Source organism: Delphinus delphis, chromosome 20 (genome assembly GCF_949987515.2).
Source record: "Delphinus delphis chromosome 20, mDelDel1.2, whole genome shotgun sequence".
NCBI classification, from domain to species: Eukaryota; Metazoa; Chordata; class Mammalia; order Artiodactyla; family Delphinidae; genus Delphinus; species Delphinus delphis.
Genome location: NC_082702.1, coordinates 39,918,294 through 40,049,249, shown reverse-complemented (window position 1 = coordinate 40,049,249; position 130,956 = coordinate 39,918,294). Strand labels below are relative to the sequence as shown.

Genomic DNA, 130,956 nt, shown 5'->3' with positions numbered 1-130,956 from the left:
GGAAGCCCTGTACCACATCTTCTTTATCCATTCACTTATTGATGGACATTTAGGTTGTTACCATGTCTTGGCTATTGTGAACGGGGTGCATGTATCTTTTTTTTTATCTTTAAATTTAATTTTATTTATTTTTTTATACAGCAGGTTTGTATTAGTCATCCATTTCATACATATTAGTGTATACATGTCAATCCCAATCGCCCAATTCATCCCACGACCACCCCCACCTCCCTGCCACTTTCCCCCCTTGGTGTCCATACGTTTGTTCTCCACGTCTGTGTCTCTATTTCTGCCCTGCAAACCAGTTCATCTGTATCATTTTTCTAGGTTCCACATATATGCGTTAATATACGATATTTGTTCTTCTCTTTCTGACTTACTTCACTCTGTATGACAGTCTCTAGATCCATCCACATCTCTACAAATGACCCAATTTCGTTCCTTTTTATGGCTGAGTAATATTCCATTGTATCTATGTACCACATCTTCTTTATCTATTCGTCTGTCGATGGGCATTTAGGTTGCTTCCATGACCTGGCTATTGTAAATAGTGCTGCAGTGAACATTGGGGTGCATGTGTCTTTTTGAATTACAGTTTTCTCTGGGTATATGCCCAGTAGCGGGATTGCTGGGTCATATTGTATCTTTTTCAATTAGAGTTTTGTCTGGATACATGCCCAGGAGTGGGATTGCTGGATCATATGGTAATTCTATTTTTAGTTTTCTGAGGAACCTCCATACTGTCTTCCATAGTGGCTGCACCAACTTACATTACTTACTTGCCAACAGTGCTGTGGACTGGGTATTTTTTCTTCCCTGCTAAGGACCAGTGTGGCACTGTGGCCTTGGGACTCATTTATGAAATGCCAAGCCCCTCAGTACTTTTTACACCTGCCTTCCCAGAAGACAAGAGCCTCTTTTGCCTCTGAAAGCGCACCCCGTGTAATGTAGTTTCAGAGGCTGGGCCTAGGGTTGGGCAGACACAAGAACCCCAGCTCTGCCATTGATTGACACATGACTTGGGCAAGGGGCCTCGGGTGAATTTAGAGCCTCTGTTTCTCCATCTGCTGAATGGGGGCAGCCATTCCCATGTATGTTGTCGGGGTGACCCCCCCCAGGTGTGTTGTGACTACAGAATGGGGGCAGGGGACAGTATGTGGGGTGTTGAAGCAGAGCTGTCCTCCTTTTCTTGGCTCCAGAAATATTTCTGTCTAAAGAACTAGGACCTGTCACTGTAATCAGGGCACCTCCGCCCCCAGACTCTGCTGGAGACTGGGTCAAATTTAATTCAGCTTTTTTCCATGCTCACCTTCAGTTCCATGTAACTGCCTCCAGGCCTTTGTCCCTGTTGTTCCCCTGCCTGGAATGCCCTCCTCTATCCTCCATACCTTTGGGGAACAGTGGGACCACTGTCTCAGACTTTCACGCATGCCCTCTCCCCAGTAGCCCAGTGGTCTCGGTGGCACTGACCAGCTGCCTACTCCACCCAGTGCTGGACCCCCTGGGCAGCAGAGGAAGCAAGAGCTTAGGATGCTAGTGAAGCAGAAGCACAAACAACAGCAAAAAATATTTTAACAAGTAGTAACCTGCTGGGCAAGGTTGTTTGCCAGCACAGCTGGGCTGGGCCCCCGCTAGTGATCACTGGCTGGGATGGACCAAAGACCAAGCTACACGTGGCCACCAGGGGGCGTAAGGCGTAAACTCACTGCGGGAAGCACCTGAGTGTGTGTGTGTACATCCCTCCACAGTGCTTAGTGCCAGGAACTGACCGTCAGTGGTGGAGAGGCTGAATGCCTTTTAAGGGGCTTACAGAGTGGTGGCTCAGGCTTGGCTCTGAATGTTGGCCAATGCTGATCCCGGCAACTCCCGCTCTGTGACCCAGAGCAATATCCTCAATATCTCATCTGCCAAATGGGAATAAGAATGGTGCCCACCTCAGAAGGTATTGGGTTTAATTAAATGAGTCAGTCCATGGATTGTGTTCACTGGTCGCTCACACCGCAGGCTCATGGAGCATGTTCTCAGGGTCACCAAAGGAAGGTGCTTTAAAATAATTTTTTATTTAATATTTTATTAAAATAAAAGCATAATGGGAGAAATCAGAACTATGTTTAACTTCTTTATAGTTACCTGTCAGTTTAGTATCATATTGTATTGTTTTCATATCTGATTACACAGGTGAGGGTCCTATAATCCTTTTGGTGTTTGGCTTAACTGGCTTTTCAGCCCAGAGAGGTCCCCAGAGGTCCCCAGCTACAGATGATGGGGCCCCCATGTCTGTTGGGAGGTGCACTTCCTGAGAGATCCAGAGCAGTTGAGCAGATGTCCACGCAGGGCCCAGGAAAGTAGGCCCTGGTGGCATCCTCTGAGGGAGGAGTTGGGGGATGGGTAGCAAGGTCCACATAGGGTCCCCGATCCTCCATGCCCAGAGACCAGCCTGCTACCCAGGAGCTGGCCACGGGGAGGCCCCACCTTAGAAACCCCATCAGTGCTCTCATCCATGCCCCCTCCTCCTTCAGGTCACGCCCAACCTTCTACCCTACGCCCCCCCAGGTGCACACCCTGTGGTTCTCTGACCCCCAGATGACCTCCCCATTTGTCCCCTAGACTTGTGGTAACACCTCAGAAAGCATTTGGAGAATCTGGGGTCAGTTGTCACATGGCTGAGGAGACCCTGGCATTTGGGGTGGTCAGGGTGCTAGGAGTCCTACAGGATAGATTCACACAACAAAGGATTGTCTGAGTCTTGTCCCACCTTCAAACATCTCACCTGGATGTTCAAACAGGTGAAGAATCTGTTTATCTCCATTGGAGTCTACAACCTTGTTCCATTTTATTTGGAAGTACAAAGTAATGCCTGCACAGGTTTAATATGTAGCAAATTATCATACTTTGTGTCATTTGGTATTTTACCAGGAGTTGTTCACCAAATAGAAAAGTCTCACCATGATGGCAACAATACTCGTGCTCCTCTGCCTGGAATGCATTCGTAGCTGCCATGTTATAGGGCTTCTGAGTATGGACGCAAACACAGGAAGACTTCATTACATCCTTGTGCCCCAGCATTTACATACTGCCACACATATCACTTTATTGAAAATTATATTATTTGTATATATAAATACATCTTATTATGCATTATAAATGACTGTGCTTTATACTACAACTAAAGTGTTACACTGATTTTTTGAAATTATGTGTAGAGATAAGTTATATTTTCTTCAATTTTCATTGTAGGCTCATAATGGGAGGCATGGCGTTTATTATTCTAAAAAGGAGGCTCTGAGAATCTCACAAACATACTATGAGCAAAAAATCCAGAAACCAAGGATGTTTCTGAAGTAAATACTTTCATTTAGTTGAAGTTCGAAACCAGACAAATGTAATTTATGCTATTAAAAGTCAGGACAGTGGTTACTTTGGGGAGGTAGGAACGTAATGAGGACTTGGGGGGTATGGAGTGCTGGAAACATGCTTTTGCTGATCTGGGTGCTGGTTGCACATGTGGGTTCAGATTGTGAAAGTTCATTGGCTATATGTACTTTTCTGTATATATGTTATGCTTCCATTTAAAAATAACAACAAAAAACAAAGTTAACATCACCAGTAATGGGACAAATCAATATCATGTGCTGAAGCAACATGGGACTGTTTTGTGATCTTCCCACAAAAAGTACATAACCCGAGTCTCTTCAAGAGAAAACACCTGACAAACCCAACTGAGGGACATCCTACTACATCACTGGCCTGTGCTCTCCAGCCATATCAAGGATGTGAAAGACAAAGACACACTGAGGAACTTGTCCAGAGAAAAGGAAACTTAAGGGACTGGACAACTGAATGCAATGCATGGTCTGGGAATTTGGGGGGTTTACAAAGACGTTATGGGGACAGTGAGGAAAATTTGAATAAGGTACATTGATTAGATAATAGCAACGTAACAGTGTTAATTTCCTGATTTTGATTCTTGTACTGTGGTTATGTAAGAGAATGTCTTTGTTTTTAGGAAAAACCACTGAAGTATTTAGAGGTGAAAGGGTGTCATGGCTGCAACTTATTCTCAAAGAGATTTTAAAAATGTATATATGAAGAAAGAGAGTGGGAGAGAGCAAAAGTGATAAAATGGGGAGCCTGGGTGGCCAGTCTATGGCTATTCATTGTATTTTTTCAACTTTTCCATAAATCTTAAAATATGCTATAGTAAAACGTTGGGATTTAGGGGCTCCAGGTCTGATAGTGGAACCCTAAACGTTGGCTCTTCCCTTTTCTGTTCCCACGGCCACAACCCCAGTTCTCCTGGGTGTCAGTGTGAAGAGGGACAGATAAAGAAGGAAGTAAAGCCTGGCATTTCCTGACATGGTGGCGAGGTCTTGTGTGGGCGCTGAGGGCCCATCTCTAAGCGTCTTAACTTACAGCAAGGCTGGGGTTGGTAGCTCTTGACACCTGACTTTCTTTCCTCAGCATGACCTCTGACCTCAGGGGGCACTGGGATCAAGGCAGGTGCCCCAAAGACTGTAGAGCTGGCTGCTGTGCCCCGACCCCGGCTCCCAGATTTGCCGGAACTGCCACTGGCGCCAGCTAAAGCAACCAGGTTGGTGCTCAGCGTTCCACCCCCAGCCCAGGGTCAAAGGACGCGTGTGAGCAACTGTACCTGGCCGATCTGAGCTGCACGGGGTAAGGGACCCCCCCAGTCCCCTCTGCTGCTCCCAGAAACCACAGGCTTCTGGATTTAGTGCTGGGGCCAAGGCTTTGAAGGCTTGGCTGCCCCCATAATATCTTTTCAGCTCACCTGCCCCTGCCTGAAATTATGCCATTTGAGCTCTTCTCTCCTAGGAGAGACCATTTCCAAACACTGACTTCTCCTAAAGTACAGACCTCGTGTTGCAGCGGTCATAGTTCATGGACTTGGGTAAACACATTAAATGCCTTTATTTTCTGTAAATCAGTCGAATCTAGCTCTGAGCTCCCATTACATCGGGCTGGGAGGAAATTCATCCCAGGTATTCTCCCGTCACATTGATGGGCAAGGTCCTGGGGGTCATGGGAGGCTCTTCTGGTCATCTGTCCCTGCAGTTTTGTCCCAGCACTATGTCCCCTTTCAGTTTAGGGGGCACAGGGGGTCACCTGCATCCTGAGATCCAGAGCTGTCAGCCCCCCACTCGGTCACAACCTGACTCTCCCTCTGGGAAATCTGCTTTCTCTCCTCCCTCAAGTCCTACCTTAAGCCCCTTGGGCCTCCCATGAACACATTTTACAGATGGAGAAACCAAGGCCAAGAGAAGAGATCACAGAGCAGACTGAAAAGGAGGTGATAAAGTCATTCCCCCCGTAAGGTATTACTGTGTGCACCTTCCAGGGCCACTTGCCTTTCATCAGAGAACCATTCTCAACTGTGAGCACTGAAGCTCAGATGGCAGGATTTCAGGCTCCAGGATAGGCAAGCAGGGAGTAACTCGGTGTAGGGGTCTTTCTGCTACATTAGGCTCTCGTGATGGGTGAAGAGCACAGGACCAGGGGTCATAAATCCTACCTCTCCCACCAACTTATTTCAGCAGACTCTGTTCTGTGTCTGGGCCTCAGTTGTTCTATCTGTAGAGTGGGGTCAGGCCAGGAATCCTCGAGGCCTGGATGCTCTGGGATTCCCTGAGCAATTTATTGATCCCTGACATGGCTTCCTCTGGCTGAAAAAGGTATACCCCCAAATTCTACTCCTGAACACTCAGGAGAAGCAGCAGCAGCAAGGATTCACCACCCCCCAGTTCCCCCAGAGGCTGGGCAACCGGAGAGACAGGGCAGTGAGACACCTGTGCCCAGACACCTGTGCCCAGAGCAACCAACAACTTGTCACTCAGAGCAGGAGCGGAGAGAGGAGGAGCAGGAGAAAGAGCCCCTTTCTGAAGACCCGAGAGACACATGGGGGCCCAGCTGAGCCCGGGGCGCCTGTGTCCCCATGCCTCCCCTGCAATGCCTGTCCCAGTAGGGCAGCTCAGTGGGAATAAAGAGCCAGCAGCTCACCCTCACATGCCCCTGAAGACAGCATTTGGGTTGCAGCTGGAAGGATTTATATTAGACTCACAGACTGCCAAACCAGGAACTGCCAGGGCACGGGCATGAGTCCATTCAGCGGGGCCAGGGAGGGGCAGCAGGAGGAGCTTATGAACTGCACCTGACAGCATTTGCACTTGAGCCCCGAGTTAGAAGGTGAATTCAGGCCAAGATGCCCAGTGCTTTCTGAGCCTCAGGGAGAGTTTTCTTCCTCCAATCTGGGAGGCTTTTAGCCCCTGCTGTAGCCCTCCAGTGGCTCCTCATGGTCCCTGGATGTAAGGGCAAACTCCTGCCTGGCATTTGAGGCCTCCAGAGCCTGGGGACCCCTGTGTCCCCAACCACACATCTCCTCTTTGTCGATACATGCTGAGCAAGAGCCAGGCCTCCCTCCTCTCTGTCTGGTAAATGTTCACTGCTGCTGAGGCTTTTGTGCCTCCGCTGGGACGCCAACGACTTTGCTCTGGGCCCCTCTTCCAGGAAGACCTCCCAGATTAGTCAAGTCTCCTCAACCAAGCCAGGATCCTTCTCAGGGACACTACCACCTCCCCCAACTCTTGACAGTCTCTTGCGATCAGTTCCTTCCTGAGCGTCTTGGCCTTTTTCCCAGTGGAACAGCAAAGGTCCTGCAGGGTGGCCTGGGACAGGGCCAGCCAGGCTGGAGGAAGGTGGGGAGTTCGGGAGGTTTCCTGGAGGAGGGAGGCCCTGACAGAGGGAGTCAAGTTGGTATCAAATGTTCTGAGAATGCCCTTGTAGAGGACAGAGGCTTGGAGCAGATCTGACTCATTCCTGCCATCGCGTTGTCTGGCTCTGGGCCCAGCCAGAGGGCCTGCTTGGACCCCTTGCTAGCAGATGGCCTTGCAAAGAGTGACATCTGTTTTGGGCTATGCTATCCAATCTGGTAGCCATTGGCCACATGTGTTCTTGGGCACTTGAAATGTGGCTAATTTGAGTTGAGATGTGCAGTGAGTGTGAAATACTCACTGGATTTCAAAAATTTAGTCCCCAGGGCTTCCCGGGTGGCTCAGTGGTTAAGAATCTGCCTGCCAATGCGGGGGACATGGGTTTGAGCCCTGGTCCGGGAAGATCCCACATGCCAGGGAGCAACTAAGCCCATGTGCTACAACTGAGCCTGTGCTCTAGAGCCTGAGAGCCACAACTACTAAAGCCCTCGAGCCTAGAGCCCGTGCTCCGCAGCAAGAGAAGCCACTGCAATGAGAAGCCTGCGCAACCCAACGAAGACCCAAGGCAGCCAAAAGTAAATTAATTAATTAATTTTAAAAGAAATTTAGTCCCCCAAATAATGTAAAATATCTCATTAATTTTTCATATTGATGATATGTTAAAATGGTAAGATATTTTGGATATAACTGAGTCAACTAAAATATATTCTTCAAATGAAATATACTTTTTTCTTTTATATAAGATTTTTATTATTTTTAAATTTTATTTTTTTCTTCCAGTTTTATTGAGATATAATTGACATACATCACTGTATAAATTTAAGGGGTACAGCATAATGATTTGACTTATATACATCATGAAATGACTGTCACAATCAGTTTAGTGAACATCCATCATCTCATATGGATAAAAAATTAAAGAAATAGAAAAATTTTCCTTGTGACGAGAACTCTTAGGATTTACCCCTTAACAGCTATCATATATAACTTACAGCAGTGTTCATTATATTTATCATGTTGTACATTACCTCCCTAGTACTAATTTATCTTATAACTGGTTTGCGCCTTTTGACTGCCTTCATCCAATCCCCCCTATCCACACACCCCCACCTCTGGTAACTACAAATTTGATTTCTTTTTCTATGAGTTTGTTTTTGAAGTATGATTGACCTACATCACTATGTTAGTTTCTGGTACACAACATAGTGATTCGATATCGCGATACATTTCAAAATGATCACTGCTCTAAGTCTAGTTACAATCTGTCACCATACAAAGATATTACATAATTCTTGACTATGTTCTTCACATTGTACATCTCGTACCTGTGACTCATTTATTTTGCATGTGGAACTTTGTACCTCTTGATCTCCCACATCTATTACTTTCCTCCGCCACTCCTTCCCCTGGGCCCTCCAGTCCAGATCTCTTAGAGGGTCACCTGGCTGCCCTGGGAGGGCCTCTCTGGGATCTTGGGAGCGAGCAGAGCCTACCTTGTCTTGGGTACCCCAAATGTGCCCAGCATTTGCTCCAGGAAGCAATCTTGCCATGGATGAGGATTCAGGACCCAGTCCTGGGTCCCTTGAGGTTGGCCATCCCTATTGGATGTAATAGGGTCAAACCTTGCACTGTAATTATAACAGAAGGAGGCCACTTTGGTTTCAAATAGTTTTAAATTTAAAAAATGGGGCTTCCCTGGTGGCGCAATGGTTAAGAATCTGCCTGCCAATGCAGGGGACACGGGTTCGAGTCCTGGCCCGGGAAGATCCCACATGCCGCGAAGCAACAAAGCCCGTGAGCCATAACTACTGAGCCTGCACTCTAGAGCCCGTGAGCCACAACTACTGAGCCCATGTGCCACAACTAATGAAGCCCACGTACCTGGGCCCGTGCTCCACAACAAGAGAAGCCACCGCAACGAGAGGCCCGCACACTGCAGCGAAGAGTGGCCCCCACTCGCTGCAACTAGAGAAAGCCCATGCGTAGCAACGAAGACCCAACGCAGTCAAAGATAATAAATAAATAAAAATTAAAAAAAAAATAAATGAATTAAGTGGAAGGATATAAGGAATGAGGAATCTTGGCGGCCTTGGGATAATTATTTTAAAATCAGCTCCCATTTCTCAAGTCCTCTGCAGCGCCAGGACTGTGGCGTCACCATCCCTGGGAGGTGGCGGTGGGGTGCTAAGATCCCCGGCAGGGCCAGTCGTATTAGGCCTATTTGTTCACCACTATGCTCAGTGCTCTGGCGTAGAGCAGGAGAGTTAGCAGACAGATCCAGCTTCAAATTTTGCTTGGCCACTTGCCTATTTAACCTCCCCCAGCCTCATCTTCCTCATCTGTAACATGGGGGTGATGACAGTTCTTAGATCATAGGGGGAGTCAGACATCTGCCCCAGGCCCTTTACCTGCCTTCAGGGGCAGCATTACTAGCGTTACTTCCCTGTGGCCACCTGCCCCCAGGCTGGGCAAACACTGTCCTCCAGACACTATTCTTTTCACCATCTCCTGAAACATGGAGAGAGCAAATGGCCCCCAGATTGGGCCAGGGGTGCCAGCTGGGCTGAAACTGTGTCTGGCCCTGTGCTGGAGCAGCATTTGCTGAGGGCCACTCTGGGGACAGGTTTGCCCTGAGCATGAGAATGGAAGGGGGGAGTCAACAGAGCAAGCCTCTCCCTTGCCTGCCTCCCTGGTCTCGAAGCTAGAAGTCTAAGGCCTAATTCTACCCTCTCCTTGTGGCCTCACCCAAAACCCAGAAGTATCCCATGACCCTGGAGTGCCCTTCCGGTATAGTGACAATGACAGGAGCTGTGGCCAAAGTGAGTAGACCGATGCGCCCCTAGCCCCGCTGGTACCTGCAGCTTGGCCTCCTTCCTGAGGATGTTCAGACACACCACCGGCCCATCTTTCCAAAAGCCTCGACCCTGTGCCCCCTCAGCTATCACTTTCTTCCCCTTCACAACCACACGTATACATTTGCTGTCCCGGTTTTACTTCCCCTCACTCCTCAGCCCCCTCACTGTCCACCAGCTGCCCCTGTCCTGGCTCATGGGGCACAGTGATGGCTGGGTCTCTAAACCTTCTGGACTTGGGCTGGGACTAGGGTGAGTCCAGCGAGGCACTTACGGTGCACATTTAAGCAGACACGCACCCTCAGCGTCATACAAATGCAGGGTCGGGGCCTGAGGGTGTGTGCCTCCTTAAATTTTGCACCCTAAGAGATCACTTGCCTCACCCCAGCCCCAGCCCTGCCTCAGACTCCTCAGCGGCCCCCAGTGCCCCTTTCCAAACTCTCTCACCTAGGTATCTCAGATGCCCCTCTGTGGCTTTCCCTCTGGGCAGATCCTCCGCAGGGTCGTGCGCTGGTTCTGTGCTAGATCCTGGTCCCTTCTCTCGCTGAGCACCCTCCCCCTCCCTCCCCTCGGCCTCACCCACCACCTTGAGTGAAGATACTCCAAAGCAGCCCCCTCTACCCTCCACCTCTCTCCTCGGCTCAGACACCAACACCCCAGAGCTTCCTAGCACTCCTCTCAGGGCCCCGCAAAAGCTGTGTGTCCATCCTGGTCTGCTGCTGCCCAGGCTTTCCTGTCCTCTGTCTCCGCCCAGGGACACACCCTGCACTCCCCTCCACCCTCACAGAGAGCCAAATGCTATCTTTGGGCTCCACCTCCTAGGTCTCTCTCATCCAGCCCCCTTCTCCCGGCCTCCACCACCCTGTATTCTTTCTCCTGGCCACTGGCCACCACCTTCTCTTGCTGCCAGTCCTACCTGCCAACTCACACTCTACAGGGATCTCCCAGCCTTTGCACATCTGCCCCTGCCCCTCCTCTACTCCAGATCCTTCCTGACTCTCATTAGCCTTGGGAGAGAGTCCCAGGCCCTCCCCCAGGGCTCCAGCCCCACTCGTTCTTCTCTGTTCCACAGACACCCTGGGCTCTCACCTGGGAGCCGGCACACCTGCTCTTCCCTGAGCTCAAACATGCTGTTCCCTTCTCTCTGCCTTGGAATACCGGTTGGAATTTAATTTCTTCACCAGATGAGGACATCACAGTGTGAGCTCAGGGTGGGGGAAGTAGGCTCCCCCTTTTCTCTGCCCCCACGGCCCCTGCCCCGCTGTCTGTATCACCCTCACCTGTTCGGTGCCCACGGCCCTTTCAACATCCTGTGCTTGACTCATCACCATGGCCTCCCCGATGCCTGGAACAGCACTTGACAGAACACAGGCACTCAACGGGTATTTGTTGCATGAATGCATGAATTTATTAATCAGTGCATGGATGGACTGTCATGTAGGTGGCTTTGGTGGCTGGGTGGGGACGAAGGGAGATACTCCGTAAGCTGTAGCCAGTGCCTGCCTATGGCGGCAGGTGGCTGGAGGGAGAAGGTCATGTCACCTCCAGCAGGCTGGGTCCTGATTTTAATGGCCTGGCAGTGAGGTGCGTGCATGGCGGAGGCCTGCAGAAGAGGTAACACCGAGAGGGCAGCTCTGCCCACTTCTAATTATTGCTTGAGTCTTTCTGGCAATGCCAGCTGCCTGCCCTGGAGAGTTTGGTCTCATCCATCACAGTGTGAGCTCAGGGTGGGGCTGCTGCCATTGCCAGCGGGGAAGACAAGAGGAGGTTCCCAGGGGCCTTTGGGTGTTGGAGAGCAGAGGCAGCCTTAGGCTTGGACCATGCTCAGCTCCTGTCCTTCCTGTCCCCAGGGCAGCTGAAAGGTGTCCCCCAACTTGAGGGTCCCATCGAGAAGCCTCCAGGTGGCCAAGGAGCAAGCCAGCTGAAGTGGGGTCCACAGCAGCCCTAGGCAGGGAGCCTTGGATGGTTTGGTGTCTGCTGACATGGAAGCCCTTGGGAAGATGGTGCTTCAGTGGCCGGCTGGGCAGGTAGGCAGCTCAGGCCCAGAAGGAGGCCTTGACCACACGGCCCTTCAGTGGCTGTGGCGGCCGGAAGTTGTTCACCATGTGGATCCTCTCATCCTCCTCTGTGGTGAAAAGCAGGCTCCGGAATTTCTCCATCTTAAGGCAGAAGAGATACTCAGTGCAGAATGGGGGCGTTGTGGTCCTCTCTGATCCCAGACACAACATCTGGCATACCCTGCCCAGCCAGTTCTGCCCCTCTCTCCTCTTCCCCCTAGGGCTTGTCCCTACTTCTCCCCACTCATTTCTTCTTTGGGAACCCAACCTCAGTTACTTACTCACTAAAGAGCCTCTGAACCTGGACCCTGCTCCACCTAGTTCCAGTTCCTGTCTAGCTAAGAATCATCAGCAAATGCAGCATTCAGATTCTAACACACTAGGGGTGGTCCCAGGATCCAGGGATCTCTCCTAGTCTGTGTCCAGGTCCTAATAACTAACAACCAAGCTGACTCCCACCCAAGAATCGAAACATTTATTAGCAAAAGATGGGAGCCTTGATGGTGGGACCACAGGCTGTGGGCTGCTGGTTGGGAGAGTCACACTGCCCAGGTGTGCCTGAGTGTCACATCCTTCCGTCTGGTACTCTGGGAGGGCTCACCTGCCTCTCAGAGATGCTGATGGGCTCCCGGAGCACAATCCAGGTGACACTCTCGGTCAGTGGGGGTGTTGTCAGGGAGCCAGGGTAGGTCCAGTAGTGCCGGCTGGCAGGCAGGAGGTACTTGGGGTTGAAGCAGCTGAACTGGGCCTTGGTGCCCTGGGGCAGGGTGGGGGACCCAGGAGTCAGCAAAGACCTCCCAACAGGATGAGACCAACACCCTCCCCACCCATTTCTGTCAATAGGATTTAGGCTTCTCCTTGGCCCATTGATGCAAATTGTGGCCAGATGTCTGTGATCCCAGAGGCTATATTCCAGCCTGGCTGGCCCTCTCCACCCATTCCCTTGTATGTAAAAGCTGTGGTTCCTAAAGCTCTTTGGGCACCATGTTCTCTCCCTTGCCTTCAACAGAACTTAATGGCGCTGCTGGTCAGAGAACCATTAATGTGACAGGCATCTTATCAATCCTATGCCCAACCAGACTTCACGCTGGGCATTCAGTGGGGCCATGGACCCTGATGACGAGGAGTCAGTTGCAGGGCACCACAGGTGCTGACCTGCACCCTTCACCTCTGCCAGGGTTTGCTGCCAGGATGGAGGAGTGGATGGGCCCACTCCATGATCTAGCCTCTTCCTTCCTCCCCACCAGGCTGCTGTAGATCAAGAGCATGGACCCCTGGTCTCACCTTAAACCGAACCATGTAGAGTGCATCTGTCAGACGGTTCATGCTGGGGTGCTCGTCCCCCGTCTGTCAGGGAGAAGTAGTGTGAGGCCAGATCTCACTGTGTTCTGGAACTAGGGGTGGTACCAGGCCTCCCACGGCCTTCTGGGCCCAGGTAACCCCCTCACCTCCAGGAAGACACCAACCACAGCCAGGCCATCGGGTGCTGAGGCCGCCTCCCCAAAGGTGCTGTACTTCTTGGCATTCCAATGAACCAGGTGCAGCTACAGGGGCAACGACAGGCCAGGCCAGTGCTTAGTGCCTCCCAGGGGCCATGGGAGCTCAGAGCCAGGCTTCCCTCACTCCCACCGGACGCCTGGCCCCTCTGCGGGAGGGGCGGGCCACAGATAGCATTTACCCTGTTCTGGGCCTGACCCTTTTCTGAGCCCCAAGGGACCAAAGAGATCAGGCCCTGCCCTCCGTGAACTGTGAAACAGATAATGACTATCCAGTGTGACACCTCCCTGAGGAAGTGAAGCCTGCAGCTGAGTCCAAAGAATAAGAAGGGGGTTATCAGATGGAACTCTTGGGACAAGGTATTCCAGGCTGAAAGAACAGCAGCCTGGAGATACGAAAGAGCCAGGTGTGGGCAGGGGATTCATCACATGCAGGTCAGTATGGGAAGAGGTCAAGGGACATGAGGCCAGGCAAGGCCAGTTCATGCAGGGCCTTGAATGCCAGGCTTAATCCTTGAAGGGTTGTTAGTAAGGCTGTGGTGGGACTGGATTTGTCCATCATAAAATTCCTTCTGGACACACAGATCAGGACGACAGTAGGCAGAGTTCAGGTGGAAGACCTGAACTTCAGGTGAAGGGCGTCTCTCCCAAAGGTCCCCGAGTGACTTCACTCTCTCCAGTACCCCACACCAGGCAACTGTCAAGACCCTGGCTCCCCAGTCCCCAACTCTTCCCCAAGTGGTAAAGGGATTCAGGTAGAGGAGGGTCTTACTTCGCTGGGGAATGACTTGCCGTCCACCGTGTGCTCTGAGCCCTCACTGTGCTTCTTGCCCCAGTGGAAATGGAGCTGCCTGAGCCGGTAGGGCCCATCCAGGGGGCCCCCAGTCACCACTGCGGGGGAGAAGGGCGGTGTGTAGCAATTGCTGTGAGAGAGCCCACACCGCCCGCAGACAGCAGCGCCAATATCAGGGCAGTGCTCAGGAGAGGGATAAACTTTTCATTTGCAACATTCCTTGCTCTAAGTGGACTTGGATCAGTCCCCGCCCAGTTCCCTATGCCCTTAGCTGGGCCAGGGCAGAAATCCTGGAGCCCTGTAGGTGACAGAGGAGTCTGGTACACTGAGTGGGTATATCTCTCCATCTGGATCCTCCCCACTCTTGCCCAGTTTCGAGTGGAAGCTGGGACTTTGCCTCTCAGGCCCCGATTATCACTAACAGTAGACCTCCCAGGTCTGGAGCCCTGACCCAGAACTGGGTCGGAAAAATTCTTTTCTTTAGTCCTCATAGTAGCTTATGAAAGACAAAACCTATTATTATTTCTATTTTATAAAGGAGGAACTGAGGCACAGAGAGGGCAAGGCATTTGCCCAAGGTCACACAGCAAGGCACTGAGCTAGGATATAAGCCTGCATCTACTTCATATAAGTTCAGAGCCCAAGGCCCTAATCACCAGGTCGTGCTGCCTCCCCAGAACCTGGAGGATCCCCAGGACCTGATGTCTAGAGGCCAGCTCCTAAGGGTCCCCACTCTGATGGTCAGGCCCAGGTACCTCCAATGTCCCTCCTTCATGCCCTCTTTGGCAAGCCCCACTTATGCTGGTTTTGTGAATTTCCCACTCTGATACCTGGCGAGCTGGGGCCACTCACAAGGCCTCCTGGGACTGATTGAATTTCCAGCTGAAAGAGATCTGGCAGTGGAGGGAGCCCCAGCCAGGGCAGAATGTGAGCTCCTGGATCAGGTGACGGCCCTGGGCTCAGAGTTCCACTAGGCCCCTTGAGGACGGGTGACCAGGGCAGGGCCTTGCCCCCCGTGGGCCCTTCAAGGAGGAGGACCATGGGACAGCCCAGAGGCCCATTCTTGCTGTCCTGCCTCATCTGAGAAGCGGGGCCTGTCCATGGCAATGCTGGGTGGTTGACTGAGCCTGGGGGTGATGGCTGTGGGCCAGGGCCCACAGGCCCAGTCAGGCTGCTCCATCCTGGGGAGGCAGGAGTAGACAGACCTGCAGGCTGAGCTCCCTGCTATGGGCTGGGAGGGCCCACTCTTCTGAGCATGACCCACCTGGGACTCCACAGTGCAGTCTCTTAGGGAGTGAACTGCCTCCCTAAACCTTGAGCTTGGCTCCCTTAGCCTCCTCTCTCCATCCTGACCGTAGAACACACTGCCATTCACTGTGTACTTCCTATGTGTTCAGCAGTCTGCAGACATTAATCCCCACAGTGACCTAGAGGGGGACACATTGTTACCTGTTACCCCCTTGGCCAGACGTGGGACTGAGGCTCAGAAAGGTAGGTATCCTGCCCAAGGTCACACAGCTGGGGAGTGGCAGAGACCCAACTGTCTCGCTCCCAAGCCTACTTTCTTCCCACTTGTCCCCTACCCCTCAGGCCTGGGCATTCTGATAGGGGACGGAACCCAAACCAAGTCAGAAAGTGAGCCCCTGGATCAGTGGTCCAGAGGAATGTTTCCTTGGGCCTTCGCCTGCCAAGAGTGGCCTTCACTGAGCTATTGATGTCTGAATTGAGCCCTCAGTGCCCTCTGAAGGCTGTTTAGAAGATCCAACCATTTGAAAACTGCTCCTTCATAAACTGTGATCTAAGGTCATCAAGAGCTCCATGTCCCTCCCCAAAGTTCTGGGTGGGAGGCTTTTCTTAGAATTCAGTACCAAGAATGCTGTGTCTCTCTTCTGAGGATCTGTTGGATTTCCTACCTTCTGCAACAAGAACTATAACTGATCCTCTTTCCCCTTTTCCCTAGCCTACCAGGGAACTCAGAGTCAAGCAACTAAGATCATTCCTATCTGGCTTTCCTCCCCTTCTCTGCCCTCTGATTTTCTATTTGAAACTTAAGTTTCCCTGAGTGCTTTCATTGTGCGTATGGGGGGGTTGGGGAGGCGACAGAGGGGCAAAGTACCAGTCACTTCCTTACATAAGAAACTTTAGCAGGTTCCCTCCTTACCCCACTTCATCCCTCACAGGCCTGGTCATAAGGACAAAAATCCCTTTACTAAGGAACACTCCCGAGGCTTCCGTCCAAGAATTTATCATGAAGGAACCCGAACTCTAATCCCAGGGCAAAGAGACCTTGGAAGGAGCTGCTACAAGTTCCCACTGGCCTCTCTTTTGTCCAGGACGGTTGGGATCTTGAAGCTGTAGGTGGGTTGGAGAAAAGACCTTCGGAGTGGGAGCAGGCTGGTTCTGGCCCTCCCCAGCTCAGTGAGTCTCTACTTGCCCAACTTAGAGGTAGGTTCTTGAGAAGAATAAAAGAACTGCCTGTGACCTTGGCAAGGGGCCTGGCACACTGAACATTTTATTTCCGTTCTCTCTCTGCTGGGCTTGGCCAGATCACACAAAGAGGAGGGTTTGGCCTTAGGCCACACAGCAGCTCAGTGATGGGGCAGGGAGTGAAAACAAACCTGACCTAAAGCACAACTGAAAGAGAAGAAAGAGAATTAGCATTTCTTGAGCATCTGCTATATGCCAGCACGACAAACATCACTTCAGTTTTTCGTTTCTCCTCTCTATGATCCTAGGGAGGAAAATAGGGTCCTAATGCTCCCACCCTATGCATCAGGAGACTGAGGCTCAGCCTAAGGCTTCACAGCTGGGGAGAAGTGCAGCCTTCCTTCCCTACCACAGCACATTGCCCCTCCTGAGCCTGCCCAAAACAGGTTAGGATCCCAGGGGGAAGGGTACCAGGGTCCGGCAAACATCACCATAAGGGCCACTTACCACTTCGGTCATCACTGTCATTGAAGTCCACTTGGACAGAGTGGCCATTGTTGGCGATGCTGAGGGACGTGCAGGACTCATAGGAAAGATCCAATGTCCTCAGGCTGGGCGAGTACACAGCCTTTCTGGATACGATATTGATTGGTGACTGGCGGTCTCCCCGGGCAATGGGATACAGCTTGTGCCAGTGTGAGGGGCCTGCAGATGGGGAGAGGGCAAGGACTCAGGCCAACCTGAATCTCTGGGCTGCAGACTGAGGGCACCTGTAGGGGATGGTCTCCGTGCTGTCCTTTCAGAGATTAGCCCCTGCTTTGGAGCCATGAAGTCTGGAGCTCCAATCCCAGCTCTGCCACTTCCCCTCTCAGCCTCCATTTCCTTGTCTGCGAAATGGCCTCACTAAAACTCTCCACCCAGAGCTGATAGGAGGCCCAGAGAGGTAATGCATGGAAGGCAGCACAAAAAAGCTACAGGCTCAGGGGCAGTTTGGGGTAGTGGGTCCTCCCCGACAGGCAGTATTGCTTAGAGAGGTCCCCGGGCTCCCGAACTCCCTCACCTGACCCTACCAGGTATCTGGCCTCTTCCTGCACTTTGGCCAAGTTCGAGTTGGTGTTTGTGAAAATGACAACAAAAGTTCACATCAACCTCGCTTTGGCTCTGTGACATGAATTTGCTCCTCATACCAGCCTCGTGAAGTAGAAACGAGCATGATCCCCATTTCACAGATGAAGGAACTGAGGGCCACTGGCGCATGTGCGCGCACACACTTGGGCACTGGTATAAATACACAGTGTGTGCATGCATTGCCCCCAGCTGCCCTCCCCAGACATGTGCAGGTCCGGGGAGACTTTCACGCGTGCACACATATATGCACAGTGACCTGAGCTCACCGCACCCAGAGCCATCAGGCCCAGTAACACATGTGTACAAACACATAGCCCTGCCAACTACCTCTGACACACACATATGCACCCTCACACACAGCTATCCCCTGTTGCAAACCCAGGTCTGCACTAAGAGACTACAGCAAAACACATGCTCGTGCACACACATACACACACGCACACACACGCACACACACCTGCATGCACACCCACGAGCACCCACCACCTGCCTCCCAGAGACTCCATCTGCAGCCGAGAGGCTCGGCATCTCCCCGGGGAACATCCTGAGATGCAGCCTATTTTTAGAGCTATTGCCGGCTGGTGCTTCTCCCCGTTTTTGGCTTCTTAAGTTTTCCTGAGAAAACAGCAGCAGGTGCCGACAAAACTGTGTCCCCAGTGGATGACTCAGAATCATGGCCCAGACCCACTGGGTTATTTTTGAAGTCCTGTGAGCATGCTGCATGCCGGCACCTTCATCCTCTGTCTTTTCCTCCCTCATCGCAACTAGACTGGATGGCCCAGGACTGGGCGAGGGGCAGCAGCTTCAGGGTGGCCAGCTATGGGGCAGGCCTATTGGGATACTGGATGCAGTGCTGGTGGGCAGGACCAGCAAGAAGGCTGGAGTCAGGGGGAAGCACCCTGAAGCTGGCTGGGAGCAGGTGCTGGGGGGGAAGAGGATCTTCTATGGGTCGTGTCAACCTGCCCCTTCTCTGCCTCTCTCTACACCTCTGCTGATCTCTGTTGCCTTTTTCTGAAAGTCTCTTTCTAGCTTTTGCATGTCTAGATTTGGGGTTCTCCCCTCCAGAATATTCTCCTGTGTGCTTGGGGTCCCAGAGGGGCCAGAGACACCACAGCACCTCCCTAACTCCTTCTGGCCCATTGTAACCTCCAAACCCCCAGACTTTGTAGCCTAGGACCCCCGCCCACCCTCACAGAGTGCCTGTCTCTCCTCAGATGAGTGGGACGGGGGCGTTCCTCCCACCAGCACTTCCGCTTCTCCCCACCCCCACCTGCCTTGCCTGGGTTTCATCCTGGCAGCCTGGATCTTGGCTCCTCATTGTTCATCTCGGGAAAAGCAAGAAACCCTTATCCCACACCCCGACCCCTGTTTGGTAAGAAATAGCCCAAAAGGAACTGACTTGTCCCAGTCTCACACTCGAGCCTTCTGGCTCTCACCGTCTGCCTCTTCTCCCTTCCTCTGCATCTTAAGTAAACTGAGGCAGGATCGAGGAGCTATTCTCCCGGTCAGACCAGGAGGCTGGTGTGGGCCACGGGCTCCCATGCCTCACACCTGGACGTGCTCAAACACCCTGCCCGAGGCAGACACCCAGACACATCCGAGAGCCCCCAGATGCTCCCTTCCTTCACATACCTGCCGACTCGAAAGCTCGGACGCTTCGACCGGGAAACTCTCTGCGCAGGACACCGCGCCCTTGCCCACGGGGAGCCCAGCTCGCCGGAGGTCCCGGCACACACGCGTGCGCGCTCCCCGCACAGACACCGCGCACAGCGCTCCGCCGGGACCGCCCCCCGCTGCCCTGGGCTACCTTCACCCGCTGCGCACTCCGGCGATGAGTGAGTGTCCCGGCCCGGGTCAGAGCGTGCGGGGCCGTCAGGGGCTGCGCGGAAGAGGCGGCTGGACGCGTTCGGCCGCGGGGTGGCTCGCCGGCGGCGGGGCCGGCCGGGGTGCAGCGCGGACTTTGCGCCAGGTGCGGGGGGAGGCAGGGCTCGGGCCGGGCGGGTGGGCCGGGTTCTGGGGGACGGATGGGAGAGGGATCCCGGTCCCGCCTAGAGGATAGGGGGCTTGAGGGTCCCGCAAACCCGGCTGGGCGCGAGGGTCAGGAGCGAGTCCCAGCGGGTGGGGGCCGGCCGGGGTCTGCGCCTACCGTCGTTGTGGCCGTAGCCCCAGCCGTGGTGGCCGGTCATGCTGTTGCCGTCCCCGCAGCCGTGCACCTGCCGGCTCGGCTCAGTTCTGCTCGCTCGGACTGCGGCTCCGGCCCCGCTCGCTGCCGCGGAGCAGCCTCTTAAAGCGGCGGCAGGCGGGAGGAGCAGTTCCCAGGCGACCCGCCCCCCACCCCCCCCCCCCCCCCAGCAGGGCGAGAGGGGCCGGCCCTGCCCCGCCCTCGCCCACCCGCCCTCAGGCCAGTTGAGCCCCGAGTTGAGATGCGAGATGCGGGGGGTGGGTGGGGGGCGGTCAAGGGGACCTAAACCCCAGCCCCATCCCCACCCTGGCCCTGGTCGGAGCACTCTCCCTCCTTACCTCCAGCCCGTGTACAGGCTCTGGGGCAGGAGAAACGGCCAATGCTGAGGGCGGCCTCTGTTTCTCCACATCCCATCTATTCCCCAGGCTTATCACTGGGCAGTAAATCCCACCACCAGAGACCTGGGCTCTGGGCCCTGAGTCCTCTTGGACTGGGACCCTTTTAAACTGCAGATTGCACTGACCATCAGGTGTCCAGAACTGGAGCTTCCCCTGTTTGCCAGACACTGGCAAGTTCTGGGCCAAGCTTTGGGTCCTTCCTGTCATCTAACCCTCTCAGCTTCCCTACAACAATGGATGGTCCTTGCATTAGCCCTATTTCACAGAACAGGAGACTGAGGCCCAGAGGGGTGAAGTGACTTGCCCGAGGTCATCTAGCCAGAGAGTGAGGGATTTACTCTTAGTTTGTCTCACTCCTAGGCTCTTGTGCTCTTTACTACTTCCCCTTGGTGCTGGGGGCAAAGGGGTCCTGTGGTTGGGATCTGGGAGCCCTGGGCTAGGAGGAGGCCTCAGGCAGAACCGGAGCCTCAAAGGGGGAGTGGGGAGTTTGGGCTTTAACCACTGGTCATTAAGACAGATAGACCCACAGACACCAGCTGGCTTTCCCATGGAACTAAGTCTGAGGCCTTGCCTCCACCCTCTCCTTCTCTTCCTGGCTTCCTCCTCTGTCTGGGTCTCTTTGCCTATTCCTCTACAGCCCGCTGTTTGTCCCTCCTTTCCTTGCCTCTCCATGACCTTTGGCACACCTGCTGGGAGCTCAGGGCCTCCACCCTGCACTCAATCTCAGTATCTGCCTTGGCCCAACATTTTCCCACCCACAAGGCCTGGTCCTTGCTGTGCCCTCCACCTGGGACGTCCTCTGTCTTCCACCCACGGGCTCCAGCCGGCCCAATCCGACTCATCTGAGGATGTGGCCTTATGCCAAGGATAGGGCTTGTCTCTGGCTAGGCCGCAGCAGGCAGTTTTGGGAAGACAAACAGATGAGTGGATAGAAGGACAGACAACTGATCCCACCCAGGGGCTTGTACCCAACCAGAGTTGAAGGGCCATTTGTGAAATGTCTGCTGGTCTGACCTCTACCAGAGGAGACTATTTCAGGCCCTGTTGTTGGCTGACCTTGTGAAGGAATGTACCATCTTGTCTGCCAGGCTCCCCTATATCTGTGTGGCTGTCTTGGTTTCCCTCTTCCAGGCCCTGAACCCCTCAGGTGCCCAAGTAGAGTTGTGGAGATAAAGGGACAACTGGTCGCTGGGCCAAGGTCAGTCAGTGACTTCCCAACACTGCCTAGATGCTCCTCCCTGACCCAAGAGCTGGAAGGGGCCCTTAATAGAAATCTGACCCTAGGGCAGGGGGGCAGGGCATCATAATAAGCAGGTAGGGGGTGGCGCCCAAGACTGGCATGTGACAGGGCATGCAACCTTGTCAAGGTCCCAGGTCTCCGAACCAGAAATGTCATCCTTAGACCAAGAAGACAAAGACTAGCTTCAGAGTGAGGACTGCAGTCTCTGTTCCTCTCCCAGAAGAGCCAGCCACTCTTCTCCTGGGGGAGTTGCAACACTTTCAGGGCCTGGGGATGGGCCCAAATGTGTCTACTTCATTGACCTACTTCCCCCTCACTGTGACCCAGAAGACATTTCCATGTTTATTTATAGTGCTAAAAATGTTGGGATTACTTAGTTTTGAATCCAGTTTCAACCGCACAGCAACCCCACTTTACAGATGAGGAAAGCAAGGCTCAGAGAAGTTGAGTTAGGCTGTACTGTGAGCAACTGAGCAAGAATGAAAACCCAGGGCTGCTGAGTCCCTTATTCAGCATGTCTAAAATCACCAGGAGAGGGGAGGAAGTGGATTTTAAATTTGATTGTCATTTGTGTATATATGCGAGACTCTCTTCACAGTGACTTAAGAGAAGCTGGGGAGAGTGTTTCCCTCCAGGGTGGAGACTGGGAGCCCCGAAGGGTGGGGGAGGGTGCGGAATGGGGGTGGGAGGGACACTCTTTACTGCCTACTCCTTTTGAAAGAATTAAAGTATTGCCTCTTTAACAACCAGATAAAAGTTGATCCAATTCTTTCCTTCCTATATCCTGTCTTTGGCAATTTTCTCTGGGTGCTGGAGAACTGGGAACTCAGGTAGGTAAGAGGAGCTGTTGGAGTCTGCCTGTCTCAGGTGAAGCTCCAGTTTCCCCGCAGCCCACTCAGGTCAACTTGGGAAAGACTGTGCCCCCATTCAGGCACCTCCTGTCTCAATTACGTGCCGTCTTTAAAGCTGAATTGATTTCACTGCTCTGGAGTTTACTCTTTGGTCTCACTGGCATCAGTGGCCTCCTGGATTTTGCTGTTTCTGGCGGAGAGGGAGGGTAGGGATGTGTGAGCCATAAGGAAGGGCTGGGGAAGGAGGGCTGGAGCAGATTGCACAGCCACACCTCATTCATTGCGAACTTGACCAGATCTCACTTCCCCTCTCAAAGTTACAAGTCTCTCTTCTCTATAACAATGAGGTGATTAGGGCATCATCCCAGCCCTGACCACCTCATGGGATCCCTGTGAACCTTGGTTGAGACAACAGTTGTCCAGTGCTGCACCAACAGGCAGAATCTTGCCTGCTCTTCACTGTGTGTTGTGCACATGGCAAACGGGCCAGACCGAAGACCTAGAGACTCTAAGATCAAAATTACAGCTTATTGTGGGTTGTTTTTTGTTTTTTAAAAAATTTATTTATTTTTGGCTGCATTGGGTCTTCATTGCTGCACGTGGGCTTTCTCTAGCTGTGGAGAGCAGGAGCTACTCTTCATTGGGGTGCACGGGCTTTGCATTGCGGTGGCTTCTCTTGTTGTGGAGCACGGACTCTAGGTGCGCGGGCTTCAGTCGTTGTGGCTCGCGGGCTCTAGAGCACAGGCTCAGTAGTTGTGTGTGGCGCACGGGCTTAGTTGCTCCGCGGCATGTGGGATCTTCCCGGACTAGGGATCGAACCCGTGTCCCCTGCATTGGCAGGTGGATTCTCAACCACTGCACCACCAGGGAAGTCCTGCACCTGTTTTCCAATCTATCAGATGGGAATAGAGAATCGAGAGGGCTAATAGGATGGTCAGGTGAGGTGATATCTGTGAGTGTCCTGGAACCAAGCATGTACTCTCAGACCTCTGTTCTTTCCCCTTCTCCTTAGCTTGTTTGGGCACATTTAAACCGAACATTCCTTTTCCAGTTACAGTGGTAGCACCTATTTATTGTAGAAAATTTGGGAGAATCAGAAAAGCATAGTAAAGAAAATTAAAATCACTGGTCATATTACCACCCAAGAATCACCGCTGTTAACATTGTAGTGACCATGCTGCCGGGCTTTTTCCATATTTATTAGTAGTACTTAAAAGACAATCGGAATCATATGTGGAGCTTTGTGACCTTTTTTTTTTTTTTCACTTCATGCCCTATGATAAGCGTTTCCCTGTGTCATCAGTCTTGGAGAACTTGACACTTACTAATTGCACAGTGCTCTAGTATGTGGATTATTTCCAGTTTTCACAATTGTAAATGCACTGCAGTGGACATCCTTATTTATCCATCTTTGTGTGTGTGTCTGATGATTTCCCTGGGAAAGTGGTATAACCAAATAAGATGAGGTACACATTGTGGGTAAGGCATTTTAAAATGTAGAAAGTATGGTGGAAATAGTTTTAGAAATTTATTCTTTCATTCAAAGCATTTATTGAAGACTTATTAGATGCGAAGGGCTGAGCCAGGCATGGGTGATACAATTGTGAACATTACAGACCCACAGTTTTCTCAGCCGAGGGGTGGAGGAAAGAGGCAAGAGATTGGCCAATGAGCACCAGGATGAGAAGGGCTGGGATAGATAAGGTCAGGTAGGGAGGGCTAGTGGCTAAGGCCTGGGAGTGTGTCCTAGGTTGTGATTCATTCTTCCTGGCTGGTTTCCCACAGATTATAACCTCTTCCAGGGCAGAGGTAGCCCCAAACTTCCTGGAAGCCCAAGTATCCTGTCTGCTCCAGCTGAGACCAACCAGGATGGGTAAAATAATAGACCTAAGCTGGGGCTGGCTAGATCTGTAGGGGTGTTTGTTTCTAATCCCTGTGCCACCTTTTAATAGCTGTGAGAATTTGGAATTTTACTCACCTCTCCAAGTGTCTGCTCTCTTGGGTATAAAATGGGGTAAACAGTAGTATCTATTGCACGGGGTGAGTACAATGAGCACAGAATGGTGATGCGTGTCAAGGGCCTGCCTGGCATATGAGTACTCAGTAAACAGGGGTTGTATAGGGATTTGGGGGCTCAGTTTTCCCACCTGTTAAGTGGGAGATTGGCCTAGGTTGGTGGTTCTCAAACTTGAGCATGCATCAGAATCACCAGGAGAGCTTCTTAAAAGTTTCCGAGGCCTCACTCCAGAGTTTCTGTTTCAGCAGGTCTGGAATGGGGCCTGAGAATTTGCACTTCTAACAAGTTCACAGGTGATATTGATGCTTCTGGTCCGGGGCCTCACTTAGAAAACCAATGGTCTAAATGAATGCAGCCTTTGTTTCCTGGTCTGATACCTTTGATTCCCTGTCTTCTATAATAGGAAGAACTTGTGAGGTGCCCTGAGTTCCCAGATGGCAGGGTTTGTGTCTGGTCAACCGCCATGGCTCCATCACAGGCACCTTTACATGCTGTTATGGGTTGAATTAGATCCCCCAAAAGTTGTTGAAGTCCTAACCCCCAGGACTTTTGAATGTAATCTTATTTGGAAATATGGTTTTTGTAGATATAATCAAGTTAAGATGAGGTCATTAGGGCGGGCCCTGATCCAATGTGACTTATAAGAAGAGAAGAAATACAGAGACATGAGGGGAGAATATCCATGATGATGCAGGCAGAGACTGAAGAGCTACATACAGCTGCAAGCCAAGGAGTACTAGCAAACCACCAGAAGCTAGGAAGGCCAGGACAGGTTCTTCCCTTTAAGCTTCAGAAGGAGCATACTGCGCACACTTTGATTTTGGACTTCCAGCTTTCAGAACTGTGAAACAATGAATTTCTATAGTTTGTACCAGTCTGTGGTACTTTGTTACAGCCGTTTTAGGAAAATAATACACTGAAGTATCTTTTTTATGGGACACCACCAACACAAACCTTTTTCAAAATCTTATATTTCTTCATAGGCAGTATGACTCCCCTCTGCCAAATTTGGGGATGTTTTCATTCATGCAGTCCATGATTGCACTGAACCCTCACCTGTCACCTTTTGACCTTCCCACATTCCGTGGTTGTATTTTATTATCCCTTATATTTCACCTGTCCAATCGAAAGGAGGACATGTGACAGCATAAGCACATGACAAACTGGGAGAGTCTCATGCCTCTGTTTCCCATCAGTTGTGTTCCATGGGTGCTACGTAGGGATCAGGGAAGTCATGAGTGGGTGTGCCCCCACCTGATCCTGGAGACAGCACCTAGGGGGAATTACATCCATCATCGCTGCATCATTACTGTCAAACTGTGCCCCTTCCCCTGTTCCCATTCCAGGGTGGGTTGGGGTGGAGATCTGTGCCCATTTTCACCTTATTTCAGGTAATTATTAACCTGAAGATGCCTGTAGAGTCTGGGAGATAGAGAGGAAGGAATCCTCATGTCCCTCCAGTCTCCTTTCTCTCCCCCTTCCTCACGGGGTAATCCCCTTCTTTGGCACCCACCCCCAAAGGGATGTTTCTTTTCAGGAAGTGGAGGGCTTTAAATTCCACCTTGCTTTTATGTTCTCTTCTCAGTCCTCGTGACCTGGCCCCTGCTGTCCCTCAAACTTCCCCTGACCACTCCCTACCCTTCACCTAACTCCACACCACACCAAAGTTTAGTGCTTCAGCCTGTCATGCCTTCTCTGCCTCCCAGGGATGACACCTGCTGTTCCTTCTGCTTAAAACATTCTACTTTGCCCACACCACGTGAAACATTCCTGGAGAGGGGGAGTGGGTGGAGTTCCTCTGCCCACCTCTCAGCTCCCCAGCTTCATATTGTCTGGTGAGTACTCGTTTACTGTCCCTCTCCTGTCTTGGGACAATGAACTCCCCTAGAACAGAGCCCCAGACTTATTCCTCTTTGCATCTGCATCCAGGAGCAGCTAACTTTGTGATTGGAAACCTGCCCTAGTGTGAGCTTGTTGAATGACAGGATGGAAGAAATGGGTGAATAATAATGATCATAATAATGAAAGTTATTATTCAGACATGATTTTTTGTGAGTCTTGTTCTGTGTATTCAAAATCTCATTAAAGACTAATAGAACTCTGTGAAGGAGGCTCATTTATCCCCATTGCACAGAGGAACAAACTGAGGATATGAGCGGTAAAGATCAGATCTCACAACCAGTAAGTGGTTAAAATCTAAATCTGCCTGATTCCAAAGCTCGAGTTCCCCACAGCTACTGCGTACATATTCTCGGACTGGCGGACTAGAGGGGCTGGTGCACTGGGGAGGACTAGATTACCAGCCCGGAGTCTGAGCTTTGGCCGCACACGCCTGGCGTACAGGCGACGCGTGCGCAGTGCAGTGGCGGCGCCCCCTGCGGGCAGCGCGCAGGAGGCAGCTGCAGCGAAGGGAGCTTAGTGCGCCTGCGCGCTCGTGGAGGTGGTGGCTGTTCTCGGTAGTGGCCCGGCGGTTCTCCGCGCGGCGGGCGCGGCCATGGCGCAGCCGGGAAAGCTGCTTAAGGAGCAGAAGTACGACCGGCAGCTGAGGTGAGCCAGGGCTCACCGAGTCGGGCGAGCCAGCGGGTTCCTCTGCGTCCGGGCCGGGGCTAAGCGGGCGGGCGGCGTGGTTGGGCCTCCCTCAGGCCTCCCACCGGGCTGGGCCGGGCCGTGCAGCCGGCGCTCAGGGTTCCGGCCTGGGGCCGGCGGTGCTTCTCGAGGGCCGGGACTCGCCTTCCCCGAGGGGCGCGCCCGCCCGCTCGCCACGCTGTGTGCAGGTCGAGGTGCACCGTCCCAGCGTCAGCCGGGTCACCGGGGCAGCTGCCAGTTCCACCTCGCTGTGCTCAGGCTTCTCGTTTTGCAGAATGAGGGGATCGGGAATACCCCATCCCGGCCGCAGAGAGCAGCACCGAGTCTTAGGTATTGTTCTAAGCCGGAGCTGTCCACTAGAAATATAATGCTAGTCTCATGTAAACCACCTGTGTAGTTATATATATTTTTTGGTAGCCACATTAAGAAAGGAAAAATAAACAGGTGAAAATAATTTTAATAATGCATTTTATTTTATTTAACCCAATATATCCAAATTATTACCATTTTAATGCATAATCAGTATAAAAAGTTATTCGAGATATTTAACATTTTTTTCCATTCTGTCCTTGAAATCCAGCGCTTTACACTTATAGCACATCTCAGTTTGGACTAGCCTTATTCATTAGCCACATGTGGCTAATGGCTACCTTAATGGACACTGCAGGTCTAAGCCATCGGGCTGGTTCTTGACTACTTCCTCTCCCATGCCTTTTCTCCTAACACTCCCCATTCCTTATTTATTGATCATCTTCTGTGTGTTAAGGCAGCAGAAGTAACACAGATGTTTGGCCCGCTTCCTTTCTGGAGCCCCCAAGCCAGAAGTTACAGTGTGTCCCTAAGGACTGGAACCCATTTGTACCTATAGCTTAGTGCTGTGTTAGGGGCTTTATGCACTCAATTCGGAGACCAGCCTTGAAGGTAGATATTCTCTCTGCTTTATAGATGGGGAAACTGAGTCTTAGAAAAGTTCTGTAACCTGCCCAGTTTCCCATGTATTTGAACCAAGTTGTAAACTCAGGTCCTTCTGGCTTTTTCAGAGCTGGTACTATCTGCTCCTGAGCTTCTGGGGAAAGAAGCAAGGTGGCAGAGCCCTTGTAACCAACTTGTGTTCTCTTGTAAATTCTTGGAGATCCTTGTGTTTTGAATGCAGATGTAACCATACATGACAGAGCTGAGAAGATATTTTAGATTACTAAGTAACTGTGACAAAAAAGCATTTTTGCTGAGTCCAGTCCATTTAAGGACCAAACTTTACCTTTCACCGTGAGAACTGTTTATTGGCTTTGAAGTGTCAGAGGGAAGCGGTTACAAGCAAAGCAGCAAAGCTGTTGAGCCAGCTAGCAGTCAGCAGGCCCTGCTTTCCTTAGGCCAGCAAGAGAATAGAGAGGATTGATTTCTTGTTTGGGCCGTTTCTTGAAATATATTACCTAGAGATGCACCAGTATTCTTTTAGGCTTACTTTCCAACTACCCGGGTATCCATCAACCAAATATGTCAGGTGTCTTCTGTATGCCCTACTTTCACAGAAAAAACAGACATTTCCAGTCTGTCTGGTTCTTCTAGGCTATTCCTCCATGCATTTGACAGTTATTCAGTGATCACTTATCTTGGGCAGAGCACTGTATCGGGCATTGGGGTTCCAGTGGTGAACAGTGGGAGTGGTCTGGACCCTTATGGAGCTTAGAGTGGAATGGAGAGATGGGTGTTCAGCAAATAAAACACCAAATGAGGGCTTCCCTGGTGGCGCAGTGGTTAAGAATCTGCCTGCCAATGCAGGGGACACGGGTTCGATCCCTGGTCTGGGAAGATCCCACATGCTGCGGAGTAACTAAGCCCGTGCGCCACAACTACTGAGCCTGCGCTCTGGAGCCCACGAGCCACAACTACCGAAGCCTGCGCGCCTAGAGCCCGTGCTCCGCAGCAAGAGAAGCCACCGCACCGCAACGAAGAGTAGCCCCAGCTACTGCAACTAGAGAAAGCCCAGGCACGGCCACGAAGACCAAGCACAGCCAAAAATAAATAAATAAAATAAATTAATTAAAGAAAAAAACCCGAAATGAGGCAGTTACAGTTGTGATATGCTCTGGAAGACATATGGGCTACATAAAAAGAGGGAATCTGCTTTAGATCAGGTGACAGGGAAAGCACCTTAAAGTCTATCAGTCCTCCAGGCTATGAAACTTTTCTAATGACTTGGGCTCCCCCTATACTAGTTCCTATACTGACAAGAAAAGATACATTAGTTAATAGGCTTTCTGGGCGAAGGTAACCAGGTTGGATCAGCTGTCATGATGCTTATTTGATCATGTACCTTGCCATGTTGATGATATGCTGGTGTGACAGGATATAACATATATTTCAGGTTATAACATATATTTCTAATCCTTATTACATCTTTCTGTTTTTTAATATATGCATTTATTAATCATGCTATTAGAATGTTCATTGGGAATTACATTTTAAAGCACTCTTATTGAAGTCAGTGTGAAGGCTTTTCAGATGATAATTCAATTTTCTTGGTAAATCTTTTCTCACTCTTGGCAGACGTCATGGTGATAAGTCCTATGTCAAGATCTTAAATATTCTGGATGCCTATAACTTAAGGAGAAATGAAATAGAGAATAATAGGTTTTAAATCTAAGGTACTTCTCGGGACTTTCCTGGCGGTCCAGTGGTTAAGATTCCACACTTCCACTGCAGGGGGCGCAGGTTCAATCCCTGGGAGGAGAACCAAGATCCCACATGGCCCACATGCCACGTGACACGGCCAAAAAAAAGAATAATAATAATAAATAAATCTAAGGTTCTTCTCTAATGTTAATGACTACAAAGACTTTCTGTTCTGTAAGTTATCTGGCTTGAAAAGAATAATGGACTAGGAGCTGGAAGACCAAATTTTTAGTTCTGATTTAACCCCCCCTTTAACCATGCCAGTCATCAACCTGTTTGAGTCTCAGGTTAGTCAGCTATATAATCCCCGTAACACCTCCTGCTGTTCCTGTCTCGCATATTTGCCGTGGTTGTCACATCAGTTATTCTATACGAGAACACTTTAAAGATCAAAGATCATGATTCAAATAAAGCTGTGTTTTCATGAAAGCTTTGAAAACGTTAAATTTGTGTGTTCTTTTGTAGGTTGTGGGGTGATCATGGGCAAGAGGCTTTAGAATCTGCTCATGTTTGCCTAATAAATGCAACAGCTACAGGAACTGAAATTCTTAAAAACTTGGTACTACCAGGTATTATACTTTTGTTGTTGTAGATTTACTTCTTTAAGGTTTTGAGCTAGAAATATATATTCTTGACTGACTCTTGTTTTGTCTCCCAGGTATTGGTTCATTTACAATTATTGATGGAAATCAGGTCAGCGGAGAAGATGCTGGAAATAAGTATGTTCTATTCTTTTCAAATACCTGCACGTTAGGGAAGGCAGTGCCTTGTCATGGGAGAGCAAGGCCTGAATTCCAGCTTCAACTCCTCAATCAGGGTGACTTAACTTCCAGGTGGAAATAGTCCCTATGCTTAGGATCATGGCAAGGATGAAGTGAGTTAATATAGGTAAAGTGCTAGCACAGTGTCTGGCAAATAGGCCTTTAGTAAAAGATACCCATCATTACTGTCTTTATTGTTGTTATTAATGAAAAAGGGTAGTCATTATTACTTTATTTGTGAAATCTGGATCCTTCCTGAGTCCTTATATTGATTCCTAGATGTTAGTATATAATTAACAATAATTGTATTTTCGGATTATAAGATAGTAAAAGCTACCTTTTGTTTGTGGTGTCTTCTAAGCTTAGTCCAGGTATATCTCTTTCTACACTACACTGTCTGTAAAAATGCTGTTCGTTTTTTTTAAATAAATTTATTTATTTAATTTATTTTATTTTTTTGGCTGTATTGGGTCTTCGTTACTGTGCACAGATTTTCTCTAGTTGCGGCGAGCAGGCATTACTCTTTGTTGCGGTGTGCAGGCTTCTCATTGCAGTGGCTTCTCTGGTTGCGCAGCACAGGCTCTAGGTGCGTGGGCTTCACTAGTTGCAGCACGCGGGCTCTAGAGTGCAGGCTCACCAGTTGTGGTGCACGGGCTTAGTTGCTCTGCGACATGTGGGATCTTCCCGGGCCAGGGCTCAAACCCGTGTCCCCTGCATTGGCAGGTGGATTCTTAACCACTGCGCCACCAGGGAAGCCCTAAAAATGCTGTTTTAAAGATGGCCTGCATATCATTCTTTAAAGATGATCATATTTAGGCTTTCAGAGCATTCCCCAATTTGGATTTCATGCTTGCCTTTTCAGGGACTTGGAATCTGGGGTCTCTCATTATATTTGTCAGTAAACAACAACAATGAGTAAATAGAAGGGAAATCAGAATTTGGTTCACATTGAGCTTTGTTATCTTTTCTCTGGGTGGTAATACAAGTTTCACTACCACAACACCCTTTTATTGGTATCTATAAAGAAAAAGTCCTTTTATCTTTGCTTGCTTGGTTGGTTAGAACAGAATGAGGTTTCTTTCTCTTGTGGAGCTGCTGAGCTTGTGCTCCAAGGGTACCCTGACTCTGATCAGCAGACTCAGATCTGGACCTTGGGGCACAACAAGGGTATGTGTGGGAGGAAGCCTGAATAAATCTGTTATAGTTACCTGCAAAAGCAGACTATTCAATGCAGCATTTCCCAAGTGTGGTCAGTAGCTGTTAAATGGGCAAATGGATTCCATGGTCAAATGAGTTTGGGAAATGGGTCAAATGAAACTAAATATTTCTTTAGTGTAAGACTTCAACATCATGCGTATTACATATATTATGAATTTCCAAGAGAGAATATAACATATGTTGTTTCCCAAACTTTTTAAAGCCCGGGAACCCTTTTCTCAGAGCATTTTGTGAAATTCATGTTCTGTGGTACATACTTTGGGTAACATTGATTTATTAGCCTGTCTTTGGTTACAAGTTTCATCCAGCTTTCTTCCTCCAGGAAGGCTGTTACAGTCTGAAATTAAAATATAGTTTGTTTTAAACTGTGAATGAAATGCACCTGGTATTACAAATAACCTTTCCTTTATAGTCAGAGAAGCCATTAAATTTGTTTTTATTCTATTTTAGTTTTTTCCTTCAGAGAAGCAGTATTGGCAAGGTAAAAAATCAGTTTGTTATAGAATATAGTTGTATTTGAACATCTAGTGATGCCACTGTGTTTCGATTGTTTGAAAAGCTTTACTTTAAAAGAGCTTACTATTCCTCTGAGAAAAAAGCTAATTATCTCATTTTTTTTCTGATCTCGTAAATCTTTATATGCTTGGTAGTTTAAGAACTTAGAAGTACTATTCGTGTTTTTATTATCCTGTATTAAAGTTAAATATTCAGTGATGTTAATGTTCAGAGGTTAGGGTATTTTGGTTAAGAAGATTTTTTTTTACCAAGAGTTAGTCAGAATGTGTCTTAGTTTTGTATTTCATATTAAAAATCTTACAAAACCATATGGGTCAACTTAGTGTAGTATTCTGAATAGAAATGACTGTTTCTTTAATGACTGACCTCTCATGTGCAGGACTGTAAATGTGGGAGGTTAGAGTAAGTCTCAGCCTGACTCAGAATCTCCCTACCTGCTCCCCAGGGTTTTCTGGTCATTTGCCTAATCAGAAAAGTAGAGTGCAAGTCATGTAAGCATTTAAGAATTCTGAATAATGATGGTTTAGCTCTGTTTTAAGTAATACTCTGGTTTAGTCCCAATTTAAACACAATATGTAAAGCAGAGTTGTCATATCTGTGCATGGAATTTGGGTTGTTTTACAGTGTTTTTGCCTGATCTGTAAATTAAGGGGTTAATTTTAACCAAATTTTTTTCTAATTCAAGTAAAATGTTTTGTTTTTAAAAAGAACCGAGCTCAAGCCGCCATGGAATTCTTACAAGAATTAAATAACGATGTCTCTGGGAATTTTGTGGAAGAGGTATATATATATATGTATATATATACACATTATTATTTCTGATCAGAAATTTAATTTTTTAGTAATTCAGAGCCCTAGGAATTTAGAATTTTGAATCTTTGTATATTTATGTTGAGAGTTGAATTATTTTAACATTGGAGTCTAGCATTTACCTCACTTGTTCTAAAGTAGCTTAACTGTTTCTGTCATCTTTAATATGATTGTCAAATTGTTGGATTTTCTTTCCCCTGTCCTATTTAGAGTCCAGAAAACCTTCTAGACAATGATCCTTCATTTTTCTGTAGGTTTACCATTGTGGTTGCAACTCAGCTTCCTGAAAGGTAAATTTTTAAGTTAATTTGTTTTTATTTTAATCTCTTATTAGATTTGCATGGTTTTGTTTTCACTGCAGAGTTTGTGGTCCTTAAAATTCTTAAACTCCATAGAAATCTTTAATTAGAAGTGCTTATAGATCTCCAGCACTAAAAAGATAGGGAAGAGAAAAATACTGAGATGTGAAACTTTAAAAAAAATATATTTAGAACAGTTAAATTGAACATTGGTTATTTTTTTAGTGAAAAAAAAAACTAGTTAGAATTAACTATAGGGAGTGCTTGGCGCTGTATACAAAGGTTTTATAAATATTTTCTTCTTTATTATGGAAATGTTTAGGAGATGTCTTTCAGTAGCATTCTCCCTAATACAAAGGACTAGGTTTTCATATCTCTCTAGTCTATACTTTCTTTGAGACTGCAACCTTGTGGAATTTCTTGCTTTTCAGCATATGTTTATGTAAATATGCTGTTTATGTAAATTCAATAGATATACCTTTGCATTTATTATTTAGTAAGAAAGTTGCTTTATTTTAAAGCATTTTCACATTTGGCATGTTTCCATTTGCTTATGTTCTTATCTTTTGTGCCTTCTTTTACAGTACATTACTACGTTTAGCAGATGTCCTCTGGAGTTCCCAAATCCCTCTTTTGATCTGTAGGACATATGGACTAGTTGGTTATATGAGGATCATTATAAAAGAACATCCAGGTAAAATTGTTGCACATATGGGGCTTCCTATTGGTTGCTTTAGCTATAATTTTAGGAACTTGACAATTTAGAAAGTCAGTTTTAAATCACAGAGTAAATTTGTAGCAGCTCAACTCTGGTTACACGTTCAAAGTGGCAGTCAGAATCAGTAGGCTTTAATCTTTGTATTTCCTTTACTTAGCATTATAGAAGGATACAAAGCAGGAGATACAACAGGTGCAGCTGCTTCATCTTATTAGGAGGCCCAGCAGCTATGCAAATACCTAGCTTTTTTTGCCTCCTAACCTACATAGGGCATGTATGTCTGGCACAGGTAAGAGCCAAGGTATGTGGGTTACACTGACACAGAAAGGATATGCCACCTTTTCCCCCACCAGTATTCTATTCCATTCTCATACAGGCATTAGGCTTCCCCAGTTCAGGTGTAATTGCACACAGCAAGCAAGGCATTTACCTAACTACTGTTCCAAGGAAACAGTGTTTATAGGAGACTGAACTCATCCATAGGCAGGCTTGCATCAGTTCAAGTCCCTTTATTTAGAAAATTTTAATCTTAAATCATCATATAAAGTTTTCGTTCAGTACTCCTGCATTGCTCTGAGCCAGGTACTCTGCTAGTGTAATGACAGTCATTGGCATTGGTAGCATCACTGAAAAGTGGTATCTGCCTGGGCAGCTAAGGAGTGGCTTTTGAGGATAAGTTTTTGGCAGTGGTGCTGGGTCATTTAGGAGTTGTAAGTAGGAAAGTGACAAGGCAAACATTTTGTTTTAAACCGGTCACTCTGAAACCCGGTGGAGAATGAATGGATTTGAAGGGGTAAAGATTGGAGACAAGGGTTGCTTTTAGGAGATTTTCAGTGGTCTAGGTGAGAGAAAGAGAGAGACAGAGAGAGAGCCCCTGACTGAGGGCAGATGTTATAAGGATAGGGAAGAGGGGGTAGATGGTAATGAAGGTTAACATTGCTAGCTGTGTGCCTGCCTTTATGTGGATTATTGCATTTAATCTTTCCAACATCCTTGTAAGGCTGATACTGTTTTATCTGCTTTTTACAGATAAGGATGCTGAGGCATAGAGAGATCAAGCTATTTGCCTAAGGTCACACAGCTAGCAAGTGACAGAATGGAGCCTAGCTTTAAACACTCACTGAAACTACACACTTTCCCATGCTCCCCTATGTGGAGAGCTGTGTATGAAGTGACATCAGGATGTGGGGAGGGACTGATACTGGGCCAAGGAAGCTCGAAGTCAGGGAAGACCATCACATTTCTAGGGAAGAGGTCTAGGTGGATGGTGATGCTGTCTGTTGAAGACCACAGGTGGAGGAAGGGTAGGTTGTTGGGTGCTATCGGAGTACAAATTTTACCTATTTTGATCTTTTCCAATTGTAATAAGAAAATTCTTCACTAAAGGAATCTTGGTTTTACGTTTATTAAAACTATAGTCCAGGGGCTCCCCTGGTGGCGCAGTGGTTGAGAGTCTGCCTGCCGATGCAGGGGACACGGGTTCGTGCCCCGGTCTGGGAAGATCCCACATGCCGCGGAGCGGCTGGGCCCGTGAGCCGTGGCCACTGAGCCTGCGCGTCCCGAGCCTGTGCTCCGCAAAGGGAGAGGCCACAACAGTGAGAGGCCCGCGTACAGCAAATAAAAAAAATAAAAAAAACAAAACAAAACAAAAACTATAGTCCACTTAAAATTTGTGCATTTAGTAAAATACAAATTTGTATGTATATGTAAATTTAACTCAATAATGAACAAAACAATGAGAAAAACCTGTAGGCCCTATGCCCATTTAAAAATTACAGACTTCCGGGCTTGCCTGCTGGCGCAGTGGTTGAGAGTCCGCCTGCCGATGCAGGGGACACGGGTTCGTGCCCCGGTCCGGGAAGATCCCACATGCCGCGGAGCGGCTGGGCCCGTGAGCCATGGCTGCTGAGCCTGCACGTCCGGAGCCTGTGCTCCACAACGGGAGAGGCCACAACAGTGAGAGGCCCGCGTACCACAAAAAAAAAAAAAAAAAAATTACAGATTTCCTAAGTTCCTATAATGTATGTACTGCCAGCAGTATTGCTAAAGAAGTAAGTTTATCTTTTGGGATTATTTGTTTCACAGTAATAGAATCTCATCCAGATAATGCATTAGAGGATCTACGACTGGATAAGCCATTTCCTGAACTGAGAGAACATTTTCAGTCTTATGATTTGGATCATATGGAAAAAAAGGTTGGTAGTGTGAGTGACCTTCCATTTATAGGTATACTTAAAACTTTGTTTTTAACCTAAGGTTTTTGAATTACAAAGTGAGGAAATACTATAAACCTCCATAGTCCTGTCATCCAGGTCACATAGTAACAACATTGTACCTAATTTATTTTAAATAAATCTATCTTTCCCCAAAATTTAAAAACTTGTTTATTGAAGAAAAGTACATTAACTGAACATATCTGTGTAATCAACACCCAGATCAAGAAATTGGACATTAACATATCCCAGAAGCCCTCTTCATGGCTCTTTCCTAAACAAATAGATGTCCTTTTTAAAACAGTTTGAATTTGGGGTGGTGTTTGTTGAAACTGACTCCTCTTAAAACTTATTTTTAGTGTTTGAGAATTACCAAGGCAACTGCATATTTCATTATAGAAATAATGATATTTATAACAGGCCATGTAATTTAAGGCATACACACACACACACACACACACACACACACACACACACACACACACACACACACACACACACACACTTTTTCCCCCTGACTACCCATTAATTAAATGCAGGTATTTGGTTCATCAGAAAACACAGAAAGGATCCCTTTTCCTTAGTCTAGGATTGGTATCTGAAATCAGGATACTTGAGCTTTATTTTTGGGTGGCAGTCCCTGAGACAGTTTTCTTAATGGTAGAATGGGGACAATCATAGTATATACCTGCCTTATTAGAATTAAATTGGACACTGCCTTCAAAATCTTTGTAAAGCAGTTTTTGTTAACCCAGTTCATTTTCCTTCGTTCATTATTCCACATATACTGAGAGATGTAAACATTGTTGAATAATTGAATTTAATAAATATTGTTGAATTTGTTGAAAATGATGTGGTATAGTGAAAAATAAATGTTAACTAATTAATGTTAACTAATACTGATATTTCCTTTGATTCTTTTATTTTTAGGACCATAGCCACACTCCATGGATTGTGATCATAGCTAAATATTTAGCACAGTGGTATAGTGAAGTATGTCCTTTCTTGAAAAGAGAAATTCCATATATGACTGTATTTTTTCAGTTTATTATAAAGAATTTCATTGGAGGGGGTGGGGCATTGATTTTTTTTCCTCATGTGGTTATAGGGCAGCTGATTTAAACTGCTAGTTTAAATCTAGCAGTTTCTCTTTTGATACTGACATTTTTATTAACAAAATGAAATTTGAACAAATGTCATTCTGAAACTGGCAGTGGGGAATGAATGTAGAGAAATGGCCCACAGTTTCTGTTTTCTATCAAGTCAGCTGATTTCACCAAGGTATAGATTTGCTGATAAAATCTCATGTGGATAGGGGGAAACTGGACTTTCAGTTTCCATATTTTGAGTTTTTACAACTAGATTAAAATTTTTTTAACCCAATTTAGACAAATGGACGAATACCTAAAACGTATAAAGAAAAAGAAGACTTCAGAGATTTGATTAGACAAGGTAATATGGGATGTGATTAAATGTATAAAGTTGGAAAAGCATATTGCTTGAAGCTAATGTTTATTGAATTTCTGTCAACACCTTTGTCAGATGATGCCATCATGAGATTTTTTTTTTTTAATTTGTTTATTTTTGGCTGCATTGGTTCTTCGTTGCTGCACATGGGCTTTCTTTACTTGCAGTGAGCGGGGGCTACTCTTTGGTTCGGTGCACGGGCTTCTCATTGCGGTGGCTTCTCTTGTTGAGGAGCACGGGCTCTAGGTGCGCGGGCTCTAGGCGCGTGGGCTTCAGTAGTTGTGGCTCGTGGGCTCTAGAGTGCAGGCTCAGTAGTTTTGGCGCACGGGCTTAGTTGCTTCGTGGCATGTGGGATCTTCCTGAACCAGGGCTTGAACTGGTGTCCGCTGCATTGGCAGGCGGATTCTTAACCACTGTGCCACCAGGGAAGCCCCCATCATGAGCTTTTATTTTATTTTCCTCGGGAGGTTAAGGAGCCACTCCTTGTGTAGTTTTAAGAATGACCAGTGGGCTTCCCTGGTGGCACAGTGGTTGAGAGTCCGCCTGCCGATGCAGGGGACACGGGTTCGTGCCCCGGTCTGGGAAGATCCCACATGCCACGGTGCGGCTAGGCCCGTGAGCCATGGCCGCTGAGCCTGCGCGTCGGGAGCCTGTGCTCTACAACGGGAGAGGCCACAACAGTGAGAGGCCCGCGTACCGCAAAAAAAAAAAAAAAAAAAAAAAAAAAAAAGAATGACTAGTGATTAGCCATATTTCTTCTTAAGGTTCAGTATCCAGTCCTCCCTTCAGAATCTGACAAGGTTATCTCCATAATGCTGGGGGGAGAGAAAGAGTGAAAAGAAAAAGGGCTGTCGTTTGCTAATCAATTTCTATTTTAATAGGAATTCTAAAGAATGAAAATGGGGCTCCGGAAGATGAAGAGAATTTTGAAGAAGCTATTAAAAATGTGAACACAGCACTAAATACAACTCAGGTATTAAGAGCTGATGAGGTATTCACAAATGAAAGGTGTTTTCTGAAGTCCTCATACGTGAAATAGTTGATTTTAATTTTAATTTAATATTTCTCAAACTGTAGAGTTGGTTAGAAGTTAATGTCTATAATACAGCTTGAATATTCTTTTAATAAGATTCTGTATTGTCCTTGTTAAAATGGATCTCAGTGCTTCAGCATATAATTTGATACAGTGATTTATATAAATTAATTGTTTGAAGTACATGATTTGTGAATAATAAGTGTTTTGGGGTAGGAATTATATAATGAAGGTGGTATTTTGCTGGTCCAAAATAGTGTTGCCTGAAAAGTTAAATCTTACCCTGCTTTGCTTTTGACAGTAATTATTTGGATATATAGGAAGATGTTCTTAATGACATTGTATACCTTAAAAATTACTTGGAGGATAACCTAGTTTAGATGCCCTTTGTTTTGTTGTTGTTTTGTTTTTGAATTCTGGCCAGTGAGTTCTTTGGGGAACTTTGGAATAATACAACTGGTAGTGTAAGTTAGAATTTTCTTATAATTTTTTTAATCCTTTTTTTTTTTTTAATCTTTTTTTTGGCTGCACCACACAGATTGTGGGATCTTAGTTCCCTGACAGGGATCGAACCTGGGCCCTCAGCAGTGAGGGCCTAACAGTTAGCAGTGTGGAATCCTAACCACTGGACCACCAGGGAATTCCCAGAATTTCTTATAATTTAAAACAGGAAAAAATGCTACCTTTCAAGTTAGGAAAGCACTCAAGGTGTCATTACATACTTTTTGGAGACAATGAGGTAGTGTTGCTGAGTGATTAAAAGTGTGTGCTCTGTGAATCACACAGTTTTCTGGGGTAATGAAAATTTTCTGTGTCTCAGTTGGGGTGATGGTTAGAAGTATGTGTATAGTTATCAAAAATCATTGAATTTTACATTTAAGATTTGTACATTTGGGGCTTCCCTGGTGACGCAGTGATTGAGAGTCCGCCTGCTGATGCAGGGGACATGGGTTCATGTCCCGGTCCAGGAAGATCCCACATGCCGCGGATCAGCTAGGCCCGTAAGCCATGGCCGCTGAGCCTGCGCATCCGGAGCCTGTGCTCCGCAATGGGAGAGGCCACAACAGTGAGAGGCCCGTGTACCGCAAAAAACAAAAACAAAAACAGAAACAAAAAAAATTAAAAGCTGGTTCTTTGAAAAGATAAACAAAATTGATAAAACTTTAGCCAGACTCATCAAGGAAAAAAGGGAGGACTCAAATCAATAAAATTAGAAATGAAAAAGAAGTTATAATGGACAAAACAAAAATACAAAAAAACAGTGAGAGGCCCACGTACCACAAAAAAAAAAAAAAAAAACCCAAAACAAAAAAGATTTGTACATTTTGCTGAATGTAAAATTTACCCCAATTAAAAAAAACAAGGTTCTCATGGTTGGGGGACAGTGAACTAAGCAAACAGACAAATGTACCAGGTGCTGTGAACAAAATTAGAGTAGAACAAAGGGGTAGAGTATGATGGAGAGGAGGTCTGGGATCAGGAGGGGCCAGGGAGACTCTCAAAGAGATGTGTTTAAGCAGAAGCCTAAGTGAAGTGTCATGCAGAGGTCTGGAGGAAGAACTTTTCAGGCCAAGGAAGCACATGTGCAAAGGCCCAGAAGTGGGATGATGCTTGGCATTTGTTCAAGGATCAGTATGAAAGCCACTGTGATTGGAATGAAGTAAACAAAGGGGAAAGAGGTGGGAGGGATTTAAGTTTGGAGAGGCAGAAAGGGCCTGATCATAAAGGCACTGCAGGCCACTAAAGTGTTTTGAGCAGGGGAATGGAGTGACCTGATTTATATTTCTAAAAAACTTATTCTGGCTCTTGTGAGGTCAAAAGACTGTAGGGGACTGGGAGTGGAAGCAGAGAGAGCAGTTAGGAATTACCAGTAAGAAAGTTCTATTTTCCACACAACAGTAGAATCAAAGCCTAAGAAATCTATAGTTTTTATTAATGTATGATGTTCTTGCTAGCATTAAACGCCCTTAATTTAACTACCTTATTTCTGTCAGAGTGGTTGTCTCTTTCAGCAGTCACTAATTAGGGTGTAAGTGTTTCAGATTTTTGACAAGATGGAAAAACATGAAGGACTACAAATCTAGCTTGGTATTAATGTCTGTTATCTTTGTTCTGTCTTCAAATATGACTATAAAAAGATTTACTTAGGCTCCTTCTTTACTCTATTTATGATGTAAGAGAATAGGTCAGTCTTTAATGCTAACAGCAGTGGGCAGGAGGGGACTTTCTTCCATTCGCTCTTTCGCCAATAAATCCATCTGGTGGTGATTCTGAATAAAAGTCTAAGTTTGTATTTGAACTTGTTTGGAAAATTGCAGTGGAAGTTAAAGTGGGCAGTGAAAATAAAAGTGAACTTATATTAATTCTTATTATAAGTAAATGTTTCCTGTTCCTTTGTTAGATCCCAAGCAGTATTGAAGATATATTTAATGATGATCGCTGCATAAATATCACCAAACAGGTAACAATAACAAAAAAAGTAAAAATAATGACACCTTAACCTTTGGGTCAAATTCAGATGTCACTTAATATTAATTTTTTTTGCTTCTTTTAGACTCCGACATTTTGGATTTTAGCTCGTGCCTTAAAGGAATTTGTGGCCAAAGAGGGTCAAGGAAATTTACCTGTTCGAGGCACAATTCCTGATATGATTGCAGATTCAGGCAAATATATAAAACTGCAAAATGTGTAAGTCACCTGTTTTCAAACTGTGTAGTAGAAAAATCAATCTGTTTATATTAGAGATGAACATATTTTATCAGTCTACCAGAAATCAGAAATCAAATGGAAACCTGTTATAGTCTTATCACTTTAAAAATAATCTAAGAGACTTCCCTAGGGGTGTAGTGGTTAAGAATCCCCCTGCCAATGCGGGGACACAGGTTCTATCCCTGGTCCGGGAAGATTCCACATGCCGCAGAGTAACTAAGCCCGTGCGCCACAACTACTGAGCCTGTGCTCTAGAGCCTGCGAACCACAGCTATGGAAGCCTGCACGCCTAGAGCCCGTGCTCCACAACAAGAGAAGCCACTGCAATGAGAAGCCTGCACACCGCGACAGAGTAGCCCCCGCTCGCCACAGCTAGAGAAAGCCCATGTGCAACAACGAAGACCCAATGCAGCCAAAAATAAATAAATAAATTTATAAAAATAAGCTAAAAAATTTAGGGGGCAGATTTTTAAAATATATATATATATATATATATATATATTTTTTTTGGCGGTACATGGGCCTCTCACTGTTGTGGCCTCTCCCGTTGCGGAGCACAGGCTCCGGACGCGCAGGCCCAGCGGCCATGGCTCACGGGCCCAGCCGCTCCACGGCATGTGGGATCTTCCCAGACCGGGGCATGAACCCGTGTCCCCTGCATCGGCAGGCAGACTCTCAACCACTGCGCCACCAGGGAAGCCCATATTTTAGTTTTAAGAACAGTTTTAAGTTCACAGCAAAATTGGGCAGAAAGTATAGAGTTCCCATATACCCCCTGAAGGGTCAGATTTTGTTTTTCATATTTCAAGATAAAACCTAACATTTGAGCACTTAACTCTGTGCTGTCAGCTGTTCTATGTATTAACTAATTTAGTATTCACAATAGCCCTATGAGAGAGATACTATTATTGTCCCAGTTTTACAGGTGAGAAAACTAAGACATAGTAGAGGTAATTTTTTCAGGGTCTGACAACTGGGAAATGGCAAAACCAAGATTTGAATCTATGCAACTCACCTCTATACTCTTAACCATGGCCCTATACTCTCTTTTATCTGTAATTTAAAACTTTGAAGTCTTTAGTTTTGATGAATTTTTTGTCATTAATTTTCATAATTTAAAGAGTTCATGACTATAGATAGACACCTGCTATCCAGGTATCACTAGCCTGAACCCAGGTAGATTGTCATAAGGACAGGTCTCAATGGATATTACCCTTGTGTACTTTGGGCATGGTGCTGATGAATCCAGGGCCACTGGCCTTGTTTCTTCAGGGGCCAGATAATGACACACAGAGAAGGTCTCTCTTCCCTAGACAGATTGTGCGCTTCATCTCAGTCATTCTCCTACACATCTTTATTGCCCTAGCCTAAAAGTTCAACTACCTAAAACTTGGGAAAAGTCAGTTGAGGACAAAAGAATTATGACCTCATATCAGAGGTAGTCAGCTTAACACTGATCATCTCTAGAGGGTGAAAATGTAAATAGACTTAAAAGTTTTACATGAATTTGTAGATGGACAGTTTTGAAGTATTTAACTTTCCTTGGACTTGACCTCAAGGAGATTGTGTTCTTTTGCAACATATTTTGTTAGGTCCTCTGTCAGAGAAGCATGGATCATGGATCTCTCTAGAAGGGCAGTTTTTAAGTTAGTATTGAGGGAGCCTAGGTTATTAGTGCAGTCCAAGAATCCATCACCAACCACTAACAGGTGCTGGTAGAATTTCCATGGCATTGTCACATTTGATGTGTTTTCAGATCAGTATTTTTTCATGAAAGGGAAAGACATTTTTTGTTTGATTCATGGTGAGATTTAAATTTGTAATTATTTATTTATTTATTTATATTTGGCTGCGTTGGGTCTTTGTTGCTACGCACGGGCTTTCTCCAGTTGTGCCGAGTGGGGGCTACTCTTTGTTGCGGTGCACCGTTTTCTCATTGCCGTGGCTTCTCTTGTTGCGGAGCATGGGCTCTAGGCACGCGGGCTTCAGTAGTTGTGGCACGTGGGCTCAGTAGTTGTGGCTCATGGGCTCTAGAGCTCAGGCTCAGTAGTTGTGGCACATGGGCTTAGTTGCTCCGCGGCATGTGGGATCTTCCCGGCCCAGGGCTCGAACCCGTGTCCCCTGCACTGGCAGGCAGATTCTTAACCACTGCGCCACCAGGGAAGTCCCCAAATTTGGTAATTTAAATATTCGTTAATAGTAGCTTTTTGTTGTTCTTTTCCAGTTACCGTGAAAAAGCAAAGAAAGATGCTGCTGCTGTGGGTAATCACGTTGCCAAATTGCTTCAGTCTATAGGCCAGGTAAGCTGCCGGGCACGCTGCCTTTGATGGACAGTACAGCTCCATATAGGACTGATTGCATCATGTAACTCCAGCCAGAAAAGGCTTAGAGAGAAGGTGTGGCACTGCCTCAAAGCTTCTTTAGAGGTGTCCTCACTTACCTGCTAATGAAAAGGCCTGTCATAGTGATGGGCTTTGTGCTGCACCCTCTGTTAATCTGCTTTTATACTGGAGCAAAATCTGCATTTATCTCTTTACAGGCACCAGAGTCCATTTCAGAGAAAGAATTAAAATTACTCTGTAAGTCACCTTGACTTAATTTCCTTATTTTGTTTGATAAAAATGTGCCATGGGAAATGTTCCCAGCAATTTTAAATGGTTGAAATTAAAAATTTTCCATGGTCTCAGTGGTATTGACATAGGTAATTATTGGGTAAGGTTTTTTTTTCTCATAATAAATGGAGAGGGTATTCTAAGACTGGTCAGAGGTAGAGCATATTTATCTAATGCTAAAAAGACATGAAGATCAATTAATTGAAAATTATCAGTAACACAGTTATTTTCAGCTTACTCATTTTAAATAACTTGGGAAAGTTTTATCTGAAGACTTTGGGTGTGAAGTCTTGAGTCACATGTACATTGACAGTATTGGTTTAAATACTAACTTCGATCAGTGTTAAATGACTGTGATAGAATTAAGAATTTTGCCATCTAGTTTCAGAGTGGCTAGGCTCCCGGGGTCTTCTTGATAACTCCTGAGTAGGCCCAGAGAATTTAAGAGTTAGTTTAAGAGTAATAAAATCTATTTTACATGCCATCTGAGGATTTTTCCCTGTAGCTATGACCCCTAGTTTCTGCAAAAGTCTACATTTTGTGTGTTACCCATCCTTAAAATTATTTATCCAAATTATTCATTTTAAGACTCTTCAACATGTTTGTTTAGGCTTAGTTTCAATGTTTTGTTCCATTACTAATCTTACACCGTGTTTATGCATTAGTGTTTGTGCTACTAGATTATATGATACCAGATTAAAAGCTGGATGCGTTGGGTATTTGAGAGTTTATTATTCTGGTCTCTATTGGAATATGTTTGAAAATTTCCATAATACAAAGTTTTTGTTTTTTTTTTTTTAAAGCCTTACATATTCTCAGAGCACAGTATGTATAACACTCTCCTTCAGTACTGCTTGTCCATAATAATGATAAAAACTACTATTCATTGAGCCCTATCAGGCATTCTGCTTGGTACGTACTGTACACAGTTACATTTTTGATCCATAGAACAGCTCAAAGGTAAACAGTATATCTCCATTTCACAAGTGAAAACTGAGGCTCAGAGAAGTGCCATCACCTGTGTAGTCAGTGCTGAACTGGTTGTAATGCCAAGGACATGAATTTAAGATAACTTGTGTTCTGGTGCCATCTCTGCTAACTATTAGAACCTTTTCTTCATACTTCCATGTCTGTGAAGAGGATACACAGAATTTCCTCTTCTTAACTGGGATAGTCATATATCTTAACCATTTACTTCCATAATGTCTTTTCTGTGTTCAGGCAGCAATTCTGCATTTCTTCGAGTGGTGAGATGTCGATCCTTAGCTGAAGAATATGGCTTGCATACAGTTAACAAGGATGAAATTAGTAAGTAATAACCTTTTTTTTTTTAAAGTGAGGTTTTTTTCTTTTTAAAATTTATTTATTTATTTATTTTTGGCTGTGTTGGGTCTTCGTTTCTGTGCGAGGGCTTTCTCTAGTTGCGGCCAGGGGGGGCCAGCCTTCATCGTGGTGCGCGGGCCTCTCACTGTCGCGGCCTCTCTTGTTGCGGAGCACAGGCTCCAGACGCGCAGGCTCAGTAGTTGTGGCTCACGGGCCCAGTTGCTCTGCGGCATGTGGGATCCTCCCAGACCAGGGCTCGAACCCGTGTCCCCTGCATTGGCAGGCAGACTCTCGACCACTGCGCCACCAGGGAAGCCCCAGTAATAACCTTTTGATGCTAGGTTATTAATTAATTCTAAGGATATAAATATTTTGTGTATAACAGAATGTATAGTAGAGTGTATGGTGATAACATAAAGGATAATGTAAATATTTATACTCTAAATTTTATTCTATAAACCTATCCAAGAAGTCATAATTTCAAATATAAAACTTAATATATACATACATAAAATCCTATTTAGGTCACTGAGTAAGTTGTGTGATATGTAGAAGAGCTAAAGTGAGCATACTACTACCATAGTAGAGGTTATGTGACCATAGCTAATAGTCTATAAGACCTTTGGGTTTTATCTCAGTAACGTATCTCCCTTTATTTTATAGTTATTTATCATTTTCTATTTTATTGTCACAAAATATTTAAATTTTATGATAGAATTGCCTTGTATTCTGAAACTTGAGTATATAGTAAATTCAGTCCTTCCTTGTTTTTATGTCATGAATTACACAAATTATACTGAAATTTTTTTCCTTTCAGTTTCCAGCATGGACAATCCAGATAATGAGATAGTATTATACTTAATGTTACGGGCTGTTGATAGATTTCATAAACAACATGGTAGATATCCAGGTAAGAATAGCAATCAAATTATCAAATACAATAAAATCTTGTTTTTTGGCCGCACAGCATGGCTTGTGGGATCTTAGTTCCCTGACCAGGGATTGAACCCAGGCCACAGCAGTGAAAGCTCCAAGTCCTAACCACTGGACCACCAGGGAATTCCCAATAAAATCTTTTTTTTTAAAATTAATTAATTTATTTTTGTCTGCGTTGGGTCTTTGTTGCTGCGCGCAGGCTTTCTCTAGTTGCAGTGAGCGGGAGCTACTTTTCTTGCGGTGTGCGGGCTTCTCATTGCAGTGGCTTGTCTGTGTTGCAGAGCACGGGCTCTAGGCATGCAAGTTTCAGTAGTTGTGGCACATGGCTCAGTAGTTGTGGCATATGGGCTTAGTTGCTCCGCGGCATGTGGGATCTCCCCGGACCAGGGCTTGAACCCATGACCCCTGCATTGGCAGGCAGATTCTTAACCACTGCGCCACCAGGGAAGTCCCCAATAAAATCTTAAATAAATACTTAAATAGAATGAAATCTTAAAGGATTCTTGGGGTGTTTGCAGTAGTGATGCTTGAAGTCACACTGTAAACAATTTACACCTGGTTCGTCTCAGTGAGGAAATACCATTTGTTTTTTAAGTGTAACCAGTTGCAAGTAGTGTTTGATTCAACACAGGGGACTGTTGGTTGATTGCATATAGGATAAAATTTTTTCCTGTCACTTTGTACAGTTTACTTCTAAGACTCACACTGAGTTTGATTTAGTGGAATGAGAAAACCACAAGAAGTATGCCTGTGATTTCTCAGCTCAGAACTCTGAAGATGTTTCTTTGCTCAGTATCTATTTTTTGTTATCTGTTAATGTAGTAATTGGGGAATTGGCATATGCTCAAAGGTCTTCAGTTGCCCAGGGTATCTTTATTAAGATTGTAATTTTAATTGTGCAGGATTATTGCATAGCAGCACATTCTGGGTGTGTCATAAAACCTGTTGCCCCAACTGACGTAGTATACCCACTGAGTTATAATCTTAATGAGCAAGCTTACCAGAAAAGGAAAAGGAATAAACACCAAATATGTATTGCTTTATTTGTATTGTTTGCTTAGAATGTATTTTTGGTTATCTCTTGCATAACCAACCATCCCCAAATTTAGTAGTTTAAAACAGTCGATTTTTCTGTCTCATTGCTTTGTGGATGGGCTGGGCTCGGTTAGGCAGTTTTCACTGGGGGAAGGGGATCTCATGGAGTTGCATGACGCCTGGGGCTGGAGTCATCCAAGAAGACATGCTCACTCACGTGTGTGGCACTTTAGTTGGGATATCCGGAACTGCTGTGGGGGAAGCGGGCGGGTGCTGGTCAGGCCTCTCTCTCCACATGGCTACTTGGGGCTTCCTTTTAGCATGGGAGTCCTAGATTTCTTACATAGTGGCTGCCTTCCCCAGAGTTAACATTCCAAAAGACCCAGGTGGAAGGTACAAGGCTTTTTATGACTTGGCCTTGGAAGTCACAGCATCACTTATGTCATGTTCTGTTGGCTTCACAGGGTCACATTAGATTAAGAGCAGAAGGGGGACCACACAGGGCACGAAGAGGTGTTCATGGGGGAGCCATCATGGGAGATTAGCTATTACATAGAGCATAGGCTTTGGAGTTAAACCTAGGTCCAAATCCAAGTTCTATCTATCACTTATTATCTCTTGATCTTGGGTGAGTCACTATTTCCCTCCAAGTCTCAGTTCTCTCAGTATGGAAAGGTGATAATAATAGCTACTCTATTAGATTGTAAGGGTTAGATACGTGATGTATGAAAATCACTTAACATACTGCTTAGCTTTTTTTAAGTACTCAATAAAGGGTAGATGCTACTATTTTGAGGAGGAGTGATGATAGGTTTTTTTTTTATTAATTAATTTTTATTTTTGGCTGCATTGGGTCTTCGTTACTGCACACGGGCTTTCTCTAGTTGCGGCAAGTGGGGGCTACTCTTCATTGCGGTGTGCGGGCTTCCCGTTGTGGTGGCTTCTCTTGTTGCAGAGCACGGGCTCTAGGTGTGCAGGCTTCAGTAGTTGTGGCATGTGGGCTTAGTAGTTGTGGCTCGCAGGCTCTAGAGCGCAGGCTCAGTAGTTGTGGCGCACGGGCTTCGTTGCTCCGCGGCATGTGGCATCTTCCCAGACCAGGGCTCAAACCCGTGTCTCCTGCATTGGCAGGTGGATTCTTAACCACTGCGCCACCAGGGAAGTCCCAATGATAGTTTTTAAACTAGAGGGGTTAAAAAATAAACTAGAGGGTTTTAGTAATACCTGGATATTATGGCAATTACATTTTTCCTTCCAGCAGTAATAATAATAATAGCTTACCTTTGGAGACATCATAGTTTCATCATTAAGAACTGCCTGGGCTCATATCACAGTTTTGCTACTTATGAGCTAAGTAACTCGGGCAAATAACTTAATCTGTCTGTGCCTCAGTTTCCTTATCTGTAAAATGAAGATAATAATAGTGCCTACTTCGTAGGGTTGCTGTAAGGATTAAATGAATTAATATTTTAGATGGTGTTTAGAACAATGTCCAGCATCTATTAATGCTCCGTAAGTGTTATCTATTATTATAGTTTTATATATGTCATTTAATCTCCTGGAAATGGGTAGTAAACGCTATAAGTTTTATAAAGGGTATAAATAGGACATTACTTTCTCATTCATTCAGTTCTATCAAATAATTACTGAGCACCACTACGTGTCAGATACTCTTCCAGATACTGGGTAAGGAGCACTGAACAAAGCAGATTTGTCAAACTCAAATTTTTAATAGATTTTAGATGGTTTCTTTGATTGTTACAGGTTTGTGATAGCTGCAAATATTTGTCTCATACTTTCCATTATTTTTGTTCTTAATTCAGTTTTACACCTTAATGTTTTGACTAGAATACCTAAAACTGGATTAAATAAAGGAGATAGCCAGTAATTTTGAGTCACATATTTATTTTAATGAAAATTAATTTGCATATATATATTTTAGGGGTATCTAACTATCAAGTTGAAGAAGATATAGGCAAGTTGAAGTCTTGTCTCACTGGCTTCCTTCAGGAATATGGATTATCCATAATAGTGAAAGATGATTATGTCCATGAATTGTGAGTATTTTTTTAGGGAATGCAAGAGACAATACTGTCCTGTCATAAGGCTAATCTATGTTCATGTCTCCATCCTTTCCTGTAGTTGCAGATACGGAGCTGCTGAACCACACACCATTGCTGCATTCTTAGGGGGTGAGTTCCAGAGATGAGAAGACTGTCACCTGTTGTTATATAGTACAGTTATGAAGTTTTGTTTTCCCAGCTGTTATAACTAGGGAGGTCAGTGAAGCACAATGTTAATATTGAGTTTAGATTATTTTGGTACCCCCCAAACTGGTCTCCCTGCTTTCCATCTCTCCCACTGCTGTCCATTTTAAACTCCTGAAGAGTAATTAATCTTTCTAAAGCATAGCTCTGATTGTGTCTCTCACTTAACCCTCTCACCTGGCAGTACACACATATACACTACAGTAGTCCTCGGAAAATAAATCCAGAGTCTTTCATTTGACATTTAAAACATTCTGTGTTGGGCTTCCCTGGTGGCGCAGTGGTTGAGAGTCCGCCTGCCGATGCAGGGGACACGGGTTCGTGCCCTGTTCCGGGAAGATCCCACATGCCGTGGAGCGGCTGGGCCCGTGAGCCATGGCCGCTGAGCCTGCGCGTCCGGAGCCTGTGCTCCGCAACGGGAGAGGCCACAACAGTGAGAGGCCCGCGTACCACACAAAAAAAAAAAATTCTGTGTTCTGGTTTTACCCAGCCTTTCTGGCCTTGGTTTTTTCAAGTTACTTGCTTTTCCCCTAGACATGCCCTTTGATTTCCCGCTCCTTGAATCTTTACCCCAATCTGGGCCCATTTGCCTTAAGTTTCCCTCTTGCCTGCATGTCTAAAATCTACCTGTTCTTCAGGACCCAACTCAACAATACCATCTCTTAAATAAAACTCCTTGGAGCCTGGAAGTTTGAGGTCAGGGCCAGCATAGTTGGTTTCTGGTGAGGCCTCTCTTTGTGGCTTGTAGGCAGTCACAATCTTGCTGTGTGCCATAACCTCTTCTTTGTGCAGGAAGGTGAGGAGGCTCTCTGGCGTCTCTTCTTATAAGTATACTAATCCCATCATGAGGGCCCCACCCCCATGACCTCAATTACCTAATTACCTCCCAAAGACTTCAACTCCATCTCCAAATATGGTAACATTGGGGGTTAAGGCTTTAACATATGAATTTTGGGGGACATGCATTCGGTCTATAACATGTGCATTCTATAATCATTCTGCACAAGTCATTTCTTTCAGGTCTTTTTAAAAATATTATCTTCCCTGTGAGGCCATCCCTGATTCATTTAAAACAGTCCCTCCTCTTGCATCATATCCCCCTTCCTTGCTTTTTCTCCTTAGCACTTAGTCACTTGACGTTTTACTTATTTGTAAATTCTCTCTCCCTCACTACTGAAAAGTAAGATCCATGAGGATAAGGATTTTTGTCTTTTGTTCCCTGCTGTATCCCTAGTGCCTAGGACAGTATCTGGTACACAGTAGAGTCTCAAATTTTATTGAATCAGTGAATGTGAAAGCGGAAGCTTCAGATTATAAAAGATGAAAAATTGTTTTCTTGGTCGTTTTTTTTTTTTTCTGTTGTTTTGTTTTGAATAGTAACTTTAAAACTTGTTACTGTTACTATATACTCAGACTGTTACTGAGTATAGCAGTCTGGGTATCTAATATAGATCCTTTCCAAATTACAGATATTCCTTTACCCTCCCTTTTTAAAAATATTTATTTATTTATTTTTGGCTGCATTGGGTCTTTGTTGCTGCACGCGGGCTTTCTCTAGTTGTGGTGTGCGGGCTTCTCATTGTGGTGGCTTCTCCTGTTGCAGAGCACGGGCTCTAGGCGCCCGGGCTTCTGGAGTGTGGCTCACGCGCTCTGGAGCGCAGGCTCAGTAGTTGTGGCACACGGGCTTCATTGCTCCATGGCATGTGAGATCTTCCTGGACCAGGGGTCAAACCCGTGTCCCCTGCATTGGCAGGCAGGCAGATTCTTAACCACTGCACTACCAGGGAAGCCCCTTTATCCCCTCTTTTTTTTTTTTTTTTTTTTTGCGGTACGCGGGCCTCACTGTTGTGGCCTCTCCCGTTGCGGAGCACAGGCTCTGGACGTGCACGCCCAGCAGCCATGGCTCACGGGCCCAGCCGCTCCACAGCATGCAGGATCCTCCCGGACCGGGGCACGAACCCACGTCCCCTGCATCGGCAGGCGGACTCTCAACCACTGCGCCACCAGGGAAACGCCCCCCCCCTTTTTATTATAAAACATGCACAGGGTAAAATTCAAATGCAACAGAAGGGTATCCTTTGAGAATCCTTTCTGCCTATATTTAGCCTTTAAAAAAAGTGCAGTCATCCATACTATTGTTTTGAGTTTTTCTTGCTTAATATATTTTGCCAGTCTTTTTAAACCACCATAATTAAAAATACTTCTTTTAAACTGTGGCATAATATGCCAGGGTGTGAATGTATATAACAAAAGTTTTATTTCCTTTAATAACATAGTTATAAAAAATTGTAGTCCTTTGTTTTGATATGACTCAGTAAGTTATGTCTCTTTTGGATTGCTTTTAAACATCTTTGGTTTTGGAAAGGAAAGGTTTTCTGTACAGAATTGAATATTTTTATAGAACTCTTGAAATTTACCTTTTTCAAAGATTTGCTTTTCTCCTTTTTCCTTGCAGGAGCTGCTGCTCAAGAGGTTATCAAAGTAATCACCAAACAATTTGTAATTTTTAATAATACTTACATTTATAGTGGCATGTCACAAACTTCAGCAACTTTCCAGTTGTAGAATAAGTACCCTATAGTGTGTTAATGATTGAAACTGTAATTGCCTTCAGGTTGTGCTCCAGTCTGTAAAGTTCTGCTAAGGGAGAACTGTTAAGTTGTTTCCTTAATAAACATTTTTCTCATTTGTAATAATGTAGTCTTGTTCTTTGGGGAGCTGAGGTGGAGGGAGGAAGGAAACGGTTTTCTCAGAGAATAAAAGCTATCCATTTCTAACTGAGCTCATTATTTCTGGCTTGCTATTTCAAAGTTACTTAACATAGAAATGTCTTGTATGGACTTCCCTGGTGGTGCAGCGGATAAGAATCCGTCTGCCAATGCAGGGGACATGGGTTCGATCCCTGGTCCAGGAAGATCCCACATGCCGTGGAGCAACTAAGCCCGTGCACCACAACTACTGAGCCTGCACTCTAGAGCTTGTGAGCGACAACTACTGAGCCCGTGTGCCACAACTACTGAAGCCCACGTGCCTAGAGCCTGTGCTCCGCAACAAGAGAAGCCACCGCAATGAGAAGCCCGCACAGCCCGCACACCGCAACGAAGAGTAGCCCCTGCTCACCACAACTAGAGAAAAGCCCACAGACAGCAATGAAGACCCAATGCAGCCAAAAATAAATTAAAAAATTAAAAAAAAAGTTCTTGAGTTACATTAGAAATAGCTTAAAATATTTTTTCTTATAATCTTAATGAATTTAAGGCACGTGCAGATTTTAGCTGTGGACATCTTAATACCGTCACTGTTTGTTAAAATACAATTTAAAAGGGGCTTCCCCCAGGACATGGAAGCAACCAGTGTCCATCAACAGATGAATGGATAAAGAAGATATGGCACATATATAAAATGGAATATTACTCAGCCGTAAAAAGAAATGAAATTGTTATTTGTAGTGAGGTGGATAGACCTAGAGACTGTCATACAGAGTAAAGTAAGTCAGAAAGAGAAACAAATACTGTATGCTAACACATAAATACGGAACCTTAAAAAAAAAGGTTCTGAAGAACCTAGGGGCAGGACAGGAATAAAGATGCAGATGTAGAGAATAAAAATGCAGATGTAGAGCATGGACTTGAGGACACAGGGAGGGGGAAGGGTAAGCTGGGAGGAAGTGAGAGTGGCATAGACATATATACACTACCAAATGTAAAATAGCTAGCTAGTGGGAAGCAGCTGCATAGCACAGGGAGATCAGCTGGTGCTTTGTGTGCACCTAAAGGGATAGGATAGGGAGGGTGGGAGGGAGATGCAAGAGGGAGGGGATATGGGGATATGTTTATACATATAGCTGATTCACTTTGTTTTACAGCAGCAACTAACACAACATTGTAAAGCAATTATACTCCAATAAAGATGTTAAAAAAAAAATAAAAGGGGCTTTCCCTGGTGGCACAGTGGTTAAGAATCCACCTGCCAATGAAGGGGACGCAGGTTCGAGCCCTGGTCCAGAAAGATCCCACATGCTGCAGAGCAACTAAGCCCGTGTGCCACAAGCTACTGAGCCTGCGCTCTAGAGCCCGCAAGCCACAACTACTGAGCCCATGTGCCACAACTTCTGAAGCCTGTGCGCCTAGAACCCGCACTCTGCAACAAGAGAAGCCACTGCAGTGAGAAGCCCACGCACCGCAACGAAGTGTAACCACACTAGAGAGAGCTCGCACATGGCCAAAAATAAAAATAAATTTTAAAAAATTATTTTTAAATACAATTTTAAAAAGACATGTTTCATATGTATAGTTTTATCAGAAAACAAGAACAGGATACAAAGAGGAGGGAAGGTTGTAAAAGATTAATGATGGCAGTGCTTGGGGTTCAGACGGCCTCCTCCCCACGCCTGCGCACACCTACCCGAGGCCACGATGCCGGCCTCAGCGACCCCAGAGCCCGTTCTAACTCCTTCGGGCGAATGCCCCTTTGGGCAAAGAAAGCCCTTTACACAGGGAGCAGTGAGATTAGAGGATTTCCCCTTCATATTGCGACTTTCCACTACTTAAACAGGCGCACACTTGCTATCCGCTGCCCTTTGGAATGTGGGTGAGCAGTGGCCGGCGAGAGACTCGGCGTGGGGGCGGTGCGACCGGAAGTCCCGCCCCACCGAAGTGCGCCGGGTATTCTCGGCGGGAAACCAGGTCGGGCGTCGTGCGAGGCGGGCGGCGAGGGAGAAAGGGCGAATCCCAGGGCGCTGCGACTTAAGGGTAAGGGCCACGGCCTCCACTCCCTGCGCGTTTGGGTCCTGCCTCAGCCCCGCCTCGGAACCCGCCCGTCGCCTCCTGTGGAAGGTCTGGGCTGCAGAACGCCCCGCTCTAACCTTCTTAACCGACCCACATGAGGGGATGGGGCGATGAGGCCTTTCTGAGGAGGCGGTTGCCCCGGGCTGAGGCCCGCACAGGGAAAAAGAGAATTGTCACGTACCACTTAGGCGGCTAGAGCCTGGCCGATTGTACTCCAGAATTCTCGGGCTCCTCCCTAGGTGGTTCTGATGTATGAAGTGGGTGGGCGCTGCTGGGGCAGTTGTTTCTCAGATCGGGGGGTGGGAACCTGTGTTCCGCATCACCTGAGGGGGAGGGCACGTTAACGGGACGGACATTCAGACCCACCCGCTGCCCTGCCGGTGAATCGCCCGTGGTGGAGCCGGCCTCGGGTCGCTAACGAGCGGCTACGTCCCTGCAGGAGTTGGAGAACCCTGGTCTAGGAGGGAAGGGCCCGAGGGACCACCTGTGCTCTTCAAAAGGAGTTCCTCCAGCTCTTTAGGTGAGCCAGGTCGTGGTGTTAATGAGCGCAAATGGACGAAACAGGGTGGAGTTAGTCTTCTCTCCTGGGAAAGATGTCTATCGGTTACCTGTGGAAACTGGGATGAGGTGATGAGGATGAATGCGGAACGGCTGCTCCAGTCTCCTGAGGCCGGGAGTGTTGATGTTGTAGTGAAATGGCTCCTGGTACCCTCAGCCTGTTTCTGGACCTGATCGACTGTTTTTTCTCAGTCTAAACTATTGTAACAGAAAGTTTACGTTACATTACTTGCATCTTGGCCGTTTCTCCCTTGCCTCTCCTACTTTAGGGGAAAGTTTCCACTTGGTATGAGCCCAAGCTGGGGATCCACTGTCAACAACTTAGTGGTGGCAGATATGGTGGGATTTTCAGCCCTGCCAGCCTTATGCACAGAAAGATGTCATTTATCTTTCAGATATTTTGAGGGTGCTATTTAGATTTCAAAAAGCTTTTCATGTTAACATTTTCTAGGCCACGTAAAAGAGGAATGTTCAGCTCATTTTCTTGCTTAAATTTGAATTTAACAGTAGTGTTTTGGGGAATTGATTGAGCGCAAACTGTAAGTAGGATAGTTTCTTCCTGTTAGCAGGAAAAAAAATCCCTTTTTCCCCCTGTGAGAATACAGTAAATAATTTTGAAATCTTGTTCATGGCAGTCTGCATCTATTCACTAAGTTACTGAAAATACTTAATAATATGTTTTATTGGGCAGATGATTTTGTTCTTGGGATTATACTATATTTTAAATATAATTTTATGGTTATCCCTCCCTTAGAAGTCATAACTTGTCCTTTGCTGTGGATGTTTTTAAGCATGTAGCAGGTAAATAGATGACTTGTATTAATGCTACTAGATATTTGGCAAACTTTATCTTATTTTACTGTGCAAAGTAACCATTTATTAGAAAACAGTATAAGAAAGACAGGCAAAGGGGAACAGAAGGTAGTTTGTGTTGTCAGCTTCAATTTAAAACATATCCCTCTTTAAATATGAAAATTATATTAAAAAGCAGAATAGATTGACTAATTAAAATTAAGGAGATAGTCCTTAAACTCCCTCACAAAGCAAAAACCTCCATGTGTGGTACGTCTTTTTTTTTTAACAGGCTGTTTTTTAATCTAGTCTTTTTCCAAATCCTAACCCATTTGCTCAAAGATAATGCAGCCTTTAAAAAAGGATGTAAATTTTCCTGTAAATTTTCATTTATATATAGTATAAATGAAACAGACATATAGTATGTTTGTTTATAATATGTCTCCAAATTATATGTAGGAGGCAGTATAACAAGAGTATAGCCCTTGCCTCAGATTTTCTTGGTTCCCATTCTAGCTCTGGCACTTACTAGCTGTTTGAACTTGAGCAAATTGTTTACTTTCTCCTCATCTATCTTTATCCTTACAGCTCCCTTGTAGGGTTATTGTAAAGACTAAAAAGATAGTATTTATAAGGTTTATAGGGGTTTATAGAGCCTGGTCTATCATTGGGCTTGCTGAACATTAGAAGCTTCTATTATAAAATTCGTGAAAAATGAAAAACAGTGAAATAAAACACCACCAGCTAAAGACAACAAGTGTTAATACGTTGCTCTTTTCCATCAAGTTTTATTTTATGTTTGCCTCTACATAATTGGGGTCATACTGTAGATAAAATTTTGAGTCTTGCTCTTTTGATTACATTGTTTTTGTTGTTGTTTTTTTTTTTTTTTTTTTTGGCGGTACACAGGCCTATCACTGTTGTGGCCTCTCCTGTTGCGGAGCACAGGCTCCGGACGCACAGGCTCAGCGGCCATGGCTCACGGACCTACCCGCTCCGCGTAATGTGGGATCCTCGCGGACCGGGGCACGAACCCGCATCCCCCGCATCGGCAGGTGGACTCCCAACCACTGCGACACCAGGGAAGCCCTTGATTACGTTGTATCATAAGCATTTTTCCATACTGTCAAACATTTCAAGTAAATGTCAATATTCTTGTAACAATATCCTGTCCTGTGGATATACTATGATGTACCTACCCATTCCTTTTTAAATGGAATATTTAGGTTAAAAAAATGACAAAACTAGTAAATATTTGTATATTACTTTATAAAAAATTCTCATATTTATCATTAAATTTTTTGTTTGGGAATTTTCAGTTTGAGAGTTAAAATGAAAGAAAGGATAATTAACTATCTCTCTTTAACCACCCAGTGCTTTAGTAAATAAGAATTTTAGAGTTTTGTGAGTCCTGAATTATAGCTCTAAGAAATTAATTGGACTCTGATGTATTTTTCTAAAAAATCAGTTTAGCATTTTAAAGAATGTGAGAGGCCGTATCAGGGTTGCCAGTTATTTTTAAAATTCATCTAATGAATATAAACAGAGGTTTAAGCTTGAAAATAACCATGAGTTGTTAGAAAAAATTTTAGTATTAAGCTAAGCTTGTGAAGAGAAATGCACATCTAAAGAGTGTGTGCATATTTGTGTTTTAAACCTCTGGTTCATGGAGGAGTGCCCAATCTGAAATCATGGGATAAAAATTTACAGAAAAGAAAATAAGGAAGGAGAACCAGAAGTGGAGCAACTAGATTCAGTCAACCAATCATTCCTGTGTTTGTTTAATAAAATGTGTTGAATGCCTGTAGTACTTGAGTGCGAGGTGCATTTATGTATGTTTTCAAATTTAATTCTTGTAACAACTCTATGAAGTTGGAAATTTATATTTTACAGATGAGGAAACTGAGCCTTAGAGAACTTAAGCATACCTAATACCACACACCTAATAAGTTTCAGATTCAATCTTTGCTCTTCTGGTTTGAGAAAACTATTCTTTTCCTACCCCTTTGCATATATAATTCTGGAATTCTCAAAATTGATTTAAATTGAGAAAATACCTTTATCTTATAGATGAAATATAGGTAAAAGAATGCAGACAAGCATGGAAAGTGAGGACACAAAGAAAATACAAGGTGAGAAATTTATGGATCATATATCTGGAATTTGTTTTATAGTGTATTTGTGGGATATACTGCAGATTATCTGACAGGCTCCAGGAAATAAAAGAATTATTCAGCAATTTACATGAATATTTATTAAGCATCTACTCTGTGCCTGTCACACTGACTTCAGGAAACTGACATTCTAATGGGAGATGGCATGTTGATAATTAGAATATCATATGATAGCTGATTTAATGGAGGTATATATAAGAACAGTGGAAACCTGAGAGGACCACCATCAAATTTCAGAGCTGTCCTCAGAAAAATGGAAATTTAATTCATGGGCATAAAGGAGGTTAACCAGAGAGGAAATATTAAAATAGAAAAGGATGGGGAATAGTATTCCCTAATGGACCCCATCACATCAGGGTTTGACTGAGGAAGAGGACCCTCAAAAAAAGACTGAGAAAAACATTTCAGAAAGGTCAGGAATGTGGTATTTTGGAAATCAGCCTTAGGAGAATGCTTTGAGAAAGATTACCCAAGAGCCTCAGTGTTAAGTATCACAGATGAAGACTGAAGTATCCACTGGATTTTTCATTTAGGAGTCTTTTGTTTTATTAATAGTAAATTTAATAGATTTCAGCCAGATTGCAGTATATTGAGGTCTGGGTGGGAAATAGTCTGGAGACAGTATGAATAGCTTACTCTTCTTAAAAGCTTGTCTGAAGATATATGGCATTAACTAGAGGGAGGATGTAATGTTAAGGAGTCTTATAAGAGGTAAAGAGATAAGAGAATATGTGAAGAGGGAGTGGGGATTATGGAGAGGGAGAAATTGAAGAAACTGGAAAGACGGGATAATTGCTGGAGATGCTCCTCTCAGATCACTTATCACACTATGGGAATTACTTACATCCTCTTCTGTCTCTATCACCAGATTGTGAGTTCCTTGGAATCAGAATCCCTGTCTGATACAGAGTGGATGCATAGTAGACATTCAATAAAGATTTGTTATATGAATATATTTTAAAGAAGGTCATAGGCCTGTAATAGTGCCTTTTGAGTTGTATGCGAGAGAAATACAACTCAAACTAGTTCAAGAAAAAAAAGGAAACGTATCAGTTCATACAACTGGGAAACTCAGAGTTGTGAGGAAATGTTCTCCGAAGGAACCACAAGAAGGAAGAGGGAAATCATTCTGGGCAAGAAAAAAACTATAGTACAGTTGAACCTTGAACAACATGGGTTTGAACTGTGTGGGTCCACTTATATTCAGATTTTTTTTGATAGTACTACATGATCTGAGGTTGGTTGAATATGAGGATGTGGAACCACAAATATGGAGGGCGGATTACAAATTATATGTGGGTTTTCAACTGAGTGGAGGGTCGGTGCCCTTAATCCCCGTGTTGTTCATGTGCCAGCTGTAGTTGTAGTCATTGCAGGATCCCAAAACACAGGTGAATGTGTTAACCATGAACAGGATGGGAGCTGGGTCCTGGTGTGATATTGTAGAGGAAGAGGTAAGAATGGGTGTGGCTGCAGATATTTTTGTAGGAATTCTGTGTTGTGGAAAGTGTTCTGGGAATTCTGTGAAGGCCTAACATCTGTGTCTTTTTGACTGAGAGTTTATTATAGCATTTATAACCTGCTTTGCCCAGAGAGCAAGGCCGAGACAGAGATGACAAATAATTAACGGCTTATTCTCTGGAATCAGCCCTAAACAACTGACGGGAGCTGATAGATAAATACTCTTCACACTTTCACTGGGATGACTCTGAGACACATGGCTCTACCCTAGCTCCCAGAGTTTCCTGGTGGGGTTGCTTGTGTCTACCTTCCCTTTCTGTTTCATCTTTTCAAAAAAGTACTTGCACTCAAATTTTTGTTTCATGGTCTACTTCTGGGAGGCCTGAAATTAAAACATGAAGTGGAAGAGAAAGAGATGAGGTTTGAAGAGAGCTGAAGATTTGGAGTAGCCATTGAGGAAAATGGGAGAATCAACAGAAGGGAATTGGAGATGGAGCTGACCATGTGGGGTTGCTGAGTAGAGTTGGGGGGTGTAACCTGGAATGCATACCAAATATCTGCAATGGCATAACTGCTTAATTTTTTTTTCCTTTTAGCAATGCCTAAATTTGAGCTGAAAGAACAGAGAAAAGAAACTGTTTTGAGTCACAATTAGGATTATAAAACATGTTTGGTAGAAGGAGAAGGGGTCCAAGGAATCCTAGCAAGATAATGGTTGAGGTGATAAATAATGGGATCTGGGATGAAGAGGGAAGGAAATGAAACCAAGTCTCTGAGAACATGAGTAAAGGAAGTAGAGATCATAGGGGTCAAAGAGTAAATATAAGAATAAGGAAGTAAGCCAGTTGAAAGAATTAGGAGTAATATTCAGAAAATAAAATAATGGAGTTGAAAATATCAGTGGTAGAGCTGTTCTGACTAATGAATGACAAGGGTCCAGATTTGGCCTCGGAAGTGAATAGCCAAATTTACATACAGTTTGCGACTTGCAAAGGAGAGAGACTGTGTCTTTCCCAGCATCCATATCAATCACCCAAAAGAACTGTGATTGGGGCCACTTCAGTCATTAGGTCAACCAGTAATTAAAAAAATATATACATATACCTACAAATTTATTAAGATGTAATTGACATACCACGTAATTTACGCATTTAAAATATACAGTTCACTTGTTTCCATATATTCACAGTGTTGTACAACCATCACCACAATCAATTTTAGAACATTTTCATCACCCTCAAAGAAACCTGTACCCTTTAGCAGTCACACACCCCCCACACACACCCCTGTTAACCCTAGACAACCACTAAGCTGTTCTATGTCTCTAAATTTGCCTATTCAGGACATTTTATATAAATGGAATCATATAATATGTGGGCCTTTTTGACTAGCTTCTTTCACTTAGCATAATGTTTTCAAGGATCATCCATGTTGTCTCAGTATCTTCATTCCTCTTTTTTGTGGAATGATTCCATTGAATGGATATATCATATTTTATTTATCCATTCAAGAGTTGATGGACATTTGGGTCTCCACTGTTTGGCTATTATGAATAGCGCTGCTATGAATATCCATGTATAAGTTTTGGGGTAGACATATGTTTTCATTTCTTTTGGGTATATACCCAGGAGTGGAATTGCTGAATCTATGGTAAATTTATGTTTAACCTTTTGAGGAACTGCTAGACTGTTTACCAAAGCAGCTGTACCATTTTACATTCCCACAGCAATGTATAAGGGTTCCAATTTCTCCAAATCTTTGGTCAGAATGTTAGACTATTTTTGATTATAGCCATCCTAGTGGTTGTGAAGTGGTATCTAATTGTGGCTTTAGTTTGTACTTCCCTAAGAACTAATGATACTGAGCATCTTTTCATATACTTATTGACCATTTGTATATGTTCTTTGGAGAAATGTCTATTTAAATCCTTTGCATGCTTTTTAATTGGGTTGTCTTTTACTGTTGAGTTTTAGGAGTTCCTTATGTATTCTGAACACAAGCCCCTTCCTTATTGGATATATCTGATTTGCAGATATTTTCTTTCAGTCTGTGCGTTGTCTTTTTACATTCTTAATGATACCTTTTGAAGCTCAGAAATTTTCAGTTTTAAGTCCAATTTATTGAATTTGCTTTTATTGCTTGTGGTTTTGGTATTGTAAACACTTCAGTTTTTGTTTGCTTGTTTATTTTCTTCAGGAGTTATTGAAGGAGCTAGCTTGCATAGCCTGGAGAAGATAAAAACCCAGTTGTAGTTATCAGTAGGTGCTTTGTCTGGGAAGGGAGGGATTATGATAGGAAATATTAAAGTATGAAAAAGAAGTACAGAAGGAATTAAGAAAAGTACATAAAAAGTTTCTGTGCCTAGAATTGAAAATCACCATGCCCCATCAAAAATCCTCTTTGGCTTGTTATTGATGATGAATGGCTTATTGATATCTGTACAGTCACACTAACCTTCTTATGGTTTCTATTAATGTAGAACATGATCAATAAAAGTTTGCTGTTACTCCAAGACAACTCAGTGATAACCTTTGTACTATGATATTTTACTAACAAATTGAGTCATGAATTATTTCATTGAACCAAATTGCCAGTTGAATTTCTGTCAAGAGGAAGACTAATTGATTCACAATAGATCTTAGTTGTTTTTTTTTTAGTGTGCTTCTCTATATTTTTTTCCTCCTTTCATCCTATATCTTTGAAAACTTTAAATATTAATTCAAGCATTATGTCAAAGTCTATGTACAATTTTATTTACATCCTTAAAACCAAGACAAGAAATTGTTTAAAGGCTATTGTAAAGAATTTTATAGGGAAATGATTGTCTGTTGTTTCCTTTTAGTTGTAAATAAATATGTTTTTTTTTGTTTTTTTGTTTTTTTTGCGGTACGTGGGCCTCTCACCGCTGCAGCCTCTCCCGCTGCGGAGCACAGGCTCCGGACGCTCAGGCCCAGCGGCCACGGCCCACGGGCCCAGGTGCTCCGCGGCACGCGGGATCCTCCTGGACCGGGGCACAAACCCACGTCCCCCGCATCGGCAGATGGACCCCCAACCACTGTGCCACCAGGGAAGCCCGTAAATAAATATTTAAACTTTGTATTTTGATAAATTTTAACATGTGTATATACCCAGCATTGTGTAAACATCAGCATAATCAGTATAGTGAACATAGCCTCATGTCCCTTTGTAATACCTCCCTTCTATGCCTTCCTGGACCTCCTTTCCCCAAGCAACCACTGATGTGCCTTCCATTACTGTAGACTAGTTTGTGTTTTTTCAGTATGTGGAATTGTACAGTATACTATCGTATACTCTTCTTTGTGTGTAGTTTATTTCACTCAGCATAAGTATTTTGAGATTTATCCATGTGGTTGTATGTATGAATACTTAGTTCCTTTTTATCGCTAAATAGTATTCCATTGTATGGTTATACCACAACTTCTTTATCCATTCATCTGATGATGGACATTTCAGTTGTTTACAATTTTTGGTTATTACATATAATGTCACCATGAACATTTGTGTACAAGTCTTTGTATGTACATATATCTCCTTTTATTTTGAGTAAGTACTTAGGAGTAGAATGACTGCATCAAATTTTAGGTGTATGTTTAACAATTTATGAAACTGCTAAACTTTCAAAGTGGTTGTACTATTTTATGTGTCCACCAGCAGTATATGAGAGTTATAGTTCCTTTGTATCCTTGTCAAAATATGTTGTGGTCAGTCTTTTAAATTTTAGTCATTCTAGTGGGCATGTAATAATGTCTCCTTACGGTTTTAATTTGCATTTTCCTAATGATTAATGATGTTGAGCAGCTTTTCATGTGCTCATTTGCTATCTGTGTATCTTTTTTGTCCAAATCTTTGGCTCATTGTTTTATTGCTCTCGTTGAGTTTTGAAAGGTCTATATGTTTTCTGGATATGTTTTTATCAGATATGTGCTTTACAAGTATTTTCTCCATTTGTGGCTTATCTTCACTTCAGAAAACACTACTTTTATTTTAAAGGTATTTTAAAAATTTATTTATTGTATTTATTTTTGGCTGCATTGGGTCTTTGTTGCTGTGCACGGGCTTTCTCTAGCTGTGGGGAGTCGGGGCTACTTTTCATTGCAGTGCGTGGGCTTCTCATTGTGGTGGCTTCTCTTGTTGCAGAGCATGGGCTCTAGGCGCCCAGGCTTCAGGAGTTGTGGCTCGCGGGCTCTGGAGAGCAGGCTCAGTAGTTGTGGTGCACGGGCTTCGTTGCTTCGTGGCATGTGGGATCTTCCTGAGCCAGGGATTGAACCCGTGTCCCCTGCATTGGCAGGCGGATTCCTAACCACTGTGCCACCAGGGAAGCCCCTAATATAGTGTATTTTCATTTTCATTCAGTTCATTCTAAATAGCAGATATTTAAACCAATGTGGCTTTAATTAAAGAGAATAATATTTGGATTTTCTTTTCATATATTTCATGCAAAGGGAAAATCAAATAATTATAAGAAGTTCATTTCAAGTTATATTATCTAAGGAACATCTTTCTTTTACATATCTTTATTGCTTATTAGATTTTTTAAAAATTTTATTTATTTATTTGTTTTTTGCTGTGTTGGGTCTTCGTTTCTGTGCGTGGGCTTTCTCTAGTTTCAGTGAGCGTGGGCCGCTCTTCATTGCAGTGCGCAGGCCTCTCACTGTCGCGGCCTCTCTTGTTGCAGAGCACAAGCTCCATATGCGCAGGCTCAGTAGTTGTGTCTCATGGGCCTAGTTGCTCCGCGGCATGTGGGATCTTCCCAGACTAGGGCTCGAACCCGTGTCCCCTGCAATGGCAGGCAGATTCTCAACCACTGCGCCACCAGGGAAGCCCCTGCTTATTAGATTTTAAAAAGTAATACATATTATTTAAAAAGCAAATACAAAGATATGTATTTAGAGTGTGAAATTTAAATGGTTAAATTTTGAAAGGAAATGTTTGGTTTAAAATAATGAAATTTTTGTTCTTTAGGAATGAAGACTGACCTGAACTTATTATTGGAGTGTCTGAAGTATCAAATGGACAATGCTTTTTCGCAAAAGGAAGCTCTGGTCACTATTCATTCAATTTGCCAACAAAACAGTAAGACATGATAGTGAATTTTTATTTGTGATTCTAGTTGTTTAGTATTGTGATATATGAAATATGCATAGTTCTTTCTCTTCTCAGTTATTTTACATATTATGTTACTGGGTTCATGTGATTTATTGTCCTTAAAATAATAATTACAATAAATATTCTTCTTTGTTTTGTCTGCACACTCTACAGGTAATGCAGGTCTTTATTTTCGGGAAATTGGTGGTTTGATGTTTGTAAAAGATCTTGCAAAGTCAAGTGAACATAGTATGGTAAAAGAAGCAGCATTATATACATTAGGAGCTGTTGCAGAACAAAATGGTAAAATAAGAAAACTTTATTTCACTATCCTTTAATCATTGTGTTATACTTCAACAAACTACTAAAAAATAATTTTAGAATTCAATTCCTTTTTTACATGTCTGGATAGTTTTTTCCAGGTATTTTATTTAAATTAATGCATACCAAAGATTTTATTTATCTTATTAACTAATGAGGGAACGAGTGAAATGTTACAACTGTTTCAAAAGTAATGGCAAAAAACAATACTATAGGCATTTGGGAAAGCTGAAATTTAGGAATAGGCACATAACTGGTCAGTGTCTGCAGGTTAAAAATCAATTATGTTCTACCAGTCGAAATGTTTTGCATTTCTGTGGACAAGAATAACTTGCATTAATATCAGTTTTCTACAATTTACAGAGTTATAAAATAGCCCAAAGACAGTAAAAGACAAATAATCTAGAAGGGTGTGCTAGACAGGACATTCAGTAATTGTTATCATCCATTTCAAAATCTTTCACAATTTTTCTTGCCATTAGTTGGAAACATTTTTTTTACTTTGTCTTTTACTATGCTTTTTTTTTGCCATATGAATGTTTTTTATTTTTATAAAAATAAAAATTCATCATTCTTTCTCTTTTTTGCTTTTGGATTTTGAATCATAAGAAAATTTTCCATACTCCCAGATTACAGGGGAATCCACCCATGTTTTCTTTTGGTACTTGTATGATTTTATTTTTTAGTTATACATGTTTTATTCTTTTTGAATTTTCCTGGGATATGATGTGGTGAAGGTTCCAGTTTTATCTTTTTTTTAATATGGCAATCCAGCTATCCCAACACTTCTTATTAAAAGTAGATCTTTTTCACATTGATTTGAGATGCTACCATTATCACTTAATGAGTCTATTTCTAGTTTTTCTATTCTGTTCATTATCTATATATCCAGGTACTTGAATCAAAATATGAAGATAACTTACAGCCATCTTACATGTGGATAAATATGCTTTCTGTATGGCCAACAAAAACATGTTTCTGTAGCATACCTGAAATGAGGTTAAATCTAAACTATTAGTTTGTCAAATAACTTTATATTCTTATATTTTCAACCGTTAAATATTTCTTCACCACTTGTTGAGAACCAAGCTGTGTGCTAGGCATTGGGGATAAATAAGACATTGCCTTTGCCTTTGAGAGTGTCTAAAAGCTATTCTAGACACTGGATATATGTGTTCAAATTATTTTTTAAAAATTCTGCTTATTGCATGATTATCACCAAAAAGCCTCTCCTGTCGTGTAGGTATCATTTTTGTCTTTGGGAAAGATATTTTTATATCTAGAAAAGTCTTTAAAAATACCACAAGTATCATTTGTCCTTCTTTTCTAAAGCAGGTTTCTGAATTTTCTTAAATTTTTCTTTGGCTATGTTTTGTTACTTATCGTCAATTTTTTGGTCATGTTTTATTTTAAATTTTTGTTCAGTTAGGCTTTTATTGGAAATTCTGTGAGATTGCAATACATGTTTAGAACCTAGTCAACTACTTCTGATTAAAATATTGCTTCTTTGGTCTGTTAATTGAGTAAGCACATAAGTTTGTCAGAATTTGTTTTATGACTAATAAATGTCAGTGAAATGAGAATTGGTTGAGAATTGTCCATATGGCAATTTTATATTTTGTTCAGCATATTTTAAAACTTGTCTGTGCTAATACATAGAAATTAAAATTATATTTTCATATTTCAGTTTACTGTCAGCAGACTTTGTGCACTTCAGAATTGTTTGAAGACTTAACTTGGTTCTTATCTAACAATGATTCAAACACAAATTTGAAAAGAATGTCTGTCTATGTTATTTTGGTTCTAGTTTCAAATAATAGTAAGTACATTCTCTTATGTTATGGAAATATTTTTAAAATAATAAATTGGAACAGTCATTATTAGTCCTTTTATTCTAGTCTTTATGTCAGTACCTTTTTTAATCTTACTAACTTCTGAGAACTACAGCTTTAAAGAAAAGAGAATTAATAGCATGCATTTAATTGTTTGATATTTATTAATTTAGTATTTTAAAAAATACTAAAGTGATTTGCATTATTTAATTAACATTGAAAAGAAACAGCTTTAAAAGCAAAAGGGGAGCGTTTAATGAATTAGTTTGGTTGATTTTCCACTGAATTGGCCATTTAATTATCATTGTATTTAAGGTCATTTTATCAGTCAGCAATGGTGTTAAATTTCATGTATCTCTTGACGAAAGTTTTACTTTGTTTTTGTTGTTTTAGTTTTTATTTTGGAACAATCTTAGATTTACAGAAAAGTTGCAAGGGTAGTGTATAGAGTGTTCCTGTATACCTATTGCCCAGGCTAAGGTTATTTTATTAACATTGCTTATTTAAATCTTCAAATTGTTAGAAATATTATATGCATTTTAAATGCTTCTAGATTTTATTTTTTCTATTTTTATGTTTTGAATTAATTTTTTTTCTATTTTGGAACATATTTTGGTATTGTAACACAGAACCATGCAAAATAAGTGTTTTGCAATTTTTAGAGGAAATTTGAATACTATCATTCTCTAAACGTAAGTAATGTATTTTCCGTAATAATCTTGATTACAGATTTTTACCTACTGTAATTCTCTATTGTACTTTATAATACTTTAAAGTGACTGAAAGTTATTTATTAAAAATACTACTGGGCTTCCCTGGTGGTGCAGTGGTTGAGAGTCCGCCTGCCGATGCAGGGGACACGGGTTCGTACCCCGGTCCGGGAAGATCCCACATGCCGCGGAGTGGCTGGGCCCGTGAGCCATGGCCGCTGGGCCTGCGCGTCCGGAGCCTGTTGCTCTGCAATGGGAGAGGCCACAACAGTGAGAGGCCCGCGTACTGCAAAAAAAAAAAAAAAAAAAAAAGCTACTTAAAAAAATACTACTTAAATGTTGTTCTCCATTTCTACAAAATTATTTTCTAAACAGAAGTCATATTCATGTAATATATGGCTATTTTTTTAAGGGACTGGACAGACGCTTGTGAGAGAAACAGGTTGTATTTCAGTTCTATCACAGTTGTTCAAGTAAGTAAATATACATTTCTTGTTATTAATTATTGATTTCTTAAGACCTTAACACATTTGTATTAATTACTTCCTTTTCTATTTAACCTAATAGGACAGTCCTTTCAAAATATGAGTTGAATTTGTCAGATGAAAATGTTTTCCAGAGTTATCAGTTGTGGTCTTCAGTGTGTAGTACTCTGTGTGTCTGTGTCAACAATCCTCAAAATGGTAATTATCTCAAATATTTACATATAAAAATAAAGATAAAAACAAATAAAAAACTGATATTTTCCAAGTATATTAAAATATGATTGCCTTTTTCTCCTTTCAGATGAAAATCAAATGCTTTGCTCTTCACTTTTTCCACATGCTAATGACTGGCTAATAAATTGCACGAAACCTGAGATAATTCGCCCTATTTGCTCATTTATTGGACTCACTCTTGCAAATAACAGTAAGTATTCATTATTCTCTAGGTTATACTTTAAAAAACATATTTTAAAGCATAACAAAAACCTATTGAATTAATGAATTCCAGTAAGTTGTGTCATTTTGGATCCATTTATACTATTGTATAAGTTAAAATCTTATACATAGAAAATCTTAAAAATAGATGTTGTTAAGAAGATATGGGAAAATGGTGGTGGCAGCATAGTTTTGAGTCTTCCCATATATCCTCACAAAACAGAACACCTACACAGCAAAACTGTAAAAACCCACAGAGAGTGTTCTCTGACCACATAGAATTAAATTAGAAATTAATAAAAGTAAAACATCTAGAAAAGTCCCTAATATCTAGAAATTAAGCAACACAGTACTAAAAAAACCCACATCAAAATAAAAATACAAACCTATGAATCACAAATCATAAAGGAAATTAGAAATTTTTTAACTTAATGGTAATGAAAACACAAAATTAAACAGTGGGATGCTGCAAAATCAGTGTTTAGATGGAAATTTATAGCAATAAGGCTTGCATAGGAAAGAAGGAAGGTCTCAAATCAATTATATTAGTTTCCACCTAAGAAACTAGAAGTCAGAGCAAGTTAAACTCAAAGTAAGCATAACAAAGGAAATAACAAAGAGAAGATTAGCAATCAATGAAATAGAAAAAGAACAGAGTAATCAATTAAACCAAAAGCTAGTTCTTTGAAAAGATCACTAAAATGGATCCTTTACCCAGACTAACCACGAAATAGAAGGCCCAAATTATAAGAGATGAGAGATGACATCTCTATATCTTAACAGATATTAACAGGATAACAAAGGAATAGTAGAAACAACCTTATGCCATTAAATTTGATAACTTAAATGAACTGGACAAATTCTTTGAAAGACACAAACTACAAAAGCTCACTCAAGAAGAAATAGATAACCTGAATATTCCTATATCTAATAGTGAAATTGAATTTGTAGTTTAAAACCTTAACACAGGAAATTCCAGGTCATAAAGGCTTCACTGGGGCTTCCCTGGTGGCACAGTGGTTAAGAATCCGCCTACCAGTGCAGGGGACATGGGTTTGAGGCCTGGTCCGGGAGGATCCCACATGCTTCAGAGCAACGAAGCCCGTGCGCCACAACTGCTGAAGCCTGTGCTCTAGAGCCCACGAGCCACAACTATGAGCCTGCAAGCCACAACTATGAGCCCACATGCCACAGCTACTGAAGCCCACGTGCCTAGAACTTGTGCTCCACAACAAGAGAAGCCACCACAATGAGAAACCCGTGCACTGCAACGAAGAGTAGCCCCAACTCGCCACAACTAGAGAAAGCCTGCACGCAGCAACAAAGACCAAACGCAGCCAAAAATAAATAAAAGAAAAGAAAAAAGGCTTCACTGGTGCATTCTACCAAACATTTAAGGAAAAAAAATTCTACATAAATTATTCCAGGAAATACAAGTAGAAGAAACACTTCCCAACAAACTTTTAAGGGCAGCATTATTTCCACACTAAATCTTGAAAAAGACATTACAAGAAAACTGTAGCCCAATATCCTTTATGATCATAGATGCAAACATCCATAACAAAATATTAACAAATCAATCCAGCAATATATAGAAAGGATAATATATTCTGACCAAGTGGCATTCACTTTAGGCATGCAAGATTGGTTTAACATTAGGAAATTCACAATATACATAGACTAGAAAAGAAAAACTATATGATCTCCAAAGATGCAGGAAAAGCTTTTCACATAATTCAACATACATTCATGACAGAAGATTTTGGTAAGCCAGGAATAGAAGGGAACTTCCTCAATGTGATGAAGGGCTTCTACAAAGTACTACAGCTAACATACTTAAATGGTGAAAGACTTAATGCTTTCCCCCTAAGATTGTAAAAAAGACAAGGATGGCCACTCTCATTATTTGACTGGACATCCAAGTCAGTGCAGTAAGGCACAAAAATGAAATAAAAGGCATAGAGATTGAAAAGGAAGAAGAAAATATAGTATTTATTCATAGATGACATGATTGTCCGAAGAATCTACAAAAAGCTACAGAGCTAATAAGCGATTTTAGCAAGGTTGCAGGATACAAGGTCATATACAGAAATACTAGCAACACTTGGGAACTTAAAGTAACTGCCATTTACAATAATATTAAAAAAACAAAATACTTAGGGGTACATTTAATGATTTCATCTGCTATATCTATATGCTGAAAACTATAAAACATTGCTGAGATAGAACTTTAAATTAATGGGAGAGATATCATATTCATGGATTGTAAGATTCAATATTGTTATACTGTCACTTCTCAAATTCACCTCTAGATTCTTGGCACTCCCCATCAAAATCTCAACGGGCTTTTCTGCAGAAATTGACAAGCTGATTCTAAAATTTACATGGAAATGCAAAGGGGCTAGGATAGTCAAAATTATTTTGAAAAAGGACAAAATTGTAGGGTTTATATTACCTGATTTCAATACTTACTATACAGTAATCAAGAGTGTAGCATTGGTGTAAGTGTAGACATAGATCAATGGAAAAAGTAGAGAACCTAGAAATAGACATATATATATGATTGATTTTCTACGAATGTTGATTTTCTATAAAGGTGCCACAGTAACTCTGTGTTGGAAAAGGTAGAAACAAATGGTGCTGGAAAAAGTACTTATCTATCTGTGAAATATGAAGCTCAACCCTTACCTTACACAGTATACACAAATTAACTTGAAATGATCCCTACACCTTAATGTAAGAACTAAAACTATAAAACATCTAGACAAAAACATATCTTTATAATTTGGGAGTAGACAGATTTCTTAGGACACAAAAAGCATGAGCCACTAAAGAAAAGATTATAAATCGGACTGCACTGAAATTAAAATCTTTTACTCTTCAAAAGATCCTGTTAAGGTGAAAAGGCAAGCCATAGGGTGGGAGAAAATATTTGTGAAATGTACATCTGATAAAGAACTTGTACCCAGGAAAACCCCAAGGAGGTAGCCCTATACACCCACTAGCATGGCTAAAAGTAGAAAGGCTAGTGATATTAAATAGTGATGAGGATGTGGAACAACTAGAACCTTCTCACACGTTCCTGGTGTGTATCTATATTCAGATGTTTAAAGCAAATAGTCATGTTTCACATGCAAAGGAACATATCTCTATAATTTCAAAAATTGAAATCTATTTCCATGATGCTTTGACATTTCCTCTTTCTTTAAGTACCAACTTAGATGAGTAACACTGCTGTGTCCTATTTATAGGACCTTATTACTCTCAGCAAACTGACATGAAATAGATTAGAGGTAATTTGAAATATTCAGTGTACAGGTGTAGACTAGGATGTTCTTCTGCTTATAAGCCTGAATTTTCATTACATAGACTATAAATGAAAATCTTTGTGGTAACATAGTGCCCAATTTCATCTAAGAATTTTAAGATACTTCCTTTTTTAAAGATTTTTTTAATGAAAATACTTTGTAGTAAAGAAGCCTATTTTGGAGTCTCCATAATATTGAAAATGTTTGCTTATCCTTAAATAACATTTCCTAACAGTTCTGTTCTGATGTAGAAATTTTTGAACATGATTTTTTTAGATTAAGATTTTTGTGTTTTATTGAACAATACAAAAAGTAATTTTTGTGTTTAAATCATCCTGGCTCAATTTGTGGTACTAGGGTAGACTGGGAAGAAGGTTTGTGACAGAATTATAATCACTAGCCCATATATCCATTTGATATATGCCCATTGCTGGGATAGGGGCTGTTGAATTCACAGACCTGTGGGGTACTTTGCCATCAGAATCATTTCCTACAGGGGAACAAAAGACTAAATGCTTTTTAAAAATGTATCTGTCATCCAATCTTTGCTTGGAATAGTTGTTATGACTCTCAACAGTATGTTATACTTTTATGCTCCAAGAAGTAAAAGAATTAGGCTTAAATAAGATGGATGAAATATGTGGTTTTTCTGAAACAGTTAATTTTCTCTGCCCTTTGTTGATTCAGATTTGAGGAATGAGTTATGTTGGAATTCAGAAAGTAGTCAGCCTGCTAATTGTAATACCAAGCTAAATGAATGAATCTATTCTTTATAGCTCTTGAAGGACTTGAATTTAATGTCATTCTTGCAAAATATACCAGTTCTTGCTAAATGAAACAAGATATCTAACATACAAGAAAGAAGTACTGTACTATACATGTAGTTGTACTATGTCAAAGTGAGTTTCTTATGTAAGTAAATAAAATCAATCTTGTGATTATGTATATGCACAGGTAAAGATTGGATTTTTCATTTTGGGATTTTTAGTAAGTATTTTAAAAAGTCAAGTTAATGTTATATTTAGTGCAAATTAATTTAATGAAACCATATACTTGTTTGAAGTATAATAGTTCTGCTACTTTATTCCTTAAGCATACGTGCAGAAATACTTTATATCTGTGGGTGGACTGGATATATTGTCTCAAGTTCTTGTGCAGTTGGAATCTGATTCACACAAGACTCTTTCCAGTGCTAAGCTTGCAGTGGTGGTGACAAAGACAGTGGATGCATGTATTGCTGATAATCGTGAGTGAAAACACTTAGTAATTTTTCTGCAATTGCATTTTGCTTCAATTCAGCATGGTGAATGTTAAAATGATAGATTGAACGCTAACATGGATTGGACTTCCAGTTTCTCATAAGTGGGAGAGAAACTTAGAAATTATCTAATCCAACTCCTTATTTTCTCATGGAGGTTATGACTTCCCTAAGAATTCAAATCTAGGTCTTCTGAGTTCAGGTTTGATGATAGAATCAAGATAAGAGTCTGTCAGTCCTAAACCTTTGTTTCACTTAAAAAGCTGCATTAAATGAAAAAGTTTACTCCACATGGCCCGTGCCAATGCCCGGCTCTTTGGCATCCGGGCAAAAAGGGCCAAGGAAGCCGCAGAACAGGATGTTGAAAAGAAAAAATAAAGTGCTGTTGGCAACTTGTGATAAAAAAAAAATTTTAGATGAGAAATCAAGGGACATTTTGGAGACATAGGGAATGGAAAGCCCAATTTATAGATTTTAAAAAGTGAGATAAAGAATTAAGGTATGCCTCTATCTGATAAGTGTGAGATAGACTTACCCTACTGTAACCAGTGAGTAACAGAACCACACTTGAACTCATGGCTGCTTCTCACATGTACAGATACTGAGGAATGATAGTCTATAAATCTCTGTAACTCTCGACATTCACAAATAACTGAAAAAAATAGATTATTTTTTAAAAAATCAGTTATTTAGGGCCTGCTATGTGCTGGGCTCTATGTGAGCTCTAGAGATACAAAAATTATTAAGATGTAGTCTGCTGAGGAATTCACAACCTTTTTGTTGCTGTCAGTAGTTAGACTCTGAACTCTGTTACAAAAGAAAAAAAAAACACCACACATACACACGAAGAACAAAACCGTGAGAAGTGTAGCTTAAATTGGTGGACTTCTTGAATTTTTCACATCTCAGTATAGCTTCAGGTATGCTCCACTGCATCATTAACGTCAGTAGAACCGTGGCCAGTTAATAGTGTATTTCAATGACAGGCAGGAATCGATTTCATAGGAAGGTCTTTACTGTCAATCTAGATAAGAGGAGGAATGTAAGGTGAGAGTCAGTAGCTTTTAGGAAGGTAGTATTATTACTTCATATTCACAACATTATGCAGGACAACTTAGAAGAAAGCATTCTTCAAAAAACTTGCTTTAGTATAATGTCTTTAGTATGGGAAGAGGAATTAATGAGGGCTATATAAGCCACCATTTTATTACAATGAATTTGTTTATAGTCACACATATATATACATATATATTAGATGTTATATGAGATGTGAATTTTAGATATTATGTAGTTACATAATGTCATTCTCCCAGGATAAGATCTGAAAAATAGTATAATGTAATATCTGGAAAATACTATATGTATAGCTATACGTTTTAAGTTTGTACTTGTTCTTTTTTTCCTGTTTTAGCTACTTTTGGGGTAGTACTATCCAAGTACCACATTGTTTCAAAACTTCTAGCATTACTGCTTCATGAAAGTCTGGATTCAGGAGAAAAATTTAGTATCATACTTACTGTTGGTCATTGTACAGAGGATTGTGGTAAGTATTGGATTTATTTTGTGTGTTAGTTAAAACGGTGGAGTGGAAATACACTATTCCTTCCCACCCACCCAGCTTAAAAGTATTGCCTTTCTCCTAATCCCCAAACCAGTCATTTTGCTCCTCATCCTTCTTCAGCCGTGGTATTCAGTCAGTCCCTAAGACCTGTGGCTCTACTTCTGTTTACCCCTCCTTATTCCCTTCTGCTCAATTCCAGTGCTATTTTCCCCATTTAAGCCCTCAGCCCCTCAACATCTTTCACCAATGTTATTACAATAGATTCCTCCCTGTGTCCTCTTCCTTCTATCTCCATTTTTCAATCCACTCTTCACACTGCTGCACAGATACGATCCTGTTTTTTCTTGTTGAAAACCTTAGAAAGTTCTTTCTTTCTCTACTTATCATTCTCTCCTCTCTCTCTTTTTTCTCTTCCCCTTCCATTTTCTCCTTCTCTCCACTTTCCTGCCATTCTTCCTCTTTCCACTTTCCTCCTTTCCAACCCTCTTCACTTTTTTTTAAAATAAATTTATTTATTTTATTTTTGCATTGGGCCTTTATTGCTGTATGTGGGGTTTCTCTAGTTGCAGCAAGAGGGGGCTACTCTTCGTTGTGGTGCATGGGCTTCTCATTGCAGTAGCTTCTCTTGTTGTGGTGGCTTCTCTGTTGCGGTGGCTTCTCTGTTGGAGAGCACGGACTCTAGGCATGCGGGCTTAGTTGCTCCGTGGCATGTGTGATCTCCCCAGACCAGGGCTTGAACCCGTGTCCCATGTATTGGCAGGCGGATCTTAACCACTGCGCCACCAGGGAAGTCCCCCAACACTTTTCACTTTCCTCTCTCCTTTCTCCCTTCCTCCAATCTCCTCTCTCTCCTCCTCCCACTTTTCCACTTCCCTCTTTTTATTCTCTCTTGCTTCTTCTGCTCTCTCTTCCCTCATTTTCCATTCTCTCCATTCGTTTATTTCTCTATACTTTCTCTTCACCTCTGTATAATTTAGGATTCACTATACCTTTAAAATTTTAATTTAATTTTTATTTTTTTATTGAGGTATAATTGACAACAAAACCTTTTTTTAAACCAAGTGAGGGCAGTTTCTTTACTCTTATGAGGTGTGACACTGCTCTGTGGCTGTGTTTATCACTGTGTTTAAGAGATTATCACTTATGAGACTTAGGTATCTTATATAAGTAGATTATTTTCTAAATTGAAAATACCTTTAAACTTTGTTTTTCTGTATCTTAAAATTTGAACTATGTTCATAATTATCACAAGGAAGAATTATGACCTCATGCATATAGTTTAAGATAAAATAACTATTGGGAATTCCCTGGTGGTCCAGCGGCTAGGACTCTGCACTTCCACTGCCGGGGCCAGGATTCAATCTCTGGTCAGGGAACTAAGATCCTGCAAGCCGCGCAGTGTGGCCAATAAATAAATAAATAAATAAATAAAGTAACTATCTTCTGCTTTAATCTTTGATGTGTTTTCCAGAGGAAAATCAGTATGACCTTTTTAAAAGCAATGGGCTTCCACTCATGATACAAGTCTTAACTGAATCTCAGGACGAGGAACTAAACAAAGCTGCCACTTTTGTGCTTCACAACTGCAAAAAAATTAGTAAGTTTACTATTACTTTAAAAAAATACTAACCAAACTTTATGCAAGAGAATTATATCTGCTTTGATGAACCAAGCCCCTTTAGCTCCCAAGCTCTTCTTACATTTGAAAAGCAGATTATATAATTTTGACGTGACAACTAGAGTACTACAGCGTGTAAAAAACTTATATGGAAGAGAACAACAGTATAGATAATTCACTTATTTAATGCAGTGTGGACAGAGTTAGCTGTAGGACTTAAATTTGAGGGCTACAAGTGACTTATGATTAAATCATAACATAAAATACCTTAATTTATTTATTTAAAAAATGTTTGAGTGTCTCTTATTTGCCAGGCACTGTGCTAGGCATTAGGGATACAGTGATAAGAAACAATAGTCTATGTGTTTACAGAGGTTAGTGTAACTACAGAAATAGGTAGTAATTGAATAATCCCAAAAATGAATGTGTTATTATAAATTAACGTACAGGTTAAGAATGGATGGAGCACAGATCTTAACCTGTAACAGGGACTGTGACCTAGACTTGGAGCAGAAAAGGCTTTGGGAGGAAGTGATTCTTCATCTGAAATCTGAATGTAGAGAGTTAATTAGGTGAAAAGAAGGGAGTTTGTTATGGTCCAGTGTCTCAGGCATACGCAACAGTGAGGCACAAATGTCCTGTGAGAGGAGGGAGCCTGGTGCATTGAAGGAATTGATGGCTGAAGCATAGAGAAAGTGGCCATGAAAAGGATTTTGGTCTTTTGGGAGAAAACTGCTGCCACAATATGTAAAAAGAGAATTTAAAAGAATATAGGAAGGAACCACTTTATGGAAACTGTGTTAAAAAAAAAAAACTAAAACCAGTAGCCATAAACCTGAGGGTGTTTGTATGCCTAGCATAACATGTTTTCTTGCTATTTTCTTTTCTCTATAATTCTGAAGAGTAAAATCTAATTTATGACTCTTTGTGTCCTCAGCCTCTGCCAAGCACTTGCTTTCCACTTATTTTCAGTACCACTTAGGCAGTTAAGATGGTTTGGATGTGCAAAATTTAGAGAAGGGGGTATGGGGTATGAGTTTGTCTTTATTAAAAGTGTTAAAATAACATTTCTAGTAATGGATAAACTCCTATTTTTTCCCATATTATAAAGCTGAGAAGTTATCTCTAAGTCTAGGAGAATATTCTTTTGATGAAAATGAAGAACAATTAAAGGACATAAATATGAAAGAGAAGAATCTTGAAGATTACTGGAAGAAAGCGAAGGAAATTCTACACAGAATAGAACAGCTTGAAAGAGAAGGAAATGAGGTTGGCTTCTTTGTTTCAAAGAATGTAGAACTTTTTTCAAATATTTTTTAATAATACAGATTGGAGGGTAAAATATTTTTCTTGCCAAGTTACTTTTTATTTTAATGGTTTTAAATTTAAAATTCATTAGTAATACTTGAGGAATCATCCTTGAACACAGAAAAAATATTTTTAAAAAGTGGAAATGATGACTGAAAAAATAAGAGACATGGAAGATAGAGCCAAGAGATCTATCATTTGTATAATAAGCGTTCAAGAAGGAGAAAGAATGGAGAAGTAATAATCTCTCTCTCTCTGTATGTGTGTGTATATATATACACACACATACAGTTGACCCTTGAACAGGTGTTTGAACTGCTTGAATCCACTCATACATGGATTTTTTTCAATGAATATGTACTACAGCACTACACAGTCTCAGGCTCTCAGGTTGGTTGATTCAATGGATGTGGAACTGTGGATATGAAGGGCTGACTGTAAAGTTATATGTGGATTTTCAACTGCCCCATGTTGTTCAAGGGTCAACTGTATATATACACATGTTTATGTATGTATATATACACATACACACATTTCCATATTTTAAAAAAATAATTAATTTATTTATTTTTGGCTGCATTGGGTCTTCGTTGCTGCCCCCAGGGTTTCTTTAGTTGAGGCGAGCGGGGACTACTCTTCGTTGCCATATGTGGGCTTCTCATTGCAGTGGCTTCTCTTGTTGCCGAGCACAGGCTCTAGGCATGCGGGCTTCAGTAGTTGTGGCATGCTGCCTCAATAATTGTGGCTCGCGGGCTCTAGAGTGCAGGCTCTGTAGTTGTGGCTCACAGGCCCAGTTGCTCCACAGCATGTGGGATCTTCCAGACCAGGGCTCAAACCCATGTCCCCTGCATTGGCAGGCAGATTCTTAACCACTGAGCCACCAAGGAAACCCCATTTCCATATTTTTACTATGTATGTATGCTTTGTGTCTTTGTATGTGCATGCATTTAAAAAAATAAAAACACAGTATCTAATTTAGTATAGTAATTTTATTCTTTTAAATGACTGAGTAGTATTCAATATCATAGATTACCATATTTGATTTAACTAGTCTTTTATTGATGGACATTTAGAAAATATTTAATCTCTCACCAGTGTAACCAACTCTAGAGTAAGTATCCTGCTACATTTATATCTTTGTAAGAGCTTTATTGAGATATAAATCACATTCCATACAATTGACCCAGTTGAAGTATACATTTCATTGGTTTTTAGTATACTCACAGAATTGTGTGACCATTACCACATTTAATTTTAAAACATTTTTATCACCCCAAAAAAGAAACTCCATACCATTTAGCAGTCACCCTCTGTATTCCCCCATCCATCCTCCCCCAACCCTAGGCAACCACTGATCTATTTTTTGTCTCTCTGTATTTGTCTATTCTGGACTTTTTATATAAATTGAATTATATAATATGTGGTCTTTTGTGACTGACTTCTTTCATTTAGTGCATTTTCAAGGTTCATCCATGTTGTAGTATATATCAGTACTTCTTTCCTTTTTTAAAAAAATAGATTTATTGAGATGTAATTCATATACCATTTGCCTATTTAAAGTGTACAGTTCAGTAGTTTTTATTCACAGATATGTGCAATAATCACCAAAGTCAACTTTAGAATATTTTTATTCCTTCAAAAAGAAACTCTGTACCCTTTAGCTATTTCCCTGAACACTCTGATCCGCAGCCATAAGCAACCACCAATCTTCTATTCTAACTCTACGGATTTGCCTATTCTGGGTATTTCATAAGAATGGAATCACATAGTATGTGGTCTTTTGTGACTGGCTTCTTTCACTTAGCATGTTTTCAAGGCTCATTCATCTTTCAGCATGTATCAGTATTTCATTGCTTTTTATGGCCAAAGAGTTTTCCATTGTGTGTACTACATTTTACTTATCCATTTATCAGTTGATGGACATACTCTATTTTTTTAAATTTATTTTTAATTTATATATTTTTGGCTACATTGGGTCTTCGTTGCTGTGCATGGGCTTTCTCTAGTTGCGGCGAGCAGGGGCTACTCTTTGTTGCGGTGTGCGGGCTTCTCATTGTGGTGGCTTCTCTTGTTGCGGAGCACAGGCTCTAGACGCGGGGGTTTCAGTAGTTGTGGCTTGTGGGCTCTAGAGCACAGGCTCAGTAGTTGTGGTGCATGGACTTAGTTGCTCCGCGGCATGTGGGATCTTGCTGGACCAGGGATTGAACCCATATCCCCTGCATTGGCAGGTGAATTCTTAACTACTGCGCCACCAGGGAAGTCCCTGGACACACTCTTTTACCTATAGCCTATGTCTTTATAGTTAGCATGGGTTTCAGTATATAGTTTGGTCTTTATTATCCTGTGTATTTCTGCTTTTTAATTGATGTGATCATTTCATTATCATTTAATGTAATTACTGATATATTTGGGTTTAAGTCTACCATATTGCTATTTGCTTCCTGTTTGTCCCATTTGTTCTTTGTTCCTTTTATTCCTGCTCTCCTGCCACCTTTTATATTATTTTTAAATATTCTTCTATATTTCATGTTAGATTATTGGCTAAATATTCTTGGTTTTTTAAGGGATTGCTTTAGGATTTATAATACACATCTTTAACTCATCATGGTCTATATTCAAATAATATCATTCCACTCATGTAATATTGTAAGACCTTTGCAATAGTGTGCTTACATTTCCATTTGTTCTTTGTGCTATTGCCATACGTTTTACTGCTACATTTGTCATAAACTGCCCAGTAATATTATTTTTGCTTTAAACAGCTATCTTTTTTCTAAAAATATTTTAATGTTTAATAAAATAATATTTACATACAATGGTAATCACACATTTTAAGCATTCAGTTTGACTTATGATATATTTTCTTTTAATAATTTTTTTTTTTTTTTTTTTTTTTTTTGCCGTACGCGGGCCTGTCACCGCTGTGGCCTCTCCCGTTGCGGAGCACAGGCTCCGGACGTGCAGACCCAGCGGCCATGGCTCACGGGCCCAGCCACTGCGCGGCATGCGGGATCCTCCTGGACCGGGGCACGAACCCGCGTCCCCTGCATCGGCAGGCGGTCTCTCAACCGCTGCGCCACCAGGGAAGCCCTATAATAATTTTTTTTATTCCACAAGAGATAATCTTTTAAGTTTTATTTATTTATTTTGAATTTTAATATTTTATTTATTTTTTTATACAGCAGGTTCTTATTAGTTATCCATTTTATACATATTAGTGTGTATATGTCAATCCCAATCTCCCAATTCATCCCACCACCACTGCCCCCCCCCCCCCGCCACTTTCCCACCTTGGTGTCCATACATTTGTTCTCTACATCTGGGTCTCTATTTCTGCCCTGCAAACCGGTTCATCTGTACCATTTTTCTAGGTTCCACATATATGCATTAATATATGATATTTGTTTTTCTCTTTCTGACTTACTTCACTCTGTATGACAGTCTCTGGGTCCATCCACGTCTCTACAAATGACCCAATTTCGTTCCTTTTTATGGCTGAGTAATATTCCATTGTATATATGTACCACATCTTCTTTATCCATTTGTCTGTTGATGGGCATTTAGGTTGCTTCCATGACCTGGCTATTGTAAATAGTGCTGCAATGAACACTGGGGTGCATGTGTCTTTTTGAATTATGGTTTTCTCTGGGTATATGCCCAGTAGTGGGATTGCTGGGTCATATGGTAATTCTATTTTTAGTTTTTTAAGGAACCTCCATACTGTTCTCCATAGTGGCTGTATCAATTTACATTCCCACCAACAGTGCAAGAGGATTTCCTTTTCTCCACACCCTCTCCAGCATTTGTTGTTTGTAGATTTTCTGAGGATGCCCATTCTAACTGGTGTGAGGTGATACTTCATTGCAGTTTTGATTTGCATTTCTCTAATAATTAGTGATGTTGAGTAGCTTTTCATGTGCTTCTTGGCCATCTGTATGTCTTTGGAGAAATGTCTATTTAGGTCTTCTGCCCATTTTTGGATTGGGTTGTTTGGTTTTTTAATACTGAGCTGCATGAGCTGCTTATATATTTTGGAGATTAATCCTTTGTTCGTTGATTTGTTTGCAAATATTTTCTCCCATTCTGAGGGTTGTCTTTTCATCTTGTTTGTAGTTTCCTTTGCTTTGAAAAAGCTTTTAAGTTTCATTGGGTCCCATTTGTTTATTTTTGTTTTTACTTCCGTTACTCTAGGAGATGGATCAAAAAAGATATTGCTGTGATTTATGTCAGAGTGTTCTTCCTATGTTTTCCTCTAAGAGTTTTATAGTGTCCAGTCTTACATTTAGGTCTTTAATCCATTTTGAGTTTATTTTTGTGTATGGTGTTAGGGAGTGTTCTAATTTCATTCTTTTACATGTAGCTGTCCAGTTTTCTCAGCACCACTTATTGAATTGAAGAGACTGTCTTTTCCCCATTGTATATCCTTGCCTCCTTTGTCATAGAGTAGTTGACCATAGGTGTGTGGGTTTATCTCTGGCTTTCTATCCTGTTCCATTGATATATATTTCTGTTTTTGTGTCAGTACCATATTGTGTTGATTACTGTAGCTTTGTAGTATAGTCTGAAGTCAGGGAGTCTGATTCCTCCAGCTCCCTTTTTTTCCCTCAAGACTGCTTTGGCTATTTGGGGTCTTTCGTGTCTCCATACAAATTTTAAGATTTTTTGTTCTAGTTCTGTAAAAAATGCCATTGGTAATTTTTTTTTTTTAAGATGTTGGGGGTAGGAGTTTATTAATTAATTTATTTATTTTTGCTGTGTTGGGTCTTCTTTTCTGTGCGAGGACTTTCTCTAGTTGTGGTAAGCGGGGGCCACTCTTCATCGCGGTGCGCAGGCCTCTCACTATTGCGGCCCCTCTCGTTGCGGAGCACAGGCTCCCGATGCGCAGGCTCAGTAGTTGTGGCTCATGGACCCAGCCGCTGCGCAGCACGTGGGATCTTCCCTGACCGGGGCACGAACCCGTGTCGCCTGCAGCGGCAGGCAGACTCTCAACCACTGCGCCACCAGAGAAGCCTGCCATTGGTAATTTGATAGGGATTGCATTGAATCTGTAGATTGCTTTGGGTAGTATAGTCATTTTCACAGTATTGATTCTTTCAATCCAAGAACATGGTATATCTCTCCATCTGTTTGTATCATCTTTAATTTCTCTCATCACTGTCTTATAGTTTTCTGCATACAGGTCTTTTGTCTTCCTAGGTAGGTTTATACCTAGGTATTTTATTCTTTTTGTTGCAGTGGTAAATGGAAGTGTTTCCTTAATTTCTCTTTCAGATTTTTCATCATTAGTGTATAGGAGTGCAAGAGATTTCTGTACATTAATTTTGTATCCTGCAACTTTACCAAATTTATTGATTAGCTCTAGTAGTTTTCTGGTGGCGTCTTTAGGATTCTCTATATATAGTATCATGTCATCTGCAAACAGTGACAGTTTTACTTCTTTTCCAATTGTATTCCTTTTGTCTTGTTCCTGATCTTAGAGGCAGTGCTTTCAGTTTTCACCATTGAGAATGACGTTTGCTGTGCATTTGTCATAAATGGCCTTTATTATGTTAAGGTAGGTTCCCTCTATGCCCACTTTCTGGAGAGTTTTTATCGTAAATGGTGTTGAATTTTGTCAAAAGCTTTTTCTGCATCTATTGAGATGATCATATGGTTTTTCTTCTTCAATTTGTTAATATGGTGTATTACATTGATTGATTTGCGTATATTGAAGAATCCTTGCATCCCTGGGGTAAATCCCACTTGATCATGGTGTATGATCCTTGTAATGTGTTGTTGGATTCTGTTTGCTAGTATTTTGTTGAGGATTTTTGCATCTATATTCATCAGTGATATTGGTCTGTAATTTTCTTTTTTTGTAGTATCTTTGTCTGGTTTTCGTATCAGGGTGATGGTGGCCTCATAGAATGAGTTTGGGGGTGTTCCTTCCTCTGCAATTTTTTGGAAGAGTTTGAGAAGGATGGGTGTTAGCTCTTCTCTAAATGTTTGATGGAATTCATCTGTAAAGCCATCTGGTCCTGGACTTTTGCTTGTTGGAATATTTTAAATCACAGTTTCAATTTCGTTACTTGTGATTGTTCTGTTCATATTTCTTTCTTTTTTTTTTTTGATGTGGACCATTTTTAAAGTCTTTATTGAATTTGTTACAATATTGCTTCTGTTTTATGTTTTGTTTTTTTGGCTGTGAGGCATATGGGATCTTAGCTTCCCAACCAGGGATCGAACCATTACCCCCTGCACTGGAAGGCAAAGTCTTAACCACTGGACTGTCAGGGAAGTCCCCGAGTTATGATAATTTTATACAGTTGTGTAACTATCAGGACAGTCAAGATATAGAACAGTCCACTCACCCTAAAATGTTTCCTTGTGTCCCTTTATAGACAGTCCCATTCCCCATCCTCAGCCTAGGCAATTCACTGATCTGCTTTCTGTCATTAGTGTCCGTTTCTATAATTTCATGTAAATGGAATCATATATTATATAATATTTTGTGTTTGATTTATTTCACTTAATATATAATGTTTTTTAGATTCACCAATGTTGTTTTATTAATATTTTGTTCCTTTTTACTGCTGAGTAATATTCCATAGTATGGACACACCACAACTTGTGTATCCATTCACCAACTGATAGACATTTGGGTTGCTTCTAGATCTTGGCTACTAGCAATAATGTTATGTGAACATTGGTGTACACTTCTGTGCCTGTAGTGTACATTTTCATTTCTCTTCGATAAATACCTAAGAGCAAAATCACTGGACAATTATATTTTAAAGAAATTATGAACCTCTTTTTTTTTTTTTTCTATTGGGCCACACTGTGCGACATGCAAGATCTTAGTTCCCCCACCAGGGATCGAACCCATGCCCCCTGCAGTGGAAGCGTGGAGTCTTAACCACTGGACCTCCAAGGAAGTCCCAGAAATTACGAACCTCTTTTTTTTTTTTTTTTTTTTTTTTGCGGTACACGGGCCCCACACTGCTGCGGCCTCTCCCGTTGCGGAGCACAGGCTCCGGACGCGCAGGCCCAGCGGCCATGGCTCACGGGCCCAGCCGCTCCACGGCACGTGGGATCCTCCCAGACCGGGGCACGAACCCGTATCCCCCGCATCAGCAGGCGGACTCCCAACCACTGCGCCACCAGGGAAGCCCTACGAACCTCTTTTAGCATTTCCTATAATACAAGTCTGCCTCCACTTGCCACCACTCAAAACAACACGGCACCAAAAGAAGAAAAAGTCCCTTCTTTTTATTCCATCCTTGTATTGCCCCTCTAGCACATTCTGATGTCAGAGTCTAACACTGGCTAGCCCTAGAATAGTGGTCTATAGAGTCTAGTTTAAGTTTTACAATGCAGGACAAAGGAGGATAGGTTTGGAGTTGAGGAGCAATAAATTAAGAACTGGTGCATCCTTTATGTCATGTACACAGCTGTTACCCTGGGATACTCCTTTACCATCATCTTAATGATTCTCTTTGTATCTTTCCTTGATTCCTGATTTCCTGGATCCTGTGTCATTCTCTCTTTTTTGATTTAGTTTCCCATTTGGTGGGCTACATTCTTCTTTAGCTTTCTGAAAAAGGGTACATAGTATGTAATTTTTTTGAGACCTTGTAAATATGAAAATAATTTTATTTTGCCTTCAGAATTAATTGATAGTTTGGTTGGACAAAATATTCTAGATTGGAAATCACCTCAGTATATTAAACGTGTTGCTCCATAGTCTTGTAGTTTCCAGTGTTACTCTTGAGGTCCAAAGCCATTCTGATCCTTTGGTGTGACCTGTGTTCTCCTTCTGGAAGCTTATATAATTTTTATCCCCAGTGTTTTAAAATTTTACAGTGTGGTGTCAGTCTCTTTTCATTCATTGTGTTATATACATAGTGGGCCCTTTCGATCTGTCGACTTATGTCCTTCAGTTCTGGGAAAGTTTATAGCATTATGCTGTGATGATTGCTTCCCTGTTTTCTCTTTCCTTGTTTTCTGAGACTCCTATTATTTATTTGTTGGACTTCTTGAGCTGGTCTTCCTTCTTATCATTTCTCTCTTATTTTCTTCTCTTTTTTTGTTCTACATTCTGGGAAATGTTCTCATATTTACTTTTTAAACTAACCTATTGAGTTTTTCACTTCTGCTATTATGTTTTTAGTTACCAAAGCCTCTTTTTTACTCCTTTTCAATTATCTTATTCTCATTTCATGGACTTAAGACTTAACAGGCATTCTTCTTTTAAATATATCAATGACAATTCTAATTTTTTCTCCTGGTTTTCCCAAAGAGTTTATTGGGCAGACCTGGGGATGGGGAGGCCCTGCATCTAAAACAAGGTGTTTTCTCTAGTTGCGGCGAGCGGGGGCTACTCTTTATTGCAGTGCTCAGGCTTCTTATTGCGGTGGCTTCTCTCATTGTGGAGCACGGGCTCTAGTTGTGCGGGCTTCAGTAGTTGTGGTTCGCGGGCTCTAGAACACAGGCTCAGTAGTTGTGGCACACAGGCTTAGTTGCTCCGCGGCATGTGGGATCTTCCCGGACCAGGGATCGAACCCATGTCCCCTGCATTGGAAGGCAGATTCTCAACCACTGTACCACCAGGGAAGCCTAAATCTGCTTTATTTATTTATTTATATTTATTTTGGCTACGTTGGGTCTTTGTTGCTGTGTGCGGGCTTTCTCTAGTTGCAGTGAGCAGGGGCTACTCTTCGTTGCAGTGTGCAGGCTTCTCATTGTGGTGGCTTCTCTTGTTGTGGAGCACGGACTCTAGGCGCGTGGGCTTCAGTAGTTGTGGCGCACGGGCTTAGTTGCTCTGTGGCATGTGCGATCTTCCCAGACCAGGGCTCGAACCTGTGCCCCCTGCATTGGCAGGCGGATTCCTAACCACTGTGCCACCAGGGAAGCCCTGCTTCATTTATTTAAATTCAACTTTATCAAGTCTGCTAAATAGGCTGTCATTCACCTATCTGCTTTCCAATTCCAAAATTTTGTTGCATTTGTATCTTCTTCCATTTTTCCTTGTGGAATTTATGCTTCTCCTTGTGGGTTTATGCCTTTTTTTTTTTTTTTTGACTGCGTTGGGTCTTCATTGCTGCACAAGGACTTTTCTCTAGTTGCGGCAGGTGGGAGCTACTCTTCATTACGGTGCGTGGGCTTCTCATTGCGGTGGCTTCTCTTGTCACAGAGCACGGGCTCTAGGTGCACGCGGGCTCAGTAGTTGTGGCTTGCGGGCTCTAGAGCGCAGCCTCAGTAGTTGTGGCACATGGGCTTAGTTGCTCCGCGGTGTGTGGGATCTTCCCGGATCAGGGATCAAACCCGTGTCCCCTGCATTGGCAGGCAGATTCTTAACCACTGTGCCACCAGGGAAATCCCTATGCCTTTTTATTTTTTATTTATTTATTTTAATAAATTTGTTTATTTATTTATTTTTAGCTGTGTTGGGTCTTTGTTGCTGCGCCACCAGGGAAGTCCACCTATGCCTTTTTAAGAACTGTTGTTCTAATTGTTTTTTTGGAAGGAACGAAAATAAATATGGGTGTTAAAGTCATCATCTTTACCTGGAAGTCCTATCTATCTATCTGTCTACCTATATATCTTACAATTGCAGAGTATTCCACTGATGGATATGCTAGTTCCCCTTGAGATGAACTTTCAGATTCCAACTTTTAGCTATTACAAACCATACTGCAGTTAATAACATTAACATTTTGCACATGTAAAAGTATATCTATAGGATTTTTTTAAAAGATATACACAATGTTTTTGTTTGTTTGTTTTGTGCTGCGTTGGGTCTTCGTTGCTGCACTTGGGCTTTTCTCGCTCTAGTTGTGGCCAGCGGGGGCTACTCTTCGTTGCAGTGCGTGGGCTTCTCATTTCGGTGGTTTCTCTTGTTGCGGAGCACAGGCTCTAGGTGCGCGGGCTTCAGTAGTTGTAGCACGTGGGCTTAGTAGTTACGGTACGTGGGCCCTAGAACGCACGGACTTCAGTAGTTGTGGCTCATGGGCTCTAGAGCTCAGGCTCAATAGTTGTGGCACACAGGCTTAGTTGCTCCGTGGCATGTGAGTTCTTCTCAGACCAGGGATCAAACCGGTGTCCCCTGCATTGGCAGGCGGATTCTTAACCACTGTGCCACCAGGGAAGTCCCACAGTTTTTATTATGAAAGATACTGTCAAATTGTTTCTCCATAGAGGTGTACCAGTTTACACTCTCCCCCATAATGTACAGAATGTTTCCCTATACCCTTTTGGTCTTTGCCAATGTCATAGATGAAGAAAGATGTCTAGGGACTTCCCTGGTGGTACAGTGGTTGAGAGTCTGCTTGCTGATGCAAGGGACACGGGTTTGTGCCCCGGTCCGGGAAGATCCCGCATGTCGCGGAGCGGCTGGGCCCGTGAGCCATGGCCTCTGAGCCTGCGCATCCGGAGCCTGTGCTCCGCAACGGGAGAAGCCACAACAGTGAGAAGCCCGCGTATCGCAAAAAAAAGAAAAAAAAGATGTCTATGGCACTTCCCTGGCAGTCCAGTGGTTAAGACTCCGAACTTCCAATGCAGGGGGCGCGGGTTCGATCCCTGGTCGGGGAACTAAGATCCCACATGCTGTGCGGTGGGGCCAAAATGTAAAAAAAATAAAATAAAGAAAGATATCTCATTTACCTTTAATGTTTATTTCTCTTATTAAAGTGAGTTGGAGCATTTTTCATATGTGTAAGAGCTATTTATTTATATTTCCTTTCTTGTGAACTGTTCATCTCCTTTCCTATGTTTCTACACTGTTACTGATCTTTTTCATAGTTCATTGTAGTAGCTTTTTATAAATGTTACTAGAAAAATTCTACTGTAACTCAAGATATGACATACATATTCTTTCTAGCTGTTTTGATTTGTATTTGATTTTGCTTTTGGCCCTTTTTTCCTCTGGGTCCCCACCCCCCAATATTCTTCATCTCTAGCAGAACTTAAAAAAAATTTTTATGTGGTAAAGTATAGGTTTTTCTTTTATGATTTATTGATTTTTTTGTAATACTTGGAAAGGTATTCCTCCCATTGAGAATATTAAAACATCATGGTTTCTTTTAGAACATATATAATTTCATTTTTTTATATTTAAATATTTAGTTAATTTTTACTTTATTTTTGTGTAAATTGTGAGATATGTATTCAGTTTATCTTTTTCCCAAGTTGACTACCCAATGTCCCCAAATCATTTAAAGAATATTCTCCCCTTCCTTCCTAATGTAAACTACCCCCTTTATAATGTATATTCTATTGACAATCATAAACTTTTTCTGCATTATTTAAAGGGAGTGTAAATTGAATTATAAAGCAAATGATTATTTTGAAATTATTTACTTATTTTTACATTACAGGAAAGAGTACAAAGAGAAAAATATAAGGATTATGTTTCATCTATGAACATAAATATTCAAAATACATTGAAACACCTCCATGCAGATAGCAGTGGTGGAGGTTCCAAAGCAGAAGATAGGGATAAAAGCCAGTCTAGAAAGCTTCAGAGTTATAAGTCCCATGAAGTCATGTCCAAAGCATGTACAAATGATGATCAAATGAAGACCCTGTTAAAGAGTGCAAATCCAGTTAATGCTTGTTATAGGGAGAGTGAGCAAAATAAGACTTTATGTAAAGCCAATTCAAGCTGCAATCAAAACTTACGTGAAGAAACAACCTTTGAAAAAAAGAATTTTGTTTCTCAATCAAGGTATAGTTTAATAATTGTTTCTAACTTTTATTTATTCAGCATTTGTGTGTGTGTGTGTAGTACTATGTGCCATACTCTTAAACACTGGGATATAGAAATGATAAGCATGGTTTTAGGAGGAGCCTAATGTAGGAAATGTTGGGAAAGGAGTTTGGATGGGCCAGTATGGGCCAGTTTATCTAGGGCCTTGCATGTAATACTACTCAAGATTTTCTGTTATAACTTATAGAGTATAGGGAGCCGCTGACGATTTTAAATTGAGTGGCAAGATCAGATTTGAATTTTAGAAGGGATACTCAGAAAACTTAAACTGAACCTCTGTAGCTGAAATAACAATGCACGTATTGATAATCCATCAGTAATTTAGCAAAAGCCAGTTTGTAAGTTTAACTTGATAAAAGGGAGTAAGGAGTGATGAAAATCTGGTTTAGGCTTGTCTTTTCATTTGTTCCCTGTACCTCACCTCCAGTGTATGTCCTTTCTTGCTCATGGGTAGCCTGTGGGGCTGGACCTGGAATTGCAGCTTTTCTTCCTAAAGCCTTTCTTGTGTTCTGCTCTTCTGATAGTTATTGGGCTAGGAGGGAAACTGAAGAGAATGGTGCTATGTTCTGGGGAGGCTGCAGGGTAAACTAAGTGTTAGACAGATGGATTACATCATCACACCCCCTTTTTCCTTTTCAAAACCATTCTTCATGTAATTTTAACCCGATTTCTCAGGGATATAGAATTGGGAAGTAGTGGGATATGCTCTTGGGCCAACCTTCTTGCCCTCTGGCCTAATGAATTTGTTATTTCCTCTTTTTTGCTCTCCTTCCTTCCTGTTTTCCTCTTTTATAACTTTTTTTTCCATGTTTCTGCTGGCATCAGTATTATTGACCTCTGGAGTCTTGTTTAACTCCACTTTTTTTTTTTTTAATTGAAGTAGAGTTGATTTACAATGTTTCAGGTGTACAGCAAAGTGATTCAGTTATATACACACACACACACACACATATATACTTTATCAGATTCTTTTCCATTATACATTATTACAAGATATTGAATAAAGTTCCCTGTTCTATACTATAGGTCCTTATTGTTTATCTATTTTTTATTATATATAGTAGTTAACTCCACTTTTAGAAACAAGGCTATAACCATTGCATACCATACTTTGGCAGAATTTGGTAGATTTTGGTAGATCCTGACTCCAGCTCTTTCTGCCTGTCAAACATCAGAATCACACTACTGCTTATGGAAAGATTTGTTCACATACCAAACAATATGTTTACTTTTATTAATCTGGTGTCTATTTTCTTTTAGCGACCATATTTTTAAACATCCAACTCCTATTGGCAAAAACACAAAGCAACAGTTACCAGTAACAGGTATGACTAAAAATGTTTCTTCTTTGATTGTTCAAGAAAACATATTTAGGTGATTAATATAGCTAAAAGTAATATCTTCCCTCTAACATATAAGCCATGCCTTTGACTCTCTTTCTGGTCTAAACGCCTTAGTCACCTTTTATTGATATCCTTTCTGTATATCCACTAGGATGACTGGAAGTGGAGTACTGGGCTACAGTTTATGAAACTCTTGAGAATTAATAAATCTTATAAATGTCAGGTCCTTTTCACTAATCAAAAATATCTTTCATTTTGCAATTTTTTCCCCAGATCCATTGACATTATGTTCAGATATAATAAATAAAGAAGTCATTGGTTTTCTAGCAACAGACAATTGTTCCAAAATATTGAAGTATAGATGCTCAGGTAAATATTTTTTTAATTGTAGTTGTTTCATAATTAAAGCTTTATATGATGTTAATTAACTAGAATTTGTAATAGTTCTACCTGTGTGATTTAAAGTTCATTCCCTTTGGAGAAATAACAATCTGGGGTCTCATAAAACACTCGAATTAATACCTTCTATCTGCATTAGTCTGTGTTCCCAGTATTTGCTCATATGAATCAATGCAGCTAATACTCTTTTTTCTTTTTTTGAATTTTATTTTCTTTATTTTTTTATACAGCAGGTTCTTATTAGTTATCCATTTTATACATATTAGTATATATATGTCAATCCCAATCTCCCAGTTCATCACAGCACCACCACCCCCCCTCCAACGCTTTCCCCCTTCGTGTCCATACGTTTGTTCTCTACATCTGTGTCTCAATTTCTGCCCTGCAAGCCGGTTCAGCAGCTAATACTCTTAAAAAATTACTTTATTATTCTCTTTCTGTCACCATCTATAAGTTTAACTTTACTGAGTAAGGTAAACATTTTTTATATTTTCAGAGAGCCAATAAATAGGTATATGTTCTGGATTATAAATAATCCAGAATTCCACAGTGCTTATTCCCTCCCTTCTTCTCCTTCATATCCCAGTATTTGCTCTTCGTTTACTCTTACTGTTGTACCCTGCTCTTTGGAGAAAACTGAGGCTATTCCACACTAGGCTCAAAATATTACTATTCTTCTGTCTTAGATGAAGCGTTTATCTCTTTTACTCTAAAACTAATATCTAGCTATAATCCAAATCCCATCTATGTTTTCTCCCCATTTTATAATAATACTTGTGTAGGCTTTCTCTTTAGTCCCTTTCTATTCGTTACCTCCATTTGTCCCACCTTAAACTATGTTCATTTCTCCTCATCTTAAAAAATACCCAAATACTTTGTGTGATTTGCTGTCCCTTCAAGTATTCATCTGTTCTTTCTTCCACCATCTATTACCAGATTCCTGCTCTTGTTCCCTTCTCTTTCAGCGTATTCTTTCCCTTCTTAACTCCCTGCAGTCTAGCTTCTTTTATTGCCATTCTACTAAACTTTAATGTTAAAGGTTACCTGAAACCTCTTTTTTAACCCCCAAACCAATGACTTTTTAAAAGATTCTTATTGTCTTTAGTATTTCTGCACTGTCAACTACCATTCCTTGAAATCCTCTCCTCTCATTTGAAAACCATAGTTCCCAAACTGTCCACCCGAGCTCCCTGGGGCTCTGCAGTGAACTCACAAGGGCACTACACAATACTTAAAATTTTATAAGTGAAACACAAAATGGTCAACATCTTCTGGACACCACGTAAACTACTAGCTCAAAGTAGTTCACAGTTTCACCATTAGATTGTACTACATCTCTTTTGATGATGTCACATCTTTGTGAAGCTGGGTTTTCAGTGGTTGTTGTGATTTTTTAATTAATTTATTTATTAATTTATTTATTTTTGGCTGTGTTGGGTCTTTGTTGATGCACGCAGGCTTTCTCTAGTTGTGGCGAGCGGGGGCTACTCTTCGTTGTGGTGTGCAGGCTTCTTACTGCGGTGGCTTCTCATTGTGGGCATCAGTAGTTGTGACATGCGGGCTCTAGAGCACAGGCTCAGTAGTTGTGGTGCACGGGCTTAGTTGCTCTGTGGCATGTGGGATCTTCCCAGACCAGGGTTCAAACCCGTGTCCCCTGCATTGGCAGGCGGATTCTTAACCATTGCACCACCAGGGAAGTCCCAGTTGTTGTGATTTTTAAAAAGCAAGCACCACGTGAAAATCTGTGGAACAGGAAATGAGGGTGGCAGTGTCCAGTCTGATTACAAGTTTTGAGAACTTGTGCTGTACCCAATTGTTGCACAAATCCCATTAGGAAGTAATCGTAATTAATAAGAATGAAATACAAATATATATATATATTTCAAATTTAGGTCTATTATTTTTTTAAATGGCTACCAAGTTGTTAGAACATAAATACGTATTGAGTTGTTTTGGACCTAACAGAACATTTGGTATTTCTTTTGGCCTAAGGGTGCTGTGAAAAAATCACCAAGATCTTTTTTTTTTAATTTTTTTTTGGCTGTGTTGGGTCTTCATTGTTGCGCGCGGGCTTTCTCTAGTTGCAGTGAGTGGGGGCTACCCTTTGTTGCAGTGCGCGGGCTTCTCTTGCTGCAGAGCACGCGCTCTAGGTGCAGGGGCTTCAGTAGTTGCGGCATGTGGGCTCAGTAGTTGTGGTGCACAGGCTTAGTTGCTCCGCAGCATGTGGGATCTTCCTGGACCAGGGATCGAACCCGTATCTTCTGCATTGGCAGGTGGATTCTTAAGCACTGCGCCACCAGGGAAGTCCCAATCACCAAGCTCTTAAAGATGCCACAGAGTGAGACAGTTGGGAACCTCTGGTCAAAAATATTCCAGTTCGTAGAATGGATGCTCTATAACTGTTAACTCCCTTTCATCCCGTAGTTTGTTTGAGATAGTTCCTTCCTAGTTGCTTTGCTCCCTCAGTGACCATTCATTTTGCAGACACTTAGGGAGTGCTTATTCTGCAGCAGGCACTGGAATCAGAGATGAATAGAACTCAGTCCTCACTTCAGGAAGTTTACAGTCTATAAAGCTCTCCGTTTTATTACCTTTATTCCTTTATCTTATCTTCCTGCCAAATTTCTACAGATACTCCCCCCAATATATAGTCTACAGCACTTACTCAACTCTGCTGCAGCATCATAGATGCAGCTAGCATCATCTATCATTTTACCAATGATTTTCAAATCTGTATCTCCACACTTCACTTCTACTTCGGGTTATAGCCTCATTCTTCCATATCCAGCTGTACCTAGGACATACTCACTTTAATATTTTGTTATTTCAAGCTTAATGTATTCAAAACAAAACATCTTTCTCCCTCTTAAACTGCCCCCCCTCCAGCCACTCCATTTTTATTAGTGTTGCCATTATTCTTCTGGCCCCCCAGATTTCAAACCTTGAATCATCTATAACTATCTTTTCTCCTTACATCCCCTATTTCTAGTCTATCATATTTGGTTCTTTCTTTCTTTCCCACACAGGCCCCTTTTCCTTCATGCCTAAATTACTAGCAGTCTTTCAGTCTCAAGTCTCACCAACCCCCAAGTAACGTGTATTGCTATTAACTTCTCTTCCTCATATGTGCTTTGTATCATGTCACCATGCTAAATAACCCTCAGCGCTTCTCTGTAACTCACTAAATCAAACTCTCTGCCTGGCTTTCAGAATTGTGTGGAATTTTGTCCTGCTTCCACTTGTTAAATTTTACTGCAATTTGTTCTGTTTAAGTCCACCAGAAATGTGCCATGCTTATTCCAAACTTTGCCATTCGATCCATTACAATCGAATTGTCCTAAATGTCTCCCTTACCCCGATTATTATTCACCAATTTTACCTCAGAAATCTCTGCATTCTCCCTGCAAATGCTGTGTTTCAGAATCTCCTTATTTATCTGGACTGTTTAAGTTACCCCTCAACTGATCCTCTTACCTTCAGTTGAGCTTTCTGTAGACAAATCTTGTCATTTCCCTGCTTAATAAATATCCATCAGTTCTTCCCATTGACTTGAAGATAGTAGTTAAAAATCCTTAAGATGACTTTCAAGACCGTTTTTGACCTGGCCCCTTGCAACCCTTACCAACCTCAACTTTTCTCCCACAGTTCTCTCATACCTTATACTCCAGCCACACATAGTACTGTGATTCTCTGAACATACTATGCTTTTTTACTCTTCTGTGCTTTTGACGTGTTCTTTGTACTTGAAATGTCCTCATCCTTGCCAACTTTCTGCCTGGCTAACTTTTCCTGTAGGTGACAGGTGGATAGAGAACTTTATAATGGATGGATGTGGCTAACATTACCTGAACCTACTGATCAATCTTAATATAAAAAGAGAGATAGTCAAACTTTATGTTCCTGTTAATGTGATGCAGTAAGAAGTACACAATACTACCTGTGAGGAGTTCTACTAAAAACAATTGAACTTGGGCTTCCCTGGTGGCGCAGTGGTTGAGAGTCCGCCTGCCGATGCAGGGGACACGAGTTCGTGCCCTGGTCGGGGAAGATCCCACATGCCGCGGAGCGGCTGGGCCCGTGAGCCATGGCTGCTGAGGCTGCGCGTCCGGAGCCTGTGCTCCGCAACGGGAGAGGCCACAACAGTGAGAGGCTCGTGTATCGAAAAAGCAAAAAAACAAAAACACACAAAAAAACAATTGAACCTGAATCTGATCAATCATCTAGATCTAATTACAAGTTTCTTGGGCACACAGGAATATTTTAAAGGATGCAGCTAGGATGTAATCAGCAAAACTCAGCCTTTGGGAAACTGCACATTACAAATGACCCAGGGTCTACAACAAGTAAATGACAAAGAGGAAGAGAGGAGAATTGGTAGATTAAAAGAAACTCAAGAGACATACCAGCTGAATGTAATGGTGGACCTTGTTTGGATCATGATTCAAATAAACCAACTGTAAAGAGAAAGTTTTGAAATGATGGGGAAATTTGAACACTGACTGGATATTAGATATTAAGCATAATTTTCTTAGGTGTGATAGTGGTTTTGCCATTAAAAAAATAAAACAAAGTAAGTGGTTTTTTTTTAAAAAGAGTTCTTATCTGTTAAGAATGCATATGAAGTATTTACAGATGAAATGATACTAGAATGCAAATTGCAGCCTTCATAATCCAGTGTGTACATGGGGGGCAGAGCTGAGTAGGTGGGGGAAGATAAAATATGACAGACCATGAGTTAATAATTGTTGAAGCTGGATGATGGATACGTGGTGGGTAATTATACTTTTCTCTTTATTCTCGTGTGTTTGAAATGTTCCATAGTAAAACATTAAAAAAAAGAAGAAGAAAAAAAAGACGACTGGGCATAAGGGTCACTTCCTTTGGATATCTTCCCTGATAGTGACTCCTGCTCAGAATTAGGCCAAGGTAGATGCTGCTTTTCTATATCACCATAACTCTGTTCACACCACTATGGCAACACTTATTTCACTGTATTATATTTGGTGTCTTTACTCTCTCACATGACATGACTTGGAGTTTCTTGATGTATTTATAATTAAGTTGCTGATTTCACTTCAGTTACCATCATAAAGATATTTGCTTTCATAAATTTGTTATTAGATTTTTTGTAACATCTATACATCACTTAAATTTGTTTTCTTTTAGGTTGCATAGCAGTAGGAAAATCCCTGAATAGCCGAACCTTTAGCAAGCTCTTACACTCTTGCCCATACCAATGTGATCGTCACAAAGTCATTGTGGAAGCTGAAGACAGATATAAAAATGGACTAAGGAAATCACTTATCTGTAACAAAAGTAATTAATTCAGCAATTTTAAAACTGTAATTATAGTAAGTGAGAAAGAGAAAAACAAATACCATATGCTAACACACATGTATATAGAATCTAAAAAAAAAAAAAATGGTTCTGAGGAACCTAGGGGCAGGACAGGAATAAAGACGCAGACATAGAGAATACAGTTGAGGACACGGGGAGGGGGAAGGGTAAGCTGGAATGAAGTGAGCAAGCGGCATGGACATATATACACTACCAAATGTAAAATAGATAGCTAGTGGGAAGCAGCTGCATAGCACAGGGAGATCAGCTCGGTACTTTGTGACCACCTAGAGGAGTGGGATAGGGAAGATGGGAGGGAGACGCAAGAGGGAGGAGATATGGGGATATATGTATATGTATAGCTGATTCACTTTGTTATACAGCAACAACTAACACAACAATGTAAAGCAATTATACTCCAATAAAGATGTTAAAAAAAACCCAAAACTGTAATTATAACCATACCTTCTGAACTATGATCTAGAACATTAAGTATATTAAAAGATAAAGGGTAAAATAATGTTGAAAAGAAAATCTGGGGCTTCCCTGGTGGCGCAGTGGCTGAGAATCTGCCTGCCAATGCAGGGGACACAGGTTTGAGCTCTGGCCTGGGAAGATCCCACATGCCGCGGAGCAACCAGGCCCGACAATTACTGAGCCTGCGCGTCTGGAGCCTGTGCTCCACAACAAGAGAGGCCGCGAGGCCACGATAGTGAGAGACCCGCGCACGGCGATGAAGAGTAGCCCCCGCTCGCCACAACTAGAGAAAGCCCTCACACAGAAACGAAGACCCAACACAGCCAAAAATAAATTAATTAATTAATAATTTAAAAAAAAGAAAATCTGTCTCTGAGCAACTGTGATTTAAAATGTTCCCAGGGAGTAGGTTTAGTCTCTAGTAATTTAAAAATTCTTCCTAATCCACCTAAGGATTCCCATTAGAAGAGGGAAAAAGGGAATATCATACTAATGGAATTGATGTGATACTACTCAGATTGATACTCTAAGTACACTAAATGTTTTCTGTATTTTTCAGAAATTCTGCTGACCCCACGTAGAAGAGGAAAACTCAATAATGAATCTACTACCCCTGGAGGAATAAGTGAATATATTTAATTTTTAAATAAATATAAATTTCATATATTCCTGAAAAAGAACAGCTGAATGATTGTTCTCAGTCACATCATTAATGGCTTTTAAATGATAACCCTTGCTTCTGATGAGGGTCATACTTCCTGACAAAAGAGGCTTCCCTCTTCCCTTTTTCATGTTGCTTGCTCATCTATTACTTTCCGTCTGGGGAAGGGGCAGGAGAAAACTAACATTTACTAAGAACCTCCTATGTGTTAGGTGTTTTATACATGTTATTTGCTTTATTTGATATAATAACATTGTAAGATAAGGTATTATTTTATTCCCACTTTAATTTGTTTTCTTTTAGGTTGCATAGCAGTAGGAAAATAGCTGAAATTTGCCAATGAGTTGGCAAATGGCAGAACTTAGATTCAAATGCAAGCCTGTCTTTCTCCAGAATCCCCTTTTCTATCCTCCGGATCACTTTTCTGTTTTAAGAGCAAAATTATTCTATGCACAAGTGCTTCAGACAAATTTTGTGGAAGATTTTGGTTCACATCTGTAGCACTTTGAACAATCAAAATTGAAGAGACAAATAGTATAAACCTTAGAGCCCTGTTTAAAAATTAAAATGTTTCTAAACTATGAGTTAATTTACAGGAGTTTTTCTTTAACTACAGGGTTAATCACCATTTCAAATTTATCACAAGACTTAAAGAACATTACCATTATCTTCTGTTCATATGGAATTAGTATGTGCAGAGTAAGACTAAGCAGTTGAGTACACTCCTTGTCAAAGTCACCTTGAAATTAGTAATATCTGTAGAGCCATTCAGTTATTTATTGTGAAGACATTTGGACTTGATCCATCCAGGAAACATTTTGCCACATACTTTTGTTTGGCCATTTTCACTGCCAAAACCTTGAAAGAAATTTCAAATTTACTTTTTATAACTAGGTCTTTTTCTAGGTTAAAATTTCTGCATACAAATTAAAATTAAGCGCAGTACCACTACAGGGTAGCCCACTTTTTTAAGTAATATTTTCTGTAGAAACTGTTAGAAAATGGGTATTTTTCCATAGAAACGTTGCAGTTGGAAATCTTTTTGACAAGGAGTTGGCATCAAATAATAGAATTTCTTTTTTTTTTTTTTCTTTTTTTTTTTTTGCAGTACACGGGCCTCTCACTGTTGTGGCCTCTCCCGTTGCGGAGCACAGGTGCTCCGGACGCGCAGGCTCAGTGGCCATGGCTCATGGGCCCAGCCGCTCCGCGACACGTGGGATCTTCCCAGACCGGGGCACAAACCCATGTCCCCTGCATCGGCAGGCGACAGTCAACCACTGCGCCACCAGGGAAGCCCAATAATAGAATTTCTTGAGCAGCATGTCTTAAAAGCAAATATATAACAACTAAAAGTATTCTATAATCATTTTTCATAGTAAAATCATTTGCAGAGCATCATGAAATATACATAATTATGGTTATATATTGATTATACAGAAGGATCCTAAATATTTTTAAGTCACTTTCAGCTCGTAAATACCTACATCTTTTTTGTAGGTTCGAGTTGCTTAGCTAAAATCCAATAGTTAATAAGTTGGCCTGCTTTTTTCAAATTTAGAAAGGCATCTTGAGGAGGTAGTGATTAGATTGGTCTTATATCTCTTTTACAAGCAGGCCAGGAATATTTGATGTACTGCCATTTTTCCCCCTCTTAATAAATTTCCCTTTCATACTAGAGACATTCATCACCTTTCATTTGGTTATAGGTTACACTCAAATTTGAGACTCTTCTTTTGAGAAGGGACCATTTGCAGTATCTAAGTATTTAAAGAGCCTTGGGGGCAAGGCTCTCTTTTAGGATGGATTGATATCTTGAGAGGGTTTGAAAAACAAGAGTCTCTAGGACTGAGCCCTCTTGCCTATTTTTCCCTGCTTTTTTCTAATGCCCAGTCAGTATTAGGAGGAGCACTAAAGAAGTCACAGAAGAGAGTCTTGTGGTGTAGAGAGCTGTTTCCTTCTTCTAGTCTGTCAACTATGCTGCTGTGGTAACCATTGAGGTATTTGGCACAGATGCTAATTTAAGTGTAGAAGTCAGTGAGATGGCAACTGCAGGGGAAAAGTGGGGATTGGCTCTACATGAACACCCCCAGGACCCAATATCTTGAATGTTATAATAACCCATCTGGTCCTGATTATAATGAGTTCAAATCATTTAGCAAGTGAAGTTGAAATCATGTTTCTCAGATAACCACAGTTTTCCAGTAGACCCAAGTAAGAATTAACTTCATTGATAAGTTTTAAAAGTTTTTACTGGTAGTAACATTTTTCCATCAACAAATATTTATTGATCACCTACTATGTGTCAGACACTGTCTTAGGCACTGGGGACACATGGGGAGTAAAACAGACAAAAATCCCAGTCTTCATGGAGCCTGCATTCTAAGGAATACCATTAAGTAATATTTAGACATTATTTTCATTGATTTCTTGGCCTTCTGCTGGTAAGATTTTTCCCTCCTCCTTTAAAAGATCTGAACTATGGCTCCTATCTGAGGAGAGATGGACTAACAGTCATGACATGCAAAGGCAAGATTTTCGAAGGATGTCCCAGCATAGCTATTCAAGGTCCTACTAAAGTAAATAGCAGACTTAATTGGAAATACAAAAACTCTTCCTCATCTGCATCTACCCACAATGATAATGTGCATTAACAGTGAATTAAAAAGCTTAAGGGACTTCCCCGGTGGTCCGGTGGTTAAGAATCCACCTTCCAACGCAGGGGACGCGGATTCTATTCTATGAAGTTATGGAGCCCTTTGGGAAGACTGTATCTGTAAGATAGGTAAGCTGTTTGTTAACTGTCCTCACAGGAATGTTGAGAGAATTAACAATCAAATGTTTATAAAATTTTGTGTTTCTTGATTGAAGGATTTTGAGAATATTATCGCAATAGGATTGTTACAATTATTGAAGAGATCACAGTGATAGCATCTAGTTTAATAGTAAGCACTCAGTTTTGTTTTGTTTTAATTGAAGTGGATTTCTAAATGATGAGTAGTCCAGGCATGAATTTTTCTCACTGTGTAATCCATATCCTTAGAATAAGTTAAGCATTTATTTGGGTCTCAAGAACTCTTTTTTCAGCAAGTACTAATGTATTCTACAATTCTCATTAATTGCAGAAAAAAGAAGAATTCGTAAAAACTTTACTGAAGAAGAAGTAAATTACCTTTTCAGTGGAGTTAAGAAAATGGGAAATCACTGGAATTTAATTTTGTGGTCTTTCCCCTTTCAGCAAGGACGGAAGGCTGTGGACCTTGCTCACAAATACCACAAGCTGACCAAACGCCCCAAGTGTGTGGCTCCTTGATTGGAAGACTTGTCAGTTTTTAGTTTGATATCTTAAAAAACAGTGTGTTGAAAATACAAAATTTAAAATATTCTTATAAACTCTTATGAGGCAGGAAATGTGGCAATGGGGATACTGTTTTAATTACTTTTTGTGATGCTGTAGCTCATCAAACTATTAAAATAATTTATAAAACAAATACACTTTTGGATTTCCCTGGTGATCCAGTGGTTAAGACTCCACACTTCCAATGCAGGGGACATGGGTTTGATCCCCGGTCAGGGAACTAAGATCCCACATGCCTCGCAGCACGGCCAAAGCAACAACAATAACAACAACAACAAAAATTGTTTAAAACAACTTTTTATTGTTTGCTTTTAAGTTAGTTTTCTTCTAGTTGGAAACCAAACTATTAGATCTCAAACTTCTATTTTTCTTACTCTTTTTATATTCCATCATGCTGATGCATCCTCCATTATACCTAAAATGCTGTTGCTATGGCAAAGTGATCAAGTATCAGGGCATGAAAGCTCAGTTGTGCTTATGTACTCATTGGGTCACTGCTTCATGTCATTCATATAAATACCAAAGGGTATTTCCCTATAAGCATGTATTCTTTCACCCTTTCAGATCATGACCATGTTTACTTAGATAAAGCAGAATTTTTATTAAATATCTTTTATTCTGATCCACAATGAAAATTCCAGAGGTTTAATAAGCAGAAAAATTTTAAGCTTGAGAATAATTTACAATTAGGAAAATTCTTTGTATCATTTAAAGTGTGAATGACTCTAGTCCATTATCTGTCAGTATTTCCTAAGCACTATGGGGATGATTTAAATGGTCTGCTGGGTTATTTTGATGTATATTTCTCAAGATGTATGAATGTTGTTTTAGGTCAAAGGGGAAAATATTTTGTCTGTTGCCTCAGCCTTACTGGCAATAGTTTTTTTTTTTTGATTGATTGGAAATTATCTATGTAACAGGAAATCAAATGCTACTTACAGAGCATCCCCAAGAGTATGACATACTGTAGCTGGGACACTGTTTTGTGTCAGTCACTGACACTATATTTAAAATAACCTATACTGCCTTCTGAAACCTTGAAATTTTATCCTAACCCTTGGCTAACTTTTGGTTAATGTGAACTGCTTTTTTCCCTCAAATAGAATTTGGTAGTAAAGTAAGTGAATACACATCAAAAGGAAAGCCAAAGAATGATCACATATTAGAGGACTGTTTGACTTTAGGGACTCAGACCTGGCCAGTTCAACAGGGAATAAAAAGGGATTGCAATAATGTCAGACCCTTGGAGTTGGGGCTGACCTCAGTTATAGTTCCCTGCCGGAGGCATAAACTGCTGTACAACGATCTGGACATTGGCTAACTTTAGTTTTGCATATATCCTCAGAAACCTGGAATTTACTGTTTCACAGGGTGATAATTGATGGTCAGTTCTTCATTATGCTAAAATGAAATATACTTTTCTGGAGTACCTCCTGCAGAACCACAAAAGTTGAATCTCTTTTCCACATACCAGCCCTTGAGAGAGTTACAGATAGATATCTATCACTTTCTCCTCTACATCCTTTATCCTTCATGCTGATGAGCCCCAGCTACTTCCTGTTTCAGCTGAACAGTGTCATGTCCCCTTATGAGCGTAGTCACTGACCGCTGGGTACCTTTTTGTTTATAAACTGTGTCCAGAAAGAAATGTGGCCTGACTGGCAGAGTAGGGGGATCAACTTCTTTGCTAGGACCAAAGAGGTTTTATGGACCTTACCTAAGATACTTCTTGGCATTCTACATGACCAACTCTCCGATTATAGTTGATATAGTTAAGACTTATAATTTTTATTAATTTCTATCTTGTTCTTACACATTTATTTTTAACTCCACTACAGGACTTCAGCGGCCCCTGTTAAATTTAATCTTGTTAGAATTAGTTTGTACTCAGTTTGTCATCCAGTGTGTTAGGCCTCCCTTCCTGCTTCAGGTCATCCACAGCTTCTGTGAGTGTGCTGCTGCATTCTCATCCAAGTCATGGATGGCACCCTGAATTTGCTGGGTCAGAGCAGGAGATTGGGCCGGGTCCCTAGCAGCCTCCTCTGGTGGTCCTTCCTCATCAGCCCCCTCTGGGCCTGGTCTGTAACAAGCCTCAACACTATCATCCAGCCTACATTTCACTTTCTTGTCTATGATGTGCATCGGCAAATGCCCCGTTGAAATCTGAATTTTCAAGGTCTGCAGCATCCTCCTACCTGCTATTCCTGCAAAATAGAAACTGTGTAAATCTGGTGCTGTCTTTTCCTTTTCCAACTGGTCACATTAGAGAATTTCACCTAGGGCTGATGAAGTTCACTAGCCTGTAGTTTTCAACTCCATCTTTTGTCCTGTGAAAATTCAGACACTGCTTACCTTTTTATGACTTAGAGCACTTTTCCTGCTCTTCCTAGATTTCCAGGGTATAATTCTTAATAGGTTTTCACTCCCATTGTCTTGTTTGAACCTTATATTCAGGTTGGCAGATGATATGCCCATTTGTTGGATCTGCCATAATTCATGCTGCCAAAATTCTGGCAGAGTCAGGATCAGAATCCTACTCATCTGCATCCCACATACATGGTTGCTTTTCTGACATATCCTACTTTCTTGTGATATTTAGAAATGCCTTGTAAAATGCCTCTGCTTCCGCAGAGGCTAGCAAGAGCCCTCAGGTAGCGGCCAGACCTAAAGTGAAACTCGATAGGTGAAATGTATTTTTTCCTTCCTTTTCTTCCAATACCCTCTTCCTTCCCCTTCTCTCCCCTCCCTTCCCCCTTCATATCTCTTTTTTCCTTCCTTCCTTCCTCCCTTCCTTCCTTCCTTTCTTTCTCTTTTTCTTTCTTTTTTCCTGAAGAAAGGAAATTAAAGCCTCCTATTTCTGGTGTCAAATGCTGGCTCCCAGAAAATATCATTAAGAAAAACCAAACACCTGTTTATAAGTAAAATCAAGCGAATTACTCACTACAGTAAAGATCACTACCTCGTGGTCTTAATAGGGTCAAGGAAGGAGGAGGTGAAAAGCAGGATATTTGTGAGGATTTGGGGGTCTAGTTTAAGGCCGGTCTTTCAATTCGTGGTTCGATTAGGATTAAGCAAAGTTCATGATAGAACAGGTTAAGATCGGTAAAATTGGAAGTACCGGGATGCTATCAGAAGATAGCCAGAAAGCACTGGATCCTTGGTCAGGTTTCTCAAGATTTATGAGCTTCAAGTTCCTCACCCGTAAAAGAGTTAGACAAGATTTAGTGAGATATCCTGTACTGATCTCATCCCAAGGCCTGAGCTTTTCGCTTCAGTCCGTCGGGTGCCTCGGCCCCAGACGGCGCAGCTGGAGCGGCCAGCTGACGGAGGACCGGGAACGGGTGTCTTTGCGCCCCTCGGCCGGCAGAGGCCGCTAGCGCGCCCTCCACCCGGGTGGCTCCCGCTCGCGCCGCCGCCTCCCCGAGCAGGGCTGCCCCGGCGGCCGCCTGACCGCCGCCCACCTCCCGCCACCGCGTTGGCCTCAAGACCCTGCGGGAGCCGCGGACATCGCAAGCCCGGCGGAGCGCGGCGGGCGGCGCGGACCCTGCGGGGCGGGCGGCTGGGGGCGCGGCAGGCGCGGGCGGGCCGGCGGGGTCCTCGCGGGTCCTCGGCGGGCCCGGGGGAGGGCCCTCTTTGTGGCTGCAGTTGGCAAGATGGCGCCGGTGGGGGTGGAGAAGAAGCTGCTGCTGGGCCCTAACGGGCCCGCGGTGGCGGCCGCCGGCGACCTGACCACTGAGGAGGAGGAGGGCCAGAGCCTATGGTGAGACCGCGAGGCGGCCGGGCTGGGCTGGCCGGGCCGGGCCGGACCGTCGGACAGACTTAACGGGCCGTCGCGGGCCAGTCAGGTTCAGGCTGGCCCCAGGGCCGACCGCTGTGCCATTGTCCCCACAGGTCCTCGATCCTGAGCGAGGTGTCCACCCGCGCCAGGTCCAAGCTGCCGTCCGGCAAGAACATCCTGGTTTTCGGTGAGCGCCGGTGGCGGGGCGTTGCCCGGGGAGCTGGGGTGGGCGAGGCGGGCGCCCTCTCACTGGTGCCAGCCTTCCTCTCCCCTGCCTCCTGCCCGGGGGAGCCTGGAGACCCTGGCTGGACAGCCTGAGAGTGGCCAAGTCCACCACGGCCGAGGTCAGGACGTTGCCCCTTTTCGAGAGCCCAGGGATGCTGGCAAGGGCTCGTCGGCACATTCCATAGTCTTTTGGCCGCAACATCAGCTTTGCTTTAAATGTCCCTGACTTCCTGCGCTCATAGCCTCGAAGTTCACCGAACTGCGGGCGTAGAGAGGGGAGGGAGTAGATGAAGTGAGCGGAGGAGGCGGGCGAACGAGGTGACTGGGGGTCATCGGGCTGTGGGGAGATGCCACAGGAGCCATTTCTCTATCTTGATGAGCGGTGCACGGTGGGAGGGGCGCTGCAAAGGACAGCAGGTCTTGGAGTCCTCCCCAGGGACTTTTCCTACATTATTTTAGCCTTCACTGCTGGGTTACCTGGGTTAGGTCTCTCAGCGTCTCTGGTCTCCTTTCCTCATACAAGTAAGGGAGTTTGGCTGGGTTCATTTATACAGCAGACCCATTTGTTGAGTGGGTTGTTTACTGTCGGTTTGGGCACTGGGACAGCACAGACATTCCTCAGACACTACACAAGAATGTCAGTTTAGTGAGACACAGATAGATGTGTTGGTGATTGCACTACACCATGTTGGGTATAGACAGATGATTTGGGGCACATCATATGGCTTGTTGCTGTTTGGAGTTAGGTGTTTTGAAGGGTAGGTGTTAACGTGTAGGGGCCCAGAGGGTTAGTGTTTGGAGGAATACAGAGGTGACAAGGCGAGGCGGGGGTGTTGGAAGTTACCACAGCCTCCTTGTGGAAGGTGTCTGATGAGGTAAGTTCGAGGCAGATGGTGGAAGGCTGAAGAGTCGATGCTTTTTCCTGAAGGCACCCGATTCTCAAGGGCCTTTTATTTTACCTCCATCCTCTGATTCTCACGGGAATCACTGTGAGGGTGGTTTTCCCACTGTTTTTGAGGTGAGTGGCTGGTCTTTAGTTGATGACCACTGCAGCGGGTAACAGAAGACCCTTAGAGGTCATCATGAATTGGGGGATCAAGGGCACCAGATGTGTGTTTAGAAAGGGGGTGCTGGCAGCAGAGTGGCAGGTGGCTCAAAATGAGCAGGTACTGAAGTCAGGCTGAGTGCTCACCGTGTCCAGATGGGATGTGGAGGGCCTGAGTAAGGTAGTGGCATTGGCGGTGGAAAGGAGGACTTGGACCTGTGGGATGCCTTTCAGTTCTCATGTTCTGTAATTCCATATTACTAAATCCCAGGGGTGCTTAGTAGTGTGTTTTGGTGGTGGCTCTTGCTGATGTTTAAGGTTTCTTTTGGGGGGAGGGAGAGTTGTTAGCTGGGTGGAGGGGGATGAGGAGGCGCTTGGTCATTACTAAGGTAGTGCTTAAGAGTTTTGCTTAGGTCTGTAATTATTTTCATCAGTTTCCTAGTCTTCAGGGTGCTTATGAAAGAAATGTACTAAAATCAAAGGTGAATAACAGCTTCATTCTTTATGATTATGAGGCAGGATCAGACTTTTTCAGTTCAGAGTCCCTAGGTTTTAAGGTTAATTATATTCTGAAGATTTCTTGCTTTCCTTATGGTAAAAGTTTATTTTGTGAGAAACTAGCCCCTCCTTTTACTTTCACTTTTCCAGATGCGTGTCTTATAAATTATAGGTAGGGCCTGCGGGCCTGCCTTCTTCCTTTCCTTGTGAGGTAAGGATGACTGCAGTAGATTGTCATTTTAGATCTTGGAAATTGCCACCTTTATCACCTCTCCCCACCCTGACCACTCTTACAGCAGGTCCTACTTTGTTTATGAATACAGGTGAGACCTCAATAGCAAGCTCTACATGAAAGTTCCTTGTGTGACTGTCCAGACTCCCCATCCTTGCCTAGAATAAGCGGTACGCTTTGTCTTACGTGCATCACTTATAGGTGAAGATGGTTCTGGTAAAACAACCCTCATGACTAAACTTCAAGGAGCTGAGCATGGCAAAAAAGGAAGAGGCCTAGAGTATCTCTACCTCAGTGTCCACGACGAGGACCGAGATGGTGAGTGAAGCATTGATCCATGCAAGTCTCTGACTCCTCGGTTGCCACTCCTGCAACATGCCCAGGCATTCTCAATTTTCTCTTTAGGGCTAAGAGAATTAGTCACAGGGGAATAGATGAAGTGTATCTCTTTGTAGGACTTTACCTATTTTTCTTTACAGAGTATGTTAGCAAAATGGGGAATGGGCCTGTTACCTGCTGCTCTGGGTAGCCCTTACTTAAGAGGAGAGACTGAGGGTAAAGTTTCAAATGCACATGAAAGTAAGAAACTGAGAAGTTTTTGGACTTCCCTGGTGGCTCAGTGGTTAAGAATCCACCTGCCAACGCAGGGGATACGGGTTCGAGCCCTGGTCCAGTAAGCTCCCACATGCCGCAGAGCAGCTAAGCCCGTGCACCACAACTACTGAAGCCCGCGCGCCTAAAGCCCGTGCTCTACAACAGGAGAAGCCACCACAATGAGAAGCCAGTGCACCGCAATGAAGAGCAGCCGCCTGCTCGCCACAAGTAGAGAAAGCCCGCGTGCAGCAACGAAGACCCAGCATGGCCATAGATAGATAGATAGATAAAATTTATTAAGAAACAAAGACGTTTTTAAGTGCTTTGGACTTTTCTATGAGAGAAACACTTGGCAGACTGATCTGGGCACCATTGTTACTCTGCCTGGTTTTAGTGGAGAATCTGAAATTGATGTGGTTTAGAGTATAAAAGCTTAACAGATATTCACAAGAGAGTTTTGAGTCTTTTTGTGACAGTGTAGAAATGCTGATTGCTTGTGTGTTTTTGTTTTGTTTTGTTTTGTTTTTTCCCCCAGTGGAGAGAATAGAGGCTCAGAGGTAATAACGTTCTCTTAATTTCTCACGTCTAGAATGTGGATAATAATCGTTTTCTACCTTCTGGGTAATTGGGATGGTTAAAAGTGCATGGTAAAAAAAAAAAAAAGTGCGTGGTAAGCCCTATTATAAGGATTAGATATCATTTAAAATTGTGATAAGTACGATTGTGAGTTGGATTGGAATAATGGTTTTTGGTTACCACTAGTCAGTAATACCTCCTTTGTAAAATTTTAGGCTTTGTGTTAGATCTTGGATGGCTCTAAAGTAAATAATTATTAATGCCTAGATTTTTTTATTTGTAGAAAAGTTACCGTGTAAGGATGAAATATCTTCATGAAATTACTTTCTTAAAATTGCGTTTACCCATTTGTACAATAAGGACCATGATGTAGGGGTCATTATATAAGGGGGCAAACCCCACCACCTCTGGTTCCCCATTTCCTTATTGCTAAAATGAAGAAGCTGAACCCAGGTCCTTCCTTGCACCTTAATTCTTCGAGATCCAAGAATCATTTAAATAGAGGGGAAAAACCCTTTAATCTTAACTTAGTAGTCACCTTAGAACCCCAAGATTTTATTCCTGCTCCTTCTTCCCTGGCTTCCTTTGCCATACTGAACATTCTCTGAAGGATGTGAAAGAAAGGTAGGAGGTAGACCTGGTGTTAAGGGCTCTCCTTGTGTAAAGAGAGCAGAGGCTTTCCAGTGCCCACCTAGGCCCACCGGAGTTTGTGTAGGTAGGGTTGGGACTCAGGGGTCACCGAGCTGGGCTAGGGGGCCCCATATGTCTGAGTGTTTTGCTTCCTGTCTTTGATGATTATTGTGGAAAGAACTTGGGCTTTGGAGCCAGGCAGAACTGGTTCAGAATCCACTCCGGTAGTTACTAGTTGTGACTGACTTAACCACTCTACACCTCAGTTTCCTTATTTGTAGTATTGGGCAATGGTACCAGTTTGTAGGTTGACAGAATGAGAGGTGGCATGTGTCAAGTGTAGCTGAGTGCTTGAGACAGGTGGTAGGTCTAGTACCCTTTTGAAAGTATATGAAACATGGTGTAGATACTCTGACATTGCTATAGCTGCTTGTTTCAAAGGGGCATAAACATATTTCATGCCAAGGATCAAAGTAACTATATTCACTTACCTTTGAGTTAAAATACATGTTAATTTTTATTTCAGATTCCTTAAGGTTGCCTTAAAAACTTAGATCTCTGCATTTATGGGATTTTTTTTAAGCTGCCTACTTGCAAGTTCCTCTTTGATGAAAGAGTTGCCCTTACTTGTGGTTAATTAAACATCTTTTAGCCCCAGTATTTTTTATTGTGTGGTGTGACTAGGTTATAAATATACATTTTGCAAGGAATCACCCAGGTAGAGAAAATAGGTTCTGGCTTGTCCTTGTTTTGTGATAGGACATGGCATGTCAAAGGACCTCTGACTTAAGGGTTGGGGGCATCCATTTAATGCCACATGTGGTATGTGTAATTCCATGCACATGGGTGAGTTATATGTAGTGGGCAGTGGGAAGAAAGGCTAAAAAAAAGAACCGTGTCTGGTGAGGGGCAGACATTAAAATCTGTAAACTTCAGGTACAGTTTGTTTGTTTGTTTGTATTTTGGCCACGTCGTGCAGCATGCGGGAGCTTAGTTTCCCAACGAGAGATCGAACCCGTGTCCCCTGCGTTGGGAGCACAGAGTCTTAACCACTGGACCGACAGGGAAGTCCCAACAGTGCAGTATTTTTGAAGGCATTCGTAGAATCCAAATCAAAACCGCTATCTGAAATGCATTAGAGTGTTGAAAGTATAGCTAGATGTAGATACCTTTGTTGTACTGTTGAAATAAAGTCATGAATATAAAATTTTTCACAGCATGTTAGTGAATTGATTATACCCAAAAAAAGGTAGCTAACAGAAGACAGGTTTTTAAAGGGTAAGTTGCAATTTATTGGGGAAGAAATTAATGAAATGATATTTTTGATAGTAGGATTTCTCCCTCATGGTGCTTTTATTAAAAAAAATTCTCAAAAACATGTCTAAAATTTTTTAAAAAGTATATTATTAATTTGGAGAACTATCTTCTACAGTTTGATCTTCCAGATATAATTTTAGAATCACATGCTTCATTAAATGTCAGCACTTGCACATTTGTCTGTATATGTTTTTAACTTTACTGTGGAAAACAAAACTACATAAAAGCATAGACCATTTTGATGAACCCCAATATATCTGTCACCTGCCTTCAGGTTAAAAGTTCTAGGTCAATTTTATTTCAGCTGTATTCTCACCCTCTTCTCTTTTCACTCCACATTTGATTATTAAAACAAATTTCAGACATTATATCTTTTTATCTGTAACTACTTCCATATGTATGTCTAAAAGATTAGGATTTAAAAAAAATAATCATATTATCATATCAAAAATAAGTGTAATTCCTTAATATTATCAGGCACCCCGTAATTCATATCTCAGTTTATATAAGTAATGAGTTTATCTTGGCATTTAAATACAAAGGTCCTGTCTCTTTGGCACCCTTTGTGGTATGTGAGCACACTGTTTAGTGTGACTGACACAAGAAGAGCTTGTTTAACCACAGGCTTTTCGGCACAGCTTGCTGCCTCACAGATTGCTGATATCTTAGAAGAATGGATTATTTAGACTATGGCACAGTCGTCCGGGGAACATTTGTAGCTTTTATTAGTATCTTTTGATTCTTATTGAAAGATAAAATGTCCTTCACTCTTTACTCCTCAGACATTGCTGGAATCTTTTTGGATGTGGACACAGTATATTATGGTTGTTAAAAAATTTTATAGTTTAAACAGTTCACAAGGCACCTTGATGAAGAGTTGCTGTCCACTGAGCACTTGGACCCTTTTCTGGTTAGGATTTCTGTCTCTGTTCTGTGTGGAATTCTGTGGCTGTCACCTTTAAGTTCTTCCTTATGTGGCTCTTTGAGCTGTGCTGATGGTCATTGTCAGTAACTTAGCTTCACTTCTTTTCTTAGATCACACACGCTGCAATGTGTGGATTCTGGATGGAGACTTGTATCACAAAGGTCTGCTGAAATTTGCAGTTTCTGCTGAATTCTTGCCGGAGACCCTGGTGATTTTTGTTGCAGACATGTCTAGGCCTTGGACTATGATGGAATCTCTACAGAAATGGGCTAGTGTTTTACGTGAGCACATTGATAAAATGAAAATTCCACCAGAAGAAATGAGGGAGCTGGAACGGAAGTGTAAGTAAAACAGGATTTTCTTAATTGGAAAATTCACTCGTCTTTTTGGATGGTTCCAGCCACCTTCCTTTTCACAGTGTCAAGAGGCTGCAAAGCTTCCCTTACAGAGTGTTTGTGTTTTGTTTGCACCATTTATTTCAGATTTGCTTTTGTAGATTCAGTAGTCAGAAAGTCTTCAAAGCAGTCTTTATCTCAGCTGTCACAGTTGAAGAAAGTAAATCAGTATTCCTTACTATTTTCATTGGTTCTCTTTTATAATAAGGGTTCTTCCTTCACCCCCAAAATGTGATCAGTTCTGTGAGTCTTTTTGCTGTTCTGTTAACTCGTGGTCTGCTGAGTTAGTATCAGTGGGTGTAGAGATTTACTGGGATCTCTGCAGCTTGAGTCCATTTCCCTGTATTTCCATTGAGGTCCTATGGACCCTCTTGTTGACACGTTTAAAGGAAGACCCACAAAAGATAAATCTTTGAGTTCCTACCTTAGTTCCTTTGGGGATCCAGCAAATATGATTTTAGTTAGAAATAAGAAATTCTTTTTTTTTTTCATTAAAATGAAAGGATATTTTAAGACTCAAGGCATCCAAGCCCTTTTGAGAACAGAGAACTTTAAAGGAAGTTCTTTTTGTTTTGTTTTGTTTTCCTTAATGTGGTTCAGAAGCTTGTTTTTCCTTTTCGTTGCTTCTGTGCAGTTACATCAGCTTCTGTTCACTTGCCAGGGAAATGGGAGGGGCAGGGGCTGGAGCTGTGGCATCAGCAGTGCTGTCTTGGCCAGGGCAGTCTTGGCTTAGCCTGGCTTATTTCCACGGGATGACATCATTCCCTTTAGTGAATTAATGAGGGCTTCTGGAGCATGGCACACAGGATCTTCAAACGTACTGGCAGAAGGGTTCAGAAATTTTGATGTGCTTTTCAAATGAGATAGCTTGCTGTGTGTCTTCCTGTCATAACTTCACTTGCTCCTGACTACATTAGCTAAAACAGGGAGTTTAACATAGAATTCTTTAGTTTACTGTGTGCATGTGTGTTTCCTGGGACACCCACGTGTGCTGCAGTGATTGTTATGCAGCTCAGCACATCTGTCCTCAAACACTGACCTTTCTAGATAAAGCCTATTTTTCCCCTGAAATAGAGACCCTAAAGACAACTTCTGAGAATAGTTCAGAGCCTGAAGAGCTGTTCTCCTTTCGCTACGCATTTACCATCGTACCCAGACTAGTGGGTTAATGCACAGGAGATTTCAGTTTCTGAACCTGTTTTCCTAGAGTTATAACCTTGTAAAGATTTGTTAAACAAAAAAAGGAAGAGATTGAGCCAAGGATGTTTTTCTTTCCCAAATAGGGAGACTGTCTGCCTGGTGCCAGATCTGTGCAAGGCATTGGGGATACATACAGCAGACAAGGTGCCCGCTCCTGGGGAGCTTGTGCTCCCATGACACACTGAATTTATTTTGTGGTCTTGGTCATTGATGTCTGTGTTGCTTAGGATTAGATTGAGCTGCTTTGTGACACAAGCCCAAAATAACAGTGGCCTAAACAAGACTGGGTTTTATTTCTCTCTCCTGTGAATGAAATCCAGAGGCAGTTCAGGCCTGGAAAGCATCTTGAGGAAGACAAGTTAAGGACCCTGGCTCCTTTGTACTTACTGCTTTGTCATCTTTAGGGTGTGGTTCTCTTCCTCTTGGCAACCAGAGCTCCAGCCTTCACATCTGTGTTGCAGGCAGCAGGATGGAGGAAACGCAAAGAAGGGCTGAAGGGTGTGTGCCTGCTGTCTTCCTAAGGAGACATTTCCTAAGGAAATGTAGTCTGTGTGGCCGTGTGTTCTAAGTATCAGTGCTCGGTTTGGTTGTAAGGAGGAAGAGGAGAGGACACTGGAGGGCGGCTGGCGATTGCTGGAACCACAACCGTGCCTCATGGCTCTGGCTAACCTTCTGAGAGCCTCTCGTGTGTTCACTACTTTTCCTCTGAGGTGTTTGGAATGGTACTCACGCCTTTCTGTTACCCGTTGAAGGAGTGCCTTTGTTAGTGCTAGTTTTAGGTTACATTTTAATAAAGTGGTTGGCCATCCTCTTGCTTAGAGGACTCCCACTTTCCAGATTAATTGGACTCTAGGTATTGTATTGAATGAGCAAAGGGCTGTCACCCAACCTGCTTTCTGATCCAACACCAGTCTCCAATCTGCTGAGTTTGGAAAGTGCTCCATGGCCAGCCAGTCTCTTTCTGGATTAGGTTCCTCAGTGGTCCTGAATCTGTGGCAGCTGCTTGGCTGCAGGGTTTGTCTGAGGGGGAGGGCAGAGCAACCCCTAAAGCTGCCAGAAGGTGGTGCTTGTGTGTAGGTTAGTCTTGTCTTTCCTGCTTTCTGTCTGGGGTTTCAGTTGCTTATCAAGTAGAGGAAAAAGATTAGGTGCAGTCTCTTGGGTCTTCTCAGAACTGTGGAACTAACGGGTGATCAATGAGGTAGGAGGGAAAAGAAGAGAAAGAGGCGGCACTCTGCAGTCTCCTTCCCATAGCCACTCCCATAGCCACTCCCAGGGGAGCCCCTGGTGGGCTGATGGCCCCTGCTGTGAAATACTGGCCATCCCACCACCTAGAGAGAAACTGCTAATACTGTGGTATGTGTGTACCCTAAGGGAAATGCACATTTTATTATCCAAATTACACAGTCCTCACTATGTTTTTATCATTCCTTTTCACCACCCCCGTTATGAATATTTGCTCTGCCTTCCAGCTTATTTTCTAAAATGCTGAGTTATTAAAAACACATGTGCGTTTCCTACTGTTTTTGGATAGCCATAATTCAGTCATTCCTTCAGAGAATAGCCTAGCCCAGGGTTTCCCAACCATTTTCATATCATGGCCTGTGTAGAATACAGCAGAGTTTATACAGCATGCTGGGTAGTGGAGGTTCGTGGAGCAGACTGCTGGAGCTGCCCCATCCCTGCCTTCCTTCCCACAGTCACTTAGCTTACCTGTAACCTGTTCCAGGCTCTGCCATGCTCACTGTCTTGGAAGCCCGGTTGAGTGCTTCACGTGACCTTGGGCAATTATAGATATTACCCAGACAGTTAAGCCATTGTATTTTTCATTGACTTGAAGATTTGTTAAAATGCTTTTAAAGAGAAAATGTGGGAAGACTAAAAAGAGTACATATTCTCAATTATATTTATATTTTAAATGTAATTACATATGTAAATTAATTACATACATATAAATTACATTTATAACTCTAGAAAATGCAAACTCATCTGTATTGAAAAAAAAAAGCAGATCAGTGGTTGCCTGGAGTTAGGGATGGTGTTGAGGACAGGTGGGGAAGATAGATTACCAAAAGGTACAAGGAAACTTCTGGGGGTGATAGATAAATGCACTGTCTTTTTTTTTTTTTTTGCGGTACGCGGGCCTCTCACTGTCGTGGCCTCTCCCGTTGCGGAGCACAGGCTCCGGATGCGCAGGCTCAGCGGCCATGGCTCATGGGCCCAGCCGCTCTGCGGCATGTGGGATCTTCCCGGACCGGGGCACGAACCCATGTCCCCTGCATCGGCAGGTGGACTCTCAACCACTGCGCCACCAGGGAAGCCCCCGAATGCACTGTCTTGATTGTGGTACTGACTCATGAGTGTATTCATATGTCAAAAATACCAAATTTAGGGGGTCCCCTGGTGGCCTAGTGGTTAGGATTCCAGGCTCTCACTGCCGTGGCCCGGATTCAATCCCTGTCGGAGAACTAAGATCCTGCAAGCTGTGAGCCATGCCAGAAAGAAAAAAAAAAATAAGATTTACATTTTAAACATGCGCAGTTTCTTGTGTGTCAATCTTGGCTCCATAAAGCTAAAGTAAAGCAGATTTAAAAAAAAAAAAGAGAGAGAAAATGTGGGAGCCTTTGATTTCTTAAGAGCCTTCAACAGTCATCAGAAAATGCTTCTCTGTTTTTGTCCAAAGTGCAATGCAGTAAAGATCTCTTGAGTATTCATTTATTGAATCTGAAGAAATAAACTGCACTGATGGTTAAAAAAAAAAATCTCTTGAGTAGATTGTTTTTGTGCGTTTTTTTTTGTTTTTGGCCACGCGGCATGCAGGATCCTAGTTCCCTGACCAGGGATTGAACCTGCGCCCCCTGCATTGGAAGCATGGAGTCTTAACCACTGGACTTCCAGGGAAGTCCCATGAGTAGATTATTTATATTGGCAATGAAATTATATGAATGAGCTTAATTAAAGAGAAGTTGTAGAGATGAAATGTTATATCTGTGCTTTAGGGTTTAGGCAGTGGTTTTTTCCCAGTATTATATGAAAGATATTGTGCTCCCAGATAATTCCAGAAGCTTATATAACAATAACCTAAAGTCTTTGTAAATGAGGACTCACTGTTTTAAAATATTCGAAACCTGTTCTGTGGTTGAAGAAGAGTACATGCACTTTTCTCTAGATTCTCTTTAATCTAGTTGTCTGTGTTTTCCTCAGTGAGCATGTTGTGGATGAGAGTAAAAGTCCTTTTGGTCCTTTAGTCATGTTGTGTGTAGAAGAGTAGAGCTGCCGGCTCGAAGTAGCTTTTATCACCATGTCCTTGTTCTCTGGCCTGACATATAACCTTGAAGCACCCAGGAAAAGGTGCAGGTCTGTAGACTTTGTGTTCACTTGCCTTAACCAAGACCATGGACCACTCAGCTTGAAGGCCCTCCTGTGGGGTTGCACCCATGGCCAAAATAGTGCCAAGAAGTAGATGTTATATCACTCACCCCTTATTGTGTTAGGCAGGAACAGGTCCGTGACACATGTGACTCAGGATCTCCTAAAGATGAAACTGAGTCCACAAGAGTGAGGATGATGAGATGCAGATGGTGCTGGTAAGTCCAGCCTCGCTCTTTAGCACGGACGCACCTCAGCTGTACGGAAACAGCATGTTCTTGGTAATTCAGGTGGTTCTGATGAGAACTCTGAGGAGTTTTATAAGTTGTAACGTATTCTAGTGGTCCCGTCTGTTGAAGTAACACAGTTCGACTATCCTAATATTTGAAAATGTAAAATATATAGGAAAAGTGTTGGGAATTCCCTGGTGGTCCAGTGATTAGGACTTGGCTCTTTCACTGCCATGGCCTGGGTTCAATCCCTGGTAGCGGGACTAAGATCCTGCAAGCCTTGCAGCGTGGTCCAAAAAAAGTGTTTTGTTTTGTTTTTCATAGTAGGAACTATTGAAGCCTTAGGAGTTTTTAAAAACCTGTTTAATTGTTAAGAGTTAGATACAATTAAAGATGACCGGGGGAATATCTTTACTGCTCTGAAGTTATACTGCTCAGACTGACTGAAAATGTCAGAATTGCGGTTTTGTATCACCATCCCTAAATCCCTAATATTGCAGTTAAGTCAGATGCAGTTAGGAAGTTTGTCACAACTCTTTATGTTTTGTGCTTATTACTACCTGCTTCAGTTTTCTAAAGCTGGCATGTGCATTTTTTATTGTGTGTGTGTGTGTAATTTTCTTTTTCTTTTTCACCTGTAGTTGTGAAAGATTTTCAAGACTATGTTGAGCCTGAGGAAGGTTGTCAAGGTTCCCCACAGAGAAGAGGGCCTCTGACCTCAGGTCCTGATGAAGAAAATGTTGCCCTGCCTCTTGGTAACAACGTGCTGACTCATAACCTGGGGATCCCAGTGTTGGTGGTGTGCACAAAGGTGTGTGCCAGGGAATTGTACGCTTGGCTGGGTTTGGCAGTGCAGCAAATAAAATGCATTAAGAAAAAAAATCCAATAAAGAACAAACAAAAAAATGGGGGGTTTCAAAAGTTCTTTGATCCTAGTCAGAGCCACTAGGTTGCCCAACTGCAGCATGTGCCATTCACATCATATTCTGTGAGAATGGAGCCCTGTGGAGTGTGCAGTGCACAGCCATGTCCAGTGGGCCTGTTTCTTGATGTGACCTTGTTTGATGCTTAGAGCAACTGTGAGGTGATCAGGGCTATCATATCCCTACTTTATAGATGTGGAAACCGAGGCCCAGGATGAAAGAAGAATCTCCAGTGGCTTTTCACTCTTGTCTATTTATTTAATTAATGCTTGGACTTTGGGCTGTGGCTGCCGCCTTTTTTTTTTTTAAATTAATTTATTTATTTTGGTTGCTCTGGATCTTAGTTGTGGTTGGCGGGCTCCTTAGTTGTGGCATGCAAACTCTTAGTTGCAGCATGAATGTACGATCTATTTCCCTGACCAGAGATTGAACCCGGGCCCCCTGCATTGGGAGCGCGGAGTCTTAACCATTGTACCACCAGGGAAGTCCCATGGCCGCCGCCTTTGAAGCCATGATACTTTATTACTAACAAAGACAGTGTTCCCATCCTTAGCAGGCAGAGAGGCAAAAAGATGACTCCTTTCTCTTTCTATCTTACCTGCAGTGTGATGCGGTGAGTGTCCTGGAGAAGGAGCATGATTACAGGGACGAGCACTTTGACTTCATCCAGTCACACCTACGGAGGTTCTGCCTCCAGTGTATCCTTGGGGCGCTGTGTTGGGGCCCAGGGGCACAGGCTCCCTTCTGTGTGTGCTAATCCAGGCTTCCTCCAGATGGGGCATCTTCAAAGAGATAAAGTACTTCCTGAATCCAGAATAGTTTTTTGCCAGGGTGAAATTGTGTACATCAGCGGTCCCCAACCTTTTGGGCACCAGAGACCGGTTTCGTGGAAGACAGTTTTTCCACGGACCATGGGGGGCAGGGGAGGGTTCAGGCAGTAATGCGAGCGATGGGGAGCGGCAGATGAAACTTCACTCACTTGCCCACCACTCACCTCCTGCTTTGTGGCCCGGTTCCTAACAGGCTGAGGACCAATACTGGTCTGTGGACCCGGGGTTGGGAACCCGTGGTATACATCATTTTACTTTCTGAAAGTTTACTGTGTTGGAATTTGAGACTTAATAATTTTTGCCTATTTTTGATCACTTTTTATTTTTAATGGTGTACATTTGATAGGCTTTTGTATTAAGAAGAAAGCTGATATGTGATACTTTTATTGCAAATTATTTTTATCATATCTTGGAAATATTTTTAAACTTTGCTTTTTTTATAGAAGAGGTTAATTATCCAACATGATAGTGTTTTGGCTGCTACAGGGTTTCCTTTATGTTTATGTTTTGTGCTGTCCGTGAGAGAGGTGCTGTGTCAGCAGACTTTTGAGTCTTGTTTCTGTAAAAATCCAATAGCAGTTGGTGCCATCATCCCACATCCTGGGCGGGGGAGGGTAAGGGTGGGCTCCACTACTTCCTTTGGGCTCTTAAGCTTGTCCAGCTCAGTGGAGGGTGCCAATAACATGTAGGTACCCAACTCTTGTATGCTTAATGACCAACTTGATCACATGTGGGCATCTGTCTAGGAAAGAATCTGTGTACCCTGGATATGCTGAGGGTTTTCCTGGGCTACCCTCAGAACCATTAAGTTGACTGGGACGCAACCTGATGGGTCAGAAGACAACAGTTTACATGTTCAGAAATGAACTACGTGGCCCGCTATCATCAACATGCTTTATGCTTTTGACCTGCTTCTTCTGCTACTATTACCTTTTTAGTTCTTAACATTTTAACACTTTCTATTAATTGTGTGTTGATCAAAAACTGAGTATCCTGTGACTAGTACTTTGAGGATTGTGCTTGTATGTATTTGCTTTTGTCTCCTCTTGCAGTGAATTGGTTTTCCTTAAGCAGATTGATTAGATGGAGCGGCCTTGATTTACACATCAGTGAAGGAAGAGAAAAACCTCGACTTGTTGTATAAGTACATAGTTCATAAAACATATGGTTTCCACTTTACCACGCCTGCCTTAGTTGTGGAAAAGGAAGCAGTTTTTATGTGAGTTCTTTATAGGTGATGCTTTCAAACGCTTCTCTTCCTGGTACATTTGCTCTTTACATTCTGTCCTTCCAAGTAAGATGGCTCTGTCTCTCTCTTATACAGCCAGCTTTCTACTACCTTGGGGCAAAGTGCTTGGAGTTGGACCTCACAGGGGATATATACACCCACCTTTCCATCTCTGCTCTTTTCCAGATTAGTTGCCATTCTGCTTCCAGTCTGGGGGAACTGGGTGGAGTGAGGTTAGGGGTGCTGCCTTTCTTCATTGAGAGCAAGTTGCTAAAACATTTTTGCCACTTACTGTCAACTCTGGTAGAATACCGGCTGAGTGAGGGAGTTGCAGTATAGGGAATTGGTGCTTTGAGGATTCTGAACGTTTTCCGTTGAAGCATCTGGTTTATTGGCATCCATTGGCAGGGATGACTGCCTACGCCCTCCTTCGCATCCCATCAGCTTGGGCTTTGGCTGTACTGAACGCCTGTTGTGTTTCTGGTGTTTCACATTTGAGGAGCCACTGGGGCTGATTGTCCTGGGCAGAGACTTGGATACCTGTTAGTCCTAATTTGTGTCATTCTCTCAGTGGAGAATGGTGGGTGTTGTTCATGCATAAGTAAATGTTGAAGGTGTGGTCCCTGAGAGGACTTGTGCTAGTATCATGCTTTTAGGCTTAGATATCCTCTTAAGAAAGAATTACAGTTCGTTCAACAAATACTGAGCACTTCCTCGGAGACCAGGTTCTATGCTGAGGGCAGAAATGAATGAGATGTGGTCCCTGCACATGGCACTTTAATGGACACACACAGCCGAGGAGGGGTAGGGCAGTACTGGGGTAGTAGAGACAATGTGGCAGGGAGAGCAGAGGAGTAATGCTGGGAGGGTGAGTGGTGCGTCCCAGGCAGGCCAGAAGGAGTGGAAGGGTGGGAGAGTCTGGGAGAAGACTGAAGGTGTGAAAGCTGAGAGCTCTCGGGACCGAATAGGCTGCCTCCTCAACATTTAGGGAGAGCCTCACTTGGGCTCTTCCCAGACAGCAGACAAGAGACTTAGACTGATTTTAGAGAATTGTTGTCTAGAGCAGTCAGGCCAGCACCAAAGCCACAAGCTCTCAGTGAGTGGTATGCTTTTGGAGTCAGTCAGTACCTAAATCACTTGTGATCCTGAGGAGAGGGAGGATCAGGGAGACTGGATGTGTTCAGGGCTGGTCTGGAGTGGAGAAGAAGCTCAGAGCTTCTGAAGGTGACACAGGTCATGGCAGTATCTTGGTCATGCTCTGTCCCTTTGCACCTTTGGTCCTGTTGGTAGTTGCCTGTTGGGGAGCCAGTGAAGTCGTCGGAGCCATTGGGGTGGAGAGCCCTGGCTAAGCACCTTCTTGGTTCTAGAGCTGTGGAGCAGGAGTTGGATGGAGAATGAGAAGCCTGTGGGAACAATCAGTTGCCATCTTTTAGAGCTTCTAGATAAAAGTATGTCATATAGGGCATTTTACAATTGTTCCTTATCCTAGGCTGCAGCTTAGCTTAATGGAACCTGGGTGCCATCCTGCCCTGCGATGTCAAGCTGGGCAGCTCCCACATAGGATCCTCAAGAACTTGTGTCCCTCTGGTTTGAGGCCCAGGATAGTGCAGGTCCTGCTACTCCCCTTGGCTCCAGGGTACATATTCACACATCAGTAAAATTAACCAATCCATAAGAAAACTGTTGTCAGAAGAGTTCTCAGAGAAACAGCTCACAGGGGTGTCTTCATACCAAAGCCCAGAGAAACAGCCCTATCCTGAGCTCTATCCTATGTGTTGCTCTGTATTCTCCACTCTGTCAGAAAAGGGCCCCATTGTGTCCTTGTTCTTCTCAGCAGAGTTGTGGAAAAGCTCTGAACACTTCCTGTGGGTCAGCATGTATAGTCAGTAAGATCTCGCTCTGGCTCCTTAGGCCTTGGGCCTCATGAACTCAGTATGGAGCAGGACCTGTGAGGTTGAGCTGATGGACTACACTTGCAGTGAATATTGGCTTGTCTGCCAAAAGCTACAAGCCGGCCCAGCAACTGCAGACCAGAACTTGTGGGAAAGGATCTCAGCCAGGAGTCCTCTCTAACCCGGTGTGCTGAGTATTCCGTAAGGCAGTCCCAGAAAAAGCAAGTCAGTCTCTGTGTCTTTGCCTTTAGACCTGCAGGCTGGGACAATGAAAAGAAAATAGCTATTTTACATGAAAATTTCACAACTGTGAAGCCAGAAGATGCATATGAAGACTTTATTGTGAAACCTCCTGTGAGAAAGGTACCAAAATCAATCACTTTAAGAGTTGCAGGTGGGGAATTCCCCAGCGGCTCAGTGGTTGGGACTCTGCGCTTTCACTGCCGAGTGACTGGGTTCGATCCCTGGTCAGGGAACTAAGATCCCACAAGCTGCGCAGCGTGGCCTCCCCCCTCAACCACCAAAAAAAAAAAAAGAAATAGTTGTAGGTTTTTTTCATGGGAAAAGAAACATAAAGAAACAAGTCTTACACATTGAACCATTTGGGGGGGTAAAAAGAAATAATCCAAGGGCCTTTTAAAAAAAGTCTTTAGATGAAATCGTGTTATGTAATTGGCTCTGGGTGGCACAGCATGAGTGATGGACTGCCACTGCTGCCTCTGGATTACTGTTAGTAGATCCCACTTGCTCCTGTGATCACCTGCAGACCCGGATCTGGGAGGTATTGTTTAGAACCTGCCAGACTTAAAAATGTCATTTGGCCATATGCCAAGGCTGGTCTTGGAACAGGGTCTTCGCCAGGCTAGAAAGACTTGACCTCTGCAGTCTCCGCAGGGACTCCCCAAACCCATGTTGAGACATGAGCACAAGATTCTCCTTTCAGCATGAATTTTGACAAGTAGTTGGGGGTGTTCTTGGTCTATGACCACAAATGAGTGTGTCACTTCACTTCACAGCTGGTCCACGACAAAGAGTTGGCAGCGGAGGATGAGCAGGTGTTCCTAATGAAGCAACAGGTAAGAAGACCAGTGAGGCCAGAGCAGAGGCCTTCTCATGAATGAAACCAGCTCCCTGGCATGAAGTGGGGGTATCACAAAGAGCTTGCAGGGACAAAGGGGTTGCCACCAGTTCTTGTTCTCTCCCGTTTCTAGGATTGGTACAGGGTAGGGGGCCCCTCAGGGGATCCCCTTCCTGCCTTGCAGATTCTCCTACAGTGATAGGCTTAGTATCTTATTAAGTACCTGCTCTGTCTGCAAATGTAGATTTTCTGGCGTAGTATTTCCCATGTTGACAGTTTACCAGACGCCCTGACCTCACTTCCGTTAGTTCACATAGTCCCACAGAGCCCTGTGCGTGAAGGCAGGTGAGCTGATATACACATTATGTAGGTGAGGAGAGTAAACCCAAGCTGACAGTTCAGAATGCAGACCCAGTCCCACCTTTCTGTTTCACTGAGAGTGGTGTTAGACACATCACGGGTTTGCCTGATGATGCAGGCAGGTCAGCAGGGGGTGTTGATGTTTTTTTTTTTTTTTTACCAACTTTTCCTTTTGTGCTCTCATTGCTTCTTTAGTTTCAAAACTGGTTACTGGGAATATTTTTTGTTCACCATATACCAAATTGCTCAATTTAAATATTTTGCATTTATAGTGTAGAACCTCTGACTTGGTTGTTGTTAATGGTGCCCTCTAGTGGAATACTTGGAAGTGTTTCTCCGGACCTTCAGTACACTCTGCAGGCCTTGGTTAATGATCGGTGTGTCCCTCTCTTTGCAGTCACTCCTTGCCAAGCAGCCAGCCACACCCACGAGAGCCTCCGTGAGTACCTTAAACTAAACAGAGGGTCAAGACCCAATGTCATGTCTTCAAACTTTATACCATTATTTGTGAGAGCTTACATTTGTGTGAGCTTTTGTATATTCGGAGGGAATTTGGTCCCTCTAAAAGCCCAGGGCCAGGAACATGGTAGGAACTCAGAAAATGTCTAATGAAGGAATACAGCTCTGGGAATTAGAGTGAACGGGTTTTGTTATCTTGGTATCTCTTCTCTCAGGAGAAATTGGGATCTAAAAAAGGGACTGAGCTGGGCACAAACTCCCATTCCTGCCACCCTTCTCCCTAGACTGTGAAAAATACCCTGCAGAAGCATGTCTTCATTTTTGGAATATGTACCTTCTGTTATTTTTATGCCTGTGTGTGACTTGGGCTGGTTTTGGACTTAGGAATCCCCTGCAAGAGGACCCTCTGGCTCTCCAAGAACCCAGGGCCGGGGAGGGCCAGCCAGCGTGCCTAGTGCCTCCCCAGGCACATCAGTAAAGAAGCCGGACCCAAACATCAAAAGTATGTATCCTGTCTCTTTGGAGAGTGGTTTAGTCCTAGGCCTCGTTCCTACTTTAGGGGCTGAGTAGCTGGGTTTGGAAGGTGGAGACTCAAGGCAGCTGAGCTGTTTTCTTTCCCAAGAAGGGCTGCTTCCCACTTCCTCTCTCTCAGAGAGGGAGTTCATGGTTGGCAGAGACCAAGGCCTCTTCCTTTGTTGGAATTGGTGGCCCTTGCACCTGGCTTTGTTTAAGACCTTGGTTAGGCCTCTATATTCAGAGAAGAATACAGCATAAGAAGTCACTTTAAAATGTATATTTTGAGTTCTCGGTTTTGTTGCTTATTAGGTTTATATTATTACCATTTATGAATTGTCACTTGTTTTGTCAAGCTCAGTTACTTACTAGTTTAAGTAGCCCTTACCCCAGTGACTTAATAACACCCCAAGATGTTGGCTGCAGTAAAACCCTCAAATTATATTTAGTTCTTGCATGTTCGATGACTGTCTTCTATTCTGAATGAGAACTTTTCACAGCAGCTTTGGAACGTTACGGGCTTATAAAACTTTGAAAAACACTGCCTCATGGACAGGGAGATGATATGGAGCACAGATTATCTATTATGCCTCTGAACAGGTGGGAAATCTAAACAGGTTTCCACTTATTAATTATGCTAACACATAATCAGCCTTAGCAGTGGCAATGTATAAGGCATCATAGTGAATGAATCTGCTCAGTATCCCAGGAAGATCATAACCACAAATGGATAATTCCAAGCTGAAAAATAGTTTGTTGCTGTTTAATTGGGTCATTCAGTTTGTGTGATGCTTTTTTTCTTAATGTTTCCTTAGATAATGCAGCAAGTGAAGGGGTGTTGGCCAGCTTCTTCAATAGTCTGTTGAGTAAAAAAACAGGCTCTCCTGGAAGTCCTGGTGCTGGTGGGGTGCAGGGCACAGCCAAGAAGTCAGGTACTGAAGGGCCCCCAAAGACTTAGGACCCTTGTGATCAAGGAGTGCTGGAAGGTGGGGTGGTGGACAGGAGTGTTTGCTTTCACTGACCTGCGGACCCCTTGATGTTCTGAACAGATTTCCACCTTACACTGAGCAGTATACTTTACAGTAGGATTACCTTATTACCATGCATGTTTCTTGGTACATTTAAGGTGGGATTTATGTATATTCAGGTTCTCAAGAACTGACTGTTGGCTGAGTTGAGGTAGATCCTAAATATTGGGCTGGCCAAAAAGTTCGTTCGGGTTTTTCTGTAACATCTTACGTAACGAACTTTTTGGTCAGCCCAGTACATGGGCCAGGTGTAGAAGTTCTGTCCATTGGAAGTCATGGTCTAGAGTGTACCATTGACATTTTATTTAGTCTTTAATATTCTGCGTTGCTTTACAAGGATTTTGCTCACTCTACTGCCTCCAGTCTTGCTGTCAGCTGCCTGTGAACCCTCACTGTCTCACTGGAGGGTCGTCATTTTCTCCTCCATGAAGCTCCCCACCCTTGTCACACATAGACATCTCTGTGACAGCCCACCCATCTGTTCTTCCATGTGGGCACATAGGGCAAGTCTATGTCTTTTTGGTCTCTGAAACAAAAGAAACAGGTTCCTTGGGAATTACAAATTTTCCCGGAAAGCTTGAGGCCAGTTCCAAAGGGTTTTAATTTTCCATTGGCTATAAGTAATATTAATAGAGTATTTTCCTTAATTGATGTTTTCCAATCAAAGGAAACCCTCAAGGAATCACTCCATCGTCAGGTCAGCCTGTGCTTTCAGGTGCTCTGGAGTTCTTGAAGACTCAGAATCTGTCTGATCTGTTGGCCCAGGCTATAAACTGGTATTCCCTGGGAGGAAATAGGGGTCACTTCTAGGCCCCAGTTAATGTTCAACAACAAAAAGTATGTGCACCAACTTTGTGCTGTATCGAAATGGCCAACCTTAGTCTTATATTCTTATTGAAATATGGTGTTCCAGGATATCCATGTGAATCAGTTGTAATTAGTAACAAAACATAAACACCTGTTCTGTCTGAGGTACAGAAAGTCGTTTGCTGCATGCCAGAAACTCAAATACCACCTCTAGGAAGATGGTGATGAGAGAGCATGGGGTGAGAGGGTTTTCAGAAAGGCCTTTGTGTTTGGCACAAAGGCATCCCCAGGCAGGGGGCAGTAATGTAGTTGGGGAGCCCAGACCTGTGGCATTTGGAATTAAGAAGGGCTGAATTAGAGTCTGTCTCCTTATAACCATTGCGATGAAAAAAGACTTTCCTCATTCTTATTGGAGTTATTATCACCAAAAATGATTATAGAAATCTGTATAGGTTTTTTTTGAAATCTGTATAATTTTAAATGTTACTTAAAAAAAATTTTTTTTTCTTCTCTCATCACTGCTGCTTTTTTTTTTTTCTTTAAAGGACAAAAGACTGTGTTGACAAATGTTCAGGAAGAACTGGATAGAATGACTCGAAAACCAGACTCCATGGTAACAAACTCTTCAACAGAAAATGAAGCCTGATCCTCCTTAAAAAGTGCATATGTAAAATGACCAAATAACTATATTGATCTGCTCTAAGACCAGGATTTTTCTGATATGGCACATGCTATCAGTTTTTTGGGGCAGGGGAGATGAACTTAAAAAAAAAAAAATACTTCATTGGCTTGTCCGAGTGTGAAATGCACCTTTAGGAAGGTTATGTGTCAGACCCCTTTGTGAAGGATAACCCTTGGACTCTCAGGCATGTGGCTCTCTCATGGGCAGCAAGTGCAGCTGGGCTTCTTGGGGAGGGGAAGGTAGATGGAGAGAAAGAGGGCCCACTTACTTTCAGGGTGGAGCCAATGAGACCAGGAAGTCATTGATCAGATGGTGGCTAGTCTGACCAGTTGCATGTTAACAGATTCACTTGTTCTTGGGAAGCAGATTAAGTAGCAGAAAGTCCAGGAAAGAGAAAGACTGAAAGGAGGAATGAGAGAAGTGTTGGTAGGGAAGCTGAATGTTGCAGGAAGTGGAGGAGGAGGAGATGAGCAGTGTTAGTAAATACTGTGTGTTCAGTAGAAGTCGAATAATCATTTTTAAGACTTAAAATCAGAAGCATTTCCAAACTAAACACTAAGCAAAATGGGAATTGGACTTGTTCTGAATGCATCTTTAACTTATGAAAGATGTGTTAAGTGTGGGGATGCCTGAGTCAGGTGGAGCCGGTATGGGGGTGGGGAAGATGGCAGCTGCCCAGGACTCACGTGCTTAGCCCAGGCCATGTCCTTGTGGGAGGTGTTGGGCTCCACGCGTGTGTGTCGTGGGGCAGTCACTGTGGGGTATGTTTAAAGTCAGCAGTTACAAATTTAGTTTACTTTGAATTGTGTTTTCTAAATAGCTTCTGCTTTGTTTTTAAAAAAAATTTTTTTTTTAACTACCACAGGCTGGCCTACTAGTAGAGAATGGGTGACCAACCTCTCATTTTACCATAATGCAGTGTGCTACAGAAAGTTTGAAGGAGGTTTTCAATGTAAATACACTCCAGTTAATTGGCTTACACCAGTCCCTGCCTTATGGTCATTGGAAACCTTCGTGGAGTTCCTTTGATGCAAAAGGGTTTTGTCCTAGCTCCCTGGTCTCATCAGTGCTATCAGATGGACAAATAAGTGTGAATGTTTTATATTGAAAATGGAAATTTCTCTTGTTTTATGTTTTTCATAAACTGTAGCATTTTTTTCTTATGGAAATAAGTGTTTCAAGTGTCTCCATTTAGGGCAAATTCATGCACATTGTCATGCCACACCATCATCCTGGAAGTGACTTCTATGGATTTAAAATGGCACTTTTAATTTTATACATGACACAGAACATTAAAATGCAAACACTACCATTAATTTAATATATAAAACGTTTGTTGTCAAATCAAGGGAAAAACTACAGTTCACTTATGTGGAATTTACTTTTTTTATATGAATGTTTGTTGTACTGTGTCTAAGCATAACTTCCCTAATGTCATTACTTTTACATACCAGATTTGACTGACCACTAACCATACTGGACATAACTTAATATCGTATGTTATATAACAAGACTCTAAGACTGTCTTGAGTTGCTTTTCTGTAAAGGTCTGAACACTGTTAAGGAGAAAGCTGAGTATTTACTTGCCTTTCTGACAAACATAAAAATGTGTTTCTTGTGCCAGTCTTATTGTTGAAAATACACTTTTTTCCCCCCTTTTTAATTCAGTTTTTTTTTTTTTTTTAATGTATTCTGGCTTCCAGTTACCAGATTTTCCAGGTAATGACAGTAAACTGACTTGGAATGATGGTTGTGGTGTAATGACCAATAGATGCCAAACAGCTTGTGGCCACACGAATGATGGGGTCACTTAATCCCTCCATAGCAGCTGGCAGGGGCAGGGAGCACAAAATGAGTGACCTCAGAAATAAGAAAGAATTCTTCGAACGGCACATGCCTAAGAGGGATACAGTGTGATTTTAAATTTTAATGCAAAACTTTACTTTTTGTTTATTTTTTATCATTTAAACTGATAAGCACTTTTTGTGTCAATATAAAATGTACTAAAACCGAAGAAATGCTAAGACACCTGTCTTGTGAAGGAAGGTTTCTTGGAGATCACTTTAGTTTCTCATAACAAGTGGATACTCCTAGGATCAGAAGAAACTGATGTATAGTGTCATGTGCTCAGTGGTTGCCAAAGTCTACCAACTTTGGGGAGCTGCAGGGTTCTTTTTAGGGGGGGTGGGAGGAGGGAGCATATTTTTTGTCATTTTGGGATTTTCATGCATTGGAACCAAAGGCCAAACAATAAACAGCCTTTACTTTTTAAAGTAAAATTCATTTCATTTGCAGAATACACTTGTATGGTAGACTGTTAAAGATAATTTTATGACTATTTATGTACATTGTAGTGGTTACATCTGCTGTTTGTCTTTAAAATGGAAAAATCAAAAGAAGTAAGCCCAACCTTGAAGATAAGGCCACGATAAAGGCCATGAATTGGTCTTTCCTAAAAATGCAACGGGTATGCTGCTAGAATTATTTAATTTTGTTTGCACTTTTTTTTTTTGGATTGGCATTTTTAAACCAGTATTTAAACTGAAGATGTGTTTTATTAGTTTAACAAAGTTGAAAGTGACTGCTCTGTACATCATGACCTTAACAATGTTGATGCTGTATGTGAAAGTTCACTGTTGTCTCTATACTAGGTTTATTGGTGTTTTTAACTTAAAATTAGGACTGCAGATTATTCCCCCACCAGCCTTAGTCCAGGGGTGTGGCTCTGTCCAGATGCAGTATGCAGTCATGTGGAACCTTGCTTTCTAGTGCTGGAAAAGAAGATGTCTCTAATTACTGGCTTCAATAAACACGAATCCAGACTGCTTACAATTTTTGGTGACTTTCTTTATGATAAATCATCCCACTGGAGATACACTGAATTGTCTGCTAGTCATATAAGGTATCTACCATGTAGCTAAAAATGTATACCTCTCTCATTTGAAATTATCAGAAATTCTGTTAAAGAATATTTTAAAACCATATTTTGATATATGTGGAGTTCCAGGCTGTAAGTAAAGTGCAAGGGGTGTGAGTTGTCCAACATATTTTCTTGTCTATTAGATAAGTTTTTGATTATCTGAATTGGGTAAGAAATTTTCACTTAACTAATTTAGAAGCCTTGAGGATTCATAGAGGAATTTCAGAGCAGCTGTACCATAATGCTTCTCACCTGCTGAAATGGGCAACAGTAAAGTATGTTTAAGAAAATCGGACACTTTATATTAGAGATGAATTGTGTTTCTGATTATTACACTTTAAGCATGTTGAATTTTCTGTTCTTTAAAGCTGATTTATTACACAGCTTTTCTCCCCAACTTTTTATTTTGAAAAATTGTAAACCTACAGAAAAGTTGGAAGAGGATATATTGAATACCCATGTTCTTTTACATAGATTCACCAGTTACTAACTTTTTGCCATATTTGCTTTCTCTGTCCCTCTCTTCCTCCCTTCCCTATATCTGTCTCAATACACACACGTATACTTTTTTCCCCCTGAGTCATTTAAAATAAGTTTTAAACACCAGGGCATTTCACCCCTAAATATATTAGCTGAGTCCAGGCCAGTTGTCTTATAGAATATCCCACAATCTGGATTTGTCTTATTGTTTCCTCATGATTTCATTTAGGTTAAACATTTTTTGTAAGAATGCTATAAGTGAGATTGTGTATGTTCCAGTATTGCACATCAGGTTGTCCCTGTATTGGTGATGCTGGGTTCGATGCCTTGTTTAAAGTAGTGTCCCCTATATCTATCAAAGTGGGGTGATACCATTGAAGATGTTGGATTTCAGCCACCTTTTTACACATCATTTTTATGACATCCACTGATGATCTTACCTAAATCAGTTACCACATTAGGAGTTCTTAAATGGTAATTTTCTTATCCCATCATTCCCCTACATGTATTAGCTGGCATTCATCTATAAAGAAGAGTTTTCTTTCCTCTACCCTTTTTGGGTAGTTATTTTCACTATGAATTTACAGTTTTGTTTTTTTAATTCAAAGTGTTATAATCTAATAACTCATACTTTTTAATGCTCAAATTGTTCCAGATTTGATGAGTGGGAGCCTCTTCAACCAGTTGTGTCCTTTTTTTCCCTTTTTTAAAAAAAAATTTTTTTTAAGGGAATTCCTTTATTTTTATTATTTATTTATTTTTGGCTGTGTTGGGTCTTCGTTTCTGTGCAAGGGCTTTCTCTAGTTGTGGCAAGCGGGGGCCACTCTTCATTGCAGTGTGCAGGCCTCTCACTATCGTGGCCTCTCTTGTTGCTGAGCACAGGCTCCAGACGCACAGGCTCAGTAGTTGTGGCTCATGGGCCTAGTTGCTCTGCGGCATGTGGGATCTTCCCAGACCAGGGCTCGAACCCGTGTCCCCTGCATTGGCAGGCAGGTTCTCAACCACTGCGCCACCAGGGAAGCCCCTTTTTGTTCCCTTTTATTGAGATACAATTCACAATATAAAATTCATCATTTTAAACTGTTCATTTCAGGGCTTCCCTGGTGGCGCAGTGGTTGAGGGTCCGCCTGCCTATGCAGGGGATGCGGGTTCGTGCCCTGGTCCGGGAGGATCTTGCATGCCGTGGAGCGGTTAGGCCCGTGGGCCGTGGCCGCTGGGCCTGCGCGTCCAGAGCCTGTGCTCCGGGACGGGAGGGGCCGCAGCGGTGAGGGGCCCGCGGACTGCAAAAAAAAAAAGTTCATTTCAGGGGTTTTTAGTATGTATATTCACTCTGTTGTGCACCCATTGCCACCATCAAATTCCAGAGCATTTCCATCACCCCAAAAAGAAACTCCATACCTATTAGTCCCATTTCTTCCCTCCCACCATTCCTAGCAACCACGAATCTTTCTGTCTATGGATTTGCCTATTCTGGATATTTTACATAAGTGGAATCATACAATATGTGGCCTTTTTGTATCTGGCTTCTTTCATTTAGCATGTTTTCTAGGTTCATCCATGTTGTAGCATTGTGTCAGTGCTTCATTCCTTTTTGTAGCTGAATAATGTCCCACTGCATGGAAAACCATATTTAGTTTATCCATTCATCTGTTGATGTATATTTGGGTTATTTCCAATTGTTATTATGAATGAGGCTGCTGTGAACATTCATATATAAGTTTTTGTGTAAACATATGTTCTTTTGGCAGATACCTAGAAGTGGAAGTGCTGGGTCATATGATAATTCTATTTTAGCAGAAAATCACCAAACTTTTCCATAGCAACTGAACCATTTTATGTTCCTGCTAGCAATGTATAATGTTCTTTCTCCATATCTTGGCCAACACTTGTTTTCTGGGAGTTTTTTGTTTGTTTAACTATAGTTATCCTAGTGAGTGAAATGGTACCTTAGTGACTAATGATGTTGAGCATCTTTTCATGTTGTTATTGGCTATTTACATAGCTTCTTAGGAGAGATGTCTATTCATATCCTTTGCCCACTTTAAAATTATTTGTCTTACTGCATAATTGTAAGAGTTCTTTATATATTCTGGATACTAGACTCTTACAGATACAGCTGTGTCCTTTTGACTCGCCCCCATCGTTCTTTGAACATTTCCCTACTTCCTGGCACAAAAAGATGTTCCAGGCCCACCTTGCATTTCCCCTGCCTCTGACCTGGAATCAGCCATTTTCCCAGTGAGTCCTGGTTTCTTTTAGTGGGGATTGGTATTTAGAAACCAAGATCTGGACTGTAGGCATGCTTAGTGTTACTGGGTGCTGTTGCATCTAGGCCCTTTCGGCGGACATGCAATATGTACTTTTTCACTGAACA

General features: G+C 42.4%; 4 protein-coding genes across 13 annotated transcripts; 3 read left to right on the top strand and 1 right to left on the bottom strand.

Moving 5' to 3' along the window:
* Positions 1-10,974: 10,974 nt before the first annotated feature.
* On the bottom strand, positions 10,975-19,729 carry CA7 (carbonic anhydrase 7). 2 transcript variants are annotated; one of them, XM_059998848.1, is made up of 7 exons: positions 19,625-19,729; positions 16,858-17,055; positions 13,903-14,021; positions 13,083-13,178; positions 12,919-12,981; positions 12,236-12,391; positions 10,975-11,736 (listed from the first exon to the last, which is right to left on the bottom strand). In XM_059998848.1, the coding sequence occupies exons 1-7, from the start codon at positions 19,662-19,664 to the stop codon at positions 11,614-11,616; spliced, it is 795 nt and encodes a 264-aa protein (XP_059854831.1). In that variant the 5' UTR covers positions 19,665-19,729; the 3' UTR covers positions 10,975-11,613. The 2 variants fall into 2 exon arrangements, with proteins under 2 accessions (XP_059854831.1, XP_059854832.1); XM_059998849.1 differs by lacking the exon at positions 12,919-12,981.
* Positions 19,730-26,593: 6,864 nt separating this feature from the next.
* On the top strand, positions 26,594-52,035 carry NAE1 (NEDD8 activating enzyme E1 subunit 1). Of its 5 annotated transcripts, XM_060000425.1 has the most exons (20): positions 26,600-26,713; positions 29,891-29,994; positions 30,084-30,144; positions 31,855-31,885; positions 32,629-32,700; positions 32,941-33,020; positions 33,614-33,723; positions 35,833-35,942; positions 36,891-36,953; positions 37,349-37,412; positions 38,309-38,400; positions 40,862-40,921; positions 41,015-41,148; positions 43,394-43,469; positions 43,709-43,748; positions 45,003-45,089; positions 45,922-46,014; positions 49,015-49,129; positions 49,215-49,264; positions 51,795-52,035. In XM_060000425.1, exons 1-20 carry the CDS (start codon positions 26,661-26,663, stop codon positions 51,902-51,904), a joined length of 1,605 nt encoding a protein of 534 aa, XP_059856408.1. In that variant the 5' UTR covers positions 26,600-26,660; the 3' UTR covers positions 51,905-52,035. The 5 variants fall into 5 exon arrangements, with proteins under 5 accessions (XP_059856411.1, XP_059856412.1, XP_059856408.1 ...); XM_060000428.1 differs by lacking the exon at positions 29,891-29,994 and having other exon boundaries at positions 26,594-26,713; XM_060000427.2 differs by lacking the exon at positions 32,629-32,700.
* A 2,003-nt stretch (positions 52,036-54,038) lies between these two features.
* TERB1 (telomere repeat binding bouquet formation protein 1) lies at positions 54,039-100,431 on the top strand. 5 transcript variants are annotated; one of them, XM_069540242.1, is made up of 19 exons: positions 54,039-54,090; positions 56,386-57,608; positions 59,018-59,104; positions 64,095-64,205; positions 64,392-64,520; positions 66,226-66,357; positions 67,493-67,553; positions 67,648-67,763; positions 67,867-67,989; positions 72,402-72,554; positions 73,978-74,109; positions 75,599-75,724; positions 76,857-77,014; positions 88,408-88,757; positions 90,060-90,124; positions 90,416-90,511; positions 95,708-95,857; positions 96,915-96,980; positions 100,139-100,431. In XM_069540242.1, the coding sequence occupies exons 4-19, from the start codon at positions 64,097-64,099 to the stop codon at positions 100,324-100,326; spliced, it is 2,154 nt and encodes a 717-aa protein (XP_069396343.1). In that variant the 5' UTR covers positions 54,039-54,090; positions 56,386-57,608; positions 59,018-59,104; positions 64,095-64,096; the 3' UTR covers positions 100,327-100,431. The 5 variants fall into 5 exon arrangements, with proteins under 5 accessions (XP_069396343.1, XP_059856611.1, XP_069396344.1 ...); XM_060000628.1 differs by lacking the exon at positions 100,139-100,431 and adding an exon at positions 98,125-98,721; XM_069540243.1 differs by lacking the exons at positions 95,708-95,857; positions 100,139-100,431 and adding an exon at positions 98,125-98,721.
* A 3,544-nt stretch (positions 100,432-103,975) lies between these two features.
* DYNC1LI2 (dynein cytoplasmic 1 light intermediate chain 2) lies at positions 103,976-128,014 on the top strand. The gene is made up of 13 exons (XM_060000173.1): positions 103,976-104,131; positions 104,263-104,336; positions 106,351-106,467; positions 110,302-110,532; positions 116,024-116,193; positions 116,910-117,003; positions 118,219-118,354; positions 120,507-120,618; positions 121,272-121,331; positions 122,091-122,132; positions 122,537-122,654; positions 123,481-123,597; positions 125,046-128,014. The coding sequence occupies exons 1-13, from the start codon at positions 104,025-104,027 to the stop codon at positions 125,144-125,146; spliced, it is 1,479 nt and encodes a 492-aa protein (XP_059856156.1). The 5' UTR covers positions 103,976-104,024; the 3' UTR covers positions 125,147-128,014.
* The last annotated feature ends 2,942 nt before the right edge of the window (positions 128,015-130,956 follow it).

Coding starts and splice junctions, on each gene's coding strand:
- CA7 (XM_059998848.1), bottom strand. CDS start 19,664: ATGACCGGCCACCACGGCTGGGGCTACGGCCACAACGACG. Junction 12,982..13,082: donor TGGTTGGTGTCTTCCTGGAG/GTGAGGGGGTTA, acceptor TCTCCCTGACAG/ACGGGGGACGAGCACCCCAG. Junction 12,392..12,918: donor TCTACATGGTTCGGTTTAAG/GTGAGACCAGGG, acceptor ACCCTGCCCCAG/GGCACCAAGGCCCAGTTCAG.
- DYNC1LI2 (XM_060000173.1), top strand. CDS start 104,025: ATGGCGCCGGTGGGGGTGGAGAAGAAGCTGCTGCTGGGCCCTAACGGG. Junction 104,337..106,350: donor CAAGAACATCCTGGTTTTCG/GTGAGCGCCGGT, acceptor CATCACTTATAG/GTGAAGATGGTTCTGGTAAA. Junction 116,194..116,909: donor TGTTGGTGGTGTGCACAAAG/GTGTGTGCCAGG, acceptor TCTTACCTGCAG/TGTGATGCGGTGAGTGTCCT.
- TERB1 (XM_060000628.1), top strand. CDS start 64,097: ATGAAGACTGACCTGAACTTATTATTGGAGTGTCTGAAGTATCAAATG. Junction 67,990..72,401: donor ACTCACTCTTGCAAATAACA/GTAAGTATTCAT, acceptor TTATTCCTTAAG/CATACGTGCAGAAATACTTT. Junction 90,512..95,707: donor ATTGAAGTATAGATGCTCAG/GTAAATATTTTT, acceptor GTTTTCTTTTAG/GTTGCATAGCAGTAGGAAAA.
- NAE1 (XM_060000425.1), top strand. CDS start 26,661: ATGGCGCAGCCGGGAAAGCTGCTTAAGGAGCAGAAGTACGACCGGCAG. Junction 33,021..33,613: donor GCAACTCAGCTTCCTGAAAG/GTAAATTTTTAA, acceptor CTTCTTTTACAG/TACATTACTACGTTTAGCAG. Junction 36,954..37,348: donor TAGCACAGTGGTATAGTGAA/GTATGTCCTTTC, acceptor AACCCAATTTAG/ACAAATGGACGAATACCTAA.